Consider the following 144179-nt stretch of genomic DNA (forward strand, 5'->3'; position numbering starts at 1 on the left):
TTACCAATGCAAAACTGCAATTCAAATGCACGTAACCGTATATTTAATAATACTTTTACGCACAGATTACATGCAACATCATTCATTAATATTATTATATTAATTCTATATATGCTAACCTAATTATTAGGCAGTCCTCAAAAAATAGACAAAATTTGTCTTTATCTCAAATTGTGTACCTTACAATAAGGTACAGTTATTTTATTTCTCTACTAGCAGGGCTACCTACTATTGCCCAGAGCAAAAGTGTAATTTCTATCCCTAGTTTTTACCTCCCCTCTCCGCACTCCTCTTCTTCAGTCACCCCATTCCTCTCTTTGGACACACACATACATACAACTCAAAACTATCTGTTACTTTCCTTCAGTGAATGGATGGAAAACAAACTACATGATAACACTAAAAAATGTGTGCACATCTTGATAACGTTAAATGATATAAATGGACATTTGATCCGCAAATAATAAAACTTTCTTTTAGCTATTAAAGATTTGGTGTTATGTCGATTAAAAAAATATACCAACTTTGTGGATGCTTGTTGGATATTTTTCAAGTTTTAGTTGAACATAGAAACAGATATTTGCCCTTTATATAAAAGATTAATTAAATGTGGTCATTAATTTAATTCATATTAAAACTGTTTAAGCAGTGTTTATTAAACTTATGTTTAAATTAACCTAAAATTAGTTTCAAACATTTTCATTGAAAATAATTTAAAAACCATGCATCATAATCACAAAAAAGTTTTATCAATAAAGTAAAATATAAGAATCATGCACATAAAGATATGTGTATACAGAAAGAATACATTAGGTAGGTGCATACATAAGTGTTTATATATATATATATATATAGTTTAACGTCAAAAACGACATTTTTTTGCACCAACCTTATAATAGTTTATATATATATATATATATATATATATATATATATATATATATATATATATATGGCACAATCGCATTGATTCTCTGGTTTTCACTAGATCACCGAAGTTAAGCAATGATGAATGGGTGACCATTTGGGAAGGCTAGGCACTCTATGTACCGCGCAGAGTCAGAGAAATTTCCAGATTAGTATCTGAGAGTACATCAATTCACTGGAAGAGATGCATCCCTGACATTGACTTTTGTTAAGACTCGAATATATATATATATATATATATATATATATTAGTTTTTATATATATATATAGTTTTTATATATATATATAGTTTTTGTTGATTTTTTTTTTTTTTTTTTTAACGATATTAAGGTTAATGTCTCCACCTTGTTGGAGATCCGGTGTTTTCTTAGAAAGTCGCCCACTTCTTATTTGGACGTATTTATTTATTATTTTTAAAAACAGTAATCTATGTACACGCCTGTTTCGGAGTCCTGCCCCTCTTCAGCATAGCTTGACTGTTGTTAAGACTCGAATATATATATATATATATATATATATATATATATATATATATATATATATATATATATATATATATATAAGCAGTTCGCTAATGAAGCATTACAACAATCTTAAAGATTATTAATTGACACTTACTTGGGTATATTAGAATAACAGAAAATCTAACATTATAAAATTCTATAATTATTCTTATTCTAGCAATTTATGTATTAGTCTAATTTTTTATTAATTGTAATCTCTTTTAAATGAATTACTATAATCTCCATACACACTACTATTTGCTGTGCTGTTTTGTTTAAAATTTCCTATTAACTTGTTAGCTTAATGCTTAATTTAATATTTAGTTATGGATTTAAATTAATAATTTTCATGCTTATCTGGTGATGTTCTTATTTCTATACTAAATCAGATAGTATGTTAATTATAAAATATTACGGTAAATACTCTTAACTGTAAATATATTTATCCAGAGTGAATTGTTTTAAATGTCTACAACTAATACCTATTTCATCTCTTTGGTTCAGTATTTCATCTCTATTAGAGAAGGCAATAACGGCTAATATTTCATTAAGAAAAAGGAAACCTGTGAGGTTATGTAGTGTTGCAGTTAAAGTATTCTCCAATATACTTCATTTCAGTAAAAATCTTTTCTTTTTCAGACTATACATATTTAGATAATGGGGTGTTATCTTATACAGATTATTAAAAAATAGTTTATGATTTGTGTTTCTAGCCCTAAAATCAGTACATGTGTCACCTTAGTACAAGTTTTAAAATATTTACAATCTTCTGGGTACACGGTTCGTTAGTATACTATGCTTTTGGTCAAACATTTTATCTCTGTAGTTATACACATTGTTTCTGTTAGTCATACTATCTTGTGTATTGTGAATTTTATTGTGATTATTCTGGATTAATATCTGTCTATTATTTTCACCTTTAAGGAGTAGATAGGTTATTGCTTATCGCCTGAAAGGCTCCTACCAGAGAATGCTGACGGGACTGTACAAGAATTTCTTTGCGAGCCAGTGTGCTTTTCCTCTAGGGTGCTGGTTTTTCAAATCACACTTCTCCCAACCTTATGTTCTCATGTTTCATTCCAAATATAGTCTCAAATTACTTAGGATTTCTACCATGTTATGGCTGATGGAACGAAAGCATGCTACTTCCTCCTGCATTAAAATGAAAAGTTCTGTTCGAAATTCCGTGCAGATTCTCGAGTTCGTCATGGGTCTTTGCAGATAATTCTGTATGTAATTCCTTGGAGAGAAAGACTCCCGAGTTCGACAAGATACACTCGAATAAGGTCGGGTGTTACATCGACCGAAACGCTGTGAAAATTATCGTCAGTAAGTTATTTATGGATTATTTTTATGTAGAGGATTATTTGCAAGAAAATGTCGACCTAAAAAGTTAAGAAACATACCCAAGTTTGGATCTAACTAGCAGATTAAACAGGAGTATATCAAATAATCTTTGGATTCATACTTTTCTTCTAATTCTCCCATGTTATTTCCACTATTCTCAATTTTAGTGATTATATAACCATTGTGTTGTAAATCATTATTCTTCAGTAGTTTTTACTAATTTTATGGCTAATCTATATTGGGATGTGTTTAATATTAGGAGAAGTGATTTGAATTAGGATTAACATATATTGGATTAGAATATGGTTTTATGTTTTCTGAATGAGATTCAATGCAACATTGAACACATTTGTTATCTTAATTTTTACTGCAGTCTCAACTTTAAATCCTTACCCTTTTAGAGCTTGTATATAATTTTTATTTTTTCGCTTTGGAATTAGTAACATTCCTAATTATTTATACGTCATCATCCCAATACTCTATACCCATCATCTATATACTCAACGTTAACCATACCGCATTTGTAATAGCTAGACATAACATGTTTTTGAGCTTGTGTGTGTATGAGTTTTCTAAAAGGCGATAAATTTGTGCTTATTTGCAGGTGTGTCATGACTAGGTCTACGACAACAGAATATTCTTATTGTTTTGATTCACGAGTATATATCTAACACCGTTAGACACTGTTAATTTACTGAGAACCAAATCACTCTATATAAAAGCATCTAAGATATCAACGGATACACACTCAAGAGTCAAAACAATGAAAAAATATGTTGTTGCTCTAGTCATGACTGACGCCTGTAATTCTCCAATGTGCAAATATTGTAGATGAAGAAACGACTTGAATTATGCTAATCAAATCTGAAAAATAGTGATGCTTCTCTCTTACATGTAATGCAGTTTGTATGATATGTGTCTGCTGAAAATGCATTTGAGCTTCGATCAGTCAGAAGTATCTGTTCATTTCTAGCCACACTGAAGAGCCATCATATGGGGAGGAAAAAGCTGTCTGGAGATGAACTAAGTATATGTATGCATAGGGATCCTTCAGTTTTAGAAAACTATGGAATTGCGCCTTTGTGCGTAAGTTTAGAGTGGAGCAAGTTGTTACCCCCACAACGAATCTGTCCCCTACTCTCTACATTGCTGCAATCAACCATTGGAAAGACAAGAGTCGATGCATATCATTCCATTGCAGAAGTTTCTGGAACATTACTGCATGTAGTCTTAGTCTTGGAGACTCAAGCTCATAAGATAGGCTCTCAGAGTTAACTTTAAAAAAATATTTTAAAGTTACCTCTGGGAGCCTTTCTTATGCGTTAGTATCATTGTATGGTTAGAGATTAAAATTTTCCTTCTCATAGATGAGTTGTCTTCACAAGCTGATGAGCCTCAACTATGTAAACCTAATCCACCACATTCCTCATTCTATCGGTAGTAGTTTCACTGGGCTTATATCTAAGGCACACAAGCAAGCTAGGAGCTCTAGATCACTGTAAGAGACTAGTAAAGACATGCGGTGTTAAAGTCGATAACAACCAAGATGAGGAAGTCAGTCCGACAGTCTCAATCAATGAAAACACCTCATCTCAAAAATACAGACAATTACTATGCAGTGTTAAAGGTGTAATATAAAAAGGCAATTGGAATGCATCTCCAATGCGAAACCTCACTTATATTAACTTCAAAATCACGATTCGTTAAATCATAAATAAATAAATAAATAATATAAACGTAATTATTAATGCACAAAAAAGAAATAAAATACTAGTGAATCGTAAAACTAAAACTCACTTTATGAGCTCAGTTGAAGCATCGGCATGACTGTTGAAAGCTCAAAAAAGGTAAATGCTCAGTTTTAGTTTTGCCACATTTTTGTTTGGAATTTAATCCCAGCGAGTATTTTGAATTTAATAAATAGGGCTATGACCAGCGAATATTCTTTTTATAATTTTAACTCTCGAGTATATATAAGTTAATATCTTATGTTTTTAGATAGTCATGTGGTTCTCGATTGTTTAACTGTGTCGTATATATACTCGAGAGTCAAAACAAAAAGAATATTCTCTTGTCATAGCCCTATTAATAAATCCCCAGTATACTACACAGTATAGGTACATAATTTACATGATCATATGATATGACGTCATAAATGATCTTCCCGGTGTCTTCAACGTATTTTAGTGGATGACATCTTTTTGTGATCTCATGAATTATGCACAGATACAAGTATACAAGATCCACAGAGTTTAGTATTACTTTGACTTTAAACAAAATGTTTTAAGATATTGTTTGAACTGACAAGTTTGGGTGACACGGATCCATTTTTCTCCTTTTTTTAAAAAATCGCTCCATACAAGGCATGAAGCCACTCGATGTAAGGAGATAATAAAAAAAAACAACTATTTCAAGGTTAAAAACTTGACAATAAATGTTAGATGGAATTTTTGTTTTCACATATCTATAGTGTTTTAACGTCAATGACCATGAAGACATAAATAAGTATACACGGAGGAGAGGATCGGCTTTGCCCGGTCGTAAAATACGCTTAAATATATTAAATTTGTCCAAATTCTGTATATACTATTATAGTCATGATTTCAAAAGTAAAAAAAAAAAAAAGTATTTGGATGCCATCAGCTAGAATCGAAACCACAAGCAAAACTGTAGAATTCAAAGCTAGTGACATTACCACTCTACCAACGTGACACGCATATGAACTGCTTAAAAATAGATTAAGATGAATGTTTTGACCCTTTTTTTGACCCCTTAAAAACTATTTTAATTGGCTAAAGACCCACAAAAGAACTGCCCACGAAAAATCTAATCATTTAAGGCCCCTCTGCGACTTTTAGTTTCAGAAGAGATAGTTTGGAAATATGGAGTCAGACAGACAGATATAGCGAGTTTTATAAATTAAATTAATAGATCAGATTACAACAGGTCGAAAAGCAAATCTATATAAATAAAACAGTAGATATATGTATAGATGTCTGCCTGTGTGAAAATATTTAACTGATAAATTCTTAAACCGTTGGTCACATAACACTGAAATTAACAGGAAATAGTGATCATACACTGTTTGAATGTATGAATTATGCGTACAAACATGTCGGAAAGTTGAAATACAGATGGTTCATTATAACTTGCTGACATATTTTTATTACTTTTGTGCATGTGTAAATTTATTAAAAGTTTGAAGTGGTTTTATTTTAAATCTTTCTCATCTAGCTGTCGATAGCTCAAATGCGGCTTGAATGCTAAATGTTTTGGTTTCGATGCTAGCTAACGGCACTTAAGTCATTTTTTTTTTTTAACTTTTTAAATCCGTACTATATACACACACACACACACACACATATATATATATATATATATATATATATATATATATATATATATATATATATATATATATATGATAGATAGATAGATAAATATATATACACTCTTATTTAAAAATCACTTTGTGTCTGTGTAAGTCCCTTTCTCACAGGTTCTGAAATGGCTGAGCCTATCTTTTGCAAATTTCACACAAAGCTAATTTACATGTCTGGCAGTGTTCTTAGATATGTTTTGTACAGAAATTCATCTAAGTATCAAAAATTGAAAAATTCCAATCTTAAAAAGTTTTTTTTCTCTTATAGATAAAAATATTTTCATAAGGGAATATTTTACGTTACACCGGCCAAGGGAAATCATAAAATCTCAGCAAATCATTTCTTCTTTAAAAAAAAAAAAAATATATATAGATTGTCATTTGAAGATACAGCTGAGTGATAGAGCATCCGACTACAGATCGAATGATACCATGTTCAAGCCCGGGTGTACCTTACCATTTTATTTTAATTTTTTCTTATCAATGAGTCCAATTTATGATAAAAGAAGAGGTACCATTTAAAATCGAGGCAAATCATTTCTTTGTTTACATATTTTAAAACTAAACATTAATCAGAAGTGACTTTTCCACAATCTGCATAAATTAAAATATGTTTAAGCGTATTGTACGACTGGTAATGCCGGGCGTCCAGCTAGTGTATATATATATATATATATATATATATATATATATATATATATATATATATATATATATATATATATATATATATATATATTCAATAAAGAATTGGCTCTGTAATACAAGTACAAAATCTGCGTGAATTAAAATATATTTAATGTATTTATTTGCTTCCCCACCAAAGCAAATTAGGCACAAGGCCGTTTTTAATGTGGGGTAAAAAACCAGCTCCCCTAAAAGTAGGCAAAAAGGGGGCACTCTGGTTACCAAAAATAATAACTGTCCCAGTATAGAGGGTTTCCCCACCATTGACTGGTACAAACTATCTTAAGTGCAGCATCTGCAGAACAGATACTACACTTTTAAATATTTATTTGCTCCCCCACCGAGCAAATTAGGCACAAGGCCGACTTTTAAAGTGAGGAGTGAAGGGGAAATGGGGACCAGCTCCCCGGGGAGGAGCTGGATAGTGAGAATTGGTATGAAGGGTTGCCCCTACATTGACTAAGGTCTTATATGTGGGGTTGCCCCAACATATGGTCTTTGCTTGCAGTATCTGCCGAAACAGATACTACACTTTGAGGTATTTATTTGCTCCCCCACTGAGCAAATTAGGCACAAGGCCGATTTTTAAAGTGAGGAGTGAAGGGGAAATGGGGACCAACTCCCCGGGGAGTAGGGGAGCTGGATAGTGACAATTGGTATGAAGGGTCGCCCCTACATTGACCAAGGTCTTATATGTGGGGTTGCCCCCACATATGGTCTTTGCTTGCAGTATCTGCCGGAACAGATACTACACTTTGATCTTTATATTTAATTTATTTCGTTTAAAGAAAAAATTACAATTAAAAAAATTCCAATATAAAATTCCCGAAGGCCAAGAACAACAGAAAAAAGGCAAAAGCATATTTTACAATATGGCTAATTATTAAAAATAATGAACAACACAACACAATATTAAAATATAGTTTGTTTTTATTTAGTTTTTTTTTTTATCTTCCCCACCCAGAAATCATCACAACATGGAAGAGAAGATAAAAATCAAACAGATGAGATGAAAAAGAATTGTTTTTGCTTTGTTTTTTTTTCTTTTTTTTTTCAATAAATTTCAAAAAATTCACTGAAATGTTGTGTTATAATTTTTTGTATTTAAATTAAGTAGAAATAAATCATAGTTTATTAAATAATAATAAAAAGAAATACATTTTTTTTTATTTACAGTTTTTTTTTGTTTTGTTTTTTTTTGTTTTTTAAGAAATATATCAGTTCCCTCCATTGAGGAAGATAAACAAATGTTAATGCATCAAGTCAGATAAGATGAAGTGATGTTAGGAAAGTTCTTGAAACGTACAAATTATTTAACAGGAAATTAGTGCAGAGTTGATAATAATTTTTTTTTTTTAAATGGAAGTCGCTCCAGACAAGGTATGAAGCCACTGGATGAAAGGAGCTAAAGAGAACGAAAGATGAATATTGCAAAGACAAGAGATGGCTAGTAACCTTAGCATTGAAAAAGCAAGGCTATAAGTAGGAGGAAAACAGTCAGCAGGAAGAGTTTCACAAGCCTTAAATGATACTCATTAGTTCTTCCTTTCTCTATCACCGATTGCCATGACAACACCCTACCAGAGAGCTCATTCTTCAAACTCCTTGATTTAACATTCACAGGCATGAATTTCATGAATAACATGAATTTCTACGAATACATTTAAGACATTGCCAAGGCTGCTGCAAAGAAGGTGGGTGGTCTCTATTATGCTAGAAAATTATTCACACCTGAGAGTATCCTATATCTCTACAAAGCTATGATTCACCCATGCATGGAGTATTGTTGCCATATCTGGGTTGATTCATCTGCCATTAGTCTCTCCCTCTCAAACAGGGGAAAAGAAAGAGCCTCTAATCTATTAGATCCTATAATATTGGCTAAGCCCCAACCTCTGTCCCATCACCACACTGTTGCATCCCTGTACTTGTTTCACCTTGACAGACATGCTCCTGACAAGCAGGAAAATCCTACCCCTTTACTGTTACGCCCCCTAGATGCCTTTTACTCTAATAGTTTCTTCACTTGGACTGCTAGACTTTGGAATTCCATCCCTGTTTACTTGATTTTACTAACCTGCAGAAGTTTAAATGTAATGTGAACAAACATCTTTCTGCTGAACTCTCTATAATCTCCTTTTAGATATAATCCCAAACAGTAATCCCTTATATTCTAAGTGGCAATATGCCCTGTTTAGGGTGATAAAGAGTAAAAAATATAAAGTCCACATAGTTAAAGTGATATCCGATGTGAATACAGACCATAATGTTACATACGTTTGCACACATATTAACGTGTAGGGACTAAACACGTTTGTACAGCACAATCACGACACACCAGTTCTCGCCAGATCACCGAAGTTAAGTGACGTTGAGCCTGGCCAGTACCAGATGGGTGACCATTTGGGAAGACTAGACGCTGTATGTACCTTCTGGCCCCTCCAGGGGCTCAAAGGCTATGAATGGATGTTGTAGACTCCATCGCAAAGGAGACCAAGACGAGAAATAACTTGACTCGTTTTTTTCTGTTGAAACATGAACGTTTATTTCAGAGTATTTTTCCACATAAAACGTGATTGTCGACTTCTGACGTGATCCTGATCTGCGCACACATTCTTCTGTTTGTTTTAGTCTTTTTTTTTTACCCTGACACCACTTGCCACACGGTTCAGTCATTTGCATACTGTTGCCATATGCGCATTTGCACTTTATTACAAGACTCCCTGAATCTTAGCATGTTGGTAATTCATATCTCACATAAAGTCTGTTATAAATGCTGAAGGAGACTTTAAGAAATAAAATTACAAAATGTATTTTTTTTATTATACTCAGTAATGTTTTTCATCAAAAAGACATTTGTTTCTAAAAGTCTTTTTGATGTATGTGCAAAGCTGTTCTCAAAATGTGTTAAGCGCCGTGTGTGAATTTGTTTGTGTGTTCACCACATACATTTTGATTGTCCGATCTGTGTTTTCATCTCAATTCAGTTCCTCATCTCAACACTGGGGTCGTGGTCACTGTTGTAACAAAAGTAGTTTTTCTTTCAAGCACTATCACAAATCCAGTTTAAAACAACAATATTTTATTTTGAGAAAATAATTCTGTTATTGGCTTATTTTTCAATGTGCGCAACATTGTGTTCAAATAGCTCAATGATTTTTACGTGTGTGGTCACATCTCTATAAGAGGTTTTTTAATGATTGCCGGTCTCTATTATATTTCCATCGCTAAACACACAGATTTCATAGTCATCAAAATATCTCTACAAAAGTCATCAGAAGTGTTCAAGGTGTCACACATTTGAATAGCAAAGTTTTGTATTGTTATAATATATATATATATATAAACTGGTTCCCCCACCAGACTTGTTTGGTGAGGAGAGCGGCTAGTCTCCCTGGACGATTAAAAACAAGACCTTCCAAAGGGCGAATGAACTCTTTTTCTGGGTCAACGGCCAACTAGCACCGTGTATATTTGTGTGTGGTTATATGTGTATTGGGGTGGAGAGGGCTCCCGTAAGCCATGGTCAAGGCAACCTTTCTAGGAGAAGCAAATCTCTGATTTAAAAAATCATAAAGCGGGAGACCAGTACCCGCATTAAGCTGGCCTGCAATTTAATTTGATGCTGGCTATCCTGCTATTGCTTGTTGCTGGATCTCAACATTTTGAACCGAGAGAGAGACTTAGCTGTCGTACAAAGCTAAGACTCTATAACATCATCTTTGTATAGATACTCCCTCAGGCATTTGGGCTCATGGATTTTAAATGTCTGAGGGAGTGGCACTCGTCTGACAAGACGTTGCAATCATCATATATATATATATATATGATATTTTATGAAAATTGTTTAAGATAAGGTAGGAAGCTATTTGATATAAGGAGCTAAAAAAAAAATAGAAGATGAATATTGCAAAAACAGACGCCTATTAACCTTAGTCTTGAAAAGACCAAGGCTGTGAGGTAGGAGAAAAAATGTAAGCAAAAGAGTTCCACTACTTTGAAGTTCATGAAAAAAGCCACTGAAATCAGAAGCTGTATTATAATGAGCGATTAAAACAGCAAATTGATGGAAGACCACAATACCAATAAGTCAAACGAGCTGAAACAAAGGAAGTCAGATATAGATCAGACAATTCTGAAGAACACCTGCCATAATAGTATTTATAAAAAAGATTGAGACTAGCAACATCATATCTGTGAGAGAGAGAGAAGTTTCAGTGGAGAAGAAAATGTTGGGCCAATCAAATTAGATATGTTTCTGCAAGTTATCAAGGATCTTCAAATGGGGCAGAGATTCACCAGCCCAAATATGACAACAATACTCTATACATGCTCTGATAGTAGGTTTGTAGAGATAGAGAATAGCTTCAAGAGAGTTAGTGCTTAGAGCGATAGAGAGAAATGATGTTATAAGAAGTAGAAAGAGCAATAGATCTAATATAATATAAAGGGAAATAAATCTGTTGCTGCTTGAAACAAATGCATTACGTTTGAGAAGGAATAACTAATTTTATCGCATTGTTTATTATTGAAAAATGTGTTCAATTTGTGAGTCTTGCTTACTAAGAATTAGCACCTTATGTAAAATATATCATTTTTTTTAACCAAATTCGATGATAAAATACTTTTTTCAATAAATGAAAACAATATAAATCAAATATTTCGTCCGACTGCAGTTTCCCTCAGTGAATTATGGACATTGATTTTTTTTTTTCTCATTGTAGAGGTATAACAACCAATGCCAGTGAAAGCCAACCTTTCCTGGTGTTAAATGGACTGTTATTAATGTCTTAGTTTTGTGTAGAGAGAACACTAGTGACTAGATGTCTGGAGAATAAAAACAACTTGTTGCATCTACCCTGCAGTCTAGGATGGAGTAAAATCAATTTTTTAATTTTTATTTGTTTGCACATTTTTAAACTTATCTATATATCTATAAAAGTGAAATTGTGTGTCTGTGTGTGTACATTTTCCTACCAAAGTACTCTGTCAATTTTTGGTCTACAAACTTGAGATTTGGGAAAAAAATTTTAAGCGGCTTTCAGGCAGAAATTTGGCTGTCAAGGCGTCAAAGTTCAACGATTTGACCTTTGAAAACTCTACCAAACTCCTCCGCCAATTTTGGGTCTAAACACTTGAAATTTTAAATGTTTCTTAGACATGTGTCAAATGTTTTACTTTGATTTAAGACCAAAACAATGAATGTTAAGAGGTCAAAGTTTTAAAAACTTTTGACCTCTGTGGTCTATACCAAATTACTCAGCCAATTTCTGGTCTAAACATTTGAAATTTTACATAAAGAGTATTCAGACATAGGGCAAGCTTTTTGATCAGTTTGGGTTGAAAATCTGAGCTGTCAAAGTTCAAAATATTTTACCTTTGCGGTCTCTAGCAAACTACTCTGCCAATTTTTGGTCTAAACTTTTGAAATTTTACATAACAAGTATTCAGACATGCAGCAAGCATTTTAATCAAATTTGGGGCAAAAATTATGCTGCAAAAAGGTCAAAGTTGAAAGAGTTGACCTTTGCAGATTTTACCAAACTCCTCCACCAATTTTGGGGTCTAAACACTTGAAATTTTAGATGTAAATAACTTGGACATGGGTCAAACATTTTAATTTGATTTGAAACCAAAACAATAAATGTTAAGGGAACAAAATTGGGGTCAAAGTTTTTAAAAATTACCTCTGCTGTCTCTACCAAATTACTCAGCTAATTTCTGGTCTAAACATTTGAAATTTTACATAAAGGGTATTCACATATAGGGAAAGTTATGAACAGTACATAGGGCCCGAGCAAAGCCCGGTTGAATTGCTAGTATAGAAAAAAAAAAAAAAAATACTAAGGTCAAAACTGGAATCTTAGGAAGATCTATCATCGTAGTAATTATAGGACCAACTGGAATTGTGAAAAAGAATTTGAAAAACTACCTGGCAAAATATACTCAGTGAACCAAGTGCAAGAGTGATTCAACAATTCTACTTAAAGGGCTGGTTAGAATCTTAAAAAGATCTCTCGGTTTGAATATATGAAATAATGGGTGAATGTCTGGCATTTGGTAGGATGCCTATACCCAGCTTGAACAAAATAAGAAAATTAAATAAAAATTTGTTTAGTTGTAAAGTAGACAACTTTAATTACATTCAATTTAAAATACGAGTTATTTCCCCTTATTTCAGTTATGTTTATGCTTGAATACACTGTTTATTTCGAAACGTAAGTTAAAAATGTTTGTATTTCTCGAGTTTCAATGAAGAAAATAACTTTTTATTCGAAATGACTCCTCATGTAACAATGTTTAAGATAAAAATTTTTTAATGCCTACACAGACTTATTTTCTCATATCATTCACAAACCTTATTTAGTGACATTACCTATAAAAGATACCACGAAAAATATCAAGTAAAAAAATTTAGGTTCAACCGGAAGTGAAGTGGAAATAGTAATTGTAAACATTTGTTTGTGGTTCATGATAGAGATATACAGTACCTGTTAAAATTATTGAAACGCAGTTACACAAGTCATAAAATAAGGATCAAATTATTTTTGCCATCAAAATAAACAAGCAAACGTTTGAAAGTTTTTAATCTGGTGAAGCAATTAATTCTATTACAAAAATAAAATCTAATTTTATAGCAGAGTTATTTTTTTTAAATCTTTCTAAACAATATCTCTCCTCAAATTGTTCCCCCATCCCATATTTAAAAATCACATTATTTCAACAGTCTCAAATAAGACACTTCCTATTCTTTTTTTCTAATAAAGTAGTTAAACCTAAAGATTCAAACCTATATTATAATTGAGATATTTTCTTGTCTTTACAGTACAAAATCAACCTTGTAATCTGGTGGGGAGCGATTTTATTCTCGTCCCTACTGCCTCTTTCACACAGAAGAGCTGTTGTTAGCCTCTCTATATACTTTATCAACTAAGCACCAATCCCTATCCAACCTCAGAATTCACAGAAATTCTAATCCATTTAGAAACGTACAACCAAATAAATATTCTCTATATCTCTGAATGCCTCACTGAAGCTCCATCGACCGAGGAGAATAGAAAAGTGGACCTTGGGTTTACTTTTAGTAGCCTCAGAACTCTCACTTCCCTTCTTTTTATCCTTTAGTCCTCACGTTTCAGGTCAGAATCCATCCATCTAACACTTAATATTAGTTAGTTTTTTGTTGTTTTTTTTTTTTTTTTTTACCTTGAAGCACTATTGTTTTTGTTTTAGCTTTTTTAGCATTGTCTGGAGCAATTTATATATCTAGAAAAGTGAAAATGTCTGTCTGTGTACATTTCCCTACCAAATAACTCTGTCAATTTTCGGTCTACAGACTTAAAATTTGACATATGGGGTATTGAGATTTGGAGAAATCTTTTTAATCAAGTTTCAGCCAGAAATTTTGCTGTTAATTGCCATACATATTCACACTTTTTAATATATACATAGGCATATAAAGTTATGAACAGTACATAGGGCCCGAGCAAAACCGGGTGGAACTGCTAGTATATATAAAAAAAAAATCTCACCCATAACACTTTTTTGATCTCCATATGTTCAAGATGCGTAGACATGCCTGCAAAGTCAGAAAACAGTATAGTTCCTGTGACTTTCAGAAACTTTTTTTTTTTTTCAAGCTTAGAACTGTTAAAGCATGGAAGCACATGCTCTGCATCGGACATAGACAGCTGAAACATTACATTACTCTTCATCCTTCCTGAAATTCACCAAAATACTCTCCCCCATATGCATGCATGTTCACCTTTAATGATTTGTAGAGTACATGAGAACTCTATACAATGGTTTCATCATTAACATCAGTTTTACATGTTCACATGCATTGGGCAACTTTAGGAAACTGACTTCACAAATGAACCTATCTCTGGTTAGGTCTTTATTTATCCCTGGTTAAGTCTTTATTTATCCCTGGTCAGGTCTTTATTTATCCCTGGTTAAGTCTTTATTTATCTCTGGTTAGGTCTTTATTTATCCCTGGTTAAGTCTTTATTTATCCCTGGTTAAGTCTTTATTTATCCCTGGTTAGGTCTTTATTTATCCCTGGTTAGGTCTTTATTTATCCCTGGTTAGGTCTTTATTTATCCCTGGTTAGGTCTTTATTTATCCCTGGTTAGGTCTTTATTTATCCCTGGTTAGGTCTTTATTTATCCCTGGTTAGGTCTTTATTTATCCCTGGTTAGGTCTTTATTTATCCCTGGTTAAGTCTTTATTTATCCCTGGTCAGGTCTTTATTTATCCCTGGTTAGGTCTTTATTTATCCCTGGTTAAGTCTTTATTTATCCCTGGTCAGGTCTTTATTTATCCCTGGTTAGGTCTTTATTTATCCCTGGTTAGGTCTTTATTTATCCCTCTTTTTCTCAAACCCATTTTTCACTTCCATTTTTCTTTCTTTTTTTTTTTTTGTGGGCATGACATGCTACCTTAACTATTCTTGATCTAATCACCCAAGAACTCTATATTTTCAACATAGCCAAACCATCAAAGTCTCATGTTAAACAAACGACTTTTTACACAATTTTAATTTGACTTGTGTGTGTGTGTGTGTGTGTGTGTGTGTGTGTGTGTGTGTGTGTGTATATATATATATATATATTATTTAAAAAAAAATGATTTGGGAATCTTAAGCAGAACAACCCCCAGTGTGCTTGTGGTATTATGGTGAATGAGAACTTTAGCTATGACTAGCATAGACCAACAAAAGGCACAGTGATAGGGATGACCATAGATCCCCCCTCCTCCCCAATTTTTGAATGATCTTGTACCTAATGTTTTTGTTTTTTATTTTTTCACAGAAAAAAAATATATACCTCAATGTCTCCTGTTCTACAAATGCATCTTTCTATACTTTTCAGATTTAATCTCCCTGAGGTCATCAGATCTAAGCCTGTTTTCATTATATTTGAATAAAACCATGAAGCATATGGAAATTGACTTCCAAACTAACCTATCTCTGGACAGGTCTTTAATTATCCCTTTTTCTTTCATCCATGTTTATCATTTCCTCCTATGTTCTGACCTTCCCCCATGAACAAAATTTACTACCTTAATTATTTTACTTCCCAAGAATTCTCATCCATTCTTTGAATGTGGCCATACCATCAAAGTCTCCTGTTCTGCACAATCTTAAATTATCCCGATTTAATCTTCCTCTGAAGTTATCAGATCTAAGCCTATTTCCATAATCATTAGATTTAAATGAAACAATATTTTTTCTTGGTTCGGCAATGTTTAAAATTTTATCAGATTCAGACATAGCTTGCAGAACCCATTCTGCCAATATATATTTTTTACACAATACGAACTAAAACTTAGACTGCTATAAAAAGAAAAAATCCCCAAAACAATTTAAGCGCATTCAAAGTCAAATTGTAACCACTCTGTCATGTTTTTGACAAAATTTGCCTTTTTGATAACCTCTCCTTTTTTGACACGGACCCTCAAATGCGAAACACCAGCTAAATCATGTGATGCAAAAAATTAACCTCCTGCATCACTTTGTTAATTTTATAGTATTTTTCTGACTTTCACAAATCTGGGAACTATTGATTAAAAAAAAAAAAAAAAGAGTACTTGTTAAGATAATCGACAGATCCATTTTTTTATTTTTAAATATATTTTAAGTACTTACCTCTCGTGTCGAAAATAGTAATACATCCAAAAATTACGGAAACTCATCGAGTAGAACAATTGCCATTGTTTTTGGTAAAAAAAAAAAATCTATCACCACTGGCTAAAACAAAACGTTCACCATTAAAGTATCTAAAAGGGAGATAAGTATGTCCCCTTTATTAGCAATCTTCAAGGTGTTCACATCTAGGGAATTCCCCAATTTTCTGTAAAAATTACTTTTAATTATAAATAATTTTCTACTCCATGAATTTTTGTAATTTTTGGATATAAAACCATTTTCAACATGACAAGTAAGTATTGTTGTTTTTACTTAAAACAACATATTTTAAAAAAATCGATCTGTCAGCTCTTTCTTAACAAGCAACAAAATATGTTTCACCAAACGATAAAAAATATTTATAAAAATTTAAATGCAAGTATTTATAAAACCACCAACATCACACAATTACTTATGTCAATGTTTATACTGAGGTACATGCAAAATATGGCAGTTCAAAATAAAATGAAAACTTTATCACTGAAAAATATTTGTGTACACTAAAAATTACAGAAAATTTATCAAGTAGAATTTTAATAAAAAATAAAATTAATTTACTAATCATAGTCCACAAACTCTGAATGACATTCGCATTAAGCCAGCACATTACAGAAATTATCTCCCTTCTTCTAACATAAAGACTTCATGAGGTCTTGTTGTTTAGAGTTTGACTCTGATTTTTAAATTAATTTAGTTGATGCTTATGCTTAAAGTTTGCCAAAATTTGACATTTTTTTTTTTTGCATGATTTTAGGTATTCCTTTTTTTATTTCTGTTTATTTTTTTCTTTTAAAATATCGTTTCAAAATTTGATAAAATTATTAGAACTTCAAGTGCCTTTTGACAAACTTCAAGAATTAGATGGAGTTATCTCCCTTTGCCCCCGCCCCCCCCCCCCAAAAAAAAATTGCCCATATGTCTTTGTCATGATTGTCTAAATAAAATGATTTTCCTCTGTTAAAAAAAAATTTTTTTTAAATAAAATAAAAATTCTTTTTTAAAAACTTGATCAAATTAAGCGGGGGGGGGGTTGTTAATGAAAACTTTATTCCATAAGGGGTACATACATAAGGGATTTTTCTTTATCATTATTTTTTAATTATTGCTAAAATGCATAAGCACTTTTTTTTTTTTTTTTTTTTTCAATTCTACTCCTTTACTTTCCATAATTTTTGGTGTACACAAATATTTTTCAATGATAAGTATATCCATAAGTTTTTGTGTTATTTCATCTCATATTTCATGCACATCTCAATATAAATAAGCATCCTTTATGTAATCATTAATCACTCAGTAATTTGAAAATGTCAAATTCATTCATTCTATTTAAGTTCGTAGGAAATATCAACACATGTAATCAATAGGGCTATAACAACATATTCTTTTCATTGTTTTGACTCTCGAATGTGTATCCGTTGATATCTTATATGCTTTTATACAGAGTGATGTGGTTCTCGATTGATCAACTGTATCTAACTGTGTCGGATATATACTCGAGAGTCAAAACAATAAGAATATGCTGTTCTCATAGCCCTAGTAATCAACAATTATATTTTTTTTAATCTCACTGTAAATACATTAATGCTTGAGAACACATCAGCCAAAATGTGGAAATATAAATTTCAAAATTCATTGATTAAAATTCAAAGAAAAATAACAGAAATTCTGAATAGAATTTTTCCTTTTGAAAAATTTTTTCTTTTTTTTTTTTTCTGCGGTTTCTGAGGTTTTGGAGATGATGATTGATAATTTGTATTATTCGGACTACTGTTCTCATCTTAAGTGTTATTTTCACAATATTTCAGCCATTGTAACCTCTGACCTTCCCCAAGTGTATCTTGTCAAGCTCAGGGATCTGCACAGACTTTCGAATTGAACCACAAGGATAGCATGCTCTCATTCTGTCAGCCTTGACCAGGTAGAAATCTTTAGTAATTTGCAATTGTATTCTTAGTGCTGCCCACACTGAGGATTGAACCTTTAACTTCCAGAAGAGTGTCACTTAGAACGGAATTTTATTTACTGTTTTATCTGTTATGTCACAATGGATTAGATAAAGTGTTCTGTGCGAAATTCTGAAGTTCGACAAGATGCATCTGAAGATGGTTAGAGGTTATATCGGATGCAACGTATTGAAAATAAAACAGTAATCCAAATAATATATTTAAAAATTTTTTTTTTTTTTTGATTTCCACATTCTTCACAAAAACACTCCATAAATAGACACCAACTAAATTGTGGCACAGAAATTAATGTTATACGAGTAAACAGTTAATCCGCAATCCATTGAACACACAGGATTTTGACATCTTTTGTCACATCTACCACGGATTGTTTTTTGATGGACTACATGCAAATGTACGCTAATGGGCTGCGTCAATGACTTTTCGTCGACATTGATGCCAAAAGTTTTTATGTCGATTAGATTCTGAAAATTATCAGAAAATTAATTATGAAAGATTTTCTTCTCGGAAGACAATTTTACAAACAGAAATCCACATCATTCGAGAATTTTTTTTATGCGAACAGTTTCGGAAGTTTTGAAATGAAGAGTGATAATTTGGATTATGATTCATACCTTGATTTTCACGTTTCGACCATTATGTGACCTTTGACTTTAAGTACATCTTTTCACTCTTGAATCTTTACATTGAACTCCTTCTATATAGACTTTTAAACAAAACCCTTTATTTAATCCATGGGGGTAGATTATCCTTGTCTCATTAGCCATGTAGAAGTATTGATTATTATATATTACTAAAAATTTTAGTCAAATGAGAAAAAGTTATAGCTTATTTAAAGTTATATCTTATATATTAACTTGGAATAAGTACTTCATGCCAAATAATTAAATTTGTGCTCATTTTTGCATAAAATACTAATCCTATTAATCCATTACTGTGCAGTAAACAGATGCCATAATACTTAGTTCGCTACACTATATCGAAGCAAAGAGCCATATAAAATTTCAACCAGATCGGCCAAATAGTTTCTAAGAACAAGTGGAATGAACAGACTAAGAGAAATGTGGGTTTTGAAGTTTGGCAAAAAGATTACAAAGTCAGAAAAGATGTGCACAAAGTCAGATTACATCAGCCAAAAATGTAAAAATTATAACAAAAATGTGAATAGTTGTTTGAATAATCGAAATTATTGGGTTTCCAATTGAGAATCAAGATATATTCATTTTTTTAGATGAATCTACGCATCATTCGGTCTGTCATGCTCAAGTTTAAAGTAGCAATCTGACTGGTCTGTCATGCCCATTTGAAATAGCAAATTTGTCCGGATTGCCATGCTTGAGTTTAAATTAGCATTTCCACTAGTCTGCCATGCTCGAGTTTGAAATGGCAGATCCGGCTGGTCTGTCGCGCTCGATTTTGAAATGGCAGATCCGGCTGGTCTGTCGCGCTCGATTTTGAAATGGCAGATCCGGCTGGTCTGTCGCGCTCTAGTTTGAAATGGCAGATCCAGCTGGTCTGTCGCGCTCGATTTTGAAATGGCAGATCCGGCTGGTCTGTCGCGCTCGAGTTTGAAATAGCAGATCCAGCTGGTCTGTCGCATTAGAGTTTGAAATGGCAGATCCGGCTGTTTTGTCGCGCTCGAGTTTAAAATGGCATTTTCTTCACTAAATACATGAATTGGAAGGACACGTGTTAAGTTGCGACTAACATTCTCAATTTGAGGTTCTGTTCGTTTGTATGCTTAAATTTGAAATGACATTTGTATTAATCTGTTATGCTCAAGTTTTAAATAGCAGTTCTGTTGGTCTGTCATCCTCAATATTGAAATAGCAAATCAAACTGATCTGTCATGCTCAAGTATGAAATAGCATTTTCATTCAGTCTGTCATGTTTCAGTTTCAAATCGCATTTTCACCGTTAAGTGTACAGATCTGTTCTTTTCATTACACCATCGTAAACATTGTTGCTGCATCTTTCATCATCACTGATCATCTGCGAAATCAATATCTGGCAATCTGTTGCTTACGTTAATTTTGTCGCTTTCATCCTCTTCCTCGATTTCACTGCTGTTCTCCTGGAACACTTCTTCGTTAACAATGTCCGTGGCATCGTCAAGCGTCACGCCGACATCTTCGGAGAGAACCATCATTGTACCACTCTTAACAACTGACTTGCTTCCCTTGCATGAGCTGCTGTGTCGTTTCAGATGGTATTTTGTGTAGAATGACTTTGCACACGTTGTGCAGCTGAAGTTCCGTTCGCCCGAGTGAATCTTGAGGTGTTTTTTGAAGTTCTGCATTTTGTAGAAACTCTTATCACAGTGTGAGCAGCAGAAGATTTTTTCCTTTGTGTGTTGGTATTCGTGCTGTTTCAGGTCGGACGAACGAGAGAACATCTTGTCGCAGAACTGGCACTTCAGGCTTTTCTCCCCTGTATGAGTGAACATGTGAGACTTGAGGTGGGCCTTCTGACGAAATTGCTTCTGACACACATAACAGGAAAAATTGCGCACACCTGTTTTGGGAAAAAAAAAAAGGAGAAACAAGTTCAATCGAAAATGATTTTTTTTTTTTACATGTCAAAGCATTTGAAGAAACCCTCTGAATGAAACATCAAATTTATGTTAAGATCGCTCATAGTTGATAAAAAGTTTTGAACTGTGAGCCATTTTTAATTTTAGAAGAGTTTCTGATGGGCAGTCATCTATAATATAAATTTCACCTGTCTGTTTAAATGTATGTATGTATGTTTGCCTAAAGCTTTCAACAGAGGCGATGGATTTTCACAAGATCAGTAGCATTTTGAAGCTCGACCCTTCGGACGACAAATATCGAAAAATTGCTTAAAAACATTAATTCCTTCACCCTCAACTGGGCACTTTTCTACAGGGAGGGCTTGCTTTTTTCGCTGATATTTTCAAAAGTCATCCCCTCTTTTCAATTGTCTAGCCTTATTTTAAACCTACATCACTTCCGGTTTGAGGATAGGTGCAACAGCTAATGCATCACATTTTTTTTTGTTTTGTTTTTCCACTTTCTTTTCCTCCTTCGTAGTATGGGTCTGCCTGCTTACTACCACATTTTTTTTTTTTTTACTCAACCAACACCCTTACACACACACTTCCACTTTTGTTTCCACCTTTGCGTCACGGGTTTGAGCCTGTCTACCTAAAACTTTTTTTTTGCTCAACATTACACCTCCAAACACCCAAGCAACGCCGAGCACCCAGGCTAGTTCTGTATAAATCCTGAGACGAAGAATAGAGTTCCTTCTCGTGTGAAGACAAAAAGGTATCTGCTGGAATTCTAAAACATCCCATGTTTTATGGAGCGATTCCGGTTTCTGATTGGTCAGTTATCGCCCCTGTCTATAAATAGAACTTTCCAATTTGTTTAGAATCCTACACCTTTCATTAAAGCAAAAATATTGCAACAAAGTAATGTTAAAAATGGAATGTTCCATATGAGATTAAACTATTAGTTACCACTGTCCTATAAATAGAACTCAAAATAATTTCTTTTTAACCCTTTATGACCTGGTTCCACTAATTCGTTCGGTCGTAAATAAATGAATATAGCACCATAAAGTGGGAATTGATTTAAACACACCTTGTACATATTACTTCAGTATTTGAGTAAAGTCCATTGCTTACATTCAGTATGTCGCCATCTGTCTTAGAATAGAGGATTTCGTTTGTTGTCAAACTTTTTTCAAGCACTATGGATAATAATCAAGCTAAGTTTATGAAATACAAAAATTTTCAGTGTTAGTTTAACTATTGAACCTCATAATTTTTCCAGTATTATTACCATTTAAATTAACTAAAATTAACAATCATCTACATCATAATTCAAGTCATAAAGGATTAAAATCTCCTAGCAGGGGGACCCAATGTCGCCCGGATTGAATGATGATCAACGAATATGTCACACTTCCAATACTTTTATTGTTATTGAAATCTGTGAAATTGCCTGTTTTTCAATCAAATCGTTTGACTGCTGCTCTAGTTGGAGACCCACTCGAGTACTGGGAGGAAGCTTCACATGCCTCCTTGTAGTGACTTAGCCCATAATACATTGTAATCTACATTGCACTGTAGAGAACCTACTGTTCATTTTATAAATATATATAAGTAAAGATAAGATAATATATAATTTTTCGATTCCACTTGTTAATGAAGTTCATTTTTCAAGTGGACAGATCTAAAATACAATAAAAAAAATGGATGGTCCAAAGGAGAAAAGAAGGGATGACTTTCGAAAATATCGGCGAAAAAAGCAAGCCCTCCTTGTAGAAAAGTACCCAGTTGAAGATGAAGGAATTAATGTTTTTAGCCAATTTTTCAATATTTGTTGTCCGAAGGGTCGAGCTTCACAACAATACCAATCTCGTGAAAATCCATCGCCTTTGTCAAAAGTTTTAGGCAGACATACAAACATACATACATTTAAACGCAAGTGAGATTTATATCATAGACTAGCAGGGCTACCCGGCGTTGCTCGGGACCGTATAAACAATGAAAAAACAAAAGCAGATATTGAACATATGTTTTATTCTTAGGGGAGAGGAATCTTTCATCTCAAGTTTTAGCGTTACAAACAAACATTTGTCTTCTTTTATATATATAGATAATGACAGGTTTTTTGGGGGCCCCCCTCGAAGATAACTGATCAGTTGACCAACTTCTAGTTGTCCGTTTGATGTGAAATTTCGATATTTGTCATCCGGGTGATGGGGCTTCGATATGATACCAAATTTATCAAGTCTGGTTGTGTGTTTCAAAAGTTTTAGCGTTACAAACAAACATACATACACACAGACGTTTGGCTTTTATATATATAGACTAGCAGGGCTACCCGGCGTTGCTCGGGACCGTATAAACAATGAAAAAACAAAAGCAGATATTGAACATATGTTTGATTCTTAGGGGAGAGGAATCTTTCATCTCTATGTATTATTTGTTTTATCTACCCTAGGACTGATATTGTTCATGTTTTATCCCTAGCATAGGTAATTTACAGCATGTATATGAAATTGTTTTACCTTAGGGAGAAGAGAACAGGTAATATACAACATAATGTGTCTATATTACATCCCTGGCAACGCCTAGAAACCAGCTAGAACATGTATTTCAGTCAATCTTTATTATATCCTGGGCTATGCCAGGAAACCAGCTAATCTCTTTTTAGTGACTTGACCACCAAAATACCTCCCTAAGTGTGTCCTTTCTTTTGAACTTATTAGATATAGGTATCTAGAAATGTGTGTGAAATTTTGTTGAATGCATTGTTCACTATGATTTTCTTATTGTTCTACACAATATCAACTGTAGCGAAATAACACAGTAAACATAGTGTAGTGTTAGAATAAAGAGCAAAGGAAAAAATTAGAATCATATTTTGTAATTGCAAATCTAAATTTGCTAGCATGTACCAGTATTTGCCAGGTTGTGGAAATTTGGAACTTATAACATATGTAGTGGCCTTTTCCTAGATCCCTATTGCTAAAAATTATACTTTCATTTTGTTAGAAAAATCTCTCTTCAGATGCCCTGCATCATTCAAAATAAAAACAAATATTTTTATAATTGTTTCAGTATATTCCTACACAATGTGAAAGTTTTTAACGTTTGTAAAAAAAATCATGAATGTGCTTATATTGCAAAAAAGAAAATATCAGTGCACAGTATTGAAAGTGTTTGAGATTCAAAAGTCTGTAACATTTCTACTAACTTCATAAGATGTCATGTGAGAAACTGAATTGAATATCAAGACATTATCTGAAGCGTTTTTATTTTGGTGTAACATATGTGTTTACAGTGAACCTTAACTTTTAATAAACAGATTGGTATGCAATGACATAGGCTAAGAATCTTTAAAATATATATAAATTGGAAAAATGTGTGAACAAATGAAAAAAAAATGATCCGCTCCACTTGATGACATCAAGCACAGTAATATTTTAGTGAAGAAAATATGAAATTGATGTTCAGTGATTAGTTTGGATGAATGAGAAAATGTAATTGTTTGATGCATAAAAATAACTCAGTTGCTGTATTTGATATTAAGCAGCAAAATATAGTGATTTGAATATTTGGGAAAACATCAAACCAGATTATGTAAAAAGAAAAAAAAAAGATGAAATTAGAAAATATATATTTTATGTTTATGAGTTCTGCCAATCAAAATTTTGTGGCAGAAATTGGGTGATTACCATGCAATTTTATTTTGGTAAAATTCTTAAATTATTAGAATGTTTATTATAATTTCTAATTAGTGACTTGTTATAATCAAAATCCGCCCTAAAGAGTGTCCTTTCTTTTATTAGGTATCAGAGTAGGTATCAAGATTTCTACTTCTATACAAATGTGATATTTCAGATCTGTACATAAAAAATTTGTTGAATATATAGGTTGAGAATTGTTCTGTGTCGCTCTCTCTCACACACACACGCATTCTCACTTTTATAGATATAATAGATAGATTACTCTAGATATATTTCCATATGTCTGAATACCCTATATACAAATTTTCAAATCTGTAGATAAAAAAATTTGTTGAGTATATAGGTTGAAAATTGTTCTCTCTCTCTCTCTCACACACACATTCTCAATTTTAGAGATATAATAGATAGATTATGCTAGATATATTTCCATATGTCTGAATACCCTATATACAAATTTTCTAATCTGTAGATCAAATATTTGTTGAATATATAGGTTGAAAATTGTTCTTACTCTCTCTCTCTCTCTCTCTGGCTACCTCACACACACATTCTAACTTTTATAGATATAATAGATAGATTATGCTAGATATATTTCCATATGTGTGAATACCCTATATACAAATTTTCTAATTTGTAGATAAAAAATTTGTAGAGTGCATAGGTTGAGAATTGTTCTCTCTATCTCTCACACACACACATTCTAACTTTTAAAGATATAATAGATTATGCTAGATATATTTCGATATTTCTGAATACCCTATATATAAAAATTTGTTGAATGTATAGGTTGAGAACTGTTCTCTCTCTCTCTCTCTCTCTCTCGCTCACACACACACACATTCTCACTTTTATAGATATAATAGAAAGATTATCCTAGATATATTTCTATTTGTATGAATACTCTATATACAAATTTTAAAATCTGTAGATAAAGAATTTGTTGAGTATATGGGTTGAGAATTGTTCTCTCTCTCTCTCTCTCTCTCTCTCACACACACACACACATTCTCACTTTTATAGATATAATAGATTATGCTAGATATATTTCCATATGTCTGAATACCCTATATACAAATTTTCAAATCTGTAGATAAAAAATTTGTTGAGTATATAGGTTGAGAATTGTTCTCTCTCTCTCTATCACACACATTCTCACTTTTATAGATATAATAGACAGATTATGCCAGATATATTGAAATGTGTCTGAATGCCCAATATACAAATTTTGAAATCTGTAGATAAAAAATTTGTTGTATACATAGGTTGACAATTGTCCTCTCTCTCACACACACACACATTCTCACTTTTATACATATAATAGATAGATTATGCTAGATATATTTCTATATGTCTGAACACCCTATATACAAATGTTCAAATCTGTGGATAAAAAATTTGTTGAATGTATAGGTTGAGAATTTTTATCTCTCTCTTTTTCTCTCTCTCTCTCTCGCTATCTCACACACACGCATTCTCACTTTTATAGATAAAATAGATAGATTATGCTAGATATATTTCCATATGTCTGAATACCCTATATACAAAGTTTCAAATCTGTAGATAAAAAATTTGTTGAATATATAGGTTTAGAATTGTTCTCTCTCTCTCTCTCTCACACACACATTCTAACTTTTGTAGTTATAATAGATAGATTATGCTAGATATATTTCCATATGTCTGAATACCCTTTATACAAATTTTCTAAACTGTAGGTAAAAAATTTGTTGAGTATGTAGGTTAAGAATTGTTCTCTCTCTCTCTCACACACACACACACACACAAGTTCTCACTTTTATAGATATAATAGATAGATTATGCTAGATATATTTCTATATGTCTGCCTACCCTATATACAAATTTCCAAATCTGTGCCCAAAAATGTGTGGAATATATAGGTTGAGAATTGTTCTCTCTCTCTCTCTCTCTCACACATATTCTCACTTTTATAGGTTATATAGGTTGAGAATTTTTTGCTCTTTCCATCACTCACATTCACACTTTTATAGATATAATACATAGATTATGCCAGATATATTTACATATGTCTGAATACCCAATATACACATTTTCAAATCTGTAGATAAAAAATTAGTTGAATATATAGGTTGAGAATTGTTCTCTCTCTCTCTCTTTCTCTCTCTCTCACACACACATTCTCACTTTTATAGATATAATAGATAGATTATGCTAGATATATTTCCATACGTCTGAATACCCTATATCCAAATTTTCTAATATGTAGATAAAAAATTTGTTGAATATATAGGGTGAGAATTTTCCTTCCTCTCTTTCTCTCTCTCTCTTTCTCACACACACACAAGCTGAAAATTGTTCTCTCTCTCTCTCTCTGACTCTCTCTCTCTCTCTCACACACACACACATGGTTATTTTATAGATATAATAGATAGGTTATGCTAGATACATTTCTATATGTCTGAATACCCTATATACAAATTTTTAAATCTGTAGATAAAAAATTTGTTGAGTATATAGGTTGAGAATTGTTCTTTCTCTCTCTCTCACACACACATTCTCAGTTTTATAGATATAATAGATTATGCTAGATATATTTCCATATGTCTGAATACCCTATATACAAATTTTCAAATCTGTAAAGATAGAATTTGTTGAATATATAGGTTGAGAATTGTTCTCTCTCTCTCTCTTTCACACACATTCTCACTTTTATAGATATAATAGATAGATTATGCTAGATATATTTCCTTATGTCTGAATACCCTATATACAAATTATCAAATCTGTAGATACAAAATTTGTTGAGTATATAGGTTGAGAATTGTTCTCTCTCTCTCTCTCTCTCACTCACTCACTCACTCACTCACTCACTCACTCACACACACACACACACATTCTACCTTTTATAGATATAATAGATTATGCTAGATATATTTCCATATGTCTGAATACCCTGTATACAAATTTTCAGATCTGTACATAAAAATTAGTTGAATATATAGGTTGAGAATTGTTCTCTCTCTCTCTCTTCTCTCTCTCTCTTTCACACACATTCTCACTTTTCTAGATATAATAGATAGATTATGCTAGATATATTTCCATATGTCTGAATACCCTATATACAAATTTTCAAATCTGTAAAGATAGAATTTGTTGAATATATAGGTTGAGAATTGTTCTCTCTCTCTCTCTTTCACACACATTCTCACTTTTATAGATATAATAGATAGATTATGCTAGATATATTTCCTTATGTCTGAATACCCTATATACAAATTATCAAATCTGTAGATACAAAATTTGTTGAGTATATAGGTTGAGAATTGTTCTCTCTCTCTCTCTCTCTCACTCACTCACTCACTCACTCACTCACTCACTCACTCACACACACACACACACATTCTACCTTTTATAGATATAATAGATTATGCTAGATATATTTCCATATGTCTGAATACCCTGTATACAAATTTTCAGATCTGTACATAAAAATTAGTTGAATATATAGGTTGAGAATTGTTCTCTCTCTCTCTCTTCTCTCTCTCTCTTTCACACACATTCTCACTTTTCTAGATATAATAGATAGATTATGCTAGATATATTTCCATATGTCTGAATACCCTATATACAAATTTTCTAATCGGTAGATAAAAAATTTGTTGAATATATAGGGTGAGAATTGTACTTACTCTCTCTCTCTCTCACGCACACATTCTCACTTTTATGGATATAATAGATAGATTATGCTGGATATATTTCCATATGTCTGAATACCCTATATACAAATGGTCAAATCTGTAGATAACAAATTTATTGAATAGATAGGTTGAGAATTGTTCTCTCTCTCTCTCTCGCAACCTTACACACACAACCACACGCAAACATTCTGACTTTTATAGATATAATAGATCGATTATGCTAGATATATTTCCATATGTCTGAATACCCAATATACAAATTTTCAAATCTGTAGGTAAAAAATTTGTTGAATATATAGGTTGAGAATTGTTCTCTCTCTCTCACACACTCACATTCTCACTTTTATAGATATAATGTATAGATTATGCTAGATATATTTCTATATGTCTGAATACCCTATATACAAAGTTTAAAATCCGTAGATAAAAATACGTTGAGTATATAGGTTGAGAATTGTTCTCTCTCTCTCTTACGCACACACACACACACATTTTCACTTTTATAGATATAATAGATAGATTATGCTAGATATATTTCCATATGTCTGAATACCCTATATACAAATTTTCAAATCTGTAGATAAAAAATGTATTGAATATATAGGTTGAGAATTGTTGTCTCTCTCTCTCTCTCTCTCTCTCTCTCTCTCTCTCTCTCTCTCTGGCTACCTCACACACACACACATTTTCACTTTTATAGATATAATAGATAGATTATGCTAGATATATTTCCATATGTCTGAATACCCTATATACAAACTTTCAAATCTGTAGATAAAAAATTTGTTGAGTATATAGGTTGAGAATTGTTCTCTCTCTCTCACACGAAACTGTGCGCTCGGCTTCTTCCCCCCCTTCCCACCCCAAATGCTTGGGAAACTGTGCACTGTTTTTGTTGGTTTTCAAGCTGCCTCTTCCCCCCCCCCACACACACACACAGTTTAACAGTAGTAGGAGGTCAAGAGAAAGAGGGTGAGAGAGAGAGAAGAGTAAGTTGGTGAGAGAGAGAGAAAAGAGAAAGAGGGTGTTGGTTTTATATTTTTATTATCGTCTAATATTTTGAAAGCTGAATTTCTAATAAAATGTGCATCTATAGGAGATAATGCCTGGGAATGTGTTCCCCCCCCACAGTTTAACAGTGGTGTGACGTCAAGAGAAAGAGGGTGAGAGAGAGGGAAGAGTAAGTGGGTGAGAGAGAGAAAGAGAGAGAAAAAAAAGAAAGACGGTGTTGGTTTTGTGAAAAAAGTTGTTATTTACAATTGTTCGCATTCTTGGCCTTTTGGTCAAGATCAAAGTGTAGTATCTATCTTCAGATGCTGCACTTCTATTTCTTGTTCTCTTTCGGTGGAGGAGAAATCCTCCACGACTGAGACAATTTTTATTTTTGTACCTTTTCTCCACGTTAAAAAACGACCCTGGTGTCTAACTCTGTCCCGTGGGGAGGCATAGTAAATAGGTACAATTGTTCGCCATTAGTGGATGTTGACGTCACGTCACGTGACATGACTAAGCGTTTTTTTTTTTTAGTATGAATAACATTTTTTGTTTTAATTATAAAGTCTACACTTAATTTTATAGAAAATGATTTATATATAATAGAAAAAAAAAATTACTGGTTTTGTTGGATTCAAGTGGACCCCCCCCCTCCAGTTTAAGAGATAGCAGGTCACGTGGTAATATACAAAATGGCTAGCGTAAATATAAAGATCGGTTTTTTTATCGACGAATATTTTGAAAGCTGAATTTTTTTTTATTCCTGTACATTTTTTCCTGATATTTTTCGTTAAAACTCTTGTATAAATACTATTTTTAACCAGTTAAATACGTTGGAGACATTGTCATGGAGTTTAATAATCTCTAGAACAAAGCAGAAGAGAAATTACAAAAGTATCGGTAAAACAAAGTGTTTGTTTACATTTGTTCGCCATTACTGGATGTTGACGTCACGTCACGTGACATGACTAAGCGTTTTTGGATTATGTAATATTAACATTAAAATGACAGGTTTTTTGGGGGGCCCCCCTAGGAGAGAAATGATCAGTTCACCCCCTTTTAATGGTCCGTTTGGTGTGGAATTTCGATATTTGTCATGCGGGTGATCAAGGTTCAATATGATACATAATTTGTCAACTTTGGTTGTGTCTGTCAAAAGTTTGAGCTGACGTCACGTCACGTGACACGTATTGAATAACGTTAAAATGACAGGTTTTTGGGGGGGCCCCCCTAGGAGAAAAACGATCAGTTGACCCCTTTCTACTGGTCCGTTTGACGTGAAATTTCGATATTTGTCATCCGGGTGATCAAGGTGCAATATGATACCAAATTTGTCAACTCTGGTTCCGTCTTTCAAAAGTTTTAGCGTTACAAACAAACATACATACATACATACATACATACACACCGATTTTTGCCTTTTATATATATAGATGAAAGTTGATAGTTTAGTGTGATTGTTTTATTTTATGTCATATCAACCCTGTTCAGGTTATTTAATGCTGAATCCAGTCAATTTGTGTAAAACATTTTATGATTAAGTTCTTAATATTTTTAAATATTTAATCAGTGTTTGGTTTGGTTTGGTTGTTTTGTAAAGGAAAATGTTTTGAACATGATTTTTGCAAAGAGAGAAAAAAGAAGATAATGTTTGCACTTTAGGCCAGGAAGTCGGTATCTTCAGACAGCCTGCCCTTCTAGTACCAGTTGATAATTTGAATTATTCAAATTAGTGTGTGACGTTGTTCTTATTTACTTGCCTCCCCATGAGATCTGAATTATATACAAGATCGGTTTTTAATATGGGGAAAGGAACAGTACAGCTCCACACTGAAAGGCATCTGAAGGTCAGATCGCAGAGCAACCGAAACATTATGACATTGTTTGAAACGCATAAATAACAATATTTGGTACTTCTATATTATAATAACGAAAAAAATATTGAATTTCAAGTAAAACATGTGATATTTATGTAATTGTCAGATCGCAAATAATAATATATCGAAAAATTACGAAAAACGATAAGGTTATGGCTTTACCTTATCATGTGCTACAAAAAAAAAAAAATTTTCCTGTCTTTCCTCTCTTACTTTCCCTCTCTGTTCTGCTCTAACCAAGTATGCTGACCTGTTCCAGAAACCCCAAAATCCTCAACATGAAATATCTCAAAAAAGAAAACACGAATAAACCTAGAACCCCATCCTCCTACGTAGACCCCTACTACCATATCTCCTTCTCCAACATCAGGGGTCTACGTTCTAACCTTCCAGAGGTTGAAACTCAATTATAGGAGACGAAACCTGACATATTCTTTCTAAGCAAAACTGGAATAGGGCCGACCACCTCCCTAGATGAGTTCATAATTAAAGGATACTCTAACCTAACATCTAAATCTGACCCCCAAGATCGCGACGGGCATGAAATATGTGCCTACATTAAAGATGGCTTCCCATGTGGCAGGGATATCTCCAGAGAAGACCCTAATCTACCTTATATGTGCTTCCGGGTTGCACTTGCTTACACCACTGCATTTATATTTGCCCTCTATCACCCCCACAACAGTGGAGTTACTGTCTTTAAGAGCATATCAGAAAAAATTGACCACATCCTGTCTGCTCATCCCTCGGCTAACATTCACATTTGCGGTGACTTCAATGTCCATAACGTGGAATGGCTGACCCACTCAAATAAGACTGATGAGGAGGGGAGGTTCTGTCATGATTTTTCCATTGCCTATGACCTCACTCAGATTGTCCGCGAGCCCACCCGTATGCCCGATAGTACCGGTCAGTTCGCAAGCCTCCTAGACCTTTTTCTATCCACTTCCCATGAGCTATGCTCATGTTCCGTTCTATCTCCTCTGGGATACTCCGACCACTGCGTCGTATCAGTTAAGATAAAAATGAAATATAATAAATCTACAGACGTACCTCTCCACCGTACTGTATACCGATACTCTATGGCGGACTGGGATAGCTTCCGTACATTCATATCTGCTCTCCCTCTCCATTCCATGTTTAAAAAAGATGTGTCCTCTATAGTATCAGATCTGACCGAATGGTTACTTGTAGGCATAGGCCAATTGATACCATACAAAAAATTCCAACAAAAACCTAACAGCCAGCCATGGTTCTCCCCGAATGTGCTGCTGCCATCGCACACAGAAATCACTTTTTCCATAGCTACCAACGTAATAGATGCACTGAAACTAAAGCTGCTTTCAGAACCGCCAGTAACCATTGTAAAAGAGTAATAAAAAATGCAAGAGAGCTATATGCGCAATCCATTAAGTCCAAAGTAGCTGAGTAGCGGCTTGGTTCCCACCAGTTCTGGCAAATAGCAAATAGGATCTTGAACAGAAACGTGCGCTCTATCCCAACCATTATCAATGGACCAGAGGTCATCTCGACAGCATCCGACAAGGTCAAACTATTTGCCAAAAACTTTGCGGCAAATTCTACCCTGTGTGACGAAGGCCATCAACTCCCCATATTCCCTCCTATAACAGACAACACGCTATGCAACATACAAAGATCTGTGCGTTAGGTCGCCAAGCTAATCAAGAACTTTGACTCCAGTAAAGCAACTGGTCCCGACAGTATTCCAATTATAGTGTTAAAAAAATTACAACCAGAACTTGCCCCCATACTTTCCAAACTGTTTAAGCGTTGCCTTAAGGAGAAGTGCTTTCCAACACCCTGGAAAACCTCATCAGTATGCCCTGTATTTAAGAATTCAGGTGATGTCATCCCCCTCTCAGTACAGACCAATAAGTCTCCTGTGTGTCATGAGTAAGTTGCTGGAATCCACAATAAATAGAGAAGTAGTCAACCACCTCAGCAGAAATAACCTTCTTAATGACAGGCAATATGGTTTCCGCTCTGCTAGATCTACAGCAGATGTGCTAACGGTTATATCTCATAGGATTAGCGAATATCTCGACAAAGGCTTCATTTCTAGGGCAATTGCTCTCGACATATCGAAGGCCTTCGATAAGGTTTGGCATAAAGGCCTACTACACAAGATTTCCAGCTACGGTATAACTGGAAATGTTTTCTCTATCATTAAATCATTTCTATCTGATAGGCTCATAAGAGTAGTGGTTGATGGGCAGAAATCAGAGGCCCACAGTATTAATGCTGGAGTCCCTCAGGGGTCCATACTGGGCCCAACTCTCTTCCTGATCTACATCAATGATCTCCCAAAACACATACTAAAATCTTTCATTGACATCTATGCTGATGACACGACCATCTATGGCAACACATCAAAGGCCGTAAATGATGATGTTCTCTCTGATTCTCTCTCCTCTGATCTTGAGCGCGTGGTACAATGGGGAAAGAGGTGGCTGGTTACCTTTAATGCATCTAAGACCAAGCTTTTATCTCTACATCATAAACGCTCTGATCCCCATCTGGCATCAATTGAAATGGATGGCTCTCGTCTAAGGGAGGCCCCAGGATTTGATAAGCTCCTGGGTTTGACCTTTACACCTGATCTTAAATGGAACACATACATCAAGTCTGTGGCCAAGGTCGCTGGGAAAATGGTGGGATCCTTCTACCGCTCCAGAAGATATCTCACTACTGATGCAATTCTCTATCTATATAAGAGCCAAGTACGTCCAAAGATGGAGTACTGCTACCACATCTGGGCGGGGCTACTAAAAACAGCCTATCCTGCCTTGACGGAGTACAAAATAGACTCCGTGGCTTGGTGGGGGATGTTCTTTTCTCTACCCTGCAACCTCTTTCCCACAGAAGAGACGTAGCGAGCCTGTCATTGTTCTATCGTTATTTCCATGGCAGGTGCTCGTCTGAGCTCCATTCTCTGGTCCCCCCTCGCCAATCTTTCTCAAAAAACACCCGACTAGCTGAAACCACCGTCAATAATTTTCCCCACTCCCTATCTGTGCCTAAATCAAAACGTAGATACCATGAACAAAGCTTCTTTCTTAGAACTGCACGCCTGTGGAACTCTGTTCCGCTTGCCTGTTTCCCTCCCGACTTCAACCTGGATGTCTTCAAGTCCAACACAAACAACTTCCTGATGAACCGCCCCCCCCCAAGTAATGACACCTTACCAATTCTCCAATACTATTGCTACACTATCCCTTTGATTACTGTACACACAATAACCCTTATCCCTGAGTGGCCATTGGGCCTTGATAAGTGGTGAACTCCATGTAAAAAAAAAAAAAAAAAGGTAGAATAATAATTATTGATGAAAAGACATTTCTAAAATTTAGCAATTTGATTTCCAAATTTACCGATTGGAATTGGAGAGTTAACAGGGGAGGTAATTAAGTTTTTAATTCCATTGAAATTTTATGCCAATTTCGGAAAAGTAATTCCAGTAAGTTTTAAAAACAATTAAAAAATGTTATGCTTAAAAAATTCACAAATTATGTCTATTTTTGTTTTCTGAATAAATTTTGTCGGCTACGAATTTTTAGTTACTTCCCCTTTTGCTTATGTCACCTGACTCAATATGTCCGACCCAGCATGTAACTTCATTGAACTGTTTTTAACCTTATAGGAACTGTTTTTCATGAATAATTATTTTTCTACTTTATCGTTTTTTATAATTTTCGGATATGTTACTATTTGAGACTTGAAAATTACGTAGGTACCATGTGTTTTACTTGAAATTCAACATTTTTTTTCGTTATTATAATATAGAAGCACCCAATATTTAAATAAAGAGAAAATAATTCATAGGATGATGGAAAGCATAAAAATCACCTGTGTGGATTGTCTGGTGCATTCGGAGGTTGCTTTGATCCGTGAACTGTTTCCCGCACTCGTTACAAGAATGGGGCTTCACTCCTATGTGCGTGAGCAGATGCGTCTTGAGTTTGGTGGTCGACGTGAAACCTCGGTTGCAGAACTGGCACCGCCATCTGCGGACACTGATCTCTGGATGATTTTCTTTGAGGTGTTGGGAAAGCCGTTTATGAGTGGCAAAGATCGTATCACATACCGAACAGTTGAGGGGAACATCAGCCTTCACTGAGACACCTGAGAATGTAATAAAAAAGAAAGTCAGACTAATAAGTAAAGATAGGTTATACAAGGTGGAATGATAAAATTGTCACGCTAGAAAAGATACGATTCCTTTTCCGTGCAATGAAAACCGTTTTTTTCTTTTTTTGTTGCAGACCATCTACTAGTTGGCCAGTTGTGTACAAATCCCAAGAGCGATAGGAACCTTCTATCATGTCTGAAAGTGACACAATGTTCAACGAGCGAGATCGGAGATGCACCACTGCACAACTCATGCTTTCTACCAATCCAAGTTATGACAGCAGCACCATTGCCAGCACCCTCAAAATGCATCACTGGATTGCCACGAATAATAGGGACATGCCCAGGATGATGAAAACAAAGTTTATGGCCATGGTTATGGTCTTCAGTGTGGTTTCAAGTAAGGGCCACATCATGCCACCTCACATCTTTAAATTCTGCTTGAAGGTCAACACCAAAATGTACCTGGATGTGCTGAAGAGTATGGTAATCTCTTTGTGCAATCAGGTAACCGCTGGCAGACCTCTGGGTGTGACAGCAGGTCTTGGCACAGGCCCACAAGTCCAAAGAGACTCAGGCTTGGATACAGAAGGAGTGCTACAAGTTTGTTCCCTTCTCTCACTGGTGCCAATCCTCCTTCGACCTGAACCAACGGACTACTTCATTTGGTCATATGTCAAGAACATCACCAACATGACCTCCCACAACACCAAAGACACCCTGATCACCGCCATCAGCCAAGTATTCACTGAGCTCCTTGTTTTGTGGAAAAGGCATGCTATCAGTTCTGGACCAATATTGAGGCAGTGATTGAGGCTGAGGGCGGCTACATTGAATAGATATTAGCTCTACATAATCAAATTAGCTGATAAGTCACTATGCAAGTCTCTTAGACCTTTTTCTCACAACTTGCCCTGAGCTATGTTCATCCTTCATTCTGTCTCCAATGGGTATTGCAGCATTAAGAATTGATTATATAATGTTATAAATTGAAATTTTTTTTTTTAATTCTTAATGCTGCAATATTTTCAATTATAAATTTATATTTTTTACTAGAATATCTTGTCCTTTTCTTTTCCAGTTTTAACAAATAGTCTTTCACTTTTCCATGTTTAAGCTTAACCATATTACTTTTCATGCTCATATTTTTTTTATTGTAGTCCATGATTTTTCCAGTCTTCCAGTAAATTCATTGTTCTTTGTTTAATTTCAGTCTGATTTTTTTTGCCCCCATAAACATATTATACACATGTGTAATAACAATGTACGGCACTCATATGCTTTCAATAAAATCCACCCAATTATCTCCCTTTCGTTCTTTCAGTTTCACTTGTTACTTCTCTTTTCGAATTAGTAGCAACAGTAGTCGCTGAAGCAACGTGGTTGCTATGAAAACCAGTCATGAAAAGCGTCGCTCACCTCCTTATATATTTTTACGATTTTGAACTCCGCAAAATTCATCATAACTTTTGTTTTACTGAACGAAAATTGACATTTTTTTTTTTTTTTCACAATATAGCTGAGAAGGTGATCTATAAACTGTAATAATTATTTGAAATTTGGTCGAAAAAATGAGTGAGCGGTGAACCATTAAATCAGTTTTAAATGACTAAAATTGCCACTGAATCATATATTCAAACATGGTAGTGTTTGAATGATGGAACGATTCCAATATTCTTTCTGATTCCGATACAATTACTGGTTCTGATTGTTTTAAAATCTGTAAATATTTAGTTATGGAGGTTTTTTTTGTTTTGTTTTTTCAATTTTTGGATTATAGTATTAACCCATGTGATATGTGTATAAATTTTCGCAAACATAAAAGTACATTGGTGGGGAGATCTATAATTTTAGTTTTACTGGTTGTTTAATATTTAATATTTTATCATTAGTACCTATGATGGAAAATTAAGTTTTCAACAAAAAAAAATCGTTTTTGGCATCAGAAAATAAGCACAAACTTTTCTTTCTGATATGCCAATACCCGAAAATGTTCCAATGTTTCAAACTCCAAATTCCAACTAATCATTCCAACACTAATTACGACATCATTCAACTAGATAATCATACAGACTTGCATCTCACAAATTTTAACAGAATGACCCCCACCCCACACTTGCAAAAGAAACAAAAATAAAAACTGAAACAAAGTCTTGCATACACCTTTTTGTCATATATTTTCTATTAATCCATCAACCACCTCATCTTGGAGAATATGGTAGAAGCAACACCTGAACATAACGAGATCTAAGTGAAAGCTCCATCAAAAAAAATACTGCATCAAATATTAATTAAGAAACATACATAAGAAAAGTGCAAAGCTTGTTTATGCATTAGTTCAAATTCGTAAAAGAAAAAAAAACTTGAAAGAAGTCGGTAGATGATTTCAAGAAGTGTGGGACAATAGAGAACCTCACTGCAGTCAGTAAGTATCACATAAGCTTTTCAAGGTACTTGAAGAAGTGTACAACTGAGTTTTTTTGTTTACATTACATTTAAATTTCTATATGTTGAAACAGTCAGAAGCATGGAGAGAATTCCAAAAGCCAGCAGTCTGAGACAAGAAGCTATTACAGTAGAATGCTTTCTGGAATCTGAGGACCTCTAAAATGAAGGAGTGGGTTAGTCGAGGATATTTCCGTGGAGGGAACACAAATGATGAAAATCGTCATCAGCACTCACAAAATCCGAAACAGTGTGTGCAAACAATGAGCTGCAGATTGTGTACATGTTGTTTATTGTAAAGTTTAGTTTACGACAAGATGGAACAAAGTTTCATATCTCAAACCTGTTGCAGGATTGGCTGAAAAGAGAACTTTGATTTTTGTGTGGGCACCTCACAACCCAGACCTTAGCCCAACACCCTTGCCCCTAATTTTTTTACCTTTAGGGATATTTTAAAGATGGAGCTATACATGAAGACCAAAGACCATAAGGAATGGGAGGAAAGCATAAGAAAGAAGGTCAGAGTCATATGTTCATTAGTTTGTAAAAATAACATTGACAAATTTCTGTTGCAGCACAAAGAATACACAAAGCTAAAGGGAGGTCATGCTCTAGAATAAAGAAAAAAGAATTTGAAGATTTTTTGTTTCAATGTTTTAAACACAAACATTATCTTAATGGTGTGGCAGGGGTGCTTATTACTGTTAGATCAGTTCTTTCACAAGACTAGTTGGTTTTTCTAAGGCCTGGGAGTCCACTCTACCCTACTCTTTCCTTCATGGGTAGGAACTTGTCCAAAGAATTAGTGTAAAGTCAGTTTTCCCTCCTCATGAGTCCAATCTCCATACTACTTCAGCCAAATATCGCACACTCACCAATAGCCTGGGCATAATCTTTAGAATACCAGACGAGAAGTTCTTGTTGCGGTTGTAGATCGCAGCTGGTAATGAAGTAGATATTGGCGTGATGTTGGTAGGCCACCAGGTTCTGTTCGGCTATGGTGCGAGCAGGCTTGACAAACATCATCCAATTACATTCGTTCTCATCACTCACGTCGAGGAGATCGGCCAGCGACTCTTCAGGAAAGAAGATCTGAAATGTACAAATGGTCAGAGGCAATATTTAAAAAAGAAAAAAGAAAAAAAATATTAATTCTCTCCCCCCCCCTCCAATATAAATGCAAAAAACATAATTATCAAATTTTCTGATTGATGGATATATTGTTTTTGCACGTGTTCAGACCTTCTCTCCCACTCCTAATGAAAAAAAACAAAACTAAAGAAAAATCTGTATGATGCACATACAGTGAAAGAAAAAAATATATATCATACACCAAAAATCACGTAAATTGATCAAGTAGTTTTATTTTTGTAAAGAAAATCATTTTTAAGTGAATTTGAGTTTTTCCAATACCTCTGCTCATGTTATTCTAAAGTTTAACAAAAGTTAAGAATTATTGAAGTTATCTTCCTTGTTCCTTCAGCGTGTTTTCAAGATGGGAGAGCAAAATAGTTACTTGTCATTTAACCATAATATTTTATTTTGGAAAATAAAACCACATCATCAATGTACATGATTTTTGGTAGACAATATTCTCCTTCCATCACCAGTATATGTACATTATAAAGATTTTTCTTTATTTTTTTTTTTTTGTCATGGGGGAAGGTCAAACATCATTATTTTCACACGGATCATTTTGTTTCTCTTTTGTTGTGAAAATAATGATTCCGATTTATCTTTTGCAGCTGCCGGTTTTAGTCTTAGTGATCTTGCAAGATGAGCACCAATGCCAATATGTAATGAACATAACACAGTCCTGGTCCATTCATTATGATCTGCATGGATTAGACACTGGCCGGCAATGACAGCTTGAATTAAGTTTGGCAGTTATGTAACAAGGTTGCCCTTAGGCATTTTGTGTAAGTGGAGATGATACTAATTGTGTTTTGTAAGTTAGTGAAGAATGTGTTGATGGAATTCGAATATTGTGAGATTACATTTCTGAATTTTTGAGATGAAGATTGGTTATGCATATTATTTGGATTTTTTCTACAACTGTTCTCATCTTGAGTGTCATTTTCACAATGTTTTGGTCGATGTAACCTCTGACCTTCTTCAGGCATATCTTGTCAAACTCAGGAATGTTTCTATCAAACTCTGGAATCTGATCGGAATTTGGACTGGCAACTTTTATCAACTTCACGAGGATAACATACTCTTGTTCCATCATCCATGACTGGATAGAAGTCCTAAGGAGTTTGAAATTATATTTTTGGTCACCCATACTGAGGATTGAACCTTCAGGAGAATATCACTTTTACAATTGAATTTTTCCAAATACTCTAACCACTGTGCCATATATCCTCAGTATGAGTAATCAAAAGATACAATTGCATATTAGTTTAGGACCTCTATCCAGTCATGGCTGATGGAACAAAAGCATGCTACCTCATGAAGTAAATAAAGGGTTTCATTTGAAATTCCATCCAAAATCCCAAAAACAGAAGCATTCCAGAGTTCAACAAGATATACCTGTTGGAGGTTACATCAACAAAAACGCAAAAATGACACTCAAGATGAGAACAGTAGTCCAAATAATACAAATAATGTGATATTTTGAGGAAAAAAGTAATTTGTGGGTTAATTCCAGTTTGTAGAAAAACAAACGATTGAATAACTAAGGAATGAGAAAAACAAACAATTGAATAACTAAGGAATGAGAAAAACAAACAATTGAATAACTAAGGAATGAGAAAAACAAACAATTGAATAACTAAGGAATGAGAAAAACAAACAATTGAATAACTAAGGAATGAGAAAAACAAACAATTGAATAACTAAGGAATGAGAAAAACAAACAATTGAATAACTAAGGAATGAGAAAAACAAACAATTGAATAACTAAGGAATGAGAAAAACAAACAATTGAATAACTAAGGAATGAGAAAAACAAACAATTGAATAACTAAGGAATGAGAAAAACAAACAATTGAATAACTAAGGAATGAGAAAAACAAACAATTGAATAACTAAGGAATGAGAAAAACAAACAATTGAATAACTAAGGAATGAGAAAAACAAACAATTGAATAACTAAGGAATGAGAAAAACAAACAATTGAATAACTAAGGAATGAGAAAAACAAACAATTGAATAACTAAGGAATGAGAAAAACAAACAATTGAATAACTAAGGAATGAGAAAAACAAACAATTGAATAACTAAGGAATGAGAAAAACAAACAATTGAATAACTAAGGAATGAGAAAAACAAACAATTGAATAACTAAGGAATGAGAAAAACAAACAATTGAATAACTAAGGAATGAGAAAAACAAACAATTGAATAACTAAGGAATGAGAAAAACAAACAATTGAATAACTAAGGAATGAGAAAAACAAACAATTGAATAACTAAGGAATGAGAAAAACAAACAATTGAATAACTAAGGAATGAGAAAAACAAACAATTGAATAACTAAGGAATGAGAAAAACAAACAATTGAATAACTAAGGAATGAGAAAAACAAACAATTGAATAACTAAGGAATGAGAAAAACAAACAATTGAATAACTAAGGAATGAGAAAAACAAACAATTGAATAACTAAGGAATGAGAAAAACAAACAATTGAATAACTAAGGAATGAGAAAAACAAACAATTGAATAACTAAGGAATGAGAAAAACAAACAATTGAATAACTAAGGAATGAGAAAAACAAACAATTGAATAACTAAGGAATGAGAAAAACAAACAATTGAATAACTAAGGAATGAGAAAAACAAACAATTGAATAACTAAGGAATGAGAAAAACAAACAATTGAATAACTAAGGAATGAGAAAAACAAACAATTGAATAACTAAGGAATGAGAAAAACAAACAATTGAATAACTAAGGAATGAGAAAAACAAACAATTGAATAACTAAGGAATGAGAAAAACAAACAATTGAATAACTAAGGAATGAGAAAAACAAACAATTGAATAACTAAGGAATGAGAAAAACAAACAATTGAATAACTAAGGAATGAGAAAAACAAACAATTGAATAACTAAGGAATGAGAAAAACAAACAATTGAATAACTAAGGAATGAGAAAAACAAACAATTGAATAACTAAGGAATGAGAAAAACAAACAATTGAATAACTAAGGAATGAGAAAAACAAACAATTGAATAACTAAGGAATGAGAAAAACAAACAATTGAATAACTAAGGAATGAGAAAAACAAACAATTGAATAACTAAGGAATGAGAAAAACAAACAATTGAATAACTAAGGAATGAGAAAAACAAACAATTGAATAACTAAGGAATGAGAAAAACAAACAATTGAATAACTAAGGAATGAGAAAAACAAACAATTGAATAACTAAGGAATGAGAAAAACAAACAATTGAATAACTAAGGAATGAGAAAAACAAACAATTGAATAACTAAGGAATGAGAAAAACAAACAATTGAATAACTAAGGAATGAGAAAAACAAACAATTGAATAACTAAGGAATGAGAAAAACAAACAATTGAATAACTAAGGAATGAGAAAAACAAACAATTGAATAACTAAGGAATGAGAAAAACAAACAATTGAATAACTAAGGAATGAGAAAAACAAACAATTGAATAACTAAGGAATGAGAAAAACAAACAATTGAATAACTAAGGAATGAGAAAAACAAACAATTGAATAACTAAGGAATGAGAAAAACAAACAATTGAATAACTAAGGAATGAGAAAAACAAACAATTGAATAACTAAGGAATGAGAAAAACAAACAATTGAATAACTAAGGAATGAGAAAAACAAACAATTGAATAACTAAGGAATGAGAAAAACAAACAATTGAATAACTAAGGAATGAGAAAAACAAACAATTGAATAACTAAGGAATGAGAAAAACAAACAATTGAATAACTAAGGAATGAGAAAAACAAACAATTGAATAACTAAGGAATGAGAAAAACAAACAATTGAATAACTAAGGAATGAGAAAAACAAACAATTGAATAACTAAGGAATGAGAAAAACAAACAATTGAATAACTAAGGAATGAGAAAAACAAACAATTGAATAACTAAGGAATGAGAAAAACAAACAATTGAATAACTAAGGAATGAGAAAAACAAACAATTGAATAACTAAGGAATGAGAAAAACAAACAATTGAATAACTAAGGAATGAGAAAAACAAACAATTGAATAACTAAGGAATGAGAAAAACAAACAATTGAATAACTAAGGAATGAGAAAAACAAACAATTGAATAACTAAGGAATGAGAAAAACAAACAATTGAATAACTAAGGAATGAGAAAAACAAACAATTGAATAACTAAGGAATGAGAAAAACAAACAATTGAATAACTAAGGAATGAGAAAAACAAACAATTGAATAACTAAGGAATGAGAAAAACAAACAATTGAATAACTAAGGAATGAGAAAAACAAACAATTGAATAACTAAGGAATGAGAAAAACAAACAATTGAATAACTAAGGAATGAGAAAAACAAACAATTGAATAACTAAGGAATGAGAAAAACAAACAATTGAATAACTAAGGAATGAGAAAAACAAACAATTGAATAACTAAGGAATGAGAAAAACAAACAATTGAATAACTAAGGAATGAGAAAAACAAACAATTGAATAACTAAGGAATGAGAAAAACAAACAATTGAATAACTAAGGAATGAGAAAAACAAACAATTGAATAACTAAGGAATGAGAAAAACAAACAATTGAATAACTAAGGAATGAGAAAAACAAACAATTGAATAACTAAGGAATGAGAAAAACAAACAATTGAATAACTAAGGAATGAGAAAAACAAACAATTGAATAACTAAGGAATGAGAAAAACAAACAATTGAATAACTAAGGAATGAGAAAAACAAACAATTGAATAACTAAGGAATGAGAAAAACAAACAATTGAATAACTAAGGAATGAGAAAAACAAACAATTGAATAACTAAGGAATGAGAAAAACAAACAATTGAATAACTAAGGAATGAGAAAAACAAACAATTGAATAACTAAGGAATGAGAAAAACAAACAATTGAATAACTAAGGAATGAGAAAAACAAACAATTGAATAACTAAGGAATGAGAAAAACAAACAATTGAATAACTAAGGAATGAGAAAAACAAACAATTGAATAACTAAGGAATGAGAAAAACAAACAATTGAATAACTAAGGAATGAGAAAAACAAACAATTGAATAACTAAGGAATGAGAAAAACAAACAATTGAATAACTAAGGAATGAGAAAAACAAACAATTGAATAACTAAGGAATGAGAAAAACAAACAATTGAATAACTAAGGAATGAGAAAAACAAACAATTGAATAACTAAGGAATGAGAAAAACAAACAATTGAATAACTAAGGAATGAGAAAAACAAACAATTGAATAACTAAGGAATGAGAAAAACAAACAATTGAATAACTAAGGAATGAGAAAAACAAACAATTGAATAACTAAGGAATGAGAAAAACAAACAATTGAATAACTAAGGAATGAGAAAAACAAACAATTGAATAACTAAGGAATGAGAAAAACAAACAATTGAATAACTAAGGAATGAGAAAACATCTAAGCAAATCTTTTGACTAAACAGCAAACACATCTTTGGTGCTGGCTCTTGCTAGGGGATGGCAGTGATCAGTTCCTCCCTCGGTACCTGGAAAAGTGTGAGAAAACATTGTAACATAAAATAAAGTGAACAATGAAAATTAATTTCGTGTTTTTTGAGTCTTCATTTGTAAACGATAGAATGTGCTTTGAAAAATGCGAGAAGAACAAGTAAATGTTTCCATTTTAATCTTATTTAATGCAAAGTCCATCAAAGAAAAAGGAGCTGATTGTTCCATTTTGCATTGTAAAGCAATGTCTCCCTCAACCCAAGACTGCACCATAATAAACAAAGTATCTGACAGCATAGACACAGCACTCTCCTTCAACACTAGCGCCCAAGTACATGTATTTGGTGACTTTAATGTCCATCACAAAAACTGGCTTGGATTCTCTTACACAGATGCAGCAGGCAGCGCAACTCATAGCTTCTCTATATCTCTCTCCCTATCACAAATTGTTACTTTTCCAACCCGTTTCCCTGATCAGGAAGAACAAAACGCATCATTTTTAGATCTGTTTTTGACCACAGTTCCTGATGATTGTATAACGAAAGCCGACAGCCCACTTGGGAACGCTGATCATGCAGTGATAATGGTTGAAATCGCCCTAAACTCTAGACCCAAAACTGAAGAGCTAGTGCTCAAAACAACGAGATATTATAAAAAGGCTGACTGGGAAGCCATCAGAGATCTTATCAGAGACGCCCCATGGGGAAATATTTTTTCTCTTCCTGCTGAACAGTGTGCAAACGAGGCCACTGAATGGTTCAAAACTGCAATCGAAGCGCATGTTCCCATGCAGAAATTCTATAGCAAGCCCCACTTTCCCCAATGGTTTACTTCGACTTGCGCAACTGCCATTGCTCAAAGGCAGCATGCATTCCACAGGTTTAACCAACATAAGTCCAGTTCAAATAGACAGAAGTACATAGAAGCTAGAAGTAACGTTAAGAAATAGCGACAGCTAAGAGGGAATTTACGGAAACCACTAAAAAACGCATCGAAGCACAAAAACTAGGAACTCGTGACTTCTGGAAAATCTACAAAAGTGTAGTAAATAATGGGTAATCAACAATTCCCCCACTAACCAACAATCACGAGGTTGTTTGCTCAGCAACCGAAAAGGCTAATATGCTTGCCAGTCGGTTTGCCTCAAATTCCACACTGGACCCTTCCAACCACCCCCTACCTAAATTTCCTATGCGGACAGATGCCACGCTAGACGATCTGAAAATCACCCCTGCACAGGTGCATGCTATCATAAAAAACCTTGACACTTCAAAAGCATGTGGACCCGATCTCATCCCAGCTGTGCTATTAAAAAAGTGCTCAGCCGAAGTAGCTTCAGTTCTCTCCAAACTCTACAACAAATGCCTTAATGAATCTTGCTTTCCGGGCTGTTGGAAAACTGTTTCTGTGGTACCAGTATTCAAGAATTCTGGTGAAAGGACTGACCCATTAAATTATCGCCCCATTAGCCTCCTCCCACTTTTTGCCAAAATATTTGAGACCTTAATTAACCATGCTCTAGTCTAGCACCTTACAGATGCTAAACTTCTGACCGACCAACAATATGGATTTAGACAAGCCCGTTCCACGGCAGACATCCTCACTGTAATCTCTGAACGCATATACCATTCACTGGACAAAGCGGGAGAGGGCAGAGCGGTAGCTCTAGATATATCTAAGGCTTTTGACAGGGTATGGCATGAGGGTCTCCTCAGGAAGATTAGATCATACGGTATCACTGGTAGAATACTTAACATAATTAAATCCTTCTTAGATAAGAGAAAAATCCAGGTTGTCCTTGACGGTCGTACATCTAAACAATATGATATAAATGCGGGAGTGCCCCAGGGATCTATCCTTGGACCTCTACTGTTCCTGATATTCATAAATGACCTCCCGGACAAAATTGCCTCTGAGATGGGTATATATGCTGATGACACCACACTCTATAGCAGGCACGACAGGAAAACAAATGAACATATATCTAAAGTAATGGCAGAAACACTAGAGGATGACCTCCAATCAGTAGTGGAATGGGGACAAAAATGGATGGTCACGTTCAATGCCGCCAAGACTAAACTGGTTTCATTCAATAATTACAAGAAACCTTCTCTACCGCCTATAGCAATAGCCAACGACTCTTTATCTGAGAGTACGTCTTTCAAGCTCCTTGGCCTAACGTTCACAGGAAACATGAGTTGGAACAATTACATCGAGGGCATTGCTAGGGCCGCTGCAAGGAAGGTGGGCTTTCTCTACCGTGCTAGAAAACTACTAACACCCGAAAGTATCCTGTACCTCTATAAGGTCACCATTCGCCCATGTATGGAGTATTGCTGTCATATTTGGGCTGGTGCATCGGCTACTAGTCTCTCGCTCCTTGACAGGGTTCAAAAGAGAGTCGCAAATCTGATAGGCCCTAAACTGGCATCTAAGCTTCAGCCTCTGTCCCATCGACGAAACGTTGCATCCCTCTGCCTGTTCTACAAATATTTTAATGGTGAATGCTCTGATGAACTGCAAGCACTTGTGCCCCCACGACGTGAACACCCTCAACAGACCCGACAAGCTGCAAAATCCCACCCCCACACTGTAGAGATCCCTAGATGTAAAAGATCTTTCTACTCCGGTAGTTTCTTCCCCAGAACCGCTAGACTTTGGAATTCCATTCCAGGTCACTGCTTCCCCAACTGTACTGACATGCAGAAGTTCAAGTGCAACGTGAACCAACATCTTGCTGTCCAAATCCCTACATAGTACCCCAGTAGTTGTTTCCCCTGATAGTAGCCCCCTACACAAAAGTGGCAATGTGCCTTGTTTGGGGTGAAAATGTAATAATAAAAAAAAAAAAAAAAAAAAAGTCACATGGTTACTTTTACACAGCAGAGACAGGGTTCAGATCTATGACACCGAATTAGGATAGCATGAAAAATTAGGTCAAGTAGAGATGGCTGTTGGGTGTGTCTAAATCTGGTAGGTTGTACAGGGTGTCCAAAAAGTCACTGAAGGGTTGAAAAGCTTTGTCATCTTACCATTAATGATTTTATTTTTCTATTTCAGATATTTCACAGATAATATTTAGGAAATTAATTATGCATAAGTATAACATTGAACAACGTACGCAAGTTGTGAAATTGTTTTACTAAAAATCAGGGGTTGATTGTTTTAACTCAAAGAGCTTATCGATGGCATTTTCATGTAAGAGATAGCCGAAGTCACAACAAAATTCAAAAACATTTGGGGGGGGGGGGAATATCTTAAAAAGTCTATGTTAACAAACCCCAAATCCTGCAAGAATTGAAGGAAAACATCAGGAATAAAATAATGGAGTTAAATTGCAATCCAGAGATTCTGCAATCTGTCATGAATAATGTTTTGGAAAGAGCACAAATATGTGAAGCTGAAAATAGGAAACATTTAAAAGACATTATTTTTCATAATGCAAAATTTAAACAATCTTTATTTATTTTAAAATTTTCCAATGTTTTGGTCAGATTGTGTTAAAATTATGAAAAGATATCAAAAATATTTAGAATCTATATTTAAGTTCAACACCTTTCAGTGACTTTTTGGACACCCTGTAGAATATGTTGATGAATAAAGCATTCTTCAGTAGTAGTGGGTAATTTGTTGTCGAAGAAGTCGTTTGACTACATCTTAAATACTTTTTTGTCTATGGATTAGTCACATTTTCTGAAAGCATTATTGTATAAGATTTTGAGAATTTTAGAAAACCAGAGTAATGCTGTGTAATTTCTTCTTTTTTTTTTTTAAGATTTTCAGTGGCATCCACCTTAATCATAGATAACTTTGTGTTTTATTTTCTTCATTTTGTTAAGTGCAAGAGTGATATAAATTAGAAGAGAAAATTGTACCTCAAATCTGGCTGATGTGTATCACTTGGTTGGCACAATCTTTTTTGAACTTTAGCTATTTTGGGTTGAGTATTTGTTCCATGCAACAAAATGGTCAAAGATGTGGCACTAAAAGAGTTTTAAAAAAACTGAATAGGTCAGAAAGTCACTAATATATAATTGTTGTACTTACCATCCAAATTGGGAAATCTTTTGTTTTCTCACAATTTACTTGGCATTTACTTTTTACTTTTGCCGTCAATGGACCAAACCGACTCTTCTTTGGAATAGCTTCCTTTGTCCACACCCCTACAGGAAAATAAAATCAAAGTGAAAAATAACTTTAAATTTTGCATAAATGACTGTTAACTTATAATAAAAAGTGTATAGAGTTGTACACGTATACAAATTGCATTGTTGGATTACATTCTGTCATAACAGAATCCAAACATGACTAAAATCATGTTTTAATTCAACCAGAATTGAGCCCTATGGGCCTAAATTCTAATATATAATTAATTGTTTTTAATGCCAATATGTACTTAGAGCAAAACAAATTGTTTTGAACTATTAAACTAATTTACAACATTATTAATGTTTATCTATTCATTTTTTATTATTGCTTATGTTTTAATTCATGCTTTGAAAAAATGATATAAGTCATAAATTTATATCACACCAAAGTTATAATTATTTTGTTAAGGTAATGCTTTATGCTCTATTTATGAGAAAGTACTAATAACTTAGTTGGTAGAACATCAGATTAAAGATCTCAAAGTTTCAGTTGAAAGTTTTTCCAAGATTCAAACTGACTGTTCGAAGATTAAAAAATTTGACCCTGAATAATTTTACAAGTTCCCTCAGCACCAAAACTAACCGAGTCTCGATCATTCTTAAGATGGCTTTTTTTCCTTTTGACTGATGTATGGCTTTGGTTCTGTACAATTCTAGGAGGTTAACATTATCAAGCTTTGCTTCCTCCTCTTGAGAAGGTTTTAGTTTATTGCTAAACACCTGAGATGCACCTACTGGGAACCCAAAAGGGCTGTTTAAGCATTTTTTTGCATGTTAGAACGCTCGGTGCTTATGCAGTTTAGCAAGGATATTAAAAAACAAAGATAAAGAAAAATCTCTCTAATGTATGTGCCCGTTGAAGGATGAAGTTCTCGTAAAAGCAAAATCGGTACTTGTACAGTTTAATTAAGACATTAAAAAATGAAAATATCGAAAAAAGTTTAAATTGTATGTACTGTTATAGAATGTAGTTCTCTGAAAAGAAATTTCACTTAATTTCATCAGGCAGTTTTTTGGGGGTTTTTTTTGTTTTTTACAGCGAAAAAACAATTTGTTATGATACTGAGCAAAAGGTTCAATTTTAGGAAGAAAAGCTAGAATTAAAGATGAGGAGGAAGTGTCGGTGATTTATATTGAGTTATCTCCCTGTGGCGTTTATAAAAATCCAAATAAAAAATTTAAAAATTCAATGATGTCTACCTTCAATGTGCTGTCATAAAAACATGTTTTTTTCCGCTGTAAAAAAAAAAAAAACTACTCAATCAAATAAACTGAAATTTTTTTTTTCAGAGATCTTCAGTTCAAAACGGATACATACAATATAACCTTTTTCCGATATTTTAATTTTTTAATGTCTTGATTAAAGTGTACAAGTACCAAAAAATCTCTTAATTTGATCAAGTAGTTTTCTTACGAGGGGGGGGGGAGATAACTCCATCAAATTCTTGAAGTCTGCCAAAATTGGACAAGATTATTTTTTACAGATTTGAATAATTTTGGGTATTCCTTTTTTCTTTGTTTTTTTTTTGTTGTTTTTTCTTTCAAAAATTTGTTTCCAAATTTATTAATAAAATTATTAGAACTTCATGTGCGTTTTGACAAACTTCAAGAATTAAATTGTTATCTCTCCTGGCTCTCCCCTACACCCTTCATAGCTGAAATTGCCAAGATATCTACAAAAAAAAAAAAAAAAAAAAAGTTATAAAGACAAATTTGCATGATGTACATACACATAACGAAACGAAAATATCATACTCCAAAAAATCACATCAATTGATCAAGTAGTTTTATTTTTGTAAAGAAACATTTTAAAGCAATTAATGAGAATTTGTAAACAACATAAATCTAGTAAGTAGGAATTAATGTGGAGTTATCTCCCTTGTTTTTTCACATTTTTCTTTTCAAAGTGGCGGGCGAGACAGTCATTTCTTGGATATTCATAAAATTCGATTTTCTTATTTTAAAATAAAACTACTTGATCAATTTACATGATTTTTTTTAAATATGATATATTTGTTTCATCGTGGGTACATACCTCATACAGATTTTTCTTTTTTATTTTTTGTTTTTTAATATAAGGGAATTAGTTTTATATTTGAACATTTATCCTATGAAAAGACTCCAAACAAATAAACAAACGAATTGTAAGTAATCATCTGGAAAATGGAAGAAAAAGTTTTAATAGAATAAAAATATTTACCTAATTCATTGTTGTATCCTTGAGCAGATGTGTTTTTTAAATGAAGCAAAGATGGAAGACTTAATCGTGCACGAGTTATGAGCGGAGAATCGGAAATTTCACTGTAATTGTTGTTATGAATTTGACAAGGATCTTGAAGCTGAGCGTTGCAATCGAGGCAGACTGAAATAAAAAAATGTTTTTAATTAATTAAAAATACTAAATATTAGTTGTACATTGCCTGGGAGTTTTTATTTTTGTTTAAAAAATTATTTAAATTAACCAAACAATATTATAATATAAACACTTTACTTTAAAAATAAAATAATTTGATAATCAAAAAAAAAATAAATAATTAAAGCTCTCTTTAGTTTTAAAAATAACTAGAAAAAATCCTTCTGTATAAAAAGAGCGAAGGTTTTAAAAGGTTTTGTTTGGCTTGGTTGGTGGGTTTTGTTTTACAGCATATCAACCCTTTTGGGGTTATTTAATGCTGAATCCAGTAATTTTGGGAAAAAAAATTTTTTTTGCTTCAAGTTGCTTATATCTCTACATATTTATTCATATTGTTTGGTTATTTTGTAGAGAAAGATTTGCAGAACATGATTGAGTTTTGCAAAGGAAAAAGAAAAACAATAAAATCAAAGAAGTTTGTGAGGGCTTAGCACAAGTCTTCTTCCTTGTGACGGATTCTCTGTAAAGATGATCATTCAGTTAGTGAAAGAAGTGGTACTCGAATGGCTCAAGGTCAGGTGAATAAGGTGGATGCAGTACGTTTATCCACAGCACTATTCCCAAACGCTTGACATATGTGTTGACATGATCCAACTGATAAGCTTATTTTGAAATCGTAAAGCAAACGGTGCCGAATAAGATCTCTAGAAACTTTCATTCTTCTCACTGCTGCCCAGCTTTTAACTGATGATTGGCATGGTTCGCATGTTTTTTATAACGTCTGATGTTCCTAATTTCAGCTGTTCAATTTTGAAAAAAATTGCTACACACATTTCATATATATTTCAACTTCATTCAATGTCTAATCAAAAAAAATAAGCAGAACTTTTTTGGTTACCTAGTAATAGGGTGCAGCAAACTAAATGTCATGGCATCTGTTCTACGCACAGTTAGGGATTAATAATTCTGAGTCAATGGGCTATAACTTTTTCCTGTTTTTAATGGGCTAAAAACTTTAGTTTAATAATATTCTTAGTATCATTTGTAATGAAGTTTCTTCTCATAATCCACAAAAGACTCCTTATCACTTAACACTTTATCCGTTGTGTCACAGGTTCATAGTTATTTAAGTCTTTACCCAATCCCAATCATGGATGATGAACACGTGGATTAAATGAAGTATTTGAAATTCTGTACAGATTCTCAAGTTCAACATAAAGATTCCCGAGTTTGATAAGACAAAACTAAAAAAGGTCAACGTTACATCAGACAAAACATTGTCAGAATAAACATTCAAGATGAGAACAGTAGTTTGAATAATACAAACACTTTGGTTCCTACTTACAGTGTTCAAAAGCAAATTGAGGCGTTTCATTTGGAGCAGCAGCAGATGAGTTATCTCCCTTTAATTCGTTATTTGTCATTTCTTCGCATTCAGGAATTTTGTCATTGTGGATGTTATTGTTTTCAGCGTGCTGAACTTTGAGGATCATATCGATGACTGGAAGAAAAGCAAAAAAAAACAAACAAACATTTTAAACTTTAAATTATTAATAAAGAAATGTTTATAATGATAAAAAAATAAGGCCTAGTTATTTATTTATATATATATATATATATTTTAGTATAAACCTATACTGCCTAAAACCACATTCAACAAAAGTGATGTTCGTGTTCCCAATTTGCCCAACAGTGCATAAAATCATAACCCTTTGTTTAGATCTATTTTTTTATATATTCTCAATCCAAGTAGAAATAGCCCCTACCAATACTTGGGAGGCATTGGTTGGTTATTTTGATTTTACGGCATGATTTATTTAATGCCAAATTCAGTAATTTTGGAAAAAGTTTTTATGCATAAAGTTCTTTATATCATCAAATATTTATTCATGGTGTTTGGTTTGATTGCTTTGTAGAAGAAAACTGTTGTTTTGGACTGTGCAAAACATGGTTGAGTTTTGCAAAGGGAAAGGAAGAAAACAATAGCATCAATGTTTGGTGAATTTTTTGTCAAGAAGCCAATATCACGAGATACCCTAACAGGTATTACCACTCTGGACTGGGAGTAATGGTAACTAATGGTAACTCCACATTCCCCACAACCCCCAAATGATGCCTCACCACTGGATATCTTTTAAGGTCATACCCAGGACTAATTTGTGAGATGTGATACTTATTTTGGTTTCGAATTGAGTATTTTTTTTTCCAAAAAAATATCATCTTATGTTATGGATGGCTTAAATACCCTATCATTTGTATCAATCTCCCCTGAATAACTAATCTAATCTAATAATACTTAACCAATACTAATGTAATGGATCTCTGCTAATCTAAAAATATAAAAGGCAAATGCGGCACGCGCATTTTTGTATGTCTCGAAAAGGCTTTTTTTCGCCGACGGTCCAAGGGGGCGTGGTACTATCGCTTAAAAGTGTTTATATATAGCCTAGATCATAATATGTATGATTTGCGAACTCACGTCGGCTCTAGATTTACTTACGTCGATTTTTACAAAATTCTTGCTATTTCAATCCGGCTTGTGTTCATTCAGCTTTTTTGTATAAAACCGAAACTAATTAAAAGCTAAGGCGCTGTTCCCGGCAGTAAAAGTTAACTCCGCTACTTCTATTTGACCTCATTAATGAGGTCAAAAAGAAGGAGCAGAGTTAACTTTTATTGTGGGCACATGTCAATTCTGTTTTTAATACTTTTAAATAAATTCAAACGTGTTTCAGCTACTCTTTATTGCTGGCCGAGCGGGTAACGTGTCAGGTTTTTTGCACACTTTATCTAAAGGTTGTGAGTTCGAATTGTGGTGTGAGATGTCTTCTTTTTTTTTTTTCGATTTTTAAAGGTTTAATATTGAAACAGGGTTATTTAAGCTATTTTTCACGTTCTATGTTTTTTTTTAAATTTTATTTTTCAGATTTTTTAAAGAAGTTTTAACGTTCATTTTTCGGGGGGGGGGGGGGGTTCCATCACATTCGCACTTTCTTTTTTTGTTTTTGTTTTTCCGATTTTAAGAAGTTTTAACATGGTTCGTTTGCCTTACGTTAGTTTTCTGGGGTATTTTTTTCAATTTTTTTAAGTTTTAACATTTTTTTTATAATATTTAAACAGGTTGATTATTTCGCTCATTCTTTTGTTTTGATTTAAACCCCCCCCCTCGCCCGAGCACACACACCTCTAAACACCCGGGCAACACCAGGTATCCCCACTAGTCTATAATACAAATCTCACCAGTCTGCTTAAATGTATGTATGTATGTATGTCTGCCTAAAACTTTCGACAGAGGCGACGGATTTTCACAAGATCAGTATCATTTTGAAGCTCGCCTCTTCGGATGACAAATATTGAAAAATTGGCGAAAAACATTAATTCCTTCACCCTCAACTGGGCACTTTTTTAAAGGGAGGAGTCGCTTTTATCGCTGATGTTTTCAAAAGTCATCACCTCTTTTCGATTGACTAGCCTTAATTTAAACCTTTACAACTTCCAGTTTGGAGATGGACACAACGACAAAGACATTTTTTTTTTTTCCAAGTTTTTTTTTCCTCCTTTGCAGTACGGGTTCAAACCTGCCTGTTTACTACCACTTTTTTTTTTTTTTGCTCAACACACACCTCCAAACACCTGGGCAACGCCGGGCATCAGGCTAGTAGAATTATAACGTATAAATTGAAATAAGTGATGATAAGACGGACATCTGCATAAGAATTAAATAGAAACAATGTTATTGAAAAAGAAATGAGCTAAAAATAAAGAGAAACAAAAAAGAAAATGAAAAACGTTAATGGTATATGCACATGACAGTTATACCGTTTTAGTATTAGACGGGGTATGTGTTCAGGAGAGATGGAGAAATGAACACAATGATACGTAACTAGACAACCCATGACCATCTGTATTTGTTATACACTCCTTTTGCTTCCTCCTCTCCCTCTCACAATTATTTGTGTCATTCAGTTTCTTTATCTCTATTAATCACTCTCTATTTACTTCATTTAATTTTAGAGACATCATCCTGTTTGCGAAATGCTTTTAGAGACATCATCCCCAGAGCACAGATAAAATCAAGTTTTATGAGTCTTACATTTTTTAGGACTAGACGGTTCATCCAATTTGCAAAGTTGTGGAACTCTCTTCCTGCTCCCTGTTTTCCTTCTATTTATAGCCTTGGTCTTTCGAGACTAAGGTTAATAGACATACTCTGTCTTTGCAATAATCATCTTTTGTTCTTGTTAGTTCCTTAAATCGAGTGGTTTCATGCCTTGTCTTGAGCGATTTCCATTAAAAAAAAAAGTTAATTTTGCAGCAGAAACACACCAGACAAAGAGAAGGCAGTGGTAATCAAAAGTTTCTAATCACACCTGGGGCCCCTGAAAAAAATGATGAGTTAGAGATCATGCAATCATTGATTTTTAAATCATCAGGTTTGGTTGAACTTCATAAGAGACACAATGGTAAGGATGGATGGAGTCAAGTTAACCCACTCCAGATAAATGCTGTTTCAGCTTAGTCTAAGGAAAGAATCATTGTCTTGACCTGTGTGTCTGGGTAGGCGTTTTATCAAGTCAGTCAGATAGAAGATAAAAAAACAGCTGACAGTCATACCGACTGACTCAGACATTGGTTTTTAAACTAAATGTAATTTTAAAAACGCACCCAATTTTCTATAATATTCATTTGAGTTCCTAGTGTTTGAATCCAAAGATTCTATTGTTGGCATTAGTCTCCGACCCCGATATTTTTCAAGTCAGAATTCTTTCTAAAAAGACATCAGATATTTACGGGAGGGATCATGTAAAGGTTGCGAACATCCTAAGTGAAAGTGATTTTATGCAACAAACTGGATTTGAACTTGTGATACCCAGTTAACCATTTAACCACTGTGGCAAGTCAAAAAAGAATGTTCTTTCATTCAAGAAATCAAAGGGAAAGAACTGTATAAATATTTTTAAAACGATTTCTCCTGAACCAATTAAAATTAAAAACATAGAAATTAAGAAATAACAAAAATAAAATGGTAACATATAGGATCAGGGCTCAGAACAGGTGTTTATAGGGTTCTGTACTCATTTGTGGTCAACGCTAGTGTTATATAAAGGCTGTTTCATATGAAATGTTTCGCTCTGAATATTGGAAACTTATTTGGTATAAGAACTATGCTACTGTCTGGGCGGAACCAAGATGTGTGCAAACATGAACATCTTAACTCTAATACAAAATTATCATAAAGAAAACATTGCTTACTATGTTTGGTTTATCAAAAAAGTCCAAATATTTATTTTTATCTTGAAAAAAAAAAAAAAAAATCCAAACAGATTTTTTTTTGCTGTCAGTTGTTTCTCACTCAAAAAATAAATATTTATTCATGAAACTCACCTTACAATGAAGTTTTTTTGTTTTTTGTTTTTTTTTTCTTGATTTTAATTTTCTAAAAGTTTTGCATAAATTCAACAATATTGCTTTCATTTTTCAAAAATTTTTCATTGAATTAGCTTTGTACTGACAGAAATTATGGATTTTTCATTATAAAAAATTGGACAGCATTTGTGAGTATAAAACAAATCACAAAATTTCCTTACAACAGCTTCCGTCATTTCTCCATAAATTGCTCGCACGATTCTGATGATAGCACAGTCCTTATATTGCTTGATTAGTAAAAAGAAAGAAAACTTACCAGACATATTTGCGACATCAAGAACCATAGCAGAGCTGACCAAATTTGTATTATCTTTCTCCGTTAAGAGACCCAAAGAGTCTAAAGAATTCGCTAGTTCCGATGGCCGTTGATGCAGTAAGGATTGGAGACCATTTGCAGACAAGGATTGCTCAGCTGATATTGAAGTGTCAGTTAAAGTCCTATCATCGCCTGCTGTCTGCAGCACACAAGGGGCCGTCGTAATATTATTTTTCTGCATTTGCCCCTGCCCAAAGTGATTTGCCGCTTGCAGTAGAGAGAAGGAATCTGGAAGAGCTGTGTAAGTTTCTGGTTGGGATACAACCCCAATACCAAGACGGAGGTCTGCAAGTGTTGAGAGATCGGGGGCCATCATAGAAGGATTGGGAGCCAAAGGTTCTTGTATGGAAGCAGCCATTAGAGGATTTGTTGAGTTCAAATCATGAGAGTTAGTTTGGTTGTCTGTAGATGATGAGTATGAAACAGTGGAAATTTGTTGGAAGTTGGGTTGGTGCGATGCGGTTTCGGTTGGGACACAGTCCAATGAGTTATGTTGTGCAAGGGATGAGCATCCAGTTGACTCATTTTCCATGACGGACATTGACACTGTCGGTAAAGTTATAGGACCTGGTGCAAAAAGATAGAGAATTAAATTCAACTGTTTGATAATTAAAAGTATAGAAGGATTAAATATGAAAACAAAATGAAAAATACCTTTTTATTTCACACCTTTTATATATATAATAGCAGGCCGCCCAGCATTGCCCGGTTGTAAAAAATGCTTAAATATAATATTTTGATCAATGCTGATTTTGCATTTATTATCATATTATATTGGACCCAATATATAGCAATGATTTAAAGTTTTTTAAAAAATGATTCGTGCGCCACCACCAAGAATCGAAACCAAAACATTTAGCTTACAATTTACTTTTTTCCTTAATGCCTGAGTTATGAAGACATGTTTGCTGTAAGGCTAAAAATTAAAACATGAACCAATAACTATTACATTACGCATGCATATTCGTAATGCCGTCATTCGACCTTCACCTGGCAAATTCCATCGCTTTCTTTTGCACCAATTTTCCCCGGCTAAAACCCAAATATAAAGTTTTGCATGGGTTCAAATACCCTATATATTAAGTTTCATGTCTGTAGACCAAAACCTGACAGGAGTAAGGTAGGCAACATTTTTTAAACAAATATATATATATAGGCATACATAAATATATATCGAAAGAGGTTTGTGTTTACTATAACCTTTTTTATGCAAATATTACACAAATATAAATCATGTAGAATACCTGCATGAATATAATTACATGTAATAGTTAACTAAAGATGATCATCACATAAGAAAACCAAAAAATCTAATAGGGAATTAATTAAAATGAATGTTTAAAAGAATATCCAAATTAACTAGATTTTTTGCAGATGACTGCAATTCCATGACCCATATATAACAAAGTTGTATTTTCTTTTTAAATAAATAAAATAAAAAAGGGTTTTTAATATGAATATCAATACACAAAAAACACCAAATTTATAGGAGTATAGATAATTGTTATAATAATGAATATTTTATATAAAGGTAATTTATAAAAGGTAATACAGTGCAGAGATGTTACAGATATATACACACACACACACACACACACACACACAAACTAAAATAACTTTGGATGCATAATGGTGAAATAAACTATGCAGATTCACCTTTTATTTCTATTTCTACAATTACATAAAAAGAACTTTCTGTGCGTGTGATTTTGTTCTCTATGAATTTGTAAACAGCTGAGCCAATTTTTATGAAATTTCACTTAAAGGTACTTTATGTGCCTGGCAGTTTTCTTGGATAGGTTTTGTATCGGAATGTCTTCAATAAGTATTGGTAATCAAAACAATCTGATGAAAGAAGGAACAGGCGATTTTGACCAAAGTTAACACCTTACACAGCCTAACCTCTTATATTTTTATTGTCATCGAAATCGGTGAAATCTCACATTTGTCAATCAAATCGATTGCCTGCTCTAGTTGGGAACCCATTGCGATGTACCGGGAGAAAGCCTCACATGCCTCCTCGCAGTAACTTAGTCCAAAATACATTGCACTGTAGAGAACCTACTATTTTATAAAATTATTTTTATATATAACGGCTTGAATTAAAGTTTAAAATGCAAAAGTTAAGTATCATGGTTCAATTGTGCTTTAAAAAGAAACATTCATTTCGAACGTGCCCTTATCTATCAAAGGATCAACTGTTCATTTTATTTGTCGGGCCTTTTTGCTTGTGCAATAATAAAACATCTTAAATGCACTAGTGATGTTAAACTGTATAAGGTGTTAACTTTGGTCAACATTGCCTGTTCCTTCTTTCATTGGATTTTTTTCGATTAAAGATACTTATCAAAGATATTCCAATACAAAATCTATCTAAGAACACTGCCAAATACATAAAGTATATTTGTGTGAAATTTCATAAAAATCGGCCCAGCCATTTCAAAGTACATAAGAAATGAACTCACATATACAAAGTTCTTTTTCTATAGTAGTAGAGATATATATTTATCACTTTTCCAACATCAATTTTATTAAGTACTAGCATGTGAATGCAGACCAGCTGTAACGCTCTCCTCCATGTTATAAAATCCTCCATGTTATAAAATCCTCCATGTTATAAAATCACATCTGATCATCATCTTGAGCATAACTCACCTGAAACTTGTTGATTGATGGATGAATTTGCACAGGAATAAACGATAGAATTGATCTTGTCGTTAACTACGCCTGAATAAGGAGACAAATACAAGGAAAAGAAAAGAATTTAACACAAAACAAAGAAATTTGTGTTTCAGAATTTTTGAGATAATTTGTATCAATTTGAATTATTCAAACTATTGTTCTCATCTTAGACCTGTCATGCAATAAATAATGTGCATCAATTAACAACTAAATCTAACTGACAGTCTTCTGAAGGTTGAAGGTTAAATCTTCATTTTTTATTTTATTGTATTTTCACCCCAAACAAGGTACAGTGCCATTGTGATGTAGGAGACTACTATCTGAGACATTATTTGCAGGGATACTATGTAGGGAGTTGAACAACAAGATATGTTTACATTTCACTTGAACTTCTGCATGTCAGTACAGTCAGGGAAGCAGGAACCCGGAAACGAATTCCAAAGTCCAGCAGTTCTAGGGAAGAAACTATGAGAGTAAAAGGCTTTCTGGTATCTGGGGATCTCTACTGTGTAGGGGTGGGATTTTGCTGCTTGCCAGGTTTGTTGGGGGTATTTATGTCAAGGGGGTACAAGGGCTTGTAATTTGTCGGAGCACCTACCATTAAAATATTTGTAAAACAGGCAGAGGAGTGAAACATTTCGTCAATGGGACAGAGGCTGAAACCTAGCTGACAATGTGGGACCTATTAGGTTGATGACTTTCATTTGAAACCTGTCTAAAAGTGAGAGACTAGTAGTAGATGCACCAGCCCAAATGTGGCAACAATACTCTATGCATGGGCGAATATGTGGCCTTGTAGAGGTTAGGATACTCTCAGGCATAAATAACTTTCTAACACGGTAGAGAGACCCCACCTTCTTTGCAGCAGCCTTGGCAATGCCCTCAATGTATCTGTTTCAACTCCAGTTCCTCATTACAGGTCATACTAAGAATAAATAAAATTTGCTTTAAACTTCTATCTAGTCATGGCTGACAGAACAAGAACAATCTATTTCGGATTAAATAAAGAGTCCAGTTCTAAATTTTGTATAGGTTCCAGAGTTCAACGTAAGCATTCCCAAGTACAAAAAGTTGCACCTGAATGTCGGTTTGGTTTTATTTTGTGTTATAGTATATCAACCCTTTTTGGTTTATTTAATACTGAATGTGTTCATTTTCATAAATTTTTAAGCTTCAAGTTCTTCAAATATTTATTTACAGTATTTAGTTTAGTTGTTTCATTTTATGGCATATCAACCTTTTTTAGGTTCAGTCATTTTGGAAAAAGTTTCTAGACTAAAGTTTTTTATATCTTTTTTTTTTTTACACAGGATCAAGGCCCAGAGGCTACTCGAGGATAAGAGTTAATGGGTATACATTAGTCAATGTGATTATAGCGTAGTAAACATAAGTAGTGGAAAATTTTTTAAATTGGATTACTTAGGGGGATGGTTCATCAAGAACTTGTTTACATTGGACTTGAAGACAATCAGTTGTAGTCAGCTGGAAAGCAGGCAATCGGAAGAGAGTTCCACAGGCGTACAGTTCTAAGAAAGAAGCTTTGTTCATGAAATCTACATTTAGGTTTAGGCACAGATAAAGAGTGTGGGAAATTATTGATAGTTGTTTTGGCTAGACGAGTGTTTTTCGTGAAAGTTTGGCAAGGGGGAACGATAGATTGAAGCCCAGTTGAGCACTTGCTATGAAAATAACAATAAAACAGAGACAGGATCGCAACATCTCTTCTATGGGAAAGAGGTTGCAGGGAAGAGAAAAGAGTATCCCCCACAAAGCTACAAAGTCTATTTTGAACTCTGTCAGGGTAGGATAAGCTGCTTCTAGCAGCTCCTGCCCAGATGTGGCAACAGTACTCCATCGTTGACTGTACCTGGCTTTTATATAGGTAGAGAATTGCATCAGGAGTGAGATATCTACTGGAATGTTAGAAGGATCCTACCATTTTTCCAGTGACATTGGTGATGGATTTGATATACGTGTTTCATTTCAGGTCAAGAGTAAAAGTCAAGCCCAGAAGCTTGTCAAAACATGAAGCCTCCCCAAGACAAGAGCCAGTCTTTTCAACCAATGCCAGATTGGCAGTTCTGGATATGATCTTAAACTATATCCAATGGTGAGGCCCCAGCTTGCGGGCTTTGGGGAGTGTGGAGCCACCCCTTAATTGCCATTGCACCCAGGTCCACTCTGACCCAGAGTGGTAGTACCTGTTGGAGTCCCAACTATGAGTTAAATAGAAACCAACTTGAAAAAAAGATATATTCTATTAAAAACATTTTCTTCAAAATAACTGGATTTGGCATTAAATAACCTGAAAAGGGTTGATATGCCGTAAAACAAAAACAACCAAACAAAAACAACCAGCCAGATTGGCATCAGAGCGTAGATGGTGTAGAGATAGAAGGGTTCAATTGTTTTATGGCATATCAACCCTTTTTGGTACATTGAATTCCGAATTTGATCATTTTCATAAGTGTTTATGTCTCAAGTTCTTTATATCTCCAAATATTTATTCATGATGTTTGGTTTGGTTGTTTTGTAGAAGAAAATTGTGTCTGCTTTTGGCTTTGCAGAACATGTTTGAGTTTTGCAAAAGGGAAAGGGTGAAAAAAAAAAAATAACATTAATGTTTGGTATATTTTAGGTCAGGAAGCTCATATCTCCAGACAGCCTAATCTGTTAGCGCCAGCTGAAGGTCAGAGGTTACATTGACCAGAACGTTGTTAAAATATCAACAAAGATGAGAGAAATAATACAACTAATACATTTAGAATTTAACATATTTAAAACATGCAGAAAAAAGATTCATACGTTTTAAATTGAAGATCTACACGTATCAGCATCGTTGAAAAGTTGAATGTTGAAGAAAGTCCTATGAGCGCATACACACAAAGTGACTTTTATATAATAGTACATACATATATATATATATATATATATATATATATATATATATATATATGGGCTTTATAATATACAATCTATGTATAATTTTTGGATTATGTTCTCTATGTGTAACGGAGCCTATTTATCTAGGGATTGTTGTACTCCATTATTAGTTTAGTCTTCGGGTTATGCTGATCATATTTATTTTCCTCTGTTGTATTCTGTGACCTTAAATAAGATGGCTCAACATTTACAGGATGATACCTAGATATCAAATAAGCTCAATTTTGATGCTCAGATCTTTCTTCTGAGCCCCAAGGCTTTTATATTTATTTGGCGTCATTTTTTTCATAGTTTTGTTGGTGTATGTGGCAAACTTATTTTACCTGTTATCCTATCATAAGGATAATGTTTATTCACTCCATATCTAGAAATAATGGTACATCCATCGCACAAATTGTATGTTAGGCTTGTATTAGATTTTACAATAAAGAATGTTGGTCAGTATTTATTTCAATAGCCATTAACTCTGAAAATAATTGTCTACACATATAGAACATAATCCGAAAATGATGTCATCGCTTTAACAAACACAATGTATATACACTTGAGCCTATAAATGTTTAGAACACTTCAGATGAATCGTATTATTTGGATTCTTCAGACGACTCTTCTCATCTTGAGTGTTATTTTTATAACTTTTCAGCCGATGTAACCTCTGATCTTCTTCAGACGTATCTTATCAAACTCTTAAATCTACATCTAATTTCGAACGGAACCCTTTATTTAATCGATGGGGGTAACATGCTCTGGTTCTGTCAGCAATGATTGGGTAAAAGTCCTGAGTAATTTGCGATTCCGCATATCATCCACACTTAGAATTGAACCTTCAACTTCCAGAAGAGTCTCACTTATGAGAGAATTTTACCAAGTACTTTATCTGTTATGCCATTGGTCTGGGGATTAAATAAAGTGTTCCGTTTGGAATTCTGTGCAGATTCCTGAGTTCAACAAGATAGACATGAATAAAATCATAGGAAACATTGGCCGAAACATGAAAATAACACAAGATGAGAACAGTAGTCCGAATAATCCAAATTATACGAATTAGCAATCCTCATTTCAAAAATTCAGAAACGTAACTTTTAATGAAATGAGGGAAAATATGCTTCTTTTTTTTTCAACTAATACGTCACTTATCAAGGCCGAAAGGCCATTTAAGGATAAGGGTTAATGAATTTCTCGGTTAAATAATAGGATAACATCTTGGGGATTGAAGATGATGGTTGAAACTTGGGAGAATTTGATTATCCAAGAGGATGGCTCAACACAACTTTGTTAACATTGGACTTGAAAATCACTATGGTGTAGTCAGCTGGGAAGCAGCCCCACGGTATTTTGTTCCACAAACAGGTAGTTAGCATAAAAGTATAGAAAGTTCTTACCTGTTGGAAGACATGTTCTGTCGATGCTATTTCTGTCTGGAGCAGATGTGAGAGATCGGTTGGCAAGATTAAGAGATAGCATGAGAGGAACCATCGACACCGTCTGGGCAGTGAGGGACACAGGGATATGAACAGACGACATATTATTGCCACCTAAAACTGAACACGCGTATACACATTATTCATCCACATGCAAAAACAATATAACATACATACATAATATATATATATATATATATATATATATATATAAGAAGAGTTTGTTAGGGGTACAAAATTTATAAATGACAAAAAAAAAGAGTTCCTTTTAACACGAGATGTTTTTCTCCAATGACATTTTGATTTTAAAAAAGAAAGGAAGGAGGAGAAGTTAAAAATAAGATGAAAATGAGGAGGACATATTTACAATTACCATAAAATAAATATGTGCAAGGAAGTAAAGGAGAAAAAAAATGGGAAATTATATATATATATATATATATATATATATAACAGATATTGAAGGAGAAAAAGAAAACTCGCAAAAGAGAGTATAAGTAAGGAAAAATATATCCTTCATATAAATATACAGAAAAAAAAAAAGAGGAACATTCGTATATCTCACGTAGAAGATATACATGAGAGGGAAGGAGCAGGAAACTTATACACTATATATATATATATATATATAGTTTTTAAAATATAATTATCCACTGACACATGATTCGTCGTCTACGACTCATCAGAGTGGCTGAATCTAGTGAGATTCAAAATTGGGACCCCACAGTAATGAGCCTGGTCCATCTCGCCGACTGTTTGGATATATTGGGATTTATTTAGATGTTATTTGTTTTTGTTTTTGCAATACATTTTGAATGAATTCAATTATTTATGAAAATGCATTTTTACCTAAATGTGAGTTGGGAATAATTTTCCCTTTAACCAATTTGGTACCCCCACATGGGGAACGGTAAAGATATATATATATATATATATAAAAACATATACAATAATAGTATCTACTTATAAGTCACCCAAAAGATCTAATGTATTAATGAACCTCTTCTGTCGTCAGAGAGAGGGCCTGAGTCGTGCAATGGAGACACTCGAGAGTTTTCAAATGATTACTTACTCAATCAGCCTCGGAACAAAATTGAAAAAAGATTGTTTTTATATGCCAAACCACATTCTGGATTATCCAGTAAATGCTGGCCAATTGCAGAATCTAGATTATTCAGGGCAGGGTTGAGGAGTTTTATTTTTATTTTTTATTTGTATAATGAAAACCTGAAGGTACATGTTGCCCGATTCTTGTTTCAAAGTGAATGCTGATTCGCCCCACGTAGACAGCATCACACTGGCATTGGAATTTGTATATAATATTGCTAAGTTTTTTGCAAGACAAACTGTCCTTTTTTAAAAGCAGAAAATACAGGTCTCATATTGAAAACAACAGATGGAAAACAATTGTTTTCCTTTTTCAAATTATTTATCATTCGTTTTCATTTTTCAAATTATTTAGCATTCGTTTTCATTTTTCAAATTATTTAGCATTCGTTTTCATTTTTCAAATTATTTATCATTCGTTTTCATTTTTCAAATTATTTATCATTCGTTTTCATTTTTCAAATTATTTATCATTCGTTTTCATTTTTCAAATTATTTAGCATTCGTTTTCATTTTTCAAATTATTTAGCATTCGTTTTCATTTGTCAAATTATTTAGCATTCGTTTTCATTTGTTAAATTATTTAGCATTTGTGCTTAATTTGTTTCTTTGTTACCTAAATTCATAATTCAGTTTTATCAGAATTTGATTGCATCCTGCTTTATCTTATATAATTTTACATAGATAATTTTTATATTTTACACTGAATAAAGTTTAGTTTCAGTATTAATGAAATTGTGGTTTATTTTTAAATGTTCTAATGCTCTTTTTCAAAAAGTTCTCATTCATTATCGGCAGTCTCACTGTTTGACAGATCTTGCCTACATTGTGTGACATAATTTTTCAGTTAACAGGCCTTCTCTTTTAGTAGTCTCGGTTTCACACTTATCAAACCTTAAGTCCCAGATTTTGATCTGTAAGGTTATCTCAAAGATAATGTCTACCAAAACAATTCCTGAACTATTCCTTGACTGAAAAGATTCATGATTGCCAAAATCAGGACATTATCAAAGAGAGGAATGTGTCTGATTTATTGACAATTTTGCATGTCATATCCAGGTGCATTACATATGGGTGTATATTTTTCAATACGCCTTGATTTTTCCCTTCAACTGTATTCTTAATGACACCAATTACATCCAATAAGTAATGCTGTGTTTATTAAATAAATGACAAATTCTTTGGTCATAAAATAATCACTTGTTTTATTTGACGACATCTGACATGGAGCAAGAGAGAGAGATGGGGTGGCAGGCAGAATGCAGTTGATGTGTCTTTCTCTATGGTCGTGACTGAGTGTTTTTTAATCAGGATTTGTTTTTATTAAGTTCACATACTTCTGTTATTGTTTATTGTTTCCTCCCTTTGTTTAGCGTTTACGTTTGCTTTTTGCATCATCAGTCAAAATCTGGGACAACTTTATGTCAGAGGCCAACAGAGGTTAACAATTAGATTGTCTTTTTGTTATTCATCTGCTCTCTCGGGTTGTCTGGCATATTTTTGCTTGTTTTGGTGTTGCCCGCCTTTCAATATTTAATGTGTGTGTTTATCACTGAACAACAATAAAGCAAAGTTTGGTTGTTTTGTCTTTACAGCATATCAACTGTTTTCAGGTTAATTAATGCTGAATCCAGTAATTTTGCAAAAAGTTTTTATGCTTCAAATTGTTCATATTTTCAAATATTTATTCAGGATGTTTGGTTGTTTTGTCAAGGAAAATTGTTGTTTTTGACTTTGCAAAACATTATTGAGTTTTGGAAAGATAAAAAAAACAATAACGTCAATGTTTGGTCCATTTTTATATCAGGAAGCCAGTATTTTCAGACAGATTAAACAAAGACTGTTGGACATTTATGACTAAAACTTGGTGGACAAGTCAGGCATAGACTGCTTAATTGTCCAAATATGGTTGTATTGAATAAAGACTGGTGAATTTTATTAAAGTGGCATTTTATAGAGCATTTTCGAGGATGGAGTGGATCACTCGGTATTAAATCAAACAGAATAAACCAACAAACATTAAGAATTTCTTTGTAAATTTAATTTGTGATCTGATCAATCATAAACAACAACAAAAAAAAAGAAATATAATAAAAAAAGACACTTACATCCAGATGTTGGTTGAGTCGGGATCACTTGAGTGAAACAATTATTGCCGGGGTTGGAACTATCACTCACGGTGGGAGTGACGATTGGGAGAACTGTGGGTGATGACATTAGTGTGTTACCAGACAGCGAAGGGGTCAGCGTATTTCCTGAGGTCACTTCCACCAGGGAATTGACCACCCTGGTTAACTGATCAATGCTGATGGGCATATTGAAGCCGCCCTCTATCATCCCTGGCGTGGTCATTTTTCAGGAACGTGCTGGGAAAAATAGAAAAGGAAAAAAAAATTAGTGGAATTCATGGTCCTTCTATACGGTGTATTTATTTGAAGTTGTCCTGGATAGACAATTTTTTTTTTTATTAATGGAAATTACTTTAGACAAGGCATGAAGCCACTTGATGTAAGGAGCTAAAAAAATAAAATACAATAGTACTTCAAAGTCAAAAAACTTGCCAACTATAAATGTTAGATGGAATAGATTTTGACTCAGGAAACAGCAATCCCCCTCCCCCCGTTGTCAGAAACATTGTTCATGGCATGTGAGGACTAAACAAACAAAATAAGGGAAGCAAGAGTTATAGTCAGAAACTGGGTATGCACATCATTAGAAGCATCGTTAATTGTTCCTAGTTTGTTTCATTATGTTTTGGTGTTTGTCAAGAAGCCTGCTTTTCCTTCGTTTAGTAAGTACAAGCTGAAGTTTTAACACTTACAAAAAAAGTATATACTAAACTCAAATAAAAGTGCCAAATGGAATAAAAAAAGCTGAACTTTCTTAAGCTTTAAACGTGCTACAACACTCTGTATGGTCAAAATGGTCATCGTTAATCAGGAAAAACAACGAAAATAAAATGAAAACTTTACACCTTACTAGACCCATCAACAACAACAGTCTATATCTAAACTGTGTCAATCGCTTTATTGCAGATTAGTAAAATATCAATATTTCCTTAATTATACGTCACATTAAAATTGTACCATCAAAGGTTTGCTTTAAGTTTAGTTATTTCCCAAAATTTTATTCAAATTCATGCTATATTCACGAAGTTACGGCATTTTATTTATTATCAAGGAAATTATACTGTCCATTGCTTTATTGCAGATCTCTTACAATGCCAAAAAATCTGGCGGATAAAAGTTATCAATAGTTGCTGGACTCACAGAAGGATTGTCCATCAAAAATTTAGCCACAGAGCTGGAATGGGATCCAAAAACCTTGGCTACATTCTTGAACAACCCAAACACCAAATCCAGAAAAATAAAGGCATCAGGAGAAACCTTTTAGATCGTGATATTCAGAAAATTTGTAAGGAAGTTAACCGAAACACAAACAGCACCAGTGCTTTCGTTTTTTGCAAAAGCTGGAATCACTCCAAGATCCAGGCATGCCCGATACAATGTGTTAAATGAGATTGCAAGGAACATCAAACCTCTTCCAATGCCTCCATTGAACAAACAACATAAGGAAAAACGAATGGCGTTGGCACAGAATTACATGAAAATGGATTTCCAACAGGTTCTATTGAGGGATGAGGCCCATGCTACTCTTGACGATCCAGATAAATGGACCAAAGTTTGAAACCTGAATGGAACTCTGAACCGTTACAGAGTTCATCGCCAACAAGGAGGTGGAGGCATCATGTTTTGGCCGGGAATCATTGGGGATATGTTGGTTGGACCATTCCAAGTGCCACAGAGTGTAAAGCTTACCAGCAACGCATACACGGCCTTTTTGGATAATCATTTGTGATGGACAGTGGAAATTCTTTGATAAAGAATAAAATGTTATAACTTTGTGAATATCGCATGAATTTGAATAAATTTTTTGGAAATAACTAAACTTAAAGCAGCCCTTTGATGGTACAATTTTCATTTTGTTGTGACGTATATTTATTGAAATATTGATATTTTACTAATCTGCAATAAAACAATTGACACAGTATATATATTAGTGGCCTGGCAAGGCCATGAGGGAGACAACCGAAGCAGCAAAACTGAAGCTAGTCTGCAGGACACTATCTATACAAATGTAGGCAAATTTGGATATATTTTATTGGCTTGGAAATATCGGTTCTTTTTTTTATAAATTGTCATAAAATTTTAATCAGAGAATAGTATTATAATCTCCAAAAAGCTTGCAAATTTTCATGTAGTTTCATTCCATAGAACTAAAGATATGAACATTACAATATTCAATTTGGCTACCAGTATATATATATATATATATATATATATATATATATATATATATATATATATATATATACACGCATGCACACTACCTTTTTGGCAATTTTATAAGTTCTAAATCTCAGCAACTATTTTGATCAGAATTTAACAAATGAAGACTTGTTGGAAAGGTAACAACCTGAACCGTATAGTGGGCTATGTGACATTTGCCTTTAAGGTCACACATTAAGAGGATCATCCATCATCTAGAACCTATTTTTGACACTTTTTACAGCCATAAAATGCTTCCATCATAGTCATTTGTTTTTTCCTTTTGAATATGAATTACAAAATATCTGATATTTCCCCAAATCCTCTGACCTTGATAAAGGGGAGACTAAAACTTTCTGCTATGTTTTCAAATGATCTGAAATAATAACAAGAAGAGACTTATTCTAAATATTTCTCATACGTTATATCTCCCCTCTTTGATTTTATACATAAAGTAAATTTCGCAGTGCATAAGGATTATTTGATACTGGAGATATTCATAATCATACCTTATTTCCAAAAGAGGGGAGATATAACATATGAGAAATATTTGTAATCAAGTCTCCCCTTGCTGTTATTTCTGATCTTTTGAAACCATGGCAGCAAGTTTTAGTCTCCCCTCCATCAAGGCCAAGGGTTTGGGGGAAATACAGATATATACACTTGTGCCCGATATTATTCATACCCCTCGGATCTTTGAGATTTCTATAAGAATATTGCTCAAACCACTCATCAAAAATTTAGCCACAGAGCTGGAATGGGATCCAAAAACCTTGGCTACATTCTTGAACAACCCAAACACCAAATCCAGAAAAATAAGGGCATCAGGAGAAAACTTTTAGATCGTGATATTCGGAAAATTCGTGGGGAAGTTAACCGAAACACAAACAGCACCAGTGCTTTCATTTTTGCAAAAGCTGGAATTGCTCCAAGATCCAGGCATGCCCGATACAATGTGTTGAATGAGATTGCAAGGAACATCAAACCTCTTCCAATGCCTCCATTGAACAAACAACATAAGGAAAAACGAATGGCGTTGGCACAGAATTACATGAAAATGGATTTCCAACAGGTTCTATTGAGGGATGAGGCCCATGCTACTCTTGACGGTCCAGATAAATGGACCAAAGTTTGAAACCTGAATGGAACTCTGAACCGTTACAGAGTTCATCGCCAACAAGGAGGTGGAGGCATCATGTTTTGACCGGGAATATGTTGGGGATATGTTGGTTGGACCATTCCAAGTGCCACAGAGTGCAAAGCTTACCAGCAATGCATACACGGCCTTTTTGGATAATCATTTGTGATTGACAGTGGAAATTCTTTGATAAAGAATAAAATGTTATAACTTTGTGAATATCGCATGAATTTGAATAAATTTTTTGGAAATAACTAAACTTAAAGCAGCCCTTTGATGGTACAATTTTCATTTTGTTGTGACGTATATTTATTGAAATATTGATATTTTACTAATCTGCAATAAAACAATTGACACAGTATATATATTAGTGGCCTGGCAAGGCCATGAGGGAGACAACCGAAGCAGCAAAACTGAAGCTAGTCTGCAGGACACTATCTATACAAATGTAGGCAAATTTGGATATATTTTATTGGCTTGGAAATATAGGTTCTTTTTTTTATAAATTGTCATAAAATTTTAATCAGAGAATAGTATTATAATCTCCAAAAAGCTTGCAAATTTTCATGTAGTTTCATTCCATAGAACTAAAGATATGAACATTACAATATTCAATTTGGCTACCAGTATATATATATATATATATATATATATATATATATATATATATATATATATATATGTATATATACACGCACGCACACTACCTTTTTGGCAATTTTATAAGTTCTAAATCTCAGCAACTATTTTGATCAGAATTTAACAAATGAAGACTTGTTGGAAAGGTAACAACCTGAACCGTATAGTGGGCTATGTGACATTTGCCTTTAAGGTCACACATTAAGAGGATCATCCATCATCTAGAACCTATTTTTGACACTTTTTACAGCCATAAAATGCTTCCATCATAGTCATTTGTTTTTTCCTTTTGAATATGAATTACAAAATATCTGATATTTCCCCAAATCCTCTGACCTTGATAAAGGGGAGACTAAAACTTTCTGCTATGTTTTCAAATGATCTGAAATAATAACAAGAAGAGACTTATTCTAAATATTTCTCATACGTTATATCTCCCCTCTTTGATTTTATACATAAAGTAAATTTCGCAGTGCATAAGAATTATTTGATACTGGAGATATTCATAATCATACCTTATTTCCAAAAGAGGGGAGATATAACATATGAGAAATATTTGTAATCAAGTCTCCCCTTGCTGTTATTTCTGATCTTTTGAAACTATAGCCACAAGTTTTAGTCTCCCCTCCATCAAGGCCAAAGGTTTGGGGGAAATACAGATATATATATAAAAGTGAGTGTGTGTGTGAGAACACTTCTCAAACTATATACTCAAGGAATTTTTTATCTACAGACCTGAAATTTGGTATATAGGGTATTCAGTTATGTGGAAAAGTTTTTAATCAGTTTATATCTGGAAAAAAGGGCCGCTAAGGAGTCGAAATTAAAAAAATTGGTACTTGGTGGGGAGGGGGGGGGTCATCGGATGTTTATCTGTTTGTCAACTGTTTCACAAGGTTTGAAAACTCTTTATTTAATGATTATCGTACTTGACTCACTGTCTTTAGGTTAGGGTTTCGATCACAGCTTGAGTATTTTTTTTTATTTACAAGGAGTGAACCGTTTGCATGTCCATGCCTCAGTTTCTGTATGAATTAAAATAAAATACTTATGCATATTTTACGACCTAGCAATGCCTGGCAGCCTATCTATCAAAGTGAGAGTGTGTGTGAGGACACTTCTCAAATTATATGGTAAACCAATTTTTGATCTACAGACTTGAAATTTGGTATATAGGGTATTCAGGCATGTGGAAAAACATTTTAATTGGTTTTCATCTGGAAAAAAAGAGCTGCTAAGGGGTCAAACTTGGAAAATTGGTATGATGTTGCCCAAGATTTAATGATGATTGACGAATGTTCCACACTTCCAATATTTTTATTGGCATCAAAATCGGTGAAATCGACCATTTTTTAATCAAATTGATTGCCTACTCTAGTCGGTGACCCATCGCAGTCCACCAGGAGGAAGCTTCACATGCCTCCACACAGTGATTTACTTCACAATACATTGTAGTCTACATTGCACTGTAGAGAACCTACTGTTGATTTTATAAAATTATTCTTATATAATGGCCTGAATTAAAGTTTAAAATGTGAAAAGTCAAATATCATGGTTCAATTGTGCTCTAAACAGAAACATTCATTTGGAATACACCCATGTCGTATCAAAGAACCTGCTTTTGGTTTTATACGTTGGGTTCTTTTGTTTAAGTGGTGATAAAACTTTTGAAATGCACTTGCAAGTTTAGGCTGTAGAAGGATGTTTGCTTTGGTCAAAATTGGACTGTTACTGCTTTAGTTTAATCGGATTTTTTCAATTATCAATCTTTATCAGAGGCATTCCAACACAATGCCTATCTAAGAACACTCCTAGACACATTAAGTTCGTTTGTGTGAAATTCTGAAAAAAAATCAACCCAGCTGTTTCAGAATTCATAGGAAACAAACCCGCACACAAACTAAGTGCCTTTTTATATACAAGCAGACATATATTAAAGAATACCCGTCCCAGGACGGGTAAAATTAATCTTTGAACAGAACAGTTTTGCAGTACTTTTGTTACCATTACAAAGATTAAAAGTCAAGATATAATAATATAAAACCTTATGTCTAGAATACTTATTCATATTTTGATAAAAATTTATTACATGAATTTGATTCTAGAAAATATGCAAAATGTAAGGGGTTGTAAAAAGAGATTAAAATTCAGTGAATCTTGCTTAATATCTACAGGCTTTGGATTAAATTTTATGCCTTTTATAAAATAGACTAGCAGGGGTACCCGGCGTTGCCCGGGTGTTTGTAGGTGTGTGTGGTGTTAAATAAAAAAGAAAGGGGGGGGGGGGTAGGATCAAACTCGCTGAGGCGAAGTTTGAAAATAAAATCGGCCAGCCAGAATGAGTTACTGGAAGATGTTTGAATTTATTTAAGTAAGAACCAAATTGACAGGTGCGCGCCCAGAAGGCGTCAAGCGTTACGACAACGACGAAAGCTATTCAGCAAATTAGGTCAATGACCAGGTTTGTTTGTTATAAGCGAAGTAAAAAAAGAAAACAACGTTAAAACTTAAGTTGGGGTAATCAAAACATCGAAAAAAATAACTAACGTAAAGCAAACGAACGATGAAAACAGCAAACAAACACATGAAAAATGGCTTAAATAAGTCTGTTTCGATATTAAAATTTAAAAAATCGGTGGGTACCCAGATGTTTTGGGGTGTGTGGTCGGGGGTGGATAAGCAAAGTAAAAAAAAACAAAACAGAAAAACGATCGTTACGTGAAAAATGGCTTAAATAACACTGGTTCAATATTTAAATTTAAAAAATCAAAAAAAAAAAAAAAAGGCATCTCACACCACGATTCGAACCCAAAACGTTTAGATAATGAACCAACGCGCTAATCAACTGACCTAACGTGACGTACATGAAATTTAGTCAGTTTTTCAACTATTTAAAGTAAATCAGGTCATGACGTTATCTGATGCATGTGTAGAACCGATCGTTGTCATGAGAAGACCGTTTTTCTTGACCCCCCCCCCTCCATGTTGAAAATTGTTGATTTCGGAGTGAAAAAATGAACGTTTTTGGCCAATTTTTCCATATTTTTCGAGTGAAGAATGGGGCTTCAATATGATACCGAGTTTGTAAATTTTTGTTGTGTCTGTCGAAAGTTTTTAGCATGCACACAAACATACACACATACATACATACATTTTCACTTTTATATATATATAGAAGATTACCATGACAGTTTTTTTTATTACTGGAAGCAGTTTGCAGGCAACCCATGATGTGCAAGGTGCCTTCAATAAGTTTAAAGACTTTTTTGTACAGGCATTCAAAATTGTTGTAGACTCTTGAAAATTCAGTATGTTATTGCTATACATCTTATGAGATGACTGAACAATTTTTATGATTTCAGGTTCAAATGAACAGCTACAGCAGGAATTGAAATACACCCTACTAAAGCACAATTGTCACAGCTGATAAATTCCAAAAATGCAATCTGGACGTGAGGACACTTTAGAATAACTATGCAATAAAATTCTGTTTTAAACTTAGAAAATGTCACAGAAGCATATGGAATGCTTCGGAATGCTCCTGGACCATCTTGCATGAATCGAGCATCAGTTTTTGAGTGGCATAAGAGATTCAATGAAGGCAGGGAGTCTGTGAGGGATGATGAGAGGTGTGGGAGGAGTAAGGAAGTCAGAACACTTGAGTTAATAGACCAAATAAAGAATTTCATGGATAAGGACCGTCGTTTGTCTATAGAGACAATAAGTGCACAGTTTGATGTCAGTGTGGGAACTGTACACACAATTATTCATGAGGAAATGAAGATGTGGAAGATTTGTGCAAAGTTTGTCCCAAGGGTTCTTCATCCTTGTCACAGATTATTTGACCAATATGGGCATCAAGACAGTTCCTCATCCTCCCTATATTTCAGACCTTGCTCCCTGTAACTTTTCATTATTCCTTAAGTTTAAGGATAACCTTAGAGGCTGTCATTATGAGACAACTGATAAAATGAAAGAGGCTGTGACGAGAGTCATTGACATGCTCACACAAGCGGACTTCTATTGAGCCTTCCAGAAGTTGTAGAAAGAGATTACTTCGAAGGAGACTAAAGTTTCATGTGTGTACTATCAATAAAAGTACCCATATGAAAAAAGTCTAGAAACTTATTTAAGGCCCCTCGTATATATTCAAACAATAATTACCTGCTCTGCTCGATTCTAACAGTTCACAAAGTTTTATAAATGAAAACAATGCTTCAAAAATGAATCTGAAGCTATGAAATCAGTCTGTCATCACCAGTCAGTATCTATTTGGCACAGATCACAATAAATTCCCCAGGGCTGTTTTTTATAGTTGCAGATTGATTGCTATCCGTTGCATTGCAAGGTTACTAAGACTGGATGTGGTATTTCTAAATAGTCACCCATCTGACTACTTACCAGCCTCAATGTTGCTTACCTTTGGAGACCTTACTGGAACCAATTTCTCTGCATGATTATAGTTGTATCTGAAAAATAAAACAATTCAATAAAGTTTCAATGGCTTTAACATCTATGAATACGCATAGCTTTTGTGTTGTGCATCTGGATTTTTTTTTTTTTTTTTTTTTTTAGATGATACCTTCATTCAGTTTTAAGAGACAATGGATACCCCCTGTAAGGGTAGATGCACATGTAATTGTGGAGCAAGTGTTGCGTGATCTCCAACCACACCTCTCCTGAATCAGCACGGTTTGAGTCGAGTGGCAAGGAGAAGTCCAGGATGACTGAAAGCAATACTTAGATAAACACTTATAGTTTACAGATGTTTATTCCATGATTTTCTTGATCTCTGTGAGTTTGCACTAGTGATGGAACAATTCCAATATTTTTCCTAATTCCGTACTAAATTCCCGATTCCGATACAATTACCGATTCCAATTCTTTATAAATCTCTAAATATTTAAATATAAAGTTGTTATTATGTCAGGATTACAGTAAAAACACATGTTAAATGTGCATATATCTTCTCGAAACATAAAAAACACACTTGTCGGTGATTTATAGCTTTTAGCTTAACTGGTAGCTTAAAATTAATAAATATTTATTATTTTATAATTTCTATCAGCAGTAGAAGATTTTGTTTCAAATAAAATCAAATAAAAAAGAGATAAAGGAATCGTTTTTGGCATTGGAAAATAGGCACACATTTTTCCGATTTCGATACCAGCAAAAGTTTATCGTCCCAACACTAGTTTGCACGCTTCCCTAGAGTTCTCACATTCTTCTACTAGTTGGCCCACCAGACGCTTCCATCGATCACGGAAGCAGAATCCCTTTCTGCTCACTGGGCCACTCAGTCTGCTGACTGAACCCCATTTGCTCCAACTGAATGAGACTGTATATGATAAATTGTTTCTTTGTTCTCGACAACTGATGCTGATGAACCTCTTTTCACTATTTTATCTTAAAACTGTAAACCAATTGTTTCATAGTGTATATACTCCTATGTGGACCATCCTCTGCTTCTTCTACCCTTGATCTTTCCCATCAAACTAATCTGTCCATTCTACTTTTTCTGTAGACATGGTCCATAAACCTCCTCTGTTTTTTCATACTGTTCTTACTTTGTTTACTGTAATTGTCAATAATCCTATGTCAGCCTTACATTACATCTAGGTCAGTGTTATCATTTTTGTAACTAACATTCTAACCCTTTGTTTATTTTTTCTAATCTAAATTTTAACTGTTATATTTTATTTTGTAACATCCTTCTTCATTGAAATATTTCATATTTGTTAAACATTTGACTTATAACATATCGCAGCCAATCTTTTTGTTTCCTTGATCCATTGGGTCATCCAGCGCTACCTGGAAATCAAATATTTAACAATAGCAGACATTAACAAAGCTTTTATAAACAAACCAGCAATGGTGCCCAGCGTTGCCCGGGCGTTTGTAGTTGTGTGTATGGGTAAAACAAATATAATTAAAAAAAAGTTTGGGTCGGTAGGTAGAATTGAACCCGAAACCTTGAGGCGAAAGTGGAAAATAAAGTGTGAAAAAAAAACTGACACGTTACTCGCTTGACCAGCAAGGGAGAGTAAGAGAAAACTATTTGAATTTATTCAAGCATTAAAAACTAAATTGAATTGAAAGGTGCGCGGATTTAATGAGGTCAAATAGAAATTCCGCAGTTAAGTTTTACTGTTTTTAACCAATTTCGGCTGGTTTTGTTTCCCAAAATGTTGGGGGGGGGGGCAGCTCTCCATAAAAAGGGGATTGTCCAAATTGAATAGCAATTGTCTGATATAAGGGGTTGTCCCTGCATTGATCAAAAGCTCATTGCTTTCTGGATGTTCCTGGCACAATTGCTGGGAACAATACCTTAGTTTCAGATTAGTTTCGCTTTTATACGAAAAAGCCGAACGAACACAAGAGGAGCTGAAATAGCAAGAATTTTGTAAAAGTCAATGTAAATAAACCTAGACGTGACGTGTGTTCGCAAATCGTAGATATTACAATCTCCACGGTATATAAAAAGTTCTAAAAAGTAGTAACCCCACGAAGAAACACCCTCCAAAAGCCTTTGCCGGACACACAAAAAATGTGCACACACATTTTGCCTTTTATGTATATAGATTAATACACCATCTATGATCATAGCTAATTGAAGATTGCTCCCTTTGAACTGACAGTGAAGGTGCATGAAGTTAATCCCAAAGCTAAGAAATGCCGCAAATTGTTCGTCGGCAACCTAAGTCAAAAGCTTGCCTTATAAATACTTTGAACAGTAGGAAAAAGTAACGAACTGTGTGGTTGTCTGTAACCAGTGACTGGCATCTCCAAGGCTTCAGTTTCCTCGTCTTCAAAGAATCTGTCATCCTTGATAAGATCCAGGTGAAGCATCCTCACATGATCAACAACCAATGTGTGGAAACCCAACAGACCATTTTTTTTTTTTTTTTTACTCATGTTCACTCTAAACGAGGTATATCGCCACTTGGGTGTAAGGGTTAGGGTAAGGGACAAGATGTCAAGATGTTGGTTTAAATTACATTTGCACTTCTGCATATCAGTACAGTCAGGAAAGCAGGTAGCAGGAAGAGAATTGCAAAGTCTAACTGTTCGAGGAAAGAAACTATTAGAGTAGAAAGTTTTCTGACATTTAGGAACCTCAACAGTGAAGGGGCGTGATTTTGTTAAGTGGGTTTGTCGGAGATATGTATTTGGAGGAGACACAAGTGCAATGATTTCATCAGAGCACATTCATTAAAATACTTGTAAAACAAGCACACTGCGGCGATGAGCAACCGGGATTGGAGATTGACAAAGCAGGACCTATTAGATTGGAGACTTTTTGGGAGCTCTATCCAAAAGGAAGAGACTAATAGTAGATGCACCAGCCCAGATGTGGTAACAATACTCCATGCATCGATAGCACTATAAAAGGAATCCACCTTCCATACAGCAGCCTTCACAATGTCCTCAATGTATTTGTTCCAGTTCATATTTCCTGTGAATGTTAAGCCAAGGAGATTGAAGGAAAAATTCTCACATAAAGTGTTAATTTGTTTATGAATATCGGTGGTTGAAGAGGCTTCTTGTAATTGTTAAAGGAGAGCAGTTTAGTCTTACTAGCATTAAATGTTATCATCCACTTATGGTCCCATTCCCCTATGGTCTGGAGGTTATTTTTTAAGGATTCTGCCATCCTCTTAGATTTGTGTACATCTGTTCTTCCCTCGTGCCCCATGTCTTATTATGAAAACCGAGGTGAACTAAGGAATGTGAAAATGATGTTCACTGGGAGAGTGCGTAAAGAGATGACTGAAGATGATATATGTACGGCCTTTTCCAAATTCAGAGAAATTGAAAAGACTGAATAGGTCATTAACAACTCTGGAAAATACACCAGTTTTCTATTTGTCACATTCAACGACATTAACGTAGTTGACAGACGTGTCCTTCAGAGCAAAGTCCTTGTGAACAATATGAGAATATTTTAGAAAGAATAATAGATTCCATTGAAAAGAAAATCATAAACCTGCTATAGCAGGATATTATTGAGCCTTGTTGGTAGTTTGGAGGATCGATCCGCAAAGTACATCAAAAACTAACAACAGATACATTAGCAAGAACATGCAGTTTTCTTAGATTTTGTCACAGCTGGATTCAATTAAAATAAAAATGTCAACAGAAGCAAAGGTCTGATATGACAGTTTTTCCATGAACCTAATTGTGTTCAGACTTTCCATGTATGTTTTTCACCATCGTCTCCTGCATCTTTCTCGTCAAACTAATCTGTTCTATTCCACTTTTTCTGTAGGCATGGCCCATGAACCTCATCTGTTATTTTTATGTTGTTCTTATTAGAGACCATTTTGTGTTTAACATTTCTAGTACTTCTTGATTTGTTTTCTTTTCTGTAGAGGATATCTTCAAAATTCTCCTTAGTAACCGAATTTCAGTTGCCTCCAGTCTTTTGCTCATACTGTTGGTGATTGTCCAACACTCACAACCGTATAAAAGAACAGACCACACATACGCTCGTTGTATTCTGAATTTGGTGTGCGTTTTAATGTTTCTGTGGATCCTGATTGATGACAATCTCTTCAAGGCGATTCTGGTTGCAGCTATGCGCCTTTTTATCTCAGTAGAGCACTTTCCATCAGATGTCATCCATTAGCCCAGATATTTGAATTTATCAACTTCTTAAACTGGTAAACCACAACTTTGTCGCGTGTATCTCGGAGCTTCGGTATTCTTGGCTGCAGTTATGCTTACCATTTTTTGAGATGTTTAAAGCAAGTCCTTTACTTTCACTTGCTTCCACCACAGTATCCAGCATGTGTTGGAGAGTCTCTTCAGATTGTGCTATTATCACAGTGTCATCTGCAAACCTTAGATGATTAATGTTGTGTTCACCTAAACTTATTCTTTTGATGTCCTATTTCATGCATAATACTAAATTGATTTTAACGTTAATACTTTCAGCATGTCAATCTTTAAAAAAATATACAATTATTGAACTACTGCATATTGCTTTTCCGATAAAATTATCACCTAAACTTCATGTTTACCATTGATTTTTTTTTAACTCTGATACATGGGTATATTTTACAGTAGCAAACAAAACAAAAAAGGGATGAATGAATATACAAGTATTTGTTACAAAAGGCAAGATGAGTTTTTTTTTTATTATTGAATGCATATGTTTTAACTTATTTTAAAGCGATTATTTACTTTGAAACAAAAGTAGTGTTAAATCTGAGTTAAAAAGAAAAAAAAAATGTCAGTTTTGTTAAAACTATTTGGACCCTTGATAATCGCTCGAAAATTAAAACAAAAATACTTCCATAACATTATATTTTTGCATGATTAGTGACATTTATTGAATGTGTTTCTGCTAGTATTTTCATTAATTTTTGAGCGATTATCGAGTGACCAAATAGCTGTATCAAAACGGCCATTTTTTTTTCTTGATGAAATAAATAAACGCTTTAAAATAAGTTTGCTTTTTTTTTTAAACTTCTCCATGTAGGTAGAAGAGTAACTTATTTTGCCGTTGGTAACATTTATTCGTTTGTTTGTTTTTTTTATTTTATACTTTTTATTTTTGTTTTATTGGCTATCTATTGTAAAAAAAAAAAAAATGCCTAATGCATTCAGCATGTCATAATCTTTAAAAATATATATGCAATTTTCGACCTACTGCACATCGCCTTTCCGATAAAATTATCTGGCCTAGAAACTTTACGCTTACCAAAAATGTAATATTCCTATTTATTTTCCTCCTCACGGGAGCAGAGTTAGGCACAAGGTCGGTTTTCAATGTAAGGAAAATCCAACTCCCCAAATAGAGGCACTCTGGATAGGAACAAAAATAAAAATTGTTCCGATCATGAAGGATTTTTCTCCACTAACCGAGAACAGAAAAGGTGAAGAAGTGCAGCCAGCATCAAAACAGATACTACACTGTGATCTTGGCCCGAAGGCCGTTTTCTAACAAATTGCCGTAAAATAGCGGTTGTGAGTAAAATAATCCGTACAGTACAATACAATAAATTGGTATTTGTGCATTTTAACATCCCGGGCAAATTTAGAATGTTATTCTTAACATGAAGAGAACGGAACTCTCCTAAAATGAAAACAATTTTCCGGGGGATTAAAATGCACAAGTTCTTAATAATTCCTCTAATGGCTGTACGTGGATTATTTTACTCGGCCACTGTTTACAGCAAATTAAATTGATTAAAGTTTATTTTAACAATAACGCAAATGTAGGTAAACCAAAATAGATTGTTTTTTTTGTTTTTTTTTTTTGGCTAATTTCCAAATTTTCTTTAAAATAATTTACGTCGCCAATCTTAGGCCTAATGATTATCTCGATCTTTTTAAAAAAATAAAATATAACTGAAATAGAAATATTTTATTTCGAAAAATGATTATTTTATTTCTTAAGCGCAAATATAATTATTCTTGTTGAATAACAAAGAGTTTAATTATTTTCCCGATATTTTTCTTTCTTTTATATCAGAAGAAAAAAAATGGTACTTATGTAAATACGGCCGTGTCATTTTTTTTAGAGAGGATTTTCAAGTTAAGTTCAATTTTTAAGATATATGTTATTAAGTTGTTAGATGAAAGTACAGAATAGTTATGAAAAACACTTTCCCCTCCTTAGGTTTTCGAAATAATAACATTATTATTTCAGCACAGTTCGTATTTTGCATAAGTGCAGAAAAAATTATTCTGATGACCGAAGCTAAAAAATAAATAAACGAATCCATGCTTTCATTTGTTTGATTTTTTTTTTTTTTTTTAAATAGTAAACAAAAATAAAGCCCATTTTTAAGTCAAAATAAAAAATATAAATAAAGCAATTTAAAATATTAAACAAAGAAATGGGAATTCATAGAAATGACAAAAAAAAACATGAACGAGATGAGAATTAAGAATCTATTAAATATGATTAAATGTCAATGGAAAAGTTTAAAAGACGATGAATCAACATGAATTTTACCTTTTATTTTGCCGTCCTTTATTTGTTTGTTTGTAGACATTAAAATGATTATTACGCCATCAATGTCCACTTAACACCGGTTTAAACAGACCGGTGTTAAGACAAATAAAGTCCCGCCTAATAATAAGGCCGTATTCAAAACGGTACTCACAGCACACGGACCCGTGCAAAGACCGGGAGAGGCGAAATGAAAAAGAACACTTAAAAACTCACGTACAAGCTTCATCATCTCGCGTCATTCGTATGCGTTAGCAAGAGGTCAGGCGAACAAAATCAAATTACTACTTACTCACATCCGCCCTCGTGTTTGAGATTAAGATTCACTTAACACTTTTCTACCATAACGAGTTTTTGGTAAACTTTCATAAATTAATCTTTTTCTTGCATCGTGGCATTTTCCATGCCATAAATGAAATTATGCTTAGTGTTCTCGATAGGCCTCAGTCCATTGTTGGTCCGATTCCTTTGAAGACATCACATGATTTTGAACTTGGTAGAATACATGGAATGGGTTGGGTTGCCATTAACTTCCCAAGCACAGTGGTATCTGACTTGCCTGTTTGCACCCATCCGTTGTCCTTAGATCATCTGCATAGCTGCAGTCAAATAACGTAACTTTTAATACCATAGAACCATTAATTTGCTAGAGGTTTATTTTTCTCCATGGACATCCAACGTCCTGCTGCCGACGTCATCAGAGTTACCTTCTCCTAGACGCATGTCAACTAAGATTAGGGGTGCATACTGCATCTCCCAGTGCGCCTCTAGATACCAACTTGGAAATTTCTTATGACTCGGCGCAGTCCAGACAATGCCTAGCCTTTCCAAATGGTCACCCATCTGGTACTGGCCAGGCTCATCGTTGCTTAACTTCGGTGATCTGACGGGAAATATTTCTGATTAAAAATTACTTTCATCTTTTTATAAACTTATAGTTATATAAATGTTTTGTTATTAAATCATGTTTTCATTTACAAAACTCTGTTTATATGAAGTTAGCATTTGCTAGGGTGATGACCCTAATATTTCTCAATGTTTCATTTATTTCCCTTGTACAAGGTGCCTTCAATAAGTTTGCAGACTTTTTTTGTACAGGCATTTAAAATTGTCATAGACTCTTGAAAATTCGATATGTTATTGCTATACACCTTATGAGATGATTGACCATTTTTTATGATTTCAGGTTCAAATGAACAGCTTCAGCAAGAATTGGAATATCCTCTACTAAAGCTGGTGAATTTCAAGATGCAATCTGCACGAGAGGACACTTTAGAAGAACGATATGCAATAAAATTCTGTTTTAAACTTGGAAAAATGATACAGAAATGTACAGAATGCTTCAGACTGTTTTTGGACCGTCTTGTATGAACTGAGCATCAGTTTTTAAGTAGCATAAGAGATTCAAGGAAGGCAAAGAAGTTGTGAGGTATGATGAGAGGTGTGGGAGGAGTAAGAAACTCTGAAAACCAGAGTTGATTGGCCAAACAAAGAATTTTATGGATAAGGATCGTTGGGTGTCTATATAGACATTAACTGCACAGTTAGATGTTAGTGTAGGAACTCGATGTCTCTGTTCAATCTCGAAAGACAAAAGATAACCCCTGTAGGGGCACCTGCGCATGTAATTATGTGGTAAGGGTTGCGCAATCCCCAACCACACCTTTCCTAAATCGGCTTTGCTTGAGTCCAGTGGCAAGGAGAAGTCCAGGATGACTGGAAGCAATGCCAAGATAAGTGGAGAGCACAGACAGCACCTGGAAGTCCTAAATGGTCACCCATCTGGTACTGGCCAGGTTCATCATTGCTTAACTTCGGCGGTCTGACAGAAACCGGTGTGTCAAACGTGATTATGCTGTGTAGGAACTAAACACACAATTATTCTCGAGGAACTGAAGATGCAGAAGATTTGCACAAAGTTTGTCCCAAGGGTGCTCAGATTATTTGACTTGCATGGCTATGTAGGGAGTTTAAAATGGGGTCCATCATATATCTTGGCAGTAAGAATATTACTTTAACAGTAATAATAAACTTGGGTTTAATTCTTATTTCAGTCACCTAAATTATTTAAGGTGAAATTGGTGTCATACTGATTTTATTTCTAACTAGAATCTCTTAAGAAAACTGAATGTTTAATCCTTAAACAGAGTACTTTAGTTTGTGTGACAGAAACAAACACAGTTTGTTTCGTTTTGCACATATTGTTATTCGAGCCAACTCCAGTAGAACTCCAGAATACAGCATTAAAAATTAGTAACAAAATACAGTACAGTATATATTACACATGTATATAATCAAATACAATTATAAATAACACGGTAAGGCGGAGCAAATACTGTAAACAGGGTCCAGAAAAACCTTGTATTCCACATAATAACCTGAAAAAAAAATGTATCCTAGGGCCACCGTATCCCGGGGTTCTACTGTAATAAGATTTCAGCAAAGCACTATCTGCAGCAGCTGGCAAGCCACTATAAAAAGGGTGCATTTCTTTACTCTAGGCTCAGAAAAGGGACTCACTCCTAGGATTTGTCGTTAGCTAACCATGAAGTAAATTATCGTACACTAAAACACACGTACATTGATTAAGTAGTCTTATTTTTAAAAAAAGAAAGCCATTTTTAAACGAATTTCAGTTTTTCCAATGCACCCTTTCTTTATGTTAAGAATGGCTTTCTAAAATCTCACAAGTTTAAATTATTTGGAGTTATCTGCCTTGTTCCTTCAGCATGTTTTGAAGATGGCAGCGCAAGATCGTCACTTGTAGTTTAGCCATAAACTTTGATTTTCTAATTTAAAAATAGAACTATTTGATCAAATTATGGGATTTTTTTTTCTGTATGACACTTTCTTTCCGTCACGGGTGAGTACATCATACAGATTTTTTTTATTTTTGATTTCTCACATGGGGGTAACCTTTGACAAGCACCCTAAAAAGTTTTGACTATGGTTTATCTGCTGATGTACATAAGGATTTATAATTTGAATTGTTGAATAAAAAAAGGAAAAACAAAAACCCATGTTCTTTATAAACACACATGGGGCATTGTGCAGTTTAGATCACAAACCGAAAAAGTGGTAAAATATATATATATATATATATATATATATATATATATATAACAAACTAGCAGTACCCACTAACCAGCATTGCCCGGTGGAAGCGTGTCTCCCATCTCGAAAAAAGTATAGTATAGTTGTTGTTGTTGCTTGCCACAGGTATGAAAAAAAAAAAAACATTGATTAAGCTGTTGAAGCTGTGGTAATGTTGATTGGTTACTTACTGGCCTCTGCGACTAAAAATAGTTTGTCTCAAAGTTTTATTGAGAAGTAGAAAATTTATTTAAGAACGAAAACATGGAATCCTATCCTATGGAAATAAAAATAAACCCCAAAACAAACAAAAGAGAAAACACCCTGAAAACAAATGAAGGTTTTTTTTTTCATTTTGATTAAAAAAAAAAAAAAAAAAAAAAACGGTAAAACTCCAGGAAAGTGGACCCTGCATACACTCCTCCTTTCATTTGTTTTTTATGGCCCGGGCTAATTTTTCAATAGTATTTTAAAGTTAAATTCCAGGTTTTACAATATCTTTTTAGTGAATTGTTAGGGAGTGCAGGTCGTAAACTGCAGAAGTACTAAAATAAAATGTAACAAAATACTTAAAGAACAATGTTTGTTTTCTTTCATTTTGTTTGTGCATGTTTTTTTACACACCATACACCAGTTTAAATTTAAGTAATCACAAACTAAACCATTTGGTTTAAATATGTTTATTACAATAAATTAAAGGTTTTAAAACAAAGTTGTATGAATTTTCCTCGAAGAAAATGTGGTAGAAAAATTTAATGAAAATAAAATATGCGCAACTAAAAATGAAAGAAAAAAATAAAGGAAAGAAAAAAAAACAAATAAAAGTATGTTAACTGGATAAAACAAAACTGTAAAAATGGAGAACCCTGTGTAAATGTTAAAACATTCCAAAAGAAAAAAAGAGTATAATCTAATGACTGGGAGTGAACGTTCAATGCATAGCTTATACGTTCGTTCACAAAGATGTCGCTGGTATAGACATGTTTTATTCTATTTTAAACGATTCAAGGAAGAAGGAAGACGGCTAAACGTGCATGCATGGTTGGTGAAAAGAATGATAGCCTCGCTGCATGGGATGTTTTCAAAAATGAAAAGCGGCAAACACAATGTAAATAATGAACGCCCCTCCCCCACAATAAAAGAATTGAAAATTGGTTGCGAATTAAGTTATAACGGCTTATTTCTCTCTCTCTCTCTCTCTCTCTCTCTCTCTCTCTCTAATAGTCCCTCCCTCCTAGTGACTATAACCAGAAGTAGTTTTGCAGAGTTGTTTATGATTTCGACTGTCCGTTGATGTGGAATAAATCTAATAGGATCATCAATGATTTATTTTTTGGAGTGTATAATTTTCACAAATAAACAGTAAAAGTTGAGAGTTTCTAAGTGGAATAATTCCGTGAATTATATAAATAAAATGTAAGAATATTGTGTATATACCAAAAATGGTGGCGTATTTTCTAGTTGAGAACTGTTTGTTTATTAGTGGAATAACCAAATAGGGGAATTGTAGAATGTATACTTCTCATCCAATCAGCTGTGCCGGATATTTCAAACGGAGAAATTATTATTTGTGTCGGATGTAGTGGGTAAGAATATGTGATTGTGTAGGAAATCTGTAGTCAGTTAATGACGGCTAACACCCAGGAAAAGTAGGAAAAAGTATGAAAGCATTCAGTGTAGAATGGTGTCATAAGAGGACTTCGTAAAGTGAAGGTGAAATTTGAGCTATCTCCTCTGTAGGTTAGGACAATGATGAACATGGTGCTCTGCAGACTAAATGTAATGCACAAAATAATGTAATACTAAATATAATATTACGAAATAATGTGTATGTAATTGTGTTCCATAGCTAGATAACGTAATGGATAATGGCATAAACATAATAATTTTTATGTGCCATTTGTTTCATCCAGAGGGGAAAATTGTGCCTCTTTTAATATAAACAAGATAAATATTACCAAAGGCAATATAAGTTACTCTTCTACCTACTTTGAAAAGTTTTCTTTTATGTTTACACTTATTTTAAAGCGTTTATTTACTTTAGAACTAAAGTAACAACAAGTCTTAAGTTAGAACAAGAAAAAATGGTTGACATTAGACAGTCATCGGGGGAGTCTTAATAATCACTACAAAATTCAGAAATCAAGCAAAATATGGTACTTGTGCATCTGTTACCACACTGAAATCATAAGGAGAACCCCATTCTTAATATAGGAAGGGAAGGGTGTTTTGTAACGATACTATATTTTCATCTAACAAATTAATAAACAAAAATATCGTAAAAATTGAAGGTAAACTGTTACATTAGGTCCACCATCATAATTTTCTTTAAAATGAGAACTTTAAAAGGTTTTCGACTATGCTGAATAGGAAAATCTCATTTAAATTTTGCAGAGAAAAGTAGTTTTCGAGATTTAAAGACCTGTATTATGTACTGTAATTCACTGGACGCCATGTTCGTGCATGCGTGCGATAAACAAATCTAGGTTAATTTTTACAATTAGTCAACCTCACTGTTCACATTCAGGTAATGTCCTTAAATAGGGTTTGCGAATGATATGAGAAAAAAATAAGGCCTTAAAAATATTTCTTATCTTAAAAATTATTATATGAAAAGTTATTTCACGAAAAAAGTTAATTTTACCCATCGAAACTCGAGAAATACACAATTAAAATATGTTAACATTCAATGAAAAAAAATCAATATGGCTGCCCAGCCTTGTCCTTGCAATCAAAAACTAGGATTGAGTCAAAACGGGACAAATCGACGGGACGTCAGCGAATCTGTTTAGTTCGTATCTTTATGGATTTATGTGGAGCGAGTGCACAAATAAATTTGGCAAAATCCTTTGCTGTATCGCGTGCATTTATTCTACATAAATTATTTTTTTAATTTAAAATAAAAATTGTTTAAAAGTTTAACTTTACTTTTCATATTTTTTTTATTGATTTATTCTACATGAGTAAAAAAAAAAATTATTTGTGCCACTCACTCTCTCCACATAAATTCATAAAGAGACAAACTAAACAGATTCACAGAAGTCTCGTCGATTCGTCCCATTCAACTCAGGCTTAGTTTTTGATCGCAAGGTCAAGGGTGTTTATTAGTCTTCGAAATGGCAACAGGACAGTAGGAGTATCAGAAGCCGCCATTGAAAACTTGAATAAACATCTGATTATATTGACTGTCTGTTTCGAAGCTTATAATCAATATGAAAATGTAATTTGAAACTGTAATTTTTTTTTTTCAATAAAATGAGGAAAGACCAAATTTTAAAATAATGAAAGGTTTAATCGAAAAAATACAATTTTTTTTTTCATCAGTTTTCTTAAAAAAAGATTTCACGAAATTCAACAAATTTTAAATGGTACCAAAACCTATTAAGTATATATAAATGCCAAAAAATCACTTACCTGTAAAAAAAAAAAAACTAAGCAATGGCTGGTTCAATTCTTCATTTATAAGAATTGCCCATATTTATATTTTATATTCCATCTATTTTTTAAATAAAAGGATTTTTAAAGCAAGGTTTGTAGAAAATCGCATTTTCGTAATGCGTTTTGTGCCATAAGCTTAAAACGCTGCTGCTGCTGCTAATTTGCAATTTATCAAATACGGATTCATCAAAGAGACATAATTAATGTCTCTTTTTTATTGCGTGCTGTTAGCCAAAATTAGTATTTTTGGTCCTCCGTAGTTAAAAAAAAAAAAAGCACACATTCACTTATAAGTTTTTCCTGTTAAACAAAAAATCCAGTCAACCGATTTTTTTTTTTTTATTCTCTCAATGAAATACACAACTTTTTGATTATTATATCTTATTCTACTTTATCGACTGAAATCTTTTTTAAATATCTAAAAAAAAAAAAAAAAAGAAAGAAAACATTGAATGAAACAGAAAAAATTGCCGTCAACGTCCGGTATTTACTTGACGATATAAGCATAACATGAGCTTTCATTTAAAAAAAAAAAAAAATCAACGTGGTTTTAAAAAAAAAGGTTTTACACTTTGGACTTTACAGGTAAATTTCCAAAAAACACTTCTTTTTGTTTTAAATTAGAATATTTTATTTAATGATCTTTTATCTTCAATTTGTGATATATAAAACTTTGGTACATAAATTATTTAATTTTTAATAGACATTTCAAAACGGGGGGGGGGTGTATTAAAAAAAAAAAACGTTTGTCTAAAATATTATATTCAGTTTATTGGAAAGAGCATAAAATTTCACATTGACCCTGAAAATATCGTAAAAATTGAACCAATAGAAAAATTTCCATAGATTTTTAAAGTTTAAAAAATTGGAAAAAATTCACTCGTAAAATTCAATTGATTTCATACGTAAAAAAAAATGGCTGGTTGAACGCGCACTGGCACTTTGTAAACACTATTTTTTAAAAAATAAAATATAATATTTCTATTATTTTTTAAACAACTTTAATAGTTTATTTTGGAAGTATATGCCATACAGAAAATAAACAACCCACTTTAAAAAGAGAAATTACGAGTTTTTTATACTTTATTTGCAGTTTTCTGTAAGGGGTGTCAAAATTCCCCACCCCCCAAATTCTGATACACATAACAGGACAGCCATGTTGATTTTTTATTCATTGAATGTTTACACATTCTAACCATGCATTTCTCGAGTTTCGATGATTTTTACACGAAATGACTCCTTATATTATAATGTTTAAGATAAGAAACATTTTTAATGCCTAATTTTTCTGATATTACCCACATTCGAAAGCCGTTGTAATCGTTTTGTTTTGCACGCATGATGCGCATTTTCCTCGGTTGTGAAAAAACGTCAGGAATTACAATAGATTTACGTTGGGTTTATATCTCGAAAACTAATTGTCTCTGCAAAATTTAAATGAGATTTTCTTATTCAGCATAGTCGAAAACACACCAGGTCATCATTTTACAGAAAAGTGTGGAGGTGGACCTTATGTAAAAAAAAAAAAAAAATACAAAATTGAATTTAACTTGTGAATACTAATTTAAAAAATAGCTCCCATAACACAGATGCAAAAGCACTAAAAATAGTATTGTAGAACATATTTTCGCGCGATTTGTGACATTGGGTGTGTGAACCAGTATTTTGTTTAATTTTCAATTTTTTGAGGCGGCGGATTTAAATACAAAAAATAAAAATAAAAAAAAATAAAAATAAAAAGGACGGACATGGCCTAACACAGAGGTTAAAAATCAATTTACAGTCTATAAGGGCAGTTAAAAATCAATTTCTCCTAAGTAATTGTATACGCGAATAAATGTCACCCACCCAAACATGTTTAAATAAAAATTTAAATTATTAATAATAATTGTTAAAAAATCGTAATTTAAAATTTTATTCATTTAATTTTTACACCAAATACTTTTTGTTTGCTAGTATTTTTTTTAACCAAATTCTGTTCAAAAATGGCCAAATTCTAAATAAGGGAAAATTATGCTGCAAATAAATATTTGTTGATGGTATGTGTGTGTGTGTGTATATATATATATATATATATATATATATATATGTTATATATTCGTTATCATCGAGTTCTTCATTTAGGGGCGCCATTTAAATCATTGAGGGGCACTTTTTACGTTTGGATGTATACACTATATAACATCAAAGATTCCGTGTGATTGTCTCTAATATAAATGGTTGTGCCTTTGATTATCATAAAGGGAATCGTGTGTGTGACATGTAATTTCTGAACCTACCTCTGCTTCTTCAAAACTGGAAATTTCTCATCCTGGAGGGAGACTTGATACCTGTTTGACAAAGATTTATCACTCCAAGACGATGAATGTGTTTTATAGTTTTTTATTTCACTTTCCCCAGAGGTCCTGAAGCAGGTGGAAGTGAAATCTGCTTGTGTGGTTCTTCTTCACACACGTCAGCGTTCGTCTCCCCCCTCCCAAGTTAAGAGGGGGAGACCACGGAAAAACGTCCGTCTTCTTCAAAGCTCAAATCAAATCTCACCGATCTGCTGATCACGTCATACATACGTAATTTGGTCAGCTGACCTTCGGTTCTGGTAAACGTGTCTACCTCCACGTTTACTCTCCTCTCTCTCTCTCTCTCTCTCTCTCTCTCTCTCTCTCTCTCTCTCTCTGTAACATATATATATAATTTACGTCGCTAAACTACATATTTACCAAAATTTGATTTTACCTCTGGAAAAAAAACTACTTGATTAAATTAAATGAAACTTAGTAAATGTGTAGTTTAGCGGCGTAAATTATTTGACAGATAAAAAAGTATAAAAACTATTTTTATATAAAATACAAAGTCTGAAATAGAACCAGAAAAAAAATAATTTTTATTATTTTTTCATCATTTTTATTAGACTAAATGCACGACATTCGAGGTCACCGTATTGACTTTTAAAATTTGGCCTTTCTAAGTTTTTACAGATTGGCCTTTTTAAGGCCAAATTTGGCCTTTTTTACGCTCTTTTTGTAATTACAAAAAAAAAAAATATGGCAGCCAAAAACAGGGTTTCATAAGAGCGTAAAAAGGGTCTAATTTGACCTTAAAAAGGCCAATCTGTCAAACCTTAGAAAGGTCAAATTTTAAAAGTAATACGGCGGCCTCGAATGTCGTACATTTAATTAAATAAAAAAATGATGAAAAAATAATAAAATGAATTTTTTTCTGATTTTAATGTAGCCGTTGGTTGGATCTAATAACGTGTTTTATATAAAAAAATAAAGGTACTTGTACAGTTTAATCAAGACATTAAAAAATGAAAATATCGAAAAAAAAAAGTTATATTGTACGTATCCGTTTTGACATGAAGATCTTCGAAAAAAATTCACTTAATTTGATCGAGTAGTTTTTTTGTTGTTGTTCTTTTTGATTGTTTTTTTTTTTTTTTACGGCGGAAAAACACGTTTTTATGAGAGCGCGTTGAAGGCAGCATCTAGGATTTGTTTTAAATTTTTGTTTGAATTTTAGAAATGACACGGGAGATAACTCCATGTAAAGCGCCGACACTCCCTCCCCATCTTTAATAACTAGCTTTTCTTCCTAAAAATCGAACCTTTTGCTCGGTATCATAACAAATTGTTTTTTCGCTGTAAAATAAAAACTACTTGATGAAATTAAGTGAAATTTTTTTTCGGAGAACTTTATTCCATAACAGATACGTAAAATTTAAACTTTTTTCGATATTTTCATTTTTTAATGTCTTGACTAAACTGTACAAGTACCAAAATAAATAATTCATATAATTTTTTGTCTAGCAAATAATTTACCCTAATTTTTTTTTTTTTTTTTTTTTTAATATTTGCATTTTTTAAGGTCTTAATTAAACTAAACAAGTAGCAAAAAAAAAAACCAGCTTGATCAATTTACATGATTTTCGGAATATGACATTTTCGCTTCGTGACGGGTACGTACATCAAACATTTTTCGGCGCGTGATTATTTAAACCAATGCATGTTGGGTGAAAGCATTACGTACTTACCTGTTATGGCGAAATTTGTATAAATTCCAAAACTTAGGAAAACTGATTCAGTAGAAAAATAATTACAAATAAATATAGAATTTATCGAATTATGAAGTTTTACTGTGGAAGACTTGTGCGACCAGCTCAGTATGACAAACAAGGGAGATAATCGTTGACTTTAATTAACAAATTAAGGGTCCGACATTTTTTAACCAACACATTTCAGAATGCGTGGATGATTTGTTTGTTTTTTTTGTTTGTTTGTTTGTTTGTTTTTTTTATTTAAAACAAAAATCTAGCAGATCTTCTTTAGGATCATTTTTTTTTTTTTTTTGTAATTTTTTGAATTTATACTAATTTCGCCATGACACGTAAGTACGTAATGTTTTCATTTGAAATGCGTTGGTTTAAAACATCACCAATGTAAATAAATAAACACAAAGTTTTTTTAGTTTTGTTTGTTTTTTGTTGTTGTTTTTTATTTATTTATTTTTTTTTTTTGTTGTTGTTTTTTATGTTGAACTTTGGATTTGTACCTGATGATTTTTAGATGATTCACAAGGGATGGCCTATTCGAGTTATGACACCTTCGGAGTTCAAAACAGGCTTGAAAAAACAGTGGGGTCCTTGTATCCATTCAATCCAACAACCAGAATGATTTTCGTTTTCAATAATAAAAAGTTCTTCAATGTTTTGTTTTTGAGGAGGCATTGCGAATGCTGGAAAGTCAATTTCGTCTTCTTTTTCTTCAAACATAATATCATTTATCTCCGAAGAAGACGATGATGAAACCTCGTCATTGTTACCCCCAAAGGTCATGTCGTGTTTTAGTTCATTCTCAATGAAAGACTTGTAGATATTTTTCAACTGATCTTGGCCCATTTGACATAAACGGGCAGACTGATTCTGATCCTTGTTTTCTGAGGCGTCATCTTTTTTAGGAAATTTGTCAGTTTGGAGGTCGTAACGCTTACAGCCCTCCTGCTCATCATCAATGTCTTTTGTCATATGTCGAGGTATTCTCAAACTTCGTCTCCGGGTGTTTCGCCGAGAGCAATTCATGGGTCGAGATTTTCTTCTCGTTTTGATGTTGTCCAAGAGATCAGGCTTTCCCCTCACGAAGCAAGGGTGGCTGAAGGTAAAATGACCCGAAGTTGACATGTGCCAATTGAAACTATATTCTCGGAACAAACGTCTAAGGTTGGCAAACAACGGGATCTGGACGAACCCGGGGTACGCATCCATGACGAGGTCTTCGAATCTTTGGGGCCCGTCGCTTCTCCGCCTATCCAAACTGTGTCCCGATGGAGGATCTCCAAGGTTGATTTTTTCGCCAGTTTCATCCCAACTTAAGAGAAAACCATCTTGGACCACATCATAAAGTTTTTCCGGGAATGTTTCGCCATAAACATATAGGCGCGGGCGACGGACGGACCCATTTTTGGAGCTCAACGGAAACATTACTTTCTTCTTGAATTTTCATAAAACCACTTAGAAACGTATTTCAATTTGAAACTTTAAATATATTTCCTTTGCGTTTTTTGAAACAATATATCCGTTGCATTATTTAAGTCTGCGTTTGGCTTTTTTTTTTCTTTTTTTATGATTGAAGACACGTGCTGTAGCAGCGGTATGTTGTACAACTTAGCCAGTGTTATCAGGTCGGTACACACACCGGTTCTCGTTTGATCACCGAAGTTTAGGGACGTTGAGCCTGGCCAATACTAAATGAGTGACTATTTCTTACCAGTTGTATTTCGTGGAGTTACGACACTTTCATAAAAATAATAATAATAATAAAAAGAACGGTGTTTGTTCAATGAAAGGCGACAGGTCGATTTTTAAAATGTTATTTTTTTAAGCAAAAACAATATTATTAAGGAATTGTCATGTGGAAAATAGTAATATGTCCAAAAATTACGAAAAGTCATTGAGTAGAAAGATATTTATAGATAAAAGTAATTTTTCCGGAAAATTTGGGAAAACTGAATTTTTCGTAAATTTTTTTGGGTAGACTGAAGATTGTAGAAACAGAATACATAACTTAGAAGCAGTCGTTCTATTCGATGAATTTTCGTAATTTTGTGGATATATTACTATTTTCGACATGGCAATTCAGTAAGCAATATTGTTTTTGTTTAAAAAAAAACATTTTTTTCAAAAATCGATCCGTCGCCTTTCTTTGTATAATCACATTCAATCAATTACAGATTGATAAGTGGCAAAATGCAAAAACACCTTTTAAAAAGTCGTAAATAAATAAATAATAATGACGGGATGGGGGGGGGCACACCGAACTAAAAAAAAAAAAGATTCAAAAAAAAATTATTATTATTATTATTATTATTATTATTATTATTATTATTATTATTATTATTACTACTACTACTACTACAACAACAACAATAACAATAATAATAATAATAATAATAATAATGCGTGTGCACTCACTGCATGATGTGAGACTGAACTCCTGTCCAAATCTTTAAATATTGATTTTTTTTTTTAACCTGGTAACTTAGTGTCCAATAATCCGCAGAAATAATTTAAAAAAGATGAAAAGGAAAAATTGTAGGGGGGGGGGGCGATTGTTCAGGTACATTTACATTTTTTCTTTATATTTTCTTTACCCAAGTTGTGCGTGATTAAAAGTAAAAATTTATTTTAAAAAAAAAATTTTTTCGTGTCCAAAATTATTTATTTACAATTTTATTTTTCATTGCAAGTTGGAATTGTTTGCAAACAAAAAAAAAACAAAGCAAATACGTTTTCTAATGTAAAAAAAAACAAAACAAAAAAACTACTTGATCAATTAAGATATTAAAAAAAAATTGTTTTGTTTTTGTTTTGTTTTTTGTTTTTTTTACGACCTAACCCAGTGTAGTTGACCTCCTAAAAGAAATCAAAATCTACTTTTATGGTTTAATACGTTTCAAAGGCCTTTAAAGATAATACAAAAGAAGGAATTTTTTTTAATAATTAAATTTAACATTTTAGGATGGGGGATCACTATCACTTTCCTATATAAATTTAACGTAAAATGAGACGTGGCAAGGGTTGGGGAAATGGGGTGGGGGTAGGGTCATAAGTTCTAAACATTTTTAAAATACGTAAAAACACTTCAAAACGTGTGTAGGGGACCTTTCATCTTTGTAAAATTTACTTTGAAAAGGTATCTATCACGTTAAATATTACTTAATCAATTAATTATTATTTCCTGATATTTTTAAGGCTGTTAACACACACGCAAAAAAAAAAAAAAAAAAAAAACTAGGGTGAACCCGTACACTTCACACTCTCCTTGTATTTCTTCTTTTTTTTTTTTCAATTTTTTCCAATGGATTACACCCCTCTTATATAAAGGATTGTTCATTTAATCTAAGGGCAATGATGTTAAGACGTTTACTATCCAGTGTATTCCACATTGTTTTCACTGGTTGCCATGTTTGTTTTCACGTGTGCATTCAATTTTTGCGCGTTTAGCCATTAATTCTGTATACTCATTGCACTTTTATACATTAATTTTGTATACTCACTATTCCATAGTTAGCTATAACATATACTGACCCAACAGGTCACGGGTAGTCTAGAATATATATAAAAATTAACTATTTTTTAATTATTTAAACTCTAATGCTTCATAAAATGTTTTAGTTTTTTTTTTATAGACCTAAATTTATTTTATATTATTTGTTTTGCTCGAACTATTTTTCTCATCTTGAGTGTTATTTGTGCAATGTTTCAGTCAATGTAGCCTTTGACCATCGCCAGGCATGTTGGTTATTGATTGGAAAAGACAGGAGAAAAGTTACTGACTGTAGATATTTTCATATCAAAAATTTCTTTCTGCAAATAAGGTTTTCTTTCTTTCTTTCTTTCTTCTTTTGCATTTGTATTTTAAAACTTTTGGGGGGGGAGGGTGGGGGTACACTTTTTCTTTTCTTTTTTTTTTTTTTGGCAATTTTTTGTTTGCTGAGGATAGGGATAGTAGTTTCTGCTGGTTGAAGGAAAGCAGCCAACAGCGGCAAAGTAGGCTGAGCAGGGTTGCTAGAGAATGTAGGAGGAAGTTCCTCAACCAGGTAGTTTCGGCAATATATGATAGACAAAAGTCTCCACATAAATTCAATCAAATAACTGTCCAGCAGGTCACGGTGGTTTCCACACTCTCTTCTATTTCTTTGTTTAGCCTCGTTCCACATCCTCTCTACATGGTTTGTCGCAGGGTTCACTAAATAAAGGCTATGATTTACTGTAAGGTGTTTGTACCCTTCAGATTCTACTTTGCAATACGCTTTCCAACAGTCAGAAACTATCGTGGTCCCTGGCAGTTTATATTTCTTAATTATCAGAAGGAGAGTTTCTGCCGTATGGTCTGGGATTGTGACCAGAAAGCTCCCTTCTCCGCAGGGGCATATCCTCCGAAGACCCAGACCGGTTCGATGACTCTTCCGACATTATATTTCCATCTATTAAAGATGGACTTGTCCACTTCCACCATGTGCCCTGAGCCTTTGATCTGCCAGGGATTGTGAAGGAAATAGTCTTGGCAAATATTCCTCAAGAAGTTTTTCCAGTTGGTGAGAATGTGATCCGACCCAATATCACACTCTTGCCGTACGTTGTTGTGCATTACCCACAAATATATAAATCTTAAAAATAATTGGTATCTGGAGATGAGAATGCTAGAAGAAGGTACCATGGTGCAAGGGGGTCCATGTCTACATTGGCCATTACTGCACCTTCAATCAAAACTGTCAGTTACATTTTTTTCGTTTTTAAGGATACACTTCCGTTGGTATTTTATGCCTCTCCTCTCGGTTGCCAGCAGTCAATTTTATTGGCAGAACACAAGGACCATTTCCAGCGACTTCACGATAGTTTTCAGCCTAGAATTGTTTATTATCCTTAATTAACATTTGTTTTTGCAATGGATCTTTTGAAGTGCAATGAATCCATCCACCCATAGCCTCGAGCCCCTGGAGGGGCTCGAGGCCATCTATGATTTTGTAGATGCTTTTGTAGCAAGAAGTTCTTTTTTTCGGGATGAGGGTGCTGGCCCCACACCCAACCTTCTCTGAAGGTACATACAGTGCCTAGCCTTCCCAAATGGTCACCTATCTGGTACTGGCCAGACTTGATGTTGCTAAACTTCAGTGATCTAGTGAGAACCGATGTGTCAACGTGATTGTGACGTACATGAAGTGCAATGAAAGACTTCCCTTTTTCTTTTCTTTTTTCTTTCAATTTGGTGTCGTCTGCTCAATTGCTCACGTGTCTTTTTTTTTTTTTTTTTTTTTTTTTATTCAATTTTCACCCCAAACAAGGCACAGTGCCACTTTGAAGCAGGGGGCTACTATTAGGGAATTAATTAGCGGGGTCATTATGAAGGGAGAAGAGTAGAAAGATGTTTGTTAACATTACACTTGAACTTCTGCATATCATTGCAGTTGGGAAAGCAGAATCCCGGAAGGGAGTTCCAAAGACCCGCAGTTCTGGAGAAGAAACTATTGGAGTAAAAGGCTTTCTTGCACCTAGGGATCTCTACTGTAAAGGGATGAGACTTAGTAGCTTGTCGGGTTTGTCGGGGGTAGTTACGTCGGGGAGGTACAAGTGTTTGCAGTTCGTCAGAGCATTCACCATTAAAGTATTTGTAGAACAGGCAGAGGGATGCAACATCTCGTCGATGGGACAGAGGTTGAAGCCTAGATGACAGTTCAGGACCTATCAGGTTGGCGACTCTTTTTTGAACCCTGTCCAGAAGCGAGAGACAAGCAGCAGATACACCAGCCCAGATGTGACAACAGTACTCCATACATGGGCGAATGGTTGCCTTATAGAGGTATAGGATACTGGCAGGCGTAAGTAGTTTTCTAGCACGGTAGAGGGAGCCGGAAGCGGTTTCTCATTAGATAAGCCCACTTGGGACATGGCAGAATAAGACTCATGGAAAAACAGGATTTAAAATGCAGTAATATTGATTATTAAAACAAACTTCTTAATATACTCAGTCGTGAATATGCTATAGTTAACTAATTTGCATATTCCTTTAAAAAAAAGAACTTTCATTAATTAATTAATTATACATTTTTATGATTTCTTATTGGAACTATTAGTTCTATTTATGCATGTTTTCTACACTGGGAATAATTGTTTAGCATTCTGAATAAAAAGTTCCAACACACGCATGCACATTATATATATGAAATTACAGCAAGAGGAGACTTGATTCCAAATATTTTTTCATTGGGGAAATATCAGATATTTTGTAATTCATATGCAAAACAAGGAAAACAAAGGACTATGATAAATTACAAAATATCTGATATTTCCCCAAAATCTATGGCCTTGATGGAGGGGAGATTAAAACTTGCTGCTATAGTTTTAAATGATCTGAAATTACAGCCAAAGATTTGATTCCAAATATTTTTTCATATGTTAGATTTCCCCTCTTTTAGAAATAGCGTACGATTATGAATATCTCCACTATCAAATAATCTTTATACACTGTGAAATTTACTTTATGTATGAAAACCAAAGAGGGGAGATATAACATGAGAAATATTTGGAATCAAGTCTCCCCTTGCTGTTATTTCAGATCATTTGAAACGATAGCAACAAGTTTTAGTCTCCCCTCCATCACGGCCAGAGTTTTTTGGGAAATATCAGATATTTTGTAATTCATATGCAAAACTAGGAAAACAAATGACTATGATTTAAATATTGGTAAAGGTACATTAGCTTTCTACCCACAAAAAATCCTTTAAAATTACCACTGTTATAGGTTTTCGAGGGTGCTGAAAATGAAAATAACAGTTAAAATCCCAGAAAACGAGTAATTTCAATGATATGAATAAATTATAGTTTTAAAGAGTGAGGGATCACTTTTCTATATTAATTTAACATAAAATTAACACCCACTTTATAGCCAAGGTGGCCATAAAGTGGGTTTTCATTTTACGTTAAATTAATATAGAAAAGTGATCCCCCACTTCTTTAAACAATAATGTGTGACCTTAAGGGCAAATGTCACATAGCCTACTACAGAATTTAGGTCATTTGCTTTCCAGCGAACCTTTATTTGTTAAATTCTGATCAATAGTAAAATTTCCAAAAACAGTGGTGTGTGTGTGTATATATATATATACATATATATATATATCGTTTTAAAATATAATTATCCACACGTTTCGTTGTCTACAACTCCTCAAGCGAGATTCAAAATCGGGAAACCTCTACCACTGACCTATCTCGCGCAACTGCTGGTTATCGCAATTTTTTATGTAGATGTTATTTATTTGTTTTTATTTTTGCGATATGTTTTGAATGAATTCAATTATTTATACGTAAATGCATTTTTACCTAAATGCAAGTTAAGAATAATTTTCCTTTTTACCAATTTTGTAACCCCAGATGGGGAGCAGCATATACATTCTTTTTAAAATATAATAATCCACTGACATATATACTCGTAGCCAAATTGAATATTGAAATGCTCATATTTTTAGTTCTATGGGACGAAACTGCATGGAAATTTGCAGGCTTTTTGAAAATTATAAGACAAGTCTATAATTAAAATTTTATGCCAATTAGTAAAAACCAACCTATATTTTCAAACCAATAAAATATGCCCAGATTTGCCTACATTTGTATATATAGTGTCCTGGCAAACCAGTTTTAGTTTTGCTGTGCTGGGATGAATTTTGCTTGGTTGTCTCCCCTGTGGTTTTGCCAGGCCACTAATATATATATTAAGAAGTAAAACTTAAGTTTACAAATCAAAAGCTTCTGTAAACTTAAAGAGAATATTAATATTTATGTAATAATCCCAACAAAATAATTAAAAAAAAAGATCAATACAACTAAAATAGGAAATAGAGCTTGTCATAAAAGAACACAAAGACTGTAAATTATAATTTACAAGAATTTATTGTTCAACAGGATACAAAGAAATATTAAGATTTCCTTAATCCGCAAAGTTTCAAAGAATGTGTTCTTCTCATTAGAGGAAAGATATTAGCAAATGAATATTATAGCTAAACTATATATAAATTGAAACTGCATTATATGAAAACTAGTCATAAAAAAAAAAAAATTTAGTGTAAAGAGTTCATGTAATGGCGAAAAGAAATGAAAAATGAAAAAAAAAATTGAAAATGCAAATGAAAGGATAGGTCTTTGCGCTTAAGTTTTTGCAAAAAGTGAAATGGTAATAAGATTCAATGTTCTCATAAGAAGTGATTGGATTTGTACAAATTCAAACACTGCATATCTTTTCATTTGTATTTTTAATTTATATTTTTCATTTTTTTTCTTTCCATTTCATGAACTCTTTACATTAAAACGTTTTTTTTTTGCCTATATGTTTAAGTTAATTCGAGTCATAACTAGTTTATGGTCCAATTAACATAGTTAATGGAAAGTAAAATATGATATAGACTCTTTCAACTGTTATATAATAACACGAGCGTATGGAAGCAAGGAGAACAAACAAAGTAATTCAGTTCAAACCTTTATTTAGGGTCAAGGTGAATTGATATACACAGTCTACTAGGCGTCAGGAAGGCCGGAATAGGGATCCAAGTGTTATGGTAGGTTGGAGTCCTCTGGTGGTAGGCCTCAGGGAACGAACAGTGATAGGTGACAAAGCACCTTTGAATCAACTGCTATCGCTGAGAGGGGAGCTGCCGCTGTTGCTGCTGGAAGGAGCTGAGGGGAACGGCTGTGGCTGCTGCTGCTGCAAAGAGTTGAGGGGATCAGCTGTGGCTGCTGCTGCTGCTGCTGGGAAGAGCTGAGGAGAACTGGCATGGCTGCTTCTGCTGCTGGGAAGAGCTGAGGATAACTGGCATGGCTGTTGCTGCTGCTGATACTGGAAAGCGCTGAAGAGAACTGGCGTTGCTGCTGCTGCTGCTGCTGCTGCTGGGAAGAGCTGAGGAGAACTGGCGTGGCTGCTGCTGCTGCTGATACTGGAAAGAGCTGAAGAGAACTGGCGTGGCTGCTGCTGCTGCTGCTGGGAAGAGCTGAGGAGAACTGGCGTGGCTGCTGCTGCTGATGATGATACCGTCAGCGAGGCGATCTGCTCTGGTTGGCAGTCTGCCGGTAACTGACTTTTTTCTCTGACGGTCGGCTTATTTATACAGCGAGCACGGACGTAGTAGAGGACATAGCGGCTCCGAGGCAAAAATGGCTGTCGTATTTTTTATTTGTGTTAGTTTTCCATAATTAACCACACATCAGGGATTCGCTTATTTGGAGGTATATTCAGTTGTATATATCCTATCAAAGCTGTAAACATTGCGAATCAGCTTATGTAGGAAATACGTCGCAACCGTACTCCGTGACCTAACTATTTATGTTTGAAGTGCATGTGAGAGGGGTTGTCAGGTGTATTATTAATATTTCTACTCCTAATTTATTTGATGCCGTTAATGTGTTTTCCCCCGGATGATTTGCGGGTTATGCTGTTGATGTGGGTGTGGGAGTGGATGTGTTTTGACACCCCGATGTGCGTTTAATACGGCTCTGAACATTTTGCCGACAAACAATATCTGTCTCCGCGCCGCCATTGTTGTTCTCGAGCTCCTCCTCATCCCGTGCTTCGTTTATGTAACTGTGTGGGGATCTTGCGATATAACACAACGAACATCTGAGGCTACTGCAAAGAAGGTGGGCTCTCTCTACCATGCTAGACAGTTACTTACTCCTGAGAGTATCCCATATCTCTACAAGGCCACTATTCGCCCATGTATGGAGTATTGTTGCCACATTTGGGTTAGTGCATCTGCTACTAGCCTTTCACTCTTAGACAGGGTTTCAAAAGAGAGTTGCCAACCTAATAGGTCCCACAATGTCAGCTAAGCTTCAACCTCTGTCCCATCGACGAAATATAGCATCCTTCTGCCTGCTTTACAAGTATTTTGATGGTAGTTACTCCCACGAACTATAAACTCTTGTACCCTTTCTACATAAATATTCCCAACAAACCCGACAAGCAATAAAATCCCACCCCTACACAATAGAGATCTCCAGATGCCAGAAAACCTTCTACTCTAATAGTTTCTTCCCTAGTACTGCTAGACTTTGAAATTCCCTTCTGGGTTCCTGCTTCTCTAACTGTACTGACATGAAGTTCAAGTATAATGTAAACGGACATCTTACTGCTCAACTCCCTACATAGTATCTCTGCAAATTATGTCCCAGATAGTAATCCCCTACATCAAAATGGCACCGTGTCTTGTTTTGGGTGAAAATGCAATAAAAAAAAAAAAAAAAAGAAAAAGAAAACATCCTATTCAAACACGTATTCAGTTAGGAATACACACCATTTGTCCATGTCCACATCTCCTGTCATGGGTGATCGACACAAAACCTGTTGACAAGATCACATCTAGTCATCAGGTTAAACAGACTGCTCCCACACATTTCAGCACCTGACAATTTCTAGATCAAACAAAGTATGTTTCTTTCATTGCAGCTACATTCACTCCCAAGGACAAGAGATCTCTCTAAATGCATATTTGAGGATTTCATGCCTTTCGCATTCAAACTCGACAAGTAGAGGGTCATGGACTTACCTTAAGCAGTGTCACACACATGTTTGAAGTCCGCCGGTGAAAGGATGCCAACACAATGCATCATACTCAAAGTGACCAAAATCTTTTGTATCCTGGTCGCTGCATGTAATGCTGCCAATGTTCAGGGATAACGTTGATTTTAAAATTCTATAAAAATAAAGATGCACCAAAATTAGGACTCTTCCCCTTGATAAAAGGAAAGGATCTTTGCCCTTGGTAAGTTGAGTTCCTGGTATGTGTGGCTTCCTCTACAGCCTCCAGCATTTGCCAGTTCTTGTAGCCAGTTGAGAGGGGAGGGGAGAGCCTTAAAAATTTTATCATGTTGCAAGCCATCCGATAAGTTAGTGGGGTCCTCAAGGTCTTTTCACTCTATGTGGTGGTAGTCTATAAGAGGTCTTAAGTTCTTTCTCTGATGGAAGGACAAATCCATTCCAACGGGGTGGGGGTGTGGTCAATTTTGCAAATGTCACTCCCCTACTTATTTTTTTTATGTGTGTGAGTAGACATGGATTGCTTTTGTTTTAAATTTTTATTCAACCCTGGCAAGGTATATTTCCATTGAGATATAAGGGGTTACCAAGATTAGGGGCCATATTTATAAGGCGCATTCTAAGTGTTGGGAAAGCAAGGAGGAATTCCAAAGGCAAGTAGTTTGAGGATATGAACTATTAGAATAAAACGTTTTTTGGCATCTGAGGACTTCTACAGTGACGGGGTGTGATTTTGCTGCTAGTGAGGTGAAAACATGAGCGGAAGTTATAAGGTGCATTCTAAGTGGGGAGTTGTGTAGCAAGATGTTTTATTTGCATTTGATTTTCTGCATGTAGCTACAGTTGAGAAAGCATGGAGAAATTCCTAAGGCAAATAGTTTAAGGAAATGAGCTATTAGAGTGAAACGTTTTTTGGCATCTGGGGACTTCTACAGTTGTGACCCGATGGGGACCGAGTGATGCTGCTAGTTGCTAGTTGATTAAGGAACAGCTTGTCGCCTGAGTGGTCTCATTAACACGAATTCAGAGGAATTCACACGGCTGAATTCTAATGATGATGATGATGATGGTTTGATGTAGTTTTAAACAGAATACGTCTGTTTCTTGGTGGATAATCAAAATAATTTCCCCTCCCCCTCGCCGGGAATACCACAGCACGTGTCAACACCAGGATAAGTCATAAAAATAATTCCAAAAATTTAACAGACGAACTGTGTTGATAAATCGCCAATAGAGATGTCGTCCAGTGACGGAGGGAGAGACCACCCGAAGACCCGCGTGGTAGGTCCGTTGAGGCTAATTAAGCGTGACATTTCATATTCCAGACATAATAACGTTTATTTCCTCGCTGATGGGGCGGAGGAGGTGGGGGAGAAACGATGAGAAAGGAAAATCTTTTCTTTCCTTTTCTTTTGCTTAGATAAATGTAAGGGTCGCTTTTATTATTTTCTTTTCGGCAACCAAGCAAGCCCTTACTGCCCCTGAACAAAGGCACGGCCGCTGATTGGTTAACTGCCACTTGTGGGCATACTTGGGTTACAGCTAGCGATATTGATAAAACGAGGCGAGGAAGAGAGATTCTTTTTGTGACACATTCCAATACACGTGTCTGTCAGCTGATCCTTCCCCTCTAGACTGACGGTAGAAAAAGAACGAAGTGCTTGAAAAAGTAAAGAAAACTGCCAGCACTCTAAGTTGCATGACTAGGCCAGTGTGTAACTATTATTTGTAAAGTCGAAGACAATAATCAATTCTATGTTAAGAAAAACCAATTAAGTTTTGACTTTCTTTCCTTTAATTGGAAACGCCGTTATAATGCAATATATTTCTCTGATAGCCCAGGTGACGTTTGGAAGCTGATTTGAAAGCAGAACCGGAGAGCAACTGACGACGACGGAGACAAATTTGACCACCAGACGGAAACACGGGTGATGCCACAGGTATCGGCTACAACTGCATCTCGACCCACAAATCTGTGCACCTGAGCTGCCCTGTAGGGATTACACAGTGAAGGGGTGTGATTTTGCTGCTAGTGAGGTGAAAACATGAGCAGAAGTGATAAAAATAGACTTGAAGAATCTTTCTGTTGAACTCATCGGATTTTCAAGCAGAACCCGTTATCTAATTCACAGCGGTAGCACATTCTCGTTCCATCTTCAGTAATTCGCAACTGAATTCTTAGTATCACCTGCATTGAAAATTGAACCTTCAACCTCCAAAGGAGTTTCACTTATTTTACATAGTACTTTATCCATGTCCTTGTGAACGATTCTAGTATGAATTTTACGAGCCTTAAACTTATTTTTGTTTTTAGATGTACATTCTTATTATGCATCCCATACATCACGATTTATTATTGCATTCATACTATTTCATGTATCCACATAAAATGTTATAATATTTTATCTATCGAGTTTCAGTATTTACTTCAATAGTGCTCGATGTATGATAGGTAGTAAGTTATGAAAATATATTTGTTGTAATTAAGCTACACAGAATTTTCATAACTTTCTGTGTGTGTGTGTGTGTGTGTGTGTGTGTGTGTGTGTATATATATATATATATTTATTTATTTATTTCTGCCACTTTTATTCACCGGATTTTGGACTGAATCATGGGAACACACTCTCACATGAAACCAATTTTTTTCTTTCTATCTCACTCCATCTGCTTCATTATTCTAGATTTCATTTTTATGCTAATATGATCCTTTTCATACTTAGTTTCTTTAAATACTTCACAGGCAAAATTTTTTGGTGATTCTACAGAATTGGGACAAGATTTTGTAGTCAATAACTGGAGTTTGCAAATAAAAAACAATGGTTTCAACTGATTTTTTGTCAATTCTAATAAGTTACAGTAGCTTCCAAATTATGCAGCCGAAATTTCCTGAATATTAACTGAATTATTAAAAAAAAAAATTAATCATGTTAGCAGTTAAAAAATGTTGCTATCTTATTTAAATCAAAATGGAAAATACCTCCATTTTGAATTCTCCTGTCTTACAATTATTTTCATCAAATTTTATTTTATTTTTTCTTTAATAAATAATTTTCTACCTTATCGATTTTCATAATCTTTGGATATAATCATCTTAAAAATATGAGGAATGTGTAGACATTATTGTTTTCATGTGAAATTCAGTATGTCGATTTCTGAAATTTCGTCCCAATAGTGTAGAAGCGCCAAATTTTTTAATGCAAAACTCCACGGATTAAGTATTTTCAACTCTATTTTTGTTTCCTTTCCAAATAATAAATATGTGTTTAACTCTTGCTGAAGGGTTTCTCAACATACTTTATTAAGCCTATGTACTTATATATATATAAAAAGAGAAAAGAAGTTAAAAATGTAACTTGAAATTTACAATCAAATTTATTATTTGACCGAATACTCTAAAAAACAATTTACAAAGTCTTTATTTTGTAGAGTTTCAAAGAATGCTATTCTTGCTATTCTTCCCAACAGAGGACAGAAAAAAATCAGCAAATTATATTTGTAGCAATACTAGAATTTGCTGGTTAAGACATTAAATGAAACCGCAATTTATTTTAGTCATAAATTGCAAAGATGTACATGTCCTTTAAAAAGAACGAGTGAAAAAACGTATATGTATATTTATACACACACACACACACACACACATATAGATATGTACGTATATGTATATTTATACACACACACACACATATAGATATGTATGTATATGTATATTTATACACACACACACACACACACAGATATATGTGTATATATATACACACACACATATAGATATATGTGTGTGTGTGTATATGAGAAAATAAATTAAAACTGTTAGTTGAAATTTACAATCAAATTTATTGTTCGACTGAATATTCCAAAAACAATTTACTAAGTCCTTATTCCATGGAGTTTCAAAGAATGCTATTCTTGCTATTCTTCTCATCAGAGGACAGAAAGAAATCAGCAAATTATATTTGTAGCAATGCTAGAACAGCTACGGCATTAAATGAAGCTGCAATTTATTATATAGTCATAAATGAGATGTATGTGTGTCTGTGTGACACCAATAAACTCTTAAACTACAGATCATTTAACACTGAAATTAGCAAAAAATAGTTATCATACATCAAGGATGGTTTATAATGAGTAAAATCCTTATTTGGATGGATAGATGAATAACATACAAAAATATGTCAGCAAGTTGAAATGCAAAATATTCATTTCAACTTGCCGACATATTTCTATTACTTTTACGCATGTGCAAATTCATTCACAGCTTGAAATGGTTTTATTTTAAAATCTTTATCTGTCGATACCTTAAACGGTAACTAATGTGGCTGGAGTGCTAAATGTTTTAGTTTTGATTCTAGCTGATGGTATCCAAGTCATATTTTTTTTTAACTTTTGAAATCAGTACTACATAAATATATAATATTCAGTAGAGAGTTGACTCTATAATAATAAATATGAAATCTGCAGGAATTAAAATATATTTAAGCATATTTTATAACCTGGTAAGACTAGGCGCCTTCTGCTAGTACAAAATATTTTATTTTCTTATCACTTTGTTTTTTGTCTTTGTGTCTCATGCTAAGGCTAGACATTTTACAAATGATTTCCCACTCCTCCTGCCTGGTGCCATTTCATGAGGAGCAGGGCATCATCAAACAATATCTTCCACATGGTCTTGAATCATTAACACTAATGTGAGACACAGTTTGGAGCATTTTGATATGAATGATGGCAGACAACATGGCTGTACCATATTTCTGAATTTTTTTAATGAGGATTGATTATTTGGATTATGTGGACTATTGTTCTTATCTTAAGTGTTATTTTTTTTATCTTTTTTATTCCATTTTCACCCCAAACAAGGAACAGTGACACTTTGATGTAGGGGGCTACTATCAAGGACATAATATGCAGGGATACTATGTAGGGAGTTGAACAGCGAGATGTCCGTTTACATTACACTTTGACTTCTTCAGGTGTATTTTGTTGAACTTGAGTATATTTCTGTTAAACTTGTTGGGATTTCAAAGAGAATCTCTGAAATCTGCACAGAATTTGGAATGGAATCTTTTATTTAATCCATGGAGATAGCATGCCTTTGATTCATCAGCCATGTTTTAAGTAACTTGTAATTGTATTTTTGAGTACCACCTGCACTGATGATTGAACCTTCAGCCTTCAGAAGAATGTAACTTACAACTGAATGCTACCAAGTACTTTGTTATGCTACAAATCCTTGTGAATTATTTGAGGTTGACAATCCTATAAATCCTTATCCTTGAATGGCCTTTGGGCTTTAATAAAAAATAAAGATACTTTTAATTGAATAAAGATTTATTCATTTAAAAACAAGATCATTCATTGAGTTGCCGAAAGGATTTGAGAAAAATCACGTTTTAACAAGAAATAAAAAAGATGAATAAAACTGATCTCGGAAGCCAAAACGAGAGAACAACCTCAAGATAAATGTTTAAGAAAAGGAAAAATTCAATCTCTATTTTATATATCTGGTCGAGTTCCTTGCCTGGACCAATGTGATTCTCTCTCTCTCCAGAATTTCTTATCTTCCATCAGTTGCCTCAGATCTTCAGGATCACATTTGGTGTCATGTCCAATTTGCTGGATTTATGTGGATCTAGGTCATCCTATGCTCATGCACCTGTGCCGTAGGGACCACAGCAATACATTTCTCACCAGTTCTTGCTTGCTCCTCTGACAGTGACAGGCAAATCATAGACGTTGGTCCCTGATAGTAATAGATATGGCAGGTCGGTTGCCATAAAGTTGCTGCTTCATGGGATGATCTTGCCAACATATATTTAACACTGTAGCATACAGGTATACATACCGTCTCAACAAAGTTTATGACTTTTCAATGTGGAGGAGATCAAAGCTCTAGATGGGACAACATTCAAAGAAGTCACTGAGTTTACATACCTGGGCAACAACAAACATTCAAACTGTCTAAAAATTGTTAAAAAAAAATACAGAAGAAATATTGAAACATTTTTAAGCCACTTTGACCATTGAAAATATTTTAAATACCAAACTGACCACTACTGTAAGGACTTAGACACCAGGGTCAGAAAGTGGGATTGAGAAGTCAGAGCTTCTGACCTACAAAAAGTGCCTGGGCAGCTCTGTCGGCATTCCCAGTGAGGGCGCCTCAGACGATTAGCAATAAACTAATCCCTTCTAAAGAAAAGAAGGCAAAGCCTGAGAGGGTGGGCCTCCTAGAACTGCAAAGAACTGAACTCCCACCGCAAAATCAACAGGGGCCAGATCTATTACAGGAATGGTCTAATCTCTGTTAATTTTGAGGGCCTATACATCTCTCTTATTTAGTTGTGTTTTTAAATGTTAAATATAGAATGGACTTATGCCAACCGAGATTTTACAGAAAGTAAAAAGAGAAATTGGTATTTATGTATGTAAACATACATGTGAAATATGTCAATTATAAACAGGAAAACTTTTGAAATTATTGAAAAATTATTAACATACACTAAAACTTACAGAAAATAATCGAGTATTTTAATTTTTTATTTATTTTCGTCTCATTTAAACTGGCACACTGATTGTCTCCCCTTAGCATATTACTATGTAAAATCGCTAATCTTTAGGTATGGGCAAAAATGGCCAAAAAAAACAAAAAAAACAAACAAAAACAGACTACTATGCTTCTTAAAAAAACGCTTATCATAATTATTTTTTTAGTATATGTTAAAATGTTGATTGTGTTTAGAAGATAACAAACCAAAGTTAATCTTTAAACTGAATATATATATATATATATATATATATATATATATATATATATATATATGTGTGTGTGTGTGTGTGTGTGTGTGTGTGTAAGGTTGGTGCAAAAATAATGTAATTTTTTGACGTTCAACTTTATGTCAAAAAATGACATTATTTTGCACCGACCTAATATACATGTATGTGTGTGTAAAAAAAATTAGTGAAAAATGTTATAAAAAAAAAAAAAAAAAATACAGAAATTTGTTCGAATTTCAACTCTGAATAAATCAACTTTAAAATCTCTGGAAAAATAATTATTTCAATGATAAGGTGCTTGTTAAGATCGAGTCAACAGATCGATTTTTAAAATATGTGGTTTTAAGCAAAAACAACAGGACTTAATTGTCATATCGAAAATAGTAATCCAAAAATTATAATTCACTGATTATAAAATTATAGTTAAAAGTAATTTTGTGGAAAATTGGGGGAAATTGCATTTTCCCTAGATGTGAACACCTTGAAGATTACAAATACAGAGGATATACTTATCTCCCTTTTTGCCACTTTAATTGTGACAAAAATTTTAGCCTTATAGTGACAAGACTTTTTTTTACCAAAAACACAATAGCAGTTGTTCTACTTGATGAATTTATATTGTCAAGTCGAAAATAGTCAGTACTGCTGTTTTTGCTTAAAACTATTTATTTAAAAAAAATCAGTCTGTCGATTCTACCTTAACAAGCACCAACAATAATTAGTAAATTAAAATCTTAAGATGCTAAATAAAAGAAAATGTACATCATTTTTAAAACTAAAAGTTGCATAATAAACCAAAAAAAAGGTGGGGGTAGCTGAAAAACAAAAACGTTAGCAATCATGTGTAAACTCAATTCCCACCAATTTCTACAAAAGTAGGGATCATGTTAAGTGTAATAAATTTGTTTAATTTAATTTTGTAATAAAACAAGAACTGCTTATTTGATTAGAATATTTATGAATGTACACTAGTAGAAATTTCTTTATTTTTCTTTATAAATAGCTTTATATTTAATTTTGTATAAGTTTTTTTATTCAACAATATTACAAAATTATTGATGACGTTTGTTTACCAATGTTTTTCCCTAGACTTTGAAATATAACGTTTGTAAAATGTTGTTCAAGTCAATTTTAGCAATTATATTGCTTGAGTTATTCTTAAATTTGATAATTCATTCAAAAAGTAAGTTAAAACAATTCTTTATTAATGACTAGCAGGACCCGTTAACTGGCGTTGCCCGGTGGAAGCCTACCCACCCCACTCACAAAAAAAGTAAACTGTGGTTGTTGTTGGTGGCCACTGCCATCTCTGGACAATTGTGGACACTGGCGACCATGGCCGAAATGAAATACTCTGGCTTTCAATGGCGATTAGTGATGGTTTGGGGTGATAACATAGAGGTACTGTTTGAATTTAAAAAAGCAATTAAGGGAACGCATTAATCAGTATCAATTAATAAAATTACAAAAAAATGGTCTATTAGAATAATAATTAAAACAAAAACGTTTACAAGTGTTTTTGATATAGATGTACATAATAATACTTTGATAAGTATGTTTTAACTTAAATAGGGATGGTATAATAAAATTGTGGGGGTCTGCGTTTGCGCCTGGCCTCCATAAAATGGAAATAGGCACAAACTTTAATAAAGACTTTTCATATCTATCTGTGTAAGTATACTTTGATAATTATGTTTCAGTTTGAAGAAATATGGTATAATAAAATTATGGGGTGTTCGTTCGCGCCTGACCTCCATAGAATGGAAATATGTCACAAAGTTTAACAAGGTTTTTTATATAGATCCACAGAATATTGTGATAAGTGTTTCAGTGTGAACAGGTGTGGTATGATAAATTATGGGGTTTATCTATTTTATTTTTACTTTCATCATATTTTGCTTTGGTTTTGATATCCCCAAATTCGAAGCTATCTCTTTACAACCCTTCCTTTTCATAACCTATCATACTTTCATAAATCAGAGTCCATTTTCTGTAGGTTGTTTTTGAACTCAGTCAACGACGGGTACTTTTACTAGTATATATATATATACACACACACACATATAAAGTGGAGTTATTTGTCACACTGACATTGATATTAAAAACCCACTTTCTCTATTTAAAAATTGAAACAAACTTAATATATTCAGTCATAGATATGCAAGCAATTTCATAAAGGTTAACTAATTTGCATCTCCCTTTGAAAAACGAACTTTCAATTTTTAATCGTTTCTAAATAGATGATTGGTTTCATTTAACGATCATGCACAATTTTGTTAGAGCATATTTTCTACATTGTGCATGATTGCATAGCATTTGGAGCTGGATTTAGAGTAAAACTGTATTTATCTGCTTGCGGAACAATCTTTACCAAACTACCATCCATTTTTGGTCTACAGACGTGAAACTATATATATGGAGTATTTGGACCTGTGGAATAAAATCGATTTGGTTTTTAGCTGGAAAAAAAAAAAAAGTCATTAAGGGGTAAAAATTGAAAAATTGCAACTTGGCATGCACAAATATACATTTGATGATTTGTCAAGTTGTGATATGCATGTGTCGTTAGATCAGATGACAGCGAATTTTTGCTTTGATTCCAGCTGATGACACCCAAGTTATTTTTTTTCTTTCTTATTTTCGAAATCACTATATATATATATATATATACATATTCTATTGCATTTTCACCCAAAACAATGCACATTGCCACTTTGATGTAGCAACATAATTTGCAGAGATCCTATGTAGGGAGTTGAGCAGCAAGATGTCTGTTTACATTACATTTGAACTTCAGCATGTCAGTACAGTCAAGGAAACAGGAACCCGAAAGGTAATTCCAAAGTCTAGGGAAGAAACTTAGAGTAGAAGGTTTTTTAACATCTGTGGATTTCTACTGTGTAGGGGTGTGATTTTGCTGCTTGTCAATTTGTCGAGGGTATTTACATTGAGAGGGTACATAGGTTTGTAGTTTATTGGAGTACCTGCCATTAAAATACTTGTAAAACAGGCAGAAGGATGCAACATTTCATCAAGGAGACAGCGGGTGAATCCTAGCTGACAGTGCATGACCTATTAGGTCGGCAACTCTTTTGAGCTCTGTCTAAGAGGGAGAGACTAGTAGTAGATGGACCAGCCCAAATGTGGCAATTGGGTACAATATAATAATCAACAGAGAATTAATAATAATTATGAAATTTGCATAAATTAAAATATCATATTTAAGTATAATTTATGAGCAGGCAACACCAGGTGGCCTGCTAATTATATATATATATATATATATATATATATATATATGTATGTATGTATGTATGTGGCGAAGATTGTGGGAATGTAGGCTTACCTCTTAAACAGTCTCGGTGAGCGCTTTGCCGACGCAGCATCATGATGCTGAAAAGGGGCCAAGCTGGCGCCTGCAGCCTTATATTACAATGCAGTCTCGCAGAATCTCGTGTGCTCTCACGCACATATGCAAATTTAGAGGACTGTCTTTTATAAAAACAGGCCACTGGAGCAGATGGGGACAGACGTGGAAACGAGTCTACAGAAAGTACCGACGGACACCGCTGCTGTAGTGAGCTGAGGTTTTGTGTACTCTTTTTTTTTTCTTTGCAACAACAATATATATATTCCAGGTAGAAAAATATTCAAAAATTAATAATTGAATTTCAAGGGTCGTTGATAGTGCTCAATCCAAGAGAGCAAATTATATTTTTTATTCTTTATATAAATACAGTCATATCTTGCTACGATGTGCAGACCGTTTTAATCATATTTGATTTCATCAGGCAAGAAAAATTAAAATACAAAAATTAAAAAGGTTCCAGACCTTTTACAATTTTGAGGAGAGAAAATATGCCATGACTGGTATGTAGCAAAGCTAAAGTTCTTATGATAAGATAAGAACTTCTTCAGATAAGAACTTTAGTATTGCTTCATGCCAGTCATGGCATATTTTTTCTCCTCAAAATTTGAAGCCTTTTTAATTTTTGTATTTTAATTTTTCTTGCCTGATGAAATCAAATATGATTGAAACTGTCTGCACATTGTAGCAAGATATGACTGTATTTACGTAAAGAATAATATATATATATATATATATATATATGAGGGGAGATGAAAGAAGTGAGAAAGAGATGTTCACAGCTTATATTAAAAAAAAATCCAATTCCAGTCTGAATTTGATCTTAAAACAATTTTAATCTTTAACAAGGTTTCCATTAAACCAGTTTGCCATTTTTTTTTTCAAAATTCTTTACAAAATAATTTTTTGTGACAAAAAAAAAAAAAAAAAATACACGACCCAAAGTTCAAACCTAACAAGGAATTTATTTAGCATTTGCTTTTTTCCTGAATTTCAGAATTCAACTCAAATACATTCAAGAATTAACATCATTTCATATTTTTCTTTGATATGAAAAACAATAAAAGATATTCATTTATTTAAAGGAATCAAGAAAATCTGACAATGTGTCAGTGACAAGAATAATAATAAATAAAATAAATAGATAGTGGCATCCCAAAAGTAAAGAATTATTTTTAATTGATGGAGAAAAATTGCCAATGATCGATGTTTAAAATGTAATAAAAGTTGCAAAAATGGTAATTGCATTTGTGCAAAAAAATTTTCTTTTTTAAGTGTGCATAAAATGTTGTCACCAAAATAATATATAATAAAGCCGAGTTAATCAACGTTTGCTTCTCTAAGGCTTTATATATAAGGGAAAGGTAATATCCTGGTTATATTAAATAGTATATTCACTATATATATATATATATATATATATATATATATATATATGTGTGTGTGTGAATGATTTTGAAAAATAAATAGACATACGAAGATTTAGAATTTTGAGACTGTTTGTTTTGTTCATACGTCATGTCAACACCCAGTATTCTACATTGTTAACAACCTTCTCATACTTATATCATGCAAAATACATGCTAAAAAAATATTTCTTAGTTATGGGATTGAGCTATGTTGAAAATAACCCCCCCCCATCCATTTTCATTCTTCTAATTGGGCATAATTTAATTAACTAAACAATTCTTGCTTTGCCTCCAGTGTTATGCTGCTTCACAGATTCTCCAATATTTCTTTAGTATATATGAGCATTTAGTGATAGTAGTTGTGACTTGTTGGGTCACAGGTACATCTAGTGTAAGTTAATACTTATCTATAAAAGTGAGAATGTGTGCGAGGACACTTCTCAACCTATATACTCAACGAATCTTTGATCTACCAATTTGGTACATAGAATATTCAGACATGTGGAAAACTTTAATTGGTTTTCATCAGTTATCAAAATTGAAAAGTTGGTACATGGGAATCATTGAATTTTTATCTGTTTGTCAACTGTTTCATGAATGCACATATGTGAATCGTTTAAATGAGATTCCTTTTTTTGAAAACACTTTTTAAAGATCGTGTCAAGTTGGTCTAAGGTGATCATACTTGACTCACCACTGTCTTCAGGTTTTTTGGGGAGGTTTTTGTTTTTTTTTACATACAAGTGAACTGTTTAGAAAAAAAGCATAATACTTGTCTCAGTTTTTCATTTTTTTTAAAAAGGAATTTAACGTTACATTTAATACCTACAGTATTTAACGTTACATTTAATACCTACAGTATTTCTGTTCATAATAAAGAAGAAATCTGCATTAATTAAAATATAATTTTTATGCGTATTTTAAGACCCAGCAACGCCGGGCAGCCTGCTAGTAGTCAATATTTTTACATCTATGTAATACTAAAACTATCATACTGACTTTGTATTTCCCTTTAGAAAAAAAAAATGTGTCAAAAGAAAATTTGGAACTTATGTCAATGGAGTCATTAATCTAGTAAATTGCTAAAAACTATATTGTCAACTAATTTCATTTGGTGCTTATGGAGATAAAGTCTTTTTTTACATAAAATTGTTTTATTTTTCGATTATTTTAGCGTGTTAAATTGTCTCTTGCAAAATATGCTTATTTTTGCTTAGTCAATACTATAGTCAATACTCCCCACCTTGATTACTGACTTCGTTGACAAATGTCAACATTTTTTTTTATACATTCATTCTTATTTATTTTTGATAAATTTAATAATTTATGTAGAGATCATATATATACTTAAAAAAATATCACTTACATTTTCTGTAAATCTGCTTTTAGGGAGAGAGAGAAGGAGGGAAAAATGAGGAGATTTAAAGCAGTGTTACTTGACTTTTGGCAGCTGTTAAAATATACATGTATAGAATTATGAACTGTATATAATCCAGAAACTAGGTCAGACGGGAGAGCTTCATGCTGAAGAACTTAAGGTCTCATTTTCAATTGCAGGTCTTGGTATCCATAGTTTTATGGAAAAAGGATAAACAAGTATATAATTTTCTAACAATTTAGTTAATAATTTTAATAACTAATCAATATTGTACTAATTAAATTTAACTTTGAAAATTATATTTAAAAACAGAATCTTAATATTTTTGGGGAAAAATGGTCTTTAAATAAAGAAGAAAAACCCTTATAACGACAAAATAAGGAAACTTATACACTTCCAATGCATGTCTTTCCTGGGAACTTCGTCAGGGGCAAGTTTTATTTTTAAGAAGTTCTAAGAGGAATGAAATACATTGTTTTCTTTACCATTTTTGTTTATCATATTCCATATATATGATTGAATATATTTGAAAAAACGCCTTTTAACATCGCTGCGTTTCAAATGAAATATATTTAATGTCTTTTATATGTGTATTACTGAATATCTTTCAGTTGAAAGACAATAGAAAAAAAATTCATTCCAATGCGTTTCATTCATCTCAGAAAGTCTTAAAAGACAAATTAGATTTTCAAATTTCTGTTAAAAGAAATTCCAGTAAGAATGAAACATATTGGTAATACAGAAGTTTCCAGATTTTCATTATGAAAAAAAAAAAAAAAAAAAACTTTTAAATCTATTTCTAATACAATAATATGCATTGGGAGGTGGCAATAGTGAAGTCGATACAGACATGAACTGACAACTAAGCATACTCTGGTAGACTCCCATCAGATCCATAGTCCCTCTTTTACTATGGATGTTGGCAACCTTCACACAATCCCTCCTGTGAGTACCTAATTCTAAAAAGGTACAATATGAACCAATGCCAACAATGAAATCACAAAATGAAAAACAAAGGACATAGCATGCTTATTCATATGAAAAAAAAAATTACACTACTTTGCTATAAAAAAAAATTAAAATCAGATTTCCTAAATATTTTCAGTATTGTAAACTAGCAAAAAGAAAATTAATTTGTTTTTATTTTCGCAAAGATAAAATTTTATTAGTTTATTAAATTAAGACATCATGATGTACAGACCAGCAGAAATTGAAATGATATGCAGTAAAAAAATTAAAAAAAAAAAAAAAAAATGTATTAACTAATTTCTAGTTATTTAGTTAAACACAGATATTTATATATACTAAACTCTCCAGGTCATGTACTGCCTGTTTTGTTTTTAAGGATGATATCGGTTTAGCATTTATGACATCATAAAGGATCTTCCAGATGTATTCAGGCTATATGGATGAATGACAATTCATTGTGCATGGAGACAAACAAGATAGCAAAATCCAGAGTTTTAATATTTGTAGTAGTATGTGTGAAAAAAAAAAAAAAAAAAAAGACAAAAAGGAAAGAAAAAATTAAGCATAGTAATAAATTATCAAAAACAAAAGCTTTACTGGTTTCATTCTGAAGACATTTGTTGATCTGAACAAACCAGTAAAGCTCTCGTTTTTGATGATTTAGTTATATGTTTAATTTATTTTCCCTTGTAATATATATATGAATGTATAAAAAAAATCAATGAAAAATATGTTTATCTCTTTAAAACATAATATAAACATTTGTTTTTCAGATTGATTATATATACATTATTACTGTTGAATACATAGTATTCCTTTTTTTCTTCATGTAAAAAACTTTATATATGAGAATGTCAGATATACATATAGGAAAACAAACCTCTCAAAATCAAGAGAACTGAGACAGTAAGTCTTTAATGAATAAAGTTCTCAATATCTTAAAAACCGAGCTTTAACAATGATAAATGAGAATACAACATACTTAACTTGAACACCTCACTTCAGTTTCATGATATTACCAATCCTCAAAAGTCTCCCCTCAACCGATGTTAAGTGGAAAATATAAAAACAAAAGAACTGTATTTATAAACAACTGCGCAGTTTTATTTGTTTGTTTTTCATAGTTATTATTTACTGTTGCTTCATATTTAATATTAAGTGTTAAATATTTGTTGTCCACACATGGAGAATTATAGAATAAAAAAATAATCGTCCATTACTTAAATATTTAACAGTTAATTTAAGAAAATCAAAGTCTATGAAATGTTAATTTAAAAAAAAAAAATTGCATTGGCTTCACATCAATTCTTATTCAAATTTAAACAACATTTACATCAAGAAAAAAAATCTCATTTCATGCAAGCCACATGCAATCTTCCTGATTGGAACATTTGAAAAAAATTTTTTTAAATCACTGTTTAAGATGGTACAGACTGAGTTTCTAGTAACACCATGCCACAAAGACAAAATACAAACTGATTTCATGTCTAATAAAGACATGTATCATTTAAACTAAGTTTATTTGGAGTTTTTAAAAAATAAATCTTTTTTTTTTTTTACTGATCAAGGCCCGAAGACCACTCGAGGATAAGGGTCAATGAATGAAAGGTAGTAATCGTGAATGGTCCAGAATTTGATTATTTATGAGAACAGTTCAACAAGAACTTGTTGACATTGGATTTGAAGGCTACTATGTTGTATTCAACCTGGAAGCAGACCAGCAGAACAGTGTTCCACAGGTGGGCAGTTCTGGAAAAGAAGCTTTGTTCATGAAATCTGTTTGGATTTAAGCAAAGTTAGAGAGTGGGGGAAAATCGTATATAGTGATTATTTCAAAATTTAAAAAAATTGTGTCATACTGTTATATTGGCTTCTTAATGTACAAATTCTAATTTAATCAAAATGTGACTTATAAAGTATCTTGCTGAGTTTGAATTTAGCATTGGGATGTGAAGAGGCGTTAGCAATACAGTTTTGATTGACACATGAAACTACAGTTAAGTGTTAAATCACATTTTTCTTTTTATTTATTATTGTTAGAAAACTGAAAGGATATGGAGTATTTTATGCATTCAACATCTGCCTAGATTCACTTCTTGAGAGGTTGATTTTCATGTTATGCATATATCTACATAAGACAAAAATATAATCACTTTTTTTTTTAAGGATGATCTTGTTTGACCATGTGCAAAATTGATGATGTCACAAAAGGATTGCATCATCCATTCAAACAAGGGTGGGGATAACCATGCATGCTGGATAAGGTCATCCATTAAAACTGGGAGATAATGAGGATAACCGTATGCAGTGAATAATATCACAAAATAATGTTAACAATCAAACCAGAGAGAAGGAAAGATAGACAACTTCCTCTGCAAGTTGTCATTTTTATCATCCCTTATGAAATACAATATCTAAGCATCTCTTTAAAGCGGTTAGTTGGTTCATTTATTTAACAGCATCTTTAAGCCTCTCGAGTCATTGGATGCTGAATCACGTCATTTGGGTATAGTTTTCTGTGTTCTAAGTTCTTAATTCATGATGTAAATGCATTTCATTTGACTGATACCAGTTTGTGCATGTGCCTCGGCAACAATTGACATTCAGACATTTTAATTTTTCTATATAAACTCACCGTTTTTAAGAGAAACATCTATTGTTATCGATTTTTTCTATATAAACTGTACTCCTTTTAAGAGAAATATTTATGTTATCAATTTTAATTGTTTTTAATAATTCCTTCATGTTAGAAACAAGATCAGTTTTTCAATATGCAGCTCTCCAAAAAGACATTCTAGATTGCAACAAAAATAAAAGTTGACTCAAATTATAAGGATTTTTCCTTCACTGACTGAAGACAGAAGAGATGTGTAATATCAGTACAGATACTACACTTTGTTCCTAGCCCAAAGACACTTTGTCCATTAATGCTGTTTATATTACAAAAGGTTTCCCTTATTAGGTGTATCAGATCGATACATTGAGAGAATATATTTTACTGTGTATACAAGTTGGTGAGCATGACATGGGTTGTTCTTTTAGAAGCAGCATTGTCTGTCATGAAATATTTTCAGATACTTTCCTTGCATCTATATGAGACACTATGTCCATTAATCATTCAAAGATTGAGTAGACACATCTTAAGAAATGGTTTGACCTCGTAGATATACCACAAAGTATTTAAATTTTATTTAAAAAATAAAATTAAAAACAAAATTTTTTTTAATTAAAAAATAAAACAAAACAAAAAAAATGAAAATATAAAAAAAATGAAATATAAAAAAGATAAAATAAAAATCAACTTTTATTAAAGAGCTTTTATTTACAATTTACTTCCAAACAATTTTTTCTTCTATAATGCTTAATGAGAGGTCATTTTATTCAAGACAATTTTTTTTTTCACTTTAATATAATTCTGTGAAAATGATTAACTTACAATTATGAGAAATAAATGTTAGGTTTAGTAGATCAAACTTTCTTTCCTTCAGAAAATTATCAAAAAACAATAAAGAAAGAAATATTTAAAACAAAAAGAAGGAAAAGAAAAAAAATGCTAATATTAAATCAAAGTTATCTTTCTAAGCCTGAAGGCCCATACAATCGGTGCTTATCCTAAGTGCGTAACATTACATGTAAAGGATAGCCTCGAACCATCCTTATGACAGGATGCTAGACTGTCACCGGTTAATACACTCAGCAAAGGAGATATCAATTTATAGATCTGGGGCAAAACATTTACTTACAGCATTTAGTAATACTTCCAAATAGTTACCTAGGTTCAACATCACTTATATTCAGGGATCTGACAAAAACCAGTCAGCCAACATGCTTTGGCCATAAATATGCCAATATTAACCAAGTTGTTTTATTTTACTTATTTAAAAAGAAAAAAATTCTTCCTAATGGATAATCCTTAAGATCTATGGAACTTTTACTATTTTTATTTTTACTTAATATTGTTAAACAAAAATCCATGATAATTTATCAAAGTTTAAAAAAAGAAAATGTAGAATATATAAAGATCTAAAAAAAACAAAAAACAAAAAAAAAAAAACTTTACATCAACTAAGATGACAATAAGAACTTTATTAGCTTGCCTCCATTGCACTGCAAGTTACTTCCCTTGCTTTATATTAAAGGCGTTAGATAGAGGTTTTAACTGATGATTAGATTAATTTCCCTTGAAGACGCTAAAGAGAGGTTCCAATTGATGTTTACAATGATAAAAGCATAGTTATTGGAAAGAGAAAGTTGTGTCTTAAACCTCAAAAGAGAAACATTTTTTTGTTTTGTTTTAAAAATGTCAAAATTTATATCTTTTCTACATATTCCTGTAGATTAATCCTAAAATATTGAACATGTAATTTTTTTTTTTCTGGATTGAGCAACAACAATTTTGTTTAAATAATTAAAAAGAAAATTTGTATTTTCATATGATTTCTGAAGATGACTTAGCAAATCTTGCAATTAAATATCGATATTTACAATCATTTAAACCACTCCATTACAAGGTTTCTAAAAATCTATCTCTTAATATTTAGATTTTAAAATTTGAAAGAGAAAAAAAAATGGGTGCAAGTCAAGTTCAACCTAAATAAAAACAAAATAGAAAAAAAAATTTGACGTATGTACCCACAATGGAACGAAGATGTCACATTCCAAAAATGGCATAAATTGCTGAAGTAGTTTTATTTTTTCACTAAAAAAAAAAAAATAAATAAATAAATAAAATTTTATAAGTAAGCAAAAAGGGAATGTCCTGCATCGTCATCTTAAAAAATACAAAGGTAGATAACTCCAGAATGATTCAAATTTGCGACACCATCCATCAAATGGTATTTCACAATTAAACACTTAAAATCGTTTAAAATGATTTTCTCTTTATAAAAAAAAAATACGATCATCATGACTTTTGGAATATGACATTTTCATTCCATGATAGGTAAATATACCATAAATATTTTTCTGTATTTTTGTTTAGGTTGAACAGTGGACTTGTACCAAAGAAAGATATTTTTTAGAATCAAACGACACTCAATCATCAGAAAGTTCTTGGATTTTAAGAGAATTAAAAATCAGAAATTTTTTTTTATAACTTGAAAATAAAATTATGATCATATATGTTGAATATACCTCTAAAAATTAGAGTTTATTTAAAAGAACAAAATCTGAGGCTTACAACTGTACAGAATTTAAAAAATAATTTATTATAAAGTATTTAAATAATCATAAATTTTTCTTGAATTTACATTTAAAACAAAAAAAAGTGAAATTTAAATTAACAAAATGTAACTTGGATAATTTATTCTGTAAAAAAAAATATTAAATAAAAAAAATTACAAAATATTAAATTTAAAAAGTATTGAATAAAAAAAAAGTACTGATTTTAGCACTTTTGAGGTCTTTGAATTTGGGGGTGGGAAGGTATTTTGTAAATGGTCCTAAAATTTATATTCACATCTGATCCGAAACAAACCTGAACACAGGAGAAAAATATAAATAAAAGCAACAAATAAAAACAAAACGAAAATAAGTTTCAATTACTGTATTTGATAGCATATAAGAGGATTTCAGTCTCCCCAGAACAACACCTACTGAAAATATGTGTAATTGAGACCAGCTATTTATCTAGACAAATAAAATCAACTTATGTCAAGTTTCAAGAAACGATAAACAAGAATTCACAAGTTTTCAACAGACAAACTGATCATTTTCTTATTTTGCATTATGATCCCTACTACTACTATTATCATTATTTATATTTTGATTATGTTTAGGACGATGTACCATTGGTTGTTGTTCAGGTGTATTCAGTGCTAATTATTTGGATTTTGTGTACATCAGTGTTTCCTAGCTATTTAAAATATACAAAATTAAAAATATTGAATACAAAGAAAACATTATCATGGATGAACAATAGAGTTTAAAAAGGCTTGAAACCATATCAGCTAAAACGTAGTTGAAAATAACAATGTCAATCAGAAAAATTATCCAAACGCAAAGAACTCATCATTCCAAAAATTCAGACAAAATACGAATCGAGTTTCAGAATTTTTATAGATGAGGATTGACATTTTTCATTGTTCAGACTACTATTCTTGTCTTGGCCGTTATTTTTACATGTCAGTTCATGTTATCACCGATAAGTTTCAAGCACATCTTTTTGAAACTTGTGAATCTTTATGCCAAACTCGTTAACCAAGATGGAATTTTACCCCAAATGGTATAGGTTCTGGAGTCTGAAAAAATGCATCTGAAAAAAGTCTGAGGTTATATAAACTCAAACATGAAAAATAATAAATAATAACTAAGATAAGAATAATCATCTGAATAATAATAAATAAATAAATAAATAAATACCCCCCTCCCCACCCCACCAACAATTTAATATCTGACACCAACTCCCATAGGCTTTAATTGTACACCTGATCTGGATCTTATATAAAATTAGCACACCAAAATGAGATAATAAAAAATTCCATTTTTACTTTAATTTCGAATAAAAATATGTCTAAGTTTTATATCAAGATTTTACACTTATAATTATTTGAATAAAAATTAAAATAAATGTAAATTATTTTTCTTTTTAGTATAAACAAAAAAAAATTTAGTGTTGAATTTTTTAAAATTAATCCATCTATATATATAAAAGCGAAAATGTATGTATGTATGTATGTACGCTTTTCCTCGATGTCCACAAAAGGCTTCTTTCAGAGAAGCGCTCGCTCGGTTCACAACTTCTTAAAACTTTTTATATCATCTATAAATTGTAATATCTCACATTTAACCACGGAGCTCGCTTGTCTATTTAATTTTATTGACTTTCAAATGTTAATTATTCCACATTTCCCGCATCGGCACGCGTTACATTCGGTTTTTGGTATAAAAAAAAAAGCGAAACTCAACTCTAATCACAGGCCCAGAGCCAGTGGTCTCTAGAGAACTAAGTAACGTTTAGTCAATGTCGACTTCGTCATATCAGACAGTAGCTCGGGTTTTTAAAAACAAACAAACCGATTTATTGACCTCATTAAAAACTGTCCCGCACAAAATGCTAACTGCTGAATACCTATCGCCGTCACGTCAATCAAAAACGCGCACCTGTTTTTTTTTTTTCACACTTTACTATTTTCCAACTGCGCGTCGTCAAGGCTTTTTTTTTCACGGGCACCTGTTTTTATTCACACACACCTACAAACACCCGGGCAACGCCGGGTACCCCTCGCTAGTACTTTATAAAACATAACCTGAAATATTGTTTACAAATTAACATGTAAAAAAAAAAAAACAACACTTTTTTAGTATCTCATTCTGGGAGTGCTTATTGTATAGATGGTCCACAGATTACCATTACTGGCGAAATTATTATGACTTCTCTTATTATATGTAACTTAAGGTTTGTAGAAGAATAGTACCTTTTCGATGTGGCCTATTCGTAGAATCCTTAACTTCTATCCACGCTTGTCAACATCATGTGATGCACAAAATATAGCCTCTTTCATAGTAAATGACCGTCTGTGCATGATGAAGAGCCACATCTTTCATGAAGTTAACCTATTAATATGCATGACAAGCAGCAAAATCCCACCCCTACACAGAGGTCATAAAACATGGTGGATCTAGAGGAGCAAACCGAATAAAAATCTATTCTTTACAGGCAGCTGTAGTTCCTGTGGCGACCAACAAGCACACATATTTCAGCAGAGATAACATCACAACTTTGCAAATCATTCTCCACAACAGGAAAGTGCCCTGTTCAAATGAAGGGAGAACTGTAAAACTGTACATTTATCGGCGAGCCATTTATACTTATCCAGTCCTGAAGATGCCTTTAGTAAGTACTAAAGTATAATTTGCTAAACTACATGCGATAACAACACACAAAGATTGTGATGGATGGCAGAATGTTGTTCCCAAGTATGTGGCAGGGCTCTCTAGCATATACAAACAACCTAATTTTGGGTAATATACTTTTTGAGTTTAGCATAGATCAGGTTTATTTGTGCATGATCGACAGGATTTGACTAAGTTCAGCTGACCGTATGATACGAGGGTAGATATCAAATTAATTTAACAGAATTCAAAAGAAAGACAATTGTAGTTTAAAGTTAATGAAAGAAACATCTACGTTGATGGGCGGAAGGGAGTTTGACTTAAGACTGAAGACATCCAGAAACAACTCCTGGTTAAGGAAAATGGATCTATGCATGATATAATCAAAACACATAGTTTAACATTTCGAATAGTCTTCCTAGTCATCTTTTTTTCAGTTTCTAGTGATCAGTTCTAGCAGAAAATGTCAAAGTGTAGTTTCAACACTGACCTCAAGAAAAACAACATCAACATACATTATCTTTTAACATCGGTGGAGGGGATACTATATTTAGTTCTACCACTGATACTGCCAGTATAATATAAAAGGAATTATCTTAAAGTAGACATAAATATGCCTTAGTAGATCCATATCAATCACGAGATAGGAACGACAAGAAAAAAAAAAAAAAAAAAAAAAAAGAAGAAATTCAGAAATTACATAAAAGACAAACTTCAAAAACTTCTGGCCAAAACTAATTTTAAAAAATGTCATTGAAGTGTCAAGAATGACTGATGAAAAAGTGAGATTGTTGGTTCCTACACAGAATTCGCCGCATATTAAAATACAAAAATAAAAAATCTATATGATGTATGTGCCTGTGATGGAAAGAAAATATCATACACCAAAAATTATGTAAATTGCTCAAGTAGTTTTATTTTTATAAAGAAAATCATTTTTAAGTAAATTTGAATCCTTCAAATGCTTCTTCATCCCCCATTGTTAAGAATGGCTAAAACCTCAATTTGGAGTTATCTCACTTGTTGCTTTCGACAAGATGGTATTGCAAAATCATCGAGCATAGTTTAGACACAAAATTTGATTCTCTTATTTAAAAATAGAACTACTTGATCAATTTACATGATTTTTGGTGTCCAATATTTTCTTTCCATCACAGGTATGTACATCATAGAGATTTTTCTTTATTTTTTTGTTTTTTCATATGAAGGGAATTCTGGACAAACACTGAATTGTATAATGCTATGTAATATGCTACAAGCTGTAAACCTTCCTGAAATGAATCTTATATGCTATCAACTGCAATATACAAAAATGAAACAACATTGGCAATGATAGACTTTTTGGGGGATGCGGTAAATTTTTGAATTTTTCTATTTTTTTTTAGTCTTTTTTTTTTTTTTAAATAAACATTTTTCTTTTTAAATGAAGATGAGACTTTTACAATTGATGAAGCAACAACCAACAATAAATCTTTAAGGAAGAAAGTTCATTGCGTCGGGACAAGAAATTTAGGCTTGACCAAGCCACTCAGGGATCGGACTTTTGTGGGGAGTGAGAGGGGGCGGTCAAACAGTTGTGTAAGCAATGAGAGATCTTTATATGTAAAGAATTAATTCTATGATTAAAAAGTTGAAACCTTTCGTAACTTTTTTTTAATAACAATTTTTTTTTTTTTTTTTTTCTGTAGAGAGAAAAAAAAAGTAGATACATTAACTGTATAAAAAGATCAAAAACAAGTAAAATTTAGGAGGGGATTATTATTATTTAAGAAAAAAGTCCTCCTTCTCTTCACATGATAGATAATGTTCCAGGTCTTTTCTTTTCTTCTTCTTCCTCTTATTTTTTTCTTTAAAAATCTTTTTACCAAATAATCTGCATAAATAACCGCAGAGTTAGTAATAATAATATTATTAATAAGTGTTTATCGTATCGGACAGAAAGCAGAAGTGATCAAGTGGTGACTTTGCGAGTGCAGTATCTCAACAGTACATAGATCAATTTTACTTATAAAGTTACCACTCTGTCTCTTCCTCCCACCATGAAAGCATAGTGTGTGCTTACGTCTGTGTGTGTGTATATATATATATACATCTAGAAAGCATAAAGGGAGATGCTAACATGTGGACACCCCTAGATTTTTTCTTATTTGTTCATAGACAGCATAACTGATACTGACAGCAGGAGCCACCTTCATGAAATTAGGGGTTAGGCCACGGTAAAGTCCTCGAAAACCATCTTTACACCATATCTCCTTAAACATTCCGGACATGGTTTTAGATTTGTTGCCTGAAAAATACAAAAAGTGAAAAAATTTTAGATGATTGAAATGAAAATGGCGCAAGAAATGGATTTCTTCGATGCATTCACATCTTTGCATCTGCCAGGCAGTACGTTCGTTACACTTCTGTTTAAAATAGCAAATTCATTAAACAGATTGAATGCATCTTAAGAAAATCCATTCTCGTTTTGTTAGTAAAATACAAATTAGTAAAAAAACTGTAAAGAGATCTCCAATTTAAAATAGGTCAAATCTATATAATACTAAAAGTCTATGGATCTTGTATGTTTGCAATCAGATTTCCGGTTTTCAACATCCGGTTGCGCATGCGTAAATAGCAACGTCTTCAATCCGTTATTCCAATTCCGGAATTTTTATATCGCTTTTAATACAAACAATTTCATTTAATTTGATCAAATAGTTATTTATATATACAAATAATACATAGATTCATAGATAATTATAATATATATTATAAAATCTATTTATCTATGAATCTATTAATAATATGAAATATTACCCTATACAATTTATGGAAAGAAAACACCTCTCACTTTCCCTCTAATAGATTTCAACACTCCTACTCCCTCTGTTTTCGTTACGTACGCGAGAAATAGTTACGTGTATGTGTGAAAGAGAGAAAAAGAGACCGATGTAAAACTGGATAGAGTTATCCCCCTTAACTAATGCAGACCTTTTTACTAGAGGGCGTTATTACAAAAAAATTTCTTTTTCTTCTTCCCATGTTTTTTAAAGTCGTCTGCTTACATTTCCAAACGGAAAGCTGAATCGGTAAATGCACACATTTCTATTACATTAAATAGTGTTTTCCTTTACACAATGGGTACTGAATGTTTGCTTAAATTAAATGAAAAAAGTTACATTTTATTTTCATTTTCTATTTAAAAAGCCATTATTAACATGTGGAGAGTGTTTTTTTTATTATTCTGTACTTTCAACTAACAATTTCATTTAAAAGATGATATATCAAAATTTGAATTTAACTATAATAAGGATTATGATACCTGTTCAGTGCATATTTACCTATAAGTATGACCAACCACTTATAATTCAGTAACTGTAATTTAAAAAAAAATAACAATTATAATAAACAGAACGACTCATAGAAATCTATCTATATTCTTTTTTCATTTTAATATACTTTCATAGAAATGCTTCTGTTATGTAAAAAAAAACTATTTTCTTTATGCCACAAGTGTCACGCTCATACATGAATTCCATAGCTAATATAACGTACTGACCCAACGGGTCACGGGTGGTCTAGTATATATATATATATATATATATATATTAGTGATGAGACAATTCCAAAATTTTTCCCGATTCCAATCCAATTACCGATTTTGTTCTAAATTTCTGATTCCAATTCTTTTATATTTTATAAATATTTAAAGATTTGTTGTTTTTTTGTAAATTTTCAAATTATTATGGAAACCCTAGAGAAATTTCCGCAATATTTTTTCTCAAATGTTTTCCTTGTAATTGATTAAAAATTGTAAGACACATTTGTGGAACACAATACCACAGAGTTGCTTTCCGACTGACTATAACATGGTTGTTTTCAAGTCCAATGTTAAATTCTCTTGGATAATTTAATTCTACCCAGTTTCAAAAATTGTTATTAACCCTCATGCTGTTGCCTCAACATTCACTTGACAAACTCTGTAATCCTTATCCTTGAGTGGCTTTTGGGCCTTGGTAAGTAGTGACTCAATACATAAAAAAATGTAAGCAAGCATAATGCTGTATGTTTGGTGGGAGTGTATAGATGCATACTATAAACGGCAGGCCAGCAATGGGAAAACATAATTAGCTCAGAGATGAGACCAACCAAGAAACTGATTAGCCTCCTTGAAAAAAAAAAAAATGAATTCTTTTTGCTGAGAAAACAGATCACTTGAGATTCTTCATAAGTTATTTTGTTTGGAAGGGAAAATCTTACCTATTCCATCATTTAATTGACTGTAACTAAAATATAGTACGACTAATTATATGTAAAGACAAATATTTTTTTTGGATTAACACTATGGCCAGGGTTGAAAGCAAGCTACTCTGGCCTTTGTGAAAAGAACACTCTGATCTAGCATAATTGCCTGTACAGCCCCGTTAGCAGCATAGAACTTACTCCATCTGAAAGCAGAGTAGCAAAGCCTAGAAGGATGAACCGTCAAGATACTACCCAAGTGGAATACCTCAGTCCAGCAGGTGAATACCAATGAATTGGCTCAAAACCCATTGAATTGACTTTTAAGAACTGATCCCCAACTGGTATTTCAACCAAAGCAATGGAAGCAGTGAGGAGATCACCCTCAAAACAAAAATGTTAAGAGATATTACTACAAAGATTTGAATAACTTTATTTATTACTGTGGATGATAAAAATGAACCAATGAGATGCCAGAATCACTTTATCGATTTGAATTCTTCAGTTATAACTTTTCATCTTGATAGAACGAAACTATACTCTACTGCTCTTGATTAATTCTTTATCTGGAAAAGCTTCTAACTCAGGTTTACAAAAATTATTGACTTGATATGAATATCACTCCATAATTTGAGCTGATACGTTTGAATAAAGCAACAATTCTTCAGGTTATATTAAAAAGAATAATATTACATTTTTAATTTTTAATGAAAGAGAGAGGGCATCAATTTTCTGTGATAAACCTGAATTTGATTAGTGCTTAACCAAAATTATGGGTCTTTTCAGATTCAACTCTCGAACTGAACGAGCCATTTTTAAAATAAATTAAAACATTTTATAAGATTGAAATTTGGTACATCATCAACAGTAATTCATAGATTAACAAAAAACTTTTCTTTCTGTTTTTGTATACAATTCTCCCTATATTAAAAAAAAAAAAAAAAAATCTGCATGACAAACCGAAAATATCATATTTTAAAAATTATGTAAATTTATCAAGTAGTTTTATTTTTCTAAAGAAAATCATTTTAAAGCGATTAATGGGAATGTGTAAATATTGCAACAAAAATTTTGCAAACTTGAATTATGTTATCCCCTTTTGTTTTTTTTGTTTTTTTTAGATTGTTTTTAAAATGGCAAACAATGCAGCTGTTTTTCAGTTACTCATAAAATTTTATTTCATAAACTTGATCAGTTTACATGATTTTTAGAACATGATATTTTTGTTCCGTCATGGGTACATGCATCATACATTTTTCCTTTTGTTTTTTAATATCAGGAGAATTCTGGACAAGAACCTACTTTTTTTTTTTTTTTTTTTTTTTTTTTTTTTTTTTTTTATTCCTCAACATTTTCTCTCTTAATTCCCATCTGATTAAACAGAAATTGGCAAATCACTGAAATTCAAAGCATTTTATTTTGTAATGAAAAAAAAAAGAGTGAATTTCTTTTATTTTCTCTCTCCAGTAAGGGAAAGAATTCCTTTTAGGTGGGAGACGAGTGGCATTATATGATACTATGAACACCTCCCCCCTTCCCAACCATTAGGACGTGATGCATAAAAAAGGAAAAATTTGTTGCAAAACCATTAAATTGATTATAAATGATTTGTGAAGGCACACAAAGACAGTTGGAAATGAGATAGTTGACCAGCTGCTTAACGACATATCATCCATTTTCACGTTATTTAATGTCAAATCCAGTAATTTGGGAGAAAGTTTTTATGCTGCAAGTTCTTTATATCTTCAAATATTTATTCATGGTGTTTGGTTTGATTGTTTTGTAGAAAAAAATCATTTTTGTTTTTGACTTTGCAGAACATGATAGAGTTTCCAAAGGAAAAAAAAAAAAATAAATAAAATTGTGGCCAAGAAGCCAGTATCTTCAGACAGCCTGATCCAATAGCACCAGATGCATTACCACTTCGGGCCGAAGTGGACCCGGGAACAATGGTAACTCAGGGGCAATTCCACATACCCCATAGTCCCCAAATGAGGCCTCACCACTGAATGTCTTTTAAGGTCATATCCAGGATCGGAAATGGGATCGGCTGTCAGCTGGAAGTGCCTGAGAAAGCAAGTCATTTTCTGCTTATCAGTTACTCTTAGACAAAAGTCTGGATATGGGATTTCCGATTTTGAGTCAGTAAATGTAGAAGTCAATACATTTAGAATTAATTGCGTTCTGTTGATTAATCGGACTATTATTCTCATCTTTGGTGTTATCAGCACGTTTTGGTTGCTGCAACCTTCTTCGGGTGTTGAGGACATGCTTCTTTTCCTATTAAGAAAAAAGAGGGTTGGCTCTGCATTACAAGAATTTGAACCGTTTGTTTGAGAGGTGGGTCCGTAGATCATAAGGAAGGTTCAATCATCAGGGGTCACTAAGATACTTGTTAAAGGTTTTTCTATGGCTCAGTTTTCGGGATATCTATACTAATTGTTAATATTAGTGAAAAAAAAAATGTTTTACGAAACAGAGGATCGATACCTATGCATATTTTTGTTTTTGCCCCACATATCAGCTCCACAAAGACCCACAATGTGGTTACAATATGTGGAAGACACTTTCATACTTTGACCCCACCAGGAGGACGTCCAAGTACTACTGGAACATGTGAACTCAATCCATCCATTCAGTTCATGATGGAAAAGGAACATGACAACAAACTATCCTTCCGAGATGTATTGATAACCCGCACTGATAAGAGCTTCGTGACATCCGTATACTGAAAGCCAACCTGTACAGGACAATACCTTAACTTTAACGCACACCACCCACGGGCTGTGAAGAAAGGTATAGTCCAATGCCTACAACATCGGACAAGAACAATATGTAATAACAACACTACATATTAGGAAGAGATAGCCAGTCCAAGAACAACCCTTCACCGAAACAACTAGCCAGAGAGCATGACATCAGCTCCCAAAAATCCAGATCAAACACCAAGAGACACCACCCCCAAAACCCACCACGGTCTGCACACCATACTTGAAGGGTCTATCCAAAAAAATTAAAAAATATGCAGTCAATACAATATTAGGATAGTGTTTAAGAGCAACTCAACACTCCGAAAATACCTGATGCAAGTAAAACTCCCGACTAAAAAACTCATGACAAAAAGCTGCGTTTTTGAGATTTCGTATAAATGTGGGAAACATTACAAAGATGAAACATACCACCCCCTCCAAGTAAGACTAGAAGAACACTGAAAAGCTGTCACACGCGGAGAAATAAAAAAATCAGTACTAGCTGAACATGTGTGGAAGAAAGAGAGTAACCATTCCCCAATGTGGGATGACGTCAAAATACTTGATACAAAAAGAAAGATGGCGGATCAGAAAACTTAGAGAGGCAGCACATATGATAGATAATAATAACACCATTAGTCAGCCCAACATAAATCTAAGCTGCATCCAGCCTCTAATTACAAAATCACAGAAAACATGATATATGCCCATCCCAAGAAAGGTAACTTCACAATAACGAAAACCTTTTTTCTTAGAGTTGCCCCCCACTTACATTGTGTTTTTATAAAAAAAAAATAAATATGCATGGGTATCGATTCTCTGTTTCGTAAAACACTTTTTTTCACTAATATTAACAATTATGTATAGATATCCCAAAAAATTGAGCCATAGAAAAACCTTTAACAAATATCTTAGTGACCCCCGATGATTGAACTTTCTTATGATCTACGGATCCACCCTCAAATAAACGGTTCAAATTCTTGTAATGCAGAGCCAACCCTCTTTTTCCTTAGTAGGAAAAGAAGCATGTTCTCAACACCCAAAGGTTGCAGCGCCCGAAACATTGTGCTAATAACACACAAGATGAAATTAATAGTCAGATTAATTAACATAACACAAGCATTCACATCTCATCTAAAAAGTTCAGAATTCCATATTTAGAATTAGTTTGCGACGATTTTCAGTTTGGGAGATAGAGAGTAGCTCAAAGCTTTGTCAAATGAGCTATTATCAGCCAAACAACATTAATGACCTAAACAGCCAGATTATCTCGATTGGGTTCAAGTTGATACATTTGTAACTCGTACAGGACCGGGACAGATGCACAGGCTTGAAAGAAAGGGGCAACTGGCTCCAATCCCTGTGGCATCACCTTTTGTTTCCGTCTAGTGGTAGGATTTGTCCCCCATCCTCGTGGTTCGCTTACTTGTCTACAATGGAGGGGGGGAGGGAACGCCAGAGACGCGTGGCAGTGTGTGTGTGTCTGCTTCAGATGTCTTTGTTATATTGAAATCGGCTGGTTGTAACTCCACCTGCTCGATGCATATCCCCAAACGGTCCGCAGCCAATCGGAGCCGACCCCTTTACTAGGTCCAGTAGCGTTCTGCCTCCCAAAGGTGGGAGGAGGTCCAAGTATTTCCCACCAACCTCTGAACGTCCTGACGCAGAAGAAAAAAAAATAAATAAATAAAAAAAAAAAAAACAACCTTTAAAATTATCGAAGAGAAAAAAAGGTTTTTCTCTCCCTATTTGAATTCATTAGTGGTCATGACAAAACTGAATTATTATTTCCGTAAAAGCAATAAATATCCATGCCCAGTGGATTGGTGACTTTTATGGTTTCACTATCAGATGTCATTTTCCTTAAAGTGCGATTTTATGATCACCTGTCTGTCTTGCAATAAACATTTTTCTTTCCTTCGTCTTTCATTTATCACCCATCGTGGAATGCTTTTCTCAAGTGGTTTTCATGGTAAATTACAACTTAACTGGCCACCTGACAAGCGATTATCTTGCCTTCTCTGGAGGTCCCTCAATTAACATATTGCCAACCTTTCACTGCTTGGGAAATATATATTTATGGTGTCTACTTAAACCCTTCAACTAACACAACTTTCCTTTTCTTCCATCATCATCCTCCTGTTAGATTCTACAATGCGAAATCTTCTGAATTCGTGTTAAAAGGGCTACCCAGGAGACCAGCTGTTTCTCAATCCACCAACAAGCACCCCCCCCCCCCCGCAATGTCCGGTGTCCCATCTGGTGACACAGTGAAACTTAATCAAGGTGTATGGGGGTGGGGGGGGGCGTTTTACACAGTTTGCTTTAATATAAGAGACGTAAGAATCAAAGTTACCTTGTGCTTGAAGTCTGGTTCTCACCAAGGCCAGTGGGTAACTGGTCAGTTGGCCACATGTGCTACTGGTTGTGCCACAGGCCAATATCACAAATACGCTTGGTTCTTGGCTTCCTTTGTTTCTCTTTAGATACATTTTCTTTAAAGTCTAAAAGATAAAATACAAACATTAAAAAACACATACATATATAAAGTGAAGTATGCATATATGTACAGGATTCAATCTTAAACTTATGAACAAATTATAAATTTGGAACACAGCTTCAAGTAAGGGTGAATAAGTTGAGCTATATTTAGTTTAATGAAAAAGTGGCAAACAGGGGCTGGTTGGTTGTTTTTGTTTTACGGCATATCAACCCTTTCTGGGTTATTTAATGCCGAATCCAGTTATTTTGGGAATAGTATTCGATGTTGTATCCAGTTATTTTATAGGAGGTTTTTATTCTTCAAGCTCTTTGTATTTTCAATTGTTAGTTTGTAACTTTTGATTTGGTTGTTTTATAGTGGATTTTGTCATTTTTGTTCTGTCTTGCAGAATATGATTGAGTTTTGCAATGGGAGGGGGAAAATGGTTACAGTATTATTAATCGGTACATTTTGAGTTAGAAAACCAGTCAGAAAGTAGGGGGAGATAGAAAGAGAAAGCGAAAATAGGAGGATGGAAAAGTGGGAAAAGGCAGATTGTTTTTGTAGAATATAAGGTTTTTGGGGTTATATTTTTTTTGGAAGAGTCCTATTTTTTAATGTAAGATAAGATTTTTACGTGTTGTTCTTTTTGAAGATTTTTTGAAGATCTATTTCTTTGTAGTGTTTTTTCTAATTTGTGAAAGATCTATGCATTCAGTTAGTAGATGTTTTACAGTAAGTGGTGCTTGACAGGGAATGCATTGGGGTTGAGTTTCTCCTTTTAGGAGGTAAGAATGTGTTAGGTGTGTGTGACCTATTCTAAGTCTTGTTAAAATGACATTTTGTTTTCTGATGATCCTGCCTCCACTCTCCAAGTGTGGGTTTTATATTGTACTAGCGGGGAAGGGGGTGGGGGGTACCAGGCGCTGCCTGGGTGTTTTTAGGTGTGTGTATGGGGGGGGGGATAATAACCCTGAAACAATGTTAAAAAAATCGGAAAAACCAAATCAAAAACAGCGAAAAAAAAAAAAACCCCGCTGTGTATAGGGGGAGGGGAGTAAACTAAAGAAACGTTGCCCGCATGTCTAAAGATGTAAAAGAAAAAAAAATAGTTTTGGTCGTGAGGCTAGATTGAACCCGGAATGCGGAGGTGAAACTAACTCCAACCACTTAACTGTGTAGGCCAAGAGTAAGAGGAATTGATTATAGTTAAAATAAGGGTTATAAAGCGAGTGAAAGAGGTTTGATTGACAGATAGCCACTAAATGAGGTCATCGCGGGAGCGTTACGAGATGACGTAGCAGTATTTCATTTCCTGTCTAGACATCTCTCTCTATCTGTCTCTCTCTCTCTGTTTGCGTTTGTGTATGTGTGTCTCTCTCTCTCACTTCGTCTTCCTTACTCTAAAGACTGGAAAATGGCGTCTGGCTGTAAAACTTTTGTAAAAACTTCGATCGTTAATATTTTTTGTAAGCGTATTTTTTTTTTATTTCACATTTTTGGCTTGTTATTTTTCGTTTGACTATCGTATCTAACTATTTTGAATGTGCTAATAACTTTGGTAACGTTGCCATAGCGTAGAAGTTCATAGTTTAGCTTGCGTAAGGGTTAATTTTTTTTTTACCGATAACATGTTTTTTTAAATTCAGACTGCCATTAGAGCTGGCTGACGTCAAGATCATGTGACATGACTCAGCGGGTTTTAAATACAAGTTGACCCAAAATAAACAGCCCCATATATACTTTATGTAGAAGAGTTGGCGCCCGTATTTTTTGGAGCAGTTATAAATCGATTTAAAAATATGTAATGTTTAACATTAAAATGTCACTTTTTTGGGACGCCCCCCCCCCCTCTGCAGAAAATCGATCAGTTGACGCACTTCTGATGGTCCTTTTGGGCTAATTTTTCGATATTTTTTGTCCGGAGGGGCTTTAATATGATACCAAGTTTGTGAATTTTTGTTCCGTCGGTGAAAAGTTTTTAGCAGACACACAAACATACATACATACATACATTTTCGCTTTCATATATATATAGAAGACTAGCAGGAGATACCCGGCGTTGCCCGAGTGTTTGTAGGTGTGTGTAGGGGGGGGGGTAGTAATAACCCTGAAACGATGTTAAAAAAAATCGGAAAAAAAAAGAAAAAAAAAAAAAGAAAAAAAAAAAACGCTGTGTAAAGAATAAGCAAAATTTTAACAAAAAAAAAAAAACCCTTGCCCGAGTGTTTAAAGATGTAAAAAAAAAAAAAAAAAAGTTTTGGTCGGGAGATGGGATTGAACCCAGAAGCCTTGACGCGGAGGTGAAACAAACGTCAACCACTTAACCGTCTAGGCCAAGAGTAAGAGGAATTTATTAGAGTGTTAAAATAAGGCTTATAAAGCGAGTGAAAGAGCTTTGACAGATAGATGCTAAATGAGGTCATCGCGGGAGCGTTACGAGATGACGTAGCAGTATTTTATTTAATGCGGAACAGCTTTTTGGATTTGTTTACTTTGTTTCAATGCGGGGCAGTTTTCACTTCCCCAAGATGATGATTCCCCAAGATGATGGTGGGGGGAAAACCAGCTCCCCGAATGAAAGATTAGCAATTGTTTGATATAAGGAGTTTAGCCCCAAATTGATCAAAGCTGATTGCTTGTGGACGTTCCCGGCGCGATGCCGAGAACAGCTTGTTAGCTTTTGAATTAGTTTCGCTTTTTATACGAAAAAGCCGAATCAACATGTGAGAAGCCAAAATAGCAATAATTTTGTAAAAGTCGCTGTAAGTAAATATAGATGCTACACGCATTCCCAAATCCTAGATATTATTATCTAGGGAGTATATAAACAGTTCTAAGCGACTATACCCCCCCCCACGGAGCGTGTGCGACAGAAACTTTTGCGAGACATACACGAAATCGTCACACACATTTTGCCTTTTATATATATATAGATAATTTGTTATTTGAATTTTTGTTCCATTGACTTTGCCATTTTTCAAGTATATAGCAGTTGATCAGGGGTCCAATATCCGTGTATGGGATCCTGTGCCCATCAAGGTTCAACTTCATTGCCTCCTTAGCCATAGCATCGGCTCTTTCATTGCCCCTGATTCCCATGTGGTTAGGGATCCAGATAAATATTATTTTCTTTTGGTCGGTAATAAGATTTATTTTGTTTAGGAGTTTGATAATTATGGGGTTCTCCTGTTTTCTATTTTTTATAGCTGTTAAAACGGATAAAGAGTCGGAGAATATAATGAATTTTTCTGAGTTTTCCTCAGCAATGATATCTAGTGCTAAATCTATGGCTCCGGTTTCAGCACTAAATATAGAGGCTTTGTTCGGAAGTCGTTTGCTAATGGTTGTATTGTTGTAGGTAGCTGCACATCCAGCTATCGTTATCCTTCGAGCCATCTGTGTATGTGTATGTATAGTCAGAGTAGCATAGCTTGATATTTTCAAATTCTTCTTGAAATATGGCAGGATTTGTTTTTGATTTTTTATTTTCATTTAAGTTCAGCATTACATCTGGTTGTCTCATAGTCCATGGTGGGCTTTCAGATATTATATAATAGTGGATATTTGTTATTGGAATTTGAAATTCTTCTATACTGGTTTCCATTCGAAGACCGAAGGTTTTTATGGCTTTTTCTTTTCTGTTAAATAGGTTTCTATATTTGGGGTAAAAGGTATATTGATAAGCAGGGTTTGTTCGGCAAGACTTAAGTTTCAAGTAATATCGTAAGCCAAGTTTTTCCCGTCTGAGCTTTCTAAATCGAAGAAAATGGTTGTTGTATGTCCTTTTTTTTATGAATCCCTCTCTGATAAAGGTTTCTAAGCGTATCAGGTTATCAATGTATCTTCAATCCGGATTGAGTTTTCAAGTATAATGGGAAAGAGATCGCTACCACCCGAGTCATCATACACTTGCCAACTGTAGTCCATTAATGTGGCTGGGTCGCATAGCGACAAATCAATGGCTGGTTATGTACCTGAGGCAGGGTGGAGGTATGTATTGGAGATTTGGTTCATGAGGAACAGATTGTTATTGTTGATGATATTTTCTAATTTTTTTACCTTTTGCGTCTGTTTTATTGCTTCCCCATATGATGTTGTGGCTGTTGAAGTCTCCTAGTAGGATGTATGGTTTAGGAAGTTGTTCTATTATTTTGTTGACTTTGGCTTCATTTATGGGGTCATGCGGTGGGATATACATGGAGCAAATGTTGATGGTTTTATGCAAAGTGGTTTTCACAGCAATTACTTGTAATGTGGTGTCTAGAGTTATTTTGCTCTGAGGGATGTCGTTTCTAACTAGAATCAATACACCTCCGGAGGCCCTCTGTCCAGTATTGTGTATAAAAGTTGTATTGGATGTAGTTTTTTATAGTGATGTTATTGTGTGTCTTCAGAAATGTTTTCTGGAGGCAGATGATAGCAGGTCGTAGTTTAGATATTAACAATAGTGATTTGTTTATGTTTGAATTAAGTCTCCCGCAGTTCCATTGAATGATAGTTTGAGTTTTTCTTTATTGTGTTCCGTCATTTTATTTGTCTGGGGGTGTTTTGTCTTCTACCGCCATCTCCTTCAGTGTTCCTATTTTGTTTCCTCCTCTTGAGGTTGATTGGGATCTAGATCTGGGTTTGTTAATTGTTTTTTCTTTAATTTTTGTTTTATGGGTGATGATGGTGTTGTTTCATTTGGTTTGTTTATAAGGGTTGTTTTCATTTGGTGAGTTTTTTCTTTTTCTGTTTGATTTGAGTTTTTTTGGTTTGTTGGTTCTGTTTTTTTTTTTGTTGTACTCTCTTTTATAGATTGATTATTTCCAGAGTTCAGGATTAGTGTTTTAATTTCTTTCATTAGGTCTTTCATCACTTTTATCAATTGAGATATTTCTTCAGTTTTTATTTCTGGAGAATTTTTTGTATAGCTTTGACAACTTTGATTTGTGTTTATTTTACCATTCTTGGTTACTTCTGAGTATCTTGCGTTCATAATTTTCCTGGATTCTGGGAAGGTTATATTTTTTTTGTACTTTATTGTTGTTATTTCTTTTTTTTTTTTTTTTTTTAGCCATGTTTTGCATCCTTTGAAGTCAGCTGAATGGTTTTCACTACAGTTTGAGCATTTGGGGTCTTTTTTGCAGTCACTATGTTTTGAGTTTTCACCACATCTTATACATATTGGTGATTTGGTGCATTTGGATTGGTGATGCCCAAATTGTTAACAATTGTAGCACCTTAGAAGGTTTGGGATGTATTTTTCAACATTCACTTTTAGGTATCCAATTTTAATCTCACTTCGGGGATTTGTAGAGTCAAAGGAGAGTATATATGTATTTGTCAATATAGTTTCTCCATTTCGTCTTATTCTTATTCTTTTTACTTCTGTAACACTTTGGGATGAAAGATTAGATAAAATTTCCTCAGTCAAGCAATTTGCTAGTTCACTGCAGCTAATGACTCTTTTTGAGGAGTTTAGGTATGGGTGGGGATAAGTTTTAATTTTGATATTGTTAAAGGTTTCACATTTGAGAATTTCCTTAGCTTGTGTTTTTTTGTTTCAATTCGATAAGTATGGTGTTATTTTGTAGTTGTTTTATCATTTTGAGTTTTATTTTTTGAGAGAAAATTTTTTCCATTGTAAAAAGGTGAAATTTTATTTCATTTTTTTTTTTCAAGTGTTTCCATTACTAAAAATATTGAGTTTTCTTTGATTGAGCATTTCTGTTCATCCTCTGAACTTGAAATGTCGGAAACATCGGAAAAGCTTCATTTTTTTTTGGGGGGGGGGTAGTAAAAGCCATAATCAAAATAAGATTGCTTTTTTCATCATCTTTGCTCCCCACCCACCTCGGAGCCCTATATGGAAAGTGCCTGGAGGAAAGTCCATTCACCCAGGCTCAACAAGGATACAAAGATGATATACTCGATTTACGTGATATCTTTCATGAGCACCTGTTTTCCTTTGATGTTACTATGAGATATGTAGTAATTTAAAGGATTTGCAGCCATGTCATAGATATTTCACTTCGGCGATTGACCCTCAGCCACAGCTTTCCACCATATATTAGGAAGTAGATGTTATTTGTGGGGAAGAGATAGGCATATTGTGTTAATGACAGGTTTATGGGGTGAGCAATATATAGTGGGGTTTGACGTGACCAGCCGATTGATTGGATCGGGCTCTTCCGACCACCCGTCCAGCCTAGTAAGGGCCACTAAGGGCACAAGTGGTGTGTTGGGAAGTGGGGGTACTAAAATCTGACCTCTAAGTCTCTCAACCACCAGGATCCCGTCCTAATGGTATTACGGGTCGCTACTTACGGCCAACAGGTAGCCCCATTGAGGGGCTTCTACTCTCTGCAGGGGAGCAGTCGGCATATTGATGCCCTGCTGACAGTGCCTAGTGGAATCTGATCAATTGGAAAAACTTTATATATCCAGTTGTTTGTTTCTTTAAATATTTATTTATGGATTTTAGTTTGGTTTTAAGTTAGGAAACCAGTAGGGAAGCAGGGGTGGAATGGCAACAAAAAAAGAAAGAAAAAAAAAGTGGGGGTGAGGGGGGAGAGGGATGTTTTTGTTTTGTGTGTGAACATGCTTTAGTTGTGCAAAAATTAAAAAGGAAAAAACAGAAATGTGTTAATGTAGGTGCATTTGTGTTAGGTAGTCATTTTTTGATAGCCTGATCTGGTTGCACCAGAAACAGGGGTTGGAAACTGTTGCAATATTTTCTATATAAAGAAAAGGGTATGACCACCAAAAGTTGGAAGGTTCTACTTATAGACACTAGCGATAGGAACTGACCAATCAAATGAAGCCACATTCTGCTAGAAACCAATCAGAAACCAGAATTGCTCCATTGAATCTTTTAGCATTCCAGCACATAATTTTTCATGTTAACATGAAAAAGATCTTTTGCTTTTTGCCTGCAAAATTATGAAGTCTGGGACTTGTACAGAATAGCTACACATCTGAAACTTTTTTAAATTAAACATGGCTTTCAATTCAAACCCTTTGTGAAAATTCAGATAACTCCAATTAGTATGAAATTTTAATATGTATGAGACACCAATTAATAAATATTCTCCTAATTTCAGTTTCTTTTTTTAACAGAATTTTAGGGACAGGCACAACCTTCCATTTCAAAATTCAATATTTTTTTAGATTTGCATTAAATTTTAAAGTTATAAGTAAGCAAGATTCCCAAAATTCCAATTACTTTCTTAAAGAGCCTTTTAGTTTAAGGCTTAAAATTTTCACATGTTCTAGAATCAAAATCATGTAATATATTTTATAACCAAAATTGAAATGAGGATTCTAGACATAAGGTTTAGTAGTATTATATATTCATTTGAATTTTCATAAGAGTACATTAAAGTTATGCAAAATTTTTGTTCAATGAATTAATTTTACCTGTTCTAGTACGGCTATTCTTGCAGTATATATAAAAGGTAAAGTGGTGGTCTTTGTAAAAATGGGACGAAAATGAAGAATGAATTGATTAAAAATACTTCTGTTAGCAATACATGAAAAAATTTAAATGGCTTAAAATATTTCAATATTGGTATATATAGAAAGAGCTTGATAAGCTAAGAAAGAATCTTTTTAAATTTTTAAAATCCAATTAAAATCAAGGAAGTTATGACTATTTTTATGCCTTGCGTTTTTGGATATTTTCCCCTCTTTAAGACCATATGCATTTTGTCACATTTTTTGCACTACTTTTTCAGTAAAAATGCAATATCTTTGTTAAAACACAAGACTAAGCAATGAAATTTGCCATATAAGTGTATTTTTGTTCAAGGAATCTGAATATGCTACTGAAAATCTCCAGAAATGAATGGTTTCCAAATAATCTGCAGTAAATGCACATAAATATGCTGCGATTTCTTAAAGATGCCATGTATTCATTAAAAGAAAAGAAGTTAGAGAACTCAAAGTTTAGTTGTAATGCATTTTATGCGCCAAAAACTGAAATCGAAATCTAAGATTGGTTAAAAATTAATATATTGCAATATTTCTTTGGTATTATTGTAGATTAATACTTTCTGCTACCCCTCCCCCATCTGACCACCTCTCCAAAATATGTGATTCTACCTTTATAGACAATTGCATGTGAACAACTTGAAAAACTTTAAAAGATAAACAAAAATTATTTTAGAATTTAATGTAAAATGATTTCCCATTTTGAATCATTTGAGCGTTTTAGGGCATTTACCCCCCCCCCCTTTTTCCTATGATAGATAAATCCTGGGTGTTTTTTGTTTGTTTTCTAAAAGGCGATTTTTTTTTTTTTTTTTTTTTTTTTTTTACAAAGGCATCACCACATTATCAAGGCCCAGAGGCCACTCAAGGATAAGGGTTAAAGAGTGTACAGTAGAAGTTAGTCAATATAGTAATCATTAGTAATGAAAATTTGGTAAATTTAATAACTTATATGGAACGGCTCATCAAGAACTTATTTACTTTAGACTTGAACAAAACCATATTGTAGTCAGCCGGAAAGCAGGAAAACGGAAGACAATTCCACAGGCGTGCAGTTCTAAGAAAGAAGCTTTGTTCATGGAATCTACGTTTAGGTTTAGGCACAGATAAAGAGTGGGGGAAATTATTGATAGTGTTTACAGCTAGACGAGTGTTTCTTGTGAAAGTTTGGCGAGGGGGGACCATAGATTGAAGCTCAGTTGAACACTTTCCATGAAAATAACGATACATCAGAGACAAACTCGCAACATCTCTTCTGTGAGATAGAGGTTGCAAGGAGGAGAAAAGGACATCTTCTACGAGGCTACGAAGTCTATTTTGAACTCTATCAAGGCAGGACAAGTTCTTTCTAGCAGCTCCTGCCCAGATGTGGCAACAGTATTCCATCCTTGGACGTACCTGGCTCTTATATAGATAGAGAATAGCATCAGCAGTGAGATATCTACTGGATCGATAGAAAGATCCCACCATTTTTCCAGCGGCCTTGGCAACAGATTTGATATACGTGTTCCATTTAAGATCAGGAGTAATGGTCAAGCCCAGAAGCTTGTCAAAACTTGAGGCCTCCTGAAGACGAGAGCCATTCATTTCAATTGATGACAAATGTGGATTAGAATGTTGATGATGTAAAGAGAGAAGCTTGGTTTTAGATGCATTAAAAGTAACCAGCCACTCCTTTCCCCATTGTACTACGTGCTCAAGATCAGAGGAGAGAGAATTGGAGAGAACTTGCTCGTTTACTGCCTTAGATGTGGTACCATAAATGGTAGTGTCGTCAGCATAAATGTCTACAAATGATGTAAGGATATGATTTGGAAGATCATTAATGTAGATCAGGAAAAGAGTTGGGCCCAGGATGGATCCCTGAGGGACACCGGCATTAATATTGTGAGCTTCTGATTTTTGCCCCTCAACTACTACTCTTATGAATCTATCAGAAAGAAATGATTTAATAATTGAGAAGACTTTTCCAGCTATACCATAGCTAGCGATCTTATGAAGTAAACCTTTATGCCATACCCTATCAAAGGCTTTAGATATGTCAAGAGCAATTGCCCTAGAAAGATTGCCACCGTCGAGAGATTTGCTAATCCTATGCGATATAACTGTAAGGACATCTGCTGTAGATCTAGCAGAACGGAAACCATATTGAGTGTCACTAAGAAGGTTATTTTTGTTGAGATGTTTGATTACTTCTGTATTTAATACAGATTCTAGCAACTTACTCATGACGCACAGGAGACTTATTGGCCTGTACTGAGAGGGGGATGAGCGATCACCTGAATTCTTAAATACAGGGCATACTGATGAGATTTTCCAGGGAGATGGGAAACTATTCTCCTTAAGACATCGTTTAAACAGTTTTGTAAGTATGGGCGCTAGTTCAGGTTGAAGTTTTTTGAGTACTATAATTGGAATACCATCAGGGCCAGT

General features: G+C 33.5%; 2 protein-coding genes across 4 annotated transcripts in view; both read right to left on the reverse strand.

The window, feature by feature from the left end:
- Positions 1–20335: 20335 nt before the first annotated feature.
- On the reverse strand, positions 20336–82094 carry LOC145286241 (uncharacterized). Of its 3 annotated transcripts, none has more exons than XM_080135061.1 (12): positions 81981–82094; positions 75435–75483; positions 67018–67275; positions 63764–63922; positions 59412–59483; positions 56697–57323; positions 52359–52514; positions 50861–51022; positions 48560–48675; positions 38738–38954; positions 35136–35411; positions 20336–21013 (listed from the first exon to the last, which is right to left on the reverse strand). In XM_080135061.1, exons 3-12 carry the CDS (start codon positions 67259–67261, stop codon positions 20481–20483), a joined length of 2562 nt encoding a protein of 853 aa, XP_079991187.1. In that variant the 5' UTR covers positions 67262–67275; positions 75435–75483; positions 81981–82094; the 3' UTR covers positions 20336–20480. The 3 variants fall into 3 exon arrangements, with proteins under 3 accessions (XP_079991187.1, XP_079991188.1, XP_079991189.1); XM_080135062.1 differs by having other exon boundaries at positions 75416–75483; XM_080135063.1 differs by lacking the exon at positions 59412–59483.
- A 33323-nt stretch (positions 82095–115417) lies between these two features.
- Positions 115418–144179, reverse strand: part of LOC145286242 (mitochondrial adenyl nucleotide antiporter SLC25A25-like) — a 169692-nt gene continuing 140930 nt past the window's right edge. Inside the window, exons 9-10 of the mRNA XM_080135064.1 lie at positions 134145–134292; positions 115418–127101 (exon numbers count right to left, since the gene is read on the reverse strand). Of these exons, the coding sequence (XP_079991190.1) occupies positions 126929–127101; positions 134145–134292 (321 nt within the window). The 3' untranslated portion in view covers positions 115418–126928. The remainder of the gene's footprint in view (positions 127102–134144; positions 134293–144179) is intronic.

The sequence above is a fragment of the Euprymna scolopes genome, chromosome 10 (genome assembly GCF_053919585.1).
Source record: "Euprymna scolopes isolate OS-2025 chromosome 10, ASM5391958v1, whole genome shotgun sequence".
Taxonomy (NCBI): Eukaryota; Metazoa; Mollusca; class Cephalopoda; order Sepiida; family Sepiolidae; genus Euprymna; species Euprymna scolopes.

Bases quoted from the DNA above. Each gene is read 5' to 3' on its own strand.
- LOC145286241 (XM_080135061.1), bottom strand. From the start codon at position 67,261: ATGACCACGCCAGGGATGATAGAGGGCGGCTTCAATATGCCCATCAGC. The intron at 63,923-67,017 runs GTAAGTGTCTTT...ACGCGTGTTCAG, and splicing joins GACTCAACCAACATCTGGAT to TTTTAGGTGGCAATAATATG. The intron at 59,484-63,763 runs GTAAGAACTTTC...CTCCTTATTCAG, and splicing joins CAGAACATGTCTTCCAACAG to GCGTAGTTAACGACAAGATC.